Below are 144,179 nucleotides of genomic sequence, written 5' to 3' on the forward strand. Positions count from 1 at the left end.
AAAATCGCTATAAGTGTTGCATACGATGTCGAAAAAAGGTATAATATATCAAAATGTTCACCATGAGAAGCCGGTTTCGATTTCGACCGCCGTAGGCCGTTTTACAAACTTTTAGAATCCTCAGATTATGAAATGAAAAAAGTTATCCTCAAATTTAAGTTTTTTTGATTTTTTTTGTCAAACTATGGTCAAACTACTCTATAATTATTGTTTTTAGAATAATAGTTTCAAACTCAAACGGTGAAACGTGTGACTTCATACTCAAGTTCAACTCCTAAAATCAAATAACAGCAGTTGCTGCAACTGGACACACATTGTATATAGTGATTCAGGGATTCACCATTTTATACCTGAGCTAGTACCATATCAACAAATACCCAAGCATCTATTCCGGCCAAAGATTTTGCCTCCAGGTTTACCCACTTGGGTGAAAGCAACTTCTGAATGTTTGGCTGGGTGGCACGTGTATTATTTTGGGATGGGGAGGTGTACAGTTTCACTGTGAACTTAGTTTGCCGGTGAAAATTTTCTTAACGTGGCTTATACGTTCCTATGTGTGCTTAGCAAATTCTGCTATGTGTGGGCCACTTTCACACGTTGACCAGGCTGGTTGTGTTTCTCTTCCTGATTGTGTGCGTGTATGGGCTGGTATGAGTTGGGCTTTTCGTTCTTGTGTTTGTTTCCCTGTGGTCCACGTGTGCTCGGTGCCGTTTCGCGTTAATGACGGTGCCGCACTGATCGCATGATCTAGAGACGCCGCTCTTGTTAATCGGTGCCGCTTTGGACGTACAATCTAGATATCTCACCGCTGGACAATTTTTGCTACGTGTTGCCCAATTCAAACGTTGATATGTGATGTGGCTTCTCCTGCCTGCGTGCACGATGCCAACTCCATCCTAGGTTCTGGATGCCACTTCTTTCGGTGTTTCTGGTCATCGTTCGATGCTTCTGGTGGCTGGGTTCCTATAAATAAGAGGTCGGGCTTCGTATCGCTGGCCAGCGCGCCGCCGGACTTGCGTACCGCGGCATTGGGCGGCCCTGCGGCCCTGCCTCGTGCAGCGCCTCGACGCCTAGATTCGACCTATTCTGGTGGCAACGCACGGCGACCGTTCATAGCGAGGCAGACGAGGTAGCCGTCGTACCTGCACTGAAGCATGGCGTTCTTCTTTTGGTCGTGGGGTAGATGCAGTGCACGCCACCGTGCATGAGCAGGATCTCGTGATTCGAGCTGCTGGAGGAGAGCACATGGCTAGGGCGCTCCACGGCGGCTCTCGGGTACGACATCCACTAAGAAGGTGAGTCTGTCCTTCATTGTGAAATCGTGCTGCGGCCGCAACGTGCCGCTCCCGGAGAGCTTCTAATGGAACGCGTTTGGCTACTCCCGGCGCGACAACAGCCTGGGAGCTCTGTGCAGGCAGGCCGGGGAACGCGCTGGAGCTTGCGAAGAAGGCAACACTACCGGACTCGCCGCCTACGCCGACGGCCCAGGGCCGTCGGCATAGGTCATTTCCCGTCGGCATAGATCTATGCCTACGGCTGCCGACGACCAGGATACACCGATGGCCAGGACGTGGCTGTAGGCATAGCTCCAAGTAGGCCGACGGCGGCCGTCGGCATTGTTTTGGCCATTCGGGTAGGACCCTTTTCCAGTAGTGCAACTTGTCCGTGATGTACGACTACCCCATGCTGCTATGGAGATGGGCCCTATTCGCGCTGTCGCGGATGTACATAGTTTCCAATGTCGGCCACGCGGGTTCGATATCATGGATTAGGCCGTGCACAGCAGGATGGCCAATGGTGGCGAGGAATCAATCCCCCGCATGACCAATTATTTCTTCAGGTCCAAGAACGGCAAGAGCGAGGAGGGCATTGTGGTGTCCATCAGCCTGCCCAAGGACGTCATGGAGAACTAGCCCAATCCGTTAGCGGCTCGAGCTCATTGATATATGGTATGCGGTTGACGCTGTGGAGGTCGCCACCACTGCAACTGTTGCCTGTGGCCATTGACCGCTTCCCTCCATGGCCGCCGAGCTATGTTTCTCCTCGCAGCCGCGTATGTCCATGTCATCCCAACTAACCCATGGCATCATCCACTTCAGTCCCACCCATACAGGCCATCATTGTAGCATGGAAGGCCTATCTTACAGTTCGTATGGATCTGTATTTTGACGTGTTGAGCGTGTTACATTTCATTTACTTTTCCTTATTTTGTGTTCATATATGGATTCTGACAGAATTCAGTCGCTGTTGGAACTCTGCTTTCATGACTCCTGCATATGTTTGTAGATATGATTGCAACATATGTTGCTTATGTTTTTCTCATTTTTTTGCAGCCTAAATGGAATAACTGGTATAGACATGTTGTATATTATTGGGGAGTATATGGTGGGCTGCAGTGCCTGGGTGCGCGCAGCAAGGTAGTAGGTCGGATGACATCAGGGTGGTGGTTTCCGATTTTGTTGCTGGTTGGTGCATGTCCTGGTTAGGCATGGTTTTCGAGGATGACTTGCTACGTGCATGCATAATAGCAGGAGTTGATGTGACTACGTACATTTGTATAGGCAGTTCTAATATACTCCCTCCGGTCCTTTTTACTCTACACATTAGGTTTGTCTGAAGTCAACCTCATCCAACTTTGACCAAGTTTATACAAAAAGTTATTAACATTCACATAACAACACATTTATTAATAGATCCATCTCGGAATATATTTTCATATTATATTTATTAGATGTTATAGATGTTAATATTTTCTAATATAAATTTGGTCAAATTTAGCAAACTTTGACTTCACTCAAAGCTAATGTGCGGAGTAAAAAGGACCGGAGGGAGTACTTTTTCCGTTTGCATGCGTAGGTTGTGATGAGTTTTGTGCGTAGTGGTCGAGAGATCTTTTCTCCTCGCTGTTAGCAGCTATAGTGTTGTTTTGCAAGGCTGTGCCGTGTTGGTTTTCCTTTGTTTAAAGTCCGATGCCGCGTAGATCGTAGGTTCTCGTGGTCATGGGTGCTGATATTCTAGATGGTCGTGATTATGTGGTTGGATTTATTCACGCCCTTGTATAATGTTCAAGGCTCTAGGCTCAGTAGCAGAAGCAACTTTAATTTATTACATGTACATAAAATAACCATCGATTGCTAAGGAAGTAAAAATAAAAACATTTGCTCCCTAGAACAATAATTGTGTGTCCACCAAGAAAGAAGAGAAGATTAGGCCGAATCAAATCATCATAGTAAAAGAAACGATTGGAAACCTATATAGAGGTATCAACACAGGGCTGCCATTTTTGTGACATTCATTGATAATATGATGGTCCATGCATTCTAGCTCAGTTAATTTTGATGTTTCTTTGGGGTCAGAATCATTTTTCTTTAATAAACTGAAGCCTCTATATGCTTATAATCCATAGCTGTTTAGGTAATCAAACTGAAGACTTCACTTTAATTTGGCCAGAATAAATAGTTGCCTTATGTAATAAAATCTCACTTTTCAAAGTGCCGTATTTGGCTATCCTAACTTAATTGCAATATAAGATACTCCAACCAAGTTATCCATCGATCATGTTACATATATGTAACTACTTGGGTGCACTTTGAATTAGTTTAATTATTTCCCTCATATGCAAGAAGGGCAAGCGGGGACAACAGATACATACTTCCGTCCAATAGTGATTTCTGATGTTTTCTTGAAGAAGAGAAAGCAACACTAATACGTCGAACTTAAAAGTTAAAAAAACACAAAGCTATGTTTTCCATTGACCGACCAACCTAATTATACATCAACGATTCTCGAACGCTCAAGCAAAGAAATGATATCCAAATTAGCAACCAATCAAACAGTCAAAAAACTAACACACGAGTTTTCCTTTATGTAATTTCAACATAAAGTATCTACATAGCACTGTATCATTTCATCACCGGCACACATGCAGCGGGTGGTCAAACATGGATGCTATGAATTACCGAAGAATTGAAAAGTTGTCATGCAATATCAATATGATTTCCTTTATCTACAATATACCGACTCTTTTCTTTCCAGTCGATAATGCTTTTCTCTATGAAATATTTTAGCATCCATACCAATATGATCTTTTACATATACCATGAAATGAAAATAAGGGTGAAAAAACTCATTATTTTCAAGATTTATATTGTAACTCATTTTTCATCAATTATGTATATTTACTAAACAATATGGTTTAACCCCCTTCTCATATTAATTTGTTGTATGCGGGCATCAGGACTAAACAAAATGGGTTTACCCCTTCTAATATTTCTTGTATGCATGCATCAATACAGAGGATATTTTACCCTCTTCTCATATTTGTATAATGCAGGCATCAAGTTGTGGTGAATTTGGATAACACACTATTAACATATATAATAAGATCCTTAAGGGTGAAAAAAAACACCACCAGCTATCTTTCTCGGTGTTGTATATTTGTTTTCCCTCTGAATGTTGTAACATAATGACCAGCCTAAAAGCTCAGTGAAAATATTTTTGCCTGGCTTCTAGCTAAGAAAATATTTTTCAATTGCTATGTCAATGCAAGTTAGTCAACAGCCAGACAAAAAAACTGCAATAGATGGGTATACCTATTGATTTTTTCCTACACATAAAAAAATGGCACTTCCAATTTAATACACAAACAATATCTTTGATGTATAACTGAAGTCTATATGCTCATAAATTACCAATTCAGTCGTAGGTTCATGCAAACTGTTTGCCCCAAGTATGAACTCTATCATGTTAACTACTGATATGACACTCCCTCGGCTAATGGTGCTAATAAAAGGAAGTTATCATCGTAGCATACCCTTTGTTTTATAGAATGGCATGATGTGAATAAATGAAACTTACTAAAGATGTATCAACGTGTATTTCTCTGTTTAGCAACATTTGCTGTAAATAGTAAACACATTCCATATGGATACATCGTATGGACGGGCGCGGCGTGCCGCCGCGCGGGCTATGCTAGTTATAACTATTTTATCACTGAATCTAGATCTGGCACTTGTGCTTAGCCAAACATAGAATGCTAATTAGTTTTCATCTAGTTCACATCACCAAGAAGCAATTGATTTCAGCATATGAGAAATAATTTAAAAAATTAATGATGTCATATTTGGATTCCTCGCATTTTCTGATAATAATGGATATATTATTTGTCGAACTTCGATTTACAGATCTAAAGATATTAATTATGCCATATTAAATGAATAAATGGCAAAAAACAATAAAATAATATTATTACTTGTTTTATTTTAATTAAAATTCAATATTATTATTACTTATTTTATTTTAATAATTGTTTGGAATTCAAAAAATTAAATCATGTGACATCAAGACCTAAGGGTTAATAGGATTGATAGCTTACTATTGTTAGGAAAACAACAAGTGTAGACTTGGAAACTAGGGGAAATAGAACTCAGAAGTTAAGGGTGCTTAGGCTGGAGTAGTGAGAGAATGGGTGACCGGCCGAGAAGTTAGACGGTTTGAAATGAGTGCTCCACACTGGAGCGGAGATGAGGGATGACTAGAGATTAAATTGTCAAATAATTCAGAAATTTGAAAATCAAAAAAATCAAAAAAAAAATCAAAAAATTCCTTTAGTCCCAGTTCACCAACCGGGACTAAAGGTGGAGCATTTTATCCCGGTTGGTAACAACAACCAGCCCCGCTCCAGACAACGGCCACATTGAGCTCCTTTAGTCCCGGTTCGTAAGCCAACCGAGACTAAAAGTAATGGGCATTAGTCCCGATCGTTTTGTCCCGATTGGCGAATCGGTACTAAAGGCCCTCTGGAACCGGGACTAAAGACTTGCTTTCTACTAGTGTTCTAGGGAACATGTAGATGTGCACTAGTTATTGCACATCTAACTGAGTGAACCAAGCACTTATTGGAAAAGAAAAAAAGAAAATATCCACATGAATCTCGACATAAGATCAATGACATAGAACTTAGATGTGCAATATTTATGACACATCTAAAAGTGATTTAGCAAAACTTTTATTTATTAGAGATTCTCTTACCATGTTGCCTTGTCCGAACCAAGACTAAGCGAATTTATTATGCAGTTTTGGTCATTACAGCGGGCGCACGGTTCAAACCAACCGTCCGACGTGGTTGGTATAGTTTGCTCCTTGGTCCATCTTCTCGCTATTGTATTATGTTCCTTCCTCCTCCTACATATTTTGCGTCGGAGGACACACACGACCCCAAAGCAAGCAGTGGCAGATCTGTTCAGGTTAGAAAATCTCTATCTGATCCAGTAGTGCACCACCCGTAAAAAACTATAGGCCCCCTAAATCGAATTTCTGGTATGGCGATACATAAAACCCGTACTGTGAAAGTTTTCTTCTTCTTTTTCTCCTCACACTTCTTCTTTCCCGGACACACGCATTAACAAACTCGAACTCCGGCCAGACATAATGCTTCATGTGATGCTCCGGCGACACTCCAGTGACGCTCTGGCCCACTGCTTTCTCCGACGATGCACTGGTGATGCTCCAGCCCGCCGTGTGCTCCGGCGATGCTCCGGCCGGCCACAGGCGAGCTCCTCCACCTGCTTGCTACTAGTTGTCGGCGTCGCGAGGCCCCCTGCTCCGGTGTTGTCCAGTTTTACAGGATCCTCAAAAAAGGGCTGAAATCCTCTATATAGGACGAATGGGAGCTCTAATATTCGGGAGCCCATAATTTTCTTATGGGATATGCTATTTTACAAGATCTATTCGGTGCATTTTTTACCTATCCTGTAGATACGAAGTTTTGACGCTTTTTACGAAATCTGATAGAGATGCCCTTAGCTACCTCCTAGATGGATTCCTTTTAACTGAACGGGCACCTACGGGAAGCTAGCATGTACTCCCTCCGTAAAGAAATATAAGAGCGTTTAGATCATTTATATTTCTTTACAGAGGAAGTACCAGCTAACAACACATGCGTACACCGGCACAATCTGGTCGTCTAAGTTGGGCCTGTGCCAGAGCTTTTGCTCGAGGCCTCTGTTTCGACGGCTCCCCTCACAGGAAGACTGCTAGTCTGCCACGAGGGCCTGACGATCACTATCCAGATTTTTGAGTATCGTGATTATTTAGACTAGGATTTTCTTCTAACTTGTCTTGTACTTCAAGATAGTCATGTACTCCTATATATATACCCACAAGACTCAATCAATACATAATCAATTCCACTAATCCCCTCTCTATTCCTCTTCGTGGTATCAACCTAACCCCGATCCTAAACCCTAGCCGTCGTCGCTTCTACGCACCGCTGCCCTCGGGGAGGTCGTCCTCCATGATGTCCACCGGGGGGGGGGGGGCAGTCCATACCTAGGGTTTGCCCATCGATCGTGTTGATCGGTTGCCCTAGATATTCTTTTTCCTGATCAGTCGATTGAGATTTTCCTCTCTTGCCGATCGATTGATCAATGTTATCTTAATTTGGATTTCTTGATCTAAGATTGGTTTATGTCGACCACCACCATTCATCGTCTACACACCTCGCCTCTACTTTGACATAGATTGCGTCCTCCACCCAGATCGGTTGTTGCATGGCACCCTAGCTTCACGCATCCAGCAACCTTGGGTGTGCTGGTCCCAGACCACTACCCGCAACTCTCCCAGACCACATCTCTGAGCACGTCCCGCAACTCTCCCACTTGGATACACCCTTCTCCATGCAGGAGATTTAGGATGCTTTTTTTTCACATGAACCTAAACGCTAGCCTGGGCCCTGATGGCCTGGGATCAAGTTTCTATCATTGTTTCTGGCACTCGTTCAAGCACATCGTCATCCCATTTTTAAACGATTTTACGTCCCTTGGGATCTCGGTTGACCACTTCAACAGGGCCCACATGATCCTGCTTCCCAAGAATGACTCTGCTAGATATCATGATGCTTTCTGACCTATCTCGCTTCAAGGTTGCCCCCCGAGAGCTCTCGCGAAAGTTATCACCAATAGGCTCAAACCTATAATACCCTTGCTTGTTCACGACAACCAGACCGGTTTTATCTCTAGCAGGAATATCACTAAAAATTGTATTTTCGCCGTTGACTTCTTCAGTAACTGCCACCTAAGAAAGGCTCCTGCAATGATCCTCAAGATTGAGTTTCGGAAAGCTTTCGACTCGGTCTGCTGGGAATCCCTTCGGCAAATCCTTATGGCTAGGGGTTTTCCACTGATAACCCACAAGTATAGGGGATCGCAACAGTTTTCGAGGGTAGAGTATTCAACCCAAATTTATTGATTCGACACAAGGGGAGCCAAATAATATTCTCAAGTATTAGCACCTGAGTTGTCAATTCAACCACACCTGGAAATTTAATATCTGCAGCAAAATATTTAGTAGCGAAGTAATATGATAGTAGTGGTAACGGTGGTAAAAGGTAACGGTAGTAAAAGTAATATTTTTGGTGTTTTATAGTGATGATAACAATAGCAACAGAAAAGTAAATAAGCGAAGAACAATATATGGAAAGCTCGTAGGCGATGGATCGGTGATGGAGAATTATGCCGGATGCAGTTCATCATGTAACAGTCATAACCTAGGGTGACACAGAACTAGCACTAGTTCATCAACGTAAAGTAGGCATGTATTCCGAATATAGTCATACGTGCTTATGGAAAAGAACTTGCATGACATCTTTTGTCCTACCCTCCCGTGGCAGCGGGGTCCTATTGGAAACTAAGGGATATTAAGGCATTCTTTTAATAGAGTACCAGACCAAAGCATTAACACATAGTGAATACATGAACTCCTCAAACTATGGTCATCACTGGTAAGTATCCCGATTATTGTCACTTCGGGGTTAACGGATCATAACACATAATAGGTGACTATAGACTTGTAAGATAGGATCAAGAACTCTCATATATTGATGAATACATAATAGGTTCAGATCTGAAATCATGGCACTCTGTCCCTAGTGACAAGCATTAAGCATAGCAAAGTCATAGCAACATCAATCTCAGAACATAGTGGATACTAGGGATCAAACCCTAACAAAACTAACTCGATTACATGATAAATCTCATCCAACCCATCACCGTCCAGCAAGCCTACAATGGAATTACTCACGCACGGCAGTGAGCATCATGAAATTGGTGATGGAGGATGGTTGATGATGACGATGGCGACGGATTCCCCTCTCCAGAGCCCCGAACGGACTCCAGATCAGGCCTCCCGAGAGAGTTTAGGGCTTGGCGGCGGCTCCGTATCGTAAAATGCGATGAATCCTTCTCCTTGGTTTTTTTCTCCTCGAAAGTGAATATATGGAGTCAGGGTTGAAGTCGGTGGAGCGTCAGGGGGGCCACGAGGCAGGGGGCGCGCCCAGGGGGGTAGGCGCGCCCCCCACCCTCGTGGACAGGGTGTGGGCCCCCTGGCATGGATCTTCCTTACAATATTTTTTATATATTCCAAAATAATTCTCCGTTGATTTTTAGGTCATTCTAAGAACTTTTATTTCTGCACAAAAATAACACCATGGCAATTTTGCTGAAAACAGCGTCAGTCCGGGTTAGTTCCATTCAAATCATGCAAGTTAGAGTCCAAAATAAGGGCAAAAGTGTTTGGAAAAGTAGATACGACGGAGATATATCAACTCCCCTAAGCTTAAACCTTTGCTTGTCCTCAAGCAATTCAGTTAATAAACTGAAAGTGATAAAGAAAAACTTTTACAAACTCTGTTTGGTCTTGTTGTTGTAAATACGTAAAGCCAGCATTCAGGTTTTCAGCAAAGATTATGATGAACTAACCATATTCACAATAACATTTAGGTCTCATGTTTACTCATATCAATGACATAATCAACTAGCGAGCAATAATAATAAATCTCGGATGACAACATTTTCTCAAAACAATCATGATATGATATAACAAGATGGTATCTCGCTAGCCCTTTCTGAGACCGCAAAACATAAATATAGAGCACCTTTAAAGATCAAGGACCGACTAGACATTGTAATTCATGGTAAAAGAGATCCAGTCAAGTCATATTCAATGTAAACTAACAGTAATGGATGCAAATGACAGCGGTGCTCTCCAACTGGTGCTTTTTAATAAGAGGATGATGACTCAGCATAAAAGTAAATAGATAGGCCATTCGCAGAGGGAAGCAGTGATTTGTAGAGGTGCCAGAGCTCGGTTTTGAAATAGATATGAATAATATTTTGAGCGGTATACTTTCATTGTCAACATAACAACCGAGAGATGGCGATATCTTCCATGCTACACACATTATAGGCAGTTTCCAAACATAATGGTAAAGTTTATATCTCGATATCTGCCAGATCCACGGTGCATTATATCTCGATATCTTCCATTCTGCTTGGGAACCACCTATAATGTTTGTAGCATGGAAGATATCGAGATCTCTCGGTTTTATGTTGACAATGGAAGTATATCGCTCAAAATATTATTCACCTCTATTTCAAAACCGAGCTCTGGCACCTCTACAAATCCCTGCTTCCCTCTACGAAGGGCTTATCTATTTACTTTTATGCTGAGTCGTCATCCTCTTATTAAAAAGCACCAGTTGGAGAGCACCGCTGTCATTTGCATCCATTATTGTTAGCTTACATTGAGTATGACTTGATTGGATCTCTTTTACCATGAATTACAATTTCTAGTCAGTCCTTGATCTTTAAAGGTGCCCTGCATTTATGTTTTGCGGTCTCAGAAAGGGCTAGCGAGATACCATCTTGTTATATCATATTATGATTGTTTTGAGAAAGTGTTGTCATCCGAGATTTGTTATTATTGCTTGTTAGTTGATTATTCCATTGACATGAGTAAACATGAGACCCAAATGTTATCGTGAATATGGTTAGTTCATATACTTTGCTGAAAACCTGAATGCTGGCTTTACGTATTTACAACAACAAGACCAAACAGAGTTTGTAAAAGTTTTTCTTTATCACTTTCAGTTTATCAACTGAATTGCTTGAGGACAAGCAAAGGTTTAAGCTTGGGGGAATTGATACGTCTCCATCGTATCTACTTTTACAAACACTTCTGCCCTTGTTTTGGACTCTAACTTGTATGATTTGAATGGAACTAACCCGGACTAACGCTGTTTTCAGCAGAATTGCCATGGTGTTATTTTTGTGCAGAAATAAAAGTTCTCGGAATGACCTGAAAATCAACAGAGATTATTTTTGGAATATATAAAAAATACTGGAAGAAGAATCCACGTCAAGGGGCTGCTACCGCTTGAGCTTGCGATGGTTTTCCCCGAAGAGGAAAGGATGATGCAGCAGAGTAGCGTAAGTATTTCCCTCAGTTTTTGAGAACCAAGGTATCAATCCAGTAGGAGGCCACGCGCAACTCCCTCGTACCTACACAACACAAAGAGCTCAACGCAACAAACGCGATTAGGGGTTGTCAATCCCTTCACGGTCACTTACGGAAGTGAGATCCGATAGATAATATTTTTGGTATTTTTTATATAAAGATGCAAAGTGAAAAGTAAAAGGCAAAGTAAAAAACAAAACAAGATTAAAGTGATGGAGATTGATATGATGAGAATAGACCCGGAGGCCATAGGTTTCACTAGTGGCTTCTCTCAAGAGCATAAGTTTTGTACGGTGGGTGAACAAATTACTGTTGAGCAATTGACAGAATTGAGCATAGTTTTGAGAATATCTAGGCATGATCATGTATATAGGCATCACGTCCGTGACAAGTAGATCGAAACGATTCTGCATCTACTACTATTACTCCTCTCATCGACCGCTATCCAGCATGCATCTAGAGTATTAAGTTAAAAACAGAGTAATGCTTTAAGCAAGATGACATGATGTAGAGAGATAAATTCATGCAATATGAAATAAACCCCATCTTGTTATCCTCGATGGCAACAATACAATATGTGTCTTGCTGCCCCTTCTGTCACTGGGAAAGATCGCAGCAAGATCGAACCCAAAGCTAAGCACTTCTCCCATGGCAAGAACTACCAATCTAGTTGGCCAAACCAGACGGATAATTCGAAGAGACTTGCAAAGATAACCAATTACATAAAAGAATTCAGAGAATATTCAAATATTGTTCATAGATAGACTTGATCATAAACTCACAATTCATCTGTCTCAACAAACACACCGCAAAAGAAGAAGATTACATCGAATAGATCTCCACAAGAGAGGGGGAGAACATTGTATTGAGATCCAAAAAGAGAGAAGAAGCCATCTAGCTAATAACTATGGACCCGAAGGTCTGAGGTAAACTACTCACACTTCATCGGAGGGGCTATGATGATGTAGAAGCCCTCCGTGATGACGGCCCTCTCCGGCGGAGCTCCGGAACAGGCCCCAAGATGGGATCTCATGGATACAGAAAGTTGCGGCGGTGGATTAGGTTTTTGGCTCCTGTTCTGATCGTTTGGGGGTACGTGGGTATATATAGGAGGAAGGAGTACGTCGGTGGAGCACCGAGGGGCCCACGAGGCAGGGGGCGCCCTGTAGGGGAGGGCGCCCCCTACCCTTGTGACCGCCTCTGGTACTTCTTGGAGTAGGGTCCAAATCTCCTGGGTCTTATCCGAGGAGAAAATCACGTTCCAAAAAGGATTTTTCTATTTGGACTCCGTTTGATATTCTGTTTCTTCGAAACACTGAAATAGGCAAAAAAAACAGCAATTCTGGGCTGGGCCTCCGGTTAATGGGCTAGTCCCAAAAAATAATATAAAAGTCGAAAATAAAGCCCAATATAGTCCAAAATAGTAGATAATATAGCATGGAGCAATCAAAAATTATAGATACGTTGGAGACGTATCAGGCATCCCCAAGCTTAATTCCTGCTCGTCCTCGAGTAGGTAAATGATAAAAGGAGAATTTTTTATGTGGAGTGCTACTTGGCATAATTTCTATGTAAAATTTCTTAATTGTGGTATGAATATTCAGATTAGAAAGATTCAAGACAAAAGTTCATATTGACCTAAAGAATAATAACACTTCAAGCAAACTAACAAAGCAATTATGTTTTCAAAGTAACATGGCCAAAGAAAGTTCATCCCTACAAAATCATATAGTTTAGTCATGCTCCATTTTCATCACACAAGAATGCTCTCATCATGCACAACCCCGATGACAAGCCAACCAATTGTTTCATACCTTAATAATTTCAAACTCATAAATTTTCACGCAATACATGAGTGTGAGCCATGGATATAGCACTATGGGTGGAATAGAATATAATGATGGGGGTTGTGTGGAGAAGACAAAAAAGGAGAAAGTCTCACATCAACGAGGCAAATCAATGGGCTAGGGAGATGCGCATCGATTGATGCTAATTGGAGGAGTAGGGATTGCCATGCAACGGATGCACTAGAGCTATAAATGTATGAAAGCTCAACAAAAGAAACTAAGTGGGTGTGCATCCAACTTGCTTGCTCATGAAGACCTAGGCACTTGAGGAGGCCCATTGTTGGAATATACAAGCCAAGCTCTATAATGAAAAATTCCCACTAGTATATGAAAGTGATAACTCAAGAGACTCTCTATATGAAGAACATGGTGCTACTTTGAAGCACAATATATGAGACTCGCTATATCATGGTGCTACTTTGAAGCACAAGTGTGGAAAAAAGGATAGTAACATTGCCCCTTTTGTTTTTTTTGGGCCTTCTTTCTTTCTTTGGCCTTTCTCTTTTTTTTGGGACAATGCTCTATTGAATGATGATCATCACACTTCTATTTATTTACAACTCAATGATTACAACTCGATACTAGAACAAAGTATGACTCTATATGAATGCCTCCGGCAGTGTACCAGGATATGCAATGAATCAAGAGTGACAAGTATGAAAAATTATGAACGGTGGCTTTGCCACAAATACTATGTCAACTACATGCTCATGCTAAGCAATATGACAATGATGAATGTGTCATGATAAACTGGATGGTGGAAAGTTGCATGGCAATATATCTCGGAATGACCATGGAAATGCCACAATAGGTAGGTATGGTGGCTGTTTTGAGGAAGATATAAGGAGGTTTATGTGTGAAAGAGTGTATCATATCACGGGGTTTGGATGCACCGGCGAAGTTTGCACCAACTCTCAATGTGAGAAAGGGCAATGCACGGTACCGTAGAGGCTAGCAATGATGGAAGGGTGAGAGTGCGTATAATCCATGGACTCAACATTAGTCATAAAGAACTCATATACTTATTGCAAAAATCTACAAGCCATCAAAAACCAAAGTATTATGTGCATGCTCCTAGGGGGATAGATTGGTAGGAAAAGACCATCGCTCGTCCCTGACCGCCACTCATAAGGAGGACAATCAAATAACACCTCATGTTTCAAATTTGTTGCATAATGTTAACCATACGTGCATGCTACGAGACTTGCAAACTTTAACTCAAGCACTTCTCAAATTCACAATTACTCTACTAGTATGACTTTCATATTACTACCTCCATATCTCAAAACAATTATCAATCATCCAACTTTTCTTAGTATTCAACGCAGTCAAAAGAAAGTTTCACAAATCTTGAATACCAAGCAAGTTATTATTAAGCAAATTACCATGCTATTACGACTCTCAAAATAATTTAAGTGAAGCATGAGAGATCATAGTTTCTTTAAAACAAACCACCACCGTGCTCTAAAAGATCTAAGTGAAGCACATGGAGCAAAATTTCAACGCTCAAAATATATAAGTGAAGCACATAGAGCAAAACTACATAGCTCAAAAGATATAAGTGAAGCACATAGAGTATTCTATCAATTTTTAATTCATAGATGACTCTCTCAAAAGGTGTGTACAGCAAGGATGATTGTGGCACACTAAAAAACAAATACACAAATAATACAAGATGCTCCAAGCAAAACACATATCATGTTGGTGAATAAAAATATAGCTCCGAGTAAATTACCGATGGAAGTGGACGAAAGAGGGGATGCCTTCCGGGGCATCCCCAAGCTTTGACTTTTTGATGTCCTTGGATTATCTTGGGGGTGCCATGGGCATCCCCAAGCTTAGGCTCTTGCCACTCCTTGTTCCATAATCCATCAAAAGAACTCACCCAAAACATGAAAACTTCACAACACAAAACTCAATAGAAATCTTGTGAGCTCCGTTAGAGAAAGAAAACATAAAACCACTTCAAGGTACTGTAATGAACTCATTCTTTATTTATTTTGGTGTTAAACCTACTGTATTCCAACTTCTCTATGGATTATAAACTATTTTACTAACCATAGATTCATCAAAATAAGCAAACAACACACGAAAAACAGAATCTGTCAAAAACAGAACAGTCTATAGTAATCTGTAACTAACGCAAACTTCTGGAACTCCAAAAATTCTACCAAAATTAGACGACCTAGATAATTTGTTTATTGATCAGCAGCAATTGGAATTAGTATTTTATCACGTTCTGATGACTTTTAGTAATTTGGGCACTGAACGCAAAGTTTCTGGAAATTACAGCAAGATCAAATAACTATCATCCAAGAAGATCCAATAGGTCTAGCTTGGCACAAACACTAATTAAAACACAAAACCACATCCAAACAGAGGGTAGATGGGTTATTTATTCCCTAATAGAAGAAAAACACAAAAAACAAAAAAATAAAATTGGGTTGCCTCCCAATAAGCGCTATCGTTTAACGCCCCTAGCTAGGAATAAAAGCGAGGATAGATCTAGGTATTGCCATCTTTGGAAGGCAATCCATAAGTGGCTCTCATGATGGTTTCATATGGCAATTTTATTTTATTTCTTGGAAAGTGTTCCATGCCCTTTTTTAATGGAAATTGGAATCTAATATTCCCTTCCTTCATATCAATAATCGCACCAACCGTTCTAAGGAAAGGTCTACCAAGAATAATAGGGCAAGAAGGATTGCAATCTATATCAAGAACAATGAAATCTACGGGCACATAATTCCTATTTGCAACAATAAGAACATCGTTAATCCTTCCCATAGGTTTCTTAATAGTAGAATCCGCGAGATGTAAGTTTAAAGAGCAATCATCAAGATCGCGGAAATCTAGCAAATCACACAAAGTTTTGGGGATAGTGGAGACACTAGCACCCAAATCACACAAAGCATAAAACTCATGATCTTTAATTTTAATTTTTATAGTTGGTTCCCACTCATCATAGAGTTTTCTAGGGATAGAGACTTTCAACTCAAGTTTTTCTTCATAAGATTGCATCAAGGCATCAACAATATGTTCGGTGAAGGCTTTCTTTTGACTATAAGCATGCGGAGAATTTAGCACAGATTGCAACAAGGAAATACAATCAATCAAAGAGCAACTTTCATAATTAAATTCCTTGAAATCCAATATAGTGGGTTTAGCAACATCTAAATTTTTATTTCTTTCAATCCCACTTTCATCAATTTCATCATAAAGGTCTAAATACTCCGAATTTTTGGAACGCCTTCTAGGTAAAGGAAGATCATATTCAGTTTCATCAAGATTCATATTGTAAAACAAAGATTTGATAGGGGACACATCAATAACTTTTAGATCTTCATCTTGATTTTCATAGGTATTGGAAGAACACGCTTTAATAAAGGCATCTTTTGAAGCACGCATCCTAGCGGTTCTTTCCTTGCACTCATCAATGGAAATTCTCATAGATTTGAGAGACTCATTGATATCATGCTTAGGAGGAATAGATCTAAGCTTTAAAGAATCAATCTCAAGAGAAATTCTATCAACGTTCCTAGCCAAATCATCAACTTTAAGCACTTTCTCTTCAAGCAAAGCATTAAAATTCTTTTGTGAATTCATAAACTCTTTAACACTATTCTAAAATTCAGAGGGCATATTATTATAATTTCCATAAGAGTTTTTGTAGGAATTTCCATAATTATTAGAAGGATTACTAGGATATGGCCTAGGATTAAAATTCCCTCTATAAGCGTTGTTACCAAAATTATTCCTACCAACAAAATTCACATCCATAGATTCATTGTTATTCTCAATCAAGGTAGACAAATGCATATCATTAGGATCAGAAGAAACACTCTTAGTAGCAAATAATTTCATAAGTTCATCCATCTTTCCACTCAAAACATTGATTTCTTCTATCGTATGCACTTTTTTATTAGAAGATCTTTCAGTATGCCATTGAGAATAATTAACCATAATATTATCTAGGAGTTTAGTAGCATCTCCTAAAGTGATTTCCATAAAAGTGCCTCCCGCGGCCGAATCTAAAAGATTTCTAGAAGCAAAATTCAATCCGGCATAAATTTTTTGTATAATCATCCACAAATTTAAACCATGAGTAGGGCAATTATGTATCATTAATTTCATTCTCTCCCAAGCTTGTGCAACATGTTCATGATCAAGTTGCTTAAAATTCATAATATCGTTTCTAAGAGAGATGATCTTAGCGGGAGGAAAATACTTAGAGATAAAAGCATATTTGCACTTGTTCCAAGAATCAATACTATTTTTAGGCAAAGACAAAAACCAAGATTTAGCACGATCTCTAAGCGAAAAAGGAAATAGCTTAAATTTAACGACATCATTATCGACATGTTTTTTCTTTTGCATATCACATAAATCAACGAAGCTATTCAGATGAGTAGCGGCATCTTCACTAGGAAGACCGGCGAACTGATCTTTCATAACAAGATTCAACAAAGCAGTATTGATTTCACAAGATTCAGTATTGGCAAGAGGAGCAATCGGAGTGCTAAGAAAATCATTATTGTTGGTATTGGTGAAGTCACACAATTTGGTAGTATCTTGAGCCATCGCGACAAACAAGCAATCCAACACACGAGCAAACAAAAGGCAAGCGAGAAAAAGGCAAACGGAGAAGGAGAAGGGGAAGGAGAAAGAGAGGGCGAATAAAACAGCAAGGGTGAAGTGGGGGAGAGGAAAACAAGAGGCAAATGGCAACTAATGTAATGCGGGAGATAGGGATTGTGATGGGTACTTGGTATGTTGACTTTTTGCGTAGACTCCCCGGCAACGGCGCCAGAAATTCTTCTTGCTACCTCTTGAGCTTGCGTTGGTTTTCCTCGAAGAGGAAAGGATGATGCAGCAGAGTAGCATAAGTATTTCCCTCAGTTTTTGAGAACCAAGGTATCAATCCAGTAGGAGGCCACGCACAAGTCCCTCGTACCTACACAACACAAAGAGCTCAACACAACCAACGCGATTAGGGGTTGTCAATCCCTTCACGGTCACTTATGGAAGTGAGATCCGATAGATAATATTTTTGGTATTTTTGATATAAAGATGCAAAGTGAAAAGTAAAAGGCAAAGTAAAAACAAAACAAGATTAAAGTGATGGAGATTGATATGATGAGAATAGACCCGGGGGCCATAGGTTTCACTAGTGGCTTCTCTCAAGAGCATAAGTTTTCTACGGTGGGTGAACAAATTATTGTTGAGCAATTGACAGAATTGAGCATAGTTATGAGAATATCTAGGCATGATCATGTATATAGGCATCACGTCCGTGACAAGTAGATCGAAACGATTCTGCATCTACTACTATTACTCCACTCATCGACCGCTATCCAGCATGCATCTAGAGTATTAAGTTAAAAATAGAGTAACGCTTTAAGCAAGATGACATGATGTAGAGAGATAAATTCATGCAATATGAAATAAACCCCATCTTGTTATCCTCGATGGCAACGATACAATACGTGTCTTGCTGCCCCTTCTGTCACTGAGAAAGAACACCGCAAGATCGAACCCAAAGCTAAGCACTTCTCCCATGGCAAGAACTACCAATCTAGTTGGCCAAACCAAACGGATAATTCGAAGAGACTTGCAAAGATAACCAATCATACATAAAAGAATTCAGAGAAGATTCAAATATTGTTCATAGATAGACTTGATCATAAACCCACAATTCATCGGTCTCAACAAACACACCGCAAAAGAAGAAGATTACATCGAATAGATCTCCACAAGAGAGGGGGAGAACATTGTATTGAGATCCAAAAAGAGAGAAGAAGCCATCTAGCTAATAACTATGGACCCGAAGGTCTAAGGTAAACTACTCACACTTCATCGGAGGGGCTATGATGATGTAGAAGCCCTCGTGATGACGGCCCTCTCCGGCGGAGCTCCGGAACAGGCCCCAAGATGGGATCTCGTGGATATAGAAAGTTGCGGCGATGGAATTAGGTTTTTGGCTCCTGTTCTGATCGTTTGGGGGTACGTGGGTATATATAGGAGGAGTACGTCGGTGGAGCACCGAGGGGCCCACGAGGCAGGGGGCGCGCCCTGTAGGGGGGGCGCACCCCCTACCCTCGTGACCGCCTCCGGTACTTCTTCGAGTAGGGTCCAAGTCTCCTGGGTCTTATCCGAGAAGAAAATCACGTTCCAAAAAGGATTTTTCTGTTTGGACTCCGTTTGATATTCTGTTTCTTCAAAACACTGAAATAGGCAAAAAAAACAGCAATTCTGGGCTGGGCCTCCGGTTAATAGGTTAGTCCCAAAAAATAATATAGAATTGGAAAATGAAGCCCAATATAGTCCAAAACAGTAGATAATATAGCATGGAGCAATCAAAAATTATAGATACGTTGGAGACGTATCAGGGGCCCACACCCTGTCCACGAGGGTGGGGCGCACCTACCCCCCTATGCGCGCCCCCTGCCTCGTGGCCCCCCTGACGCTCCACCAACTTCAACCCTGACTCCATATATTCACTTTCGAGGAGAAAAAAACCAAGGAGAAGGATTCATCGCGTTTTACGATACGGATCCGCCGCCAAGCCCTAAACTCTCTCAGGAGGCCTGATCCGGAGTCTGTTCGGGGCTCCGGAGAGGGGAATCCGTCGCCATCGTCATCATCAACCATCCTCCATCACCAATTTCATGATGCTCACCGCCGTGCGTGAGTAATTCCATTGTAGGCTTGTTGGACGGTGATGGGTTGGATGAAATTTATCATGTAATCGAGTTAGTTTTGTTAGGGTTTCATCCCTAGTATCCACTATGTTCTGAGATTGATGTTGCTATGACTTTGCTATGCTTAATGCTTGTCACTAGGGCCCGAGTGCCTTGATTTCAGATCTGAACCTATTATGTTTGCATGAATATATGAGAGTTCTTGATCCTATCTTGCAAGTATATAGTCACCTATTATGTGTTATGATCCGTTAACCCCGAAGTGACAATAATGGGGACCATTACCGGTGATGACCGTAGTTTGAGGAGTTCATGTATTCACTATGTGTTAATGCTTTGGTCCGGTACTCTATTAAAAGGAGGCCTTAATATCCCTTAGTTTCCAATAGGACCCCGCTGCCACGGTAGGGTAGGACAAAAGATGTCATGCAAGTTCTTTTCCATAAGCATGTATGACTATATTCGGAATACATGCCTACATTACATTGATGAACTGGAGCTAGTTCTGTGTCACCCTATGTTATAATTGTTGCATGATCGATCGCATCCGACATAATTATCCATCACTGATCCAATGCCTACGAGCTTTACATATATTGTTCTTCGCTTATTTACTTTTCAGCTGCTACTGTTACAATCACTACAAAACCCAAAAAAATTACTTTTGCTACCGTTACCACTAATATCATATTACTTTGCTACTAAACACTTTGTTGCAGATATTAAGTTTCCAGGTGTGGTTGAATTGACAACTCAGCTGCTAATACTTGAGAATATTCTTTGGCTCCCCTTGTGTCGAATCAATAAATTTGGGTTGAATACTCTACCCTCAAAAACTGTTGCGATCCCCTATACTTGTGGGTTATCAGCAGATCAAGAAACAAAGGAACAAGAAGCCGGGTTTCTCGCATAAAACTAACTTCTGCCGCATCCATGTCCCAAAACCAAGCAAGAACGATGGATTCTACCTCCTCCATCTCATATTGGAGTTCAGAACGGATCACCAAAAGCTTCGCATGACAAGTAGAAACAATGATCATATCCTCAAGTGGGTAGAATCTCATGGAGAAGTGGATTATAAACTTAGAGATGACTTCTTTCGCATCCAGAGGGACATTGCGACGATCATCATGAAAGAATTCGTCGATGAGAAGGGGATGTTGTCGGTGTCAAAACCGGCGGATCTTGGGTAGGGGGTCCCGAACTGTGCGTCTAAGGTCGATGGTAACAGGAGACAAGGGACACGATGTTTACCTAGGTTCGGGCCCTCTCTATGGAGGTAATACCCTACGTCCTGCTTGATTGATATTGATGAGTATGAGTATTACAAGAGTTGATCTACCTCGAGATCGTAATGGCTAAACCCTAGAGGTTTAGCTGGTATGGCTATGGTAATGAATAATTCCCCTCCCGGACTAAGTCCTCCGGTTTATATAAGCACTGGGAGGATCTAGGGTTACACAAGGTCGGTTACAAAGAAAGAAATCTACATATCCTATCGCCAAGCTTGCCTTCCGCGCCAAGGAGAGTCCCATCCGGACACGGGTACAGTCTTTGGTCTTCGTATCTTCACAGCCCATCAGTCCGGCCCATGGCTAACAGGCCAGACGCCCGAGGACCCCTTAATCCAGGACTCCCTCAGTAGCCCCTGAACCTGGCTTCAATGACAAGGTATCCGGCATGTAGATCTTTCTTCGGCATTGCAAGGTGGGTTCCTCCTTACGAACTCCAAAACATTCTTCGGACGTACCGATGTGTCCGGACCTGTAACTCACATCATACACAACCATAGAGAGAATATAATATTTCACAAATCCAATCTGCTGACAACTTTTTTACAACATGACATCACGTCTGCCCGGTCACTATATCGAACCGTTTTGTCTGCCATCCCGTGTTTCAAGATGCGATTTCCATTGGCACATCTTGTCAAAGCAGAGATTGTGTCCCCTTATTGCGGGATTCTCATCAATACGGGTGTGGGTAACCCAACTGTGTCGTTTACACAGCCCTTGGGAGCAGGTGAATTTTAAGGCGAGTGGGGAGGCGTTCAATATTTACTGCCTTTATAAGGAGATAAGAATCCATTTTCTTCACCCACGCCTTCTCTCTTCCTCTGCACTTCCACTCTTGAGCTCCAGCGCCCAAGTTCTCATCTTATCCGTCTCGAGCAAGCACTCAACCATGTCCGTATCCAGAGGTCAAGGCAAGTGGATGGCCTCCTCCATCCAGGAGGAGGACATCGCCGAGCTTCGGGCGGCCGGGTACCTGACGAAGGGAATTGCCCACCGCCTTCCTACCCAGGGACAAATCGTTCCCATGCCGAAGCCCAACGAGACGGTAGTATTCATTGCTCATTTCCTCCGCGGGTTAGGAGTTCCGCTCCACCCCTTCGTCCGCGGGCTGATGTTCTACTACGGATGGATTTCCATGATTTATCCCCGAACTCCCTCCTCAACATCTCGGCGTTCATCGTTGTGTGTGAGTCCTTCCTTCGCATCCAACCCCACTTCGGGTTGTGGCTCAAGGTCTTCAACGTGAAGCCGAAGGTGGTGGATGGCCAGCACACGGAGTGCGGAGGCACCATGGTTAGCAAGCTGGCTAATGTCTCCTGGCCGAAAGGCACTTTCGTGGAGACTGTAAAAGAATGGCAGAAACATTGGTTCTATATCACAGAGCCCCGCGGCACCACCTGGGCCGCAACTGCCGAATTCAACTCTAGCGCTCCCATGCGACTCACCTCCTGGGTCGAGAAGGGCCCGAACTGGTGTTCGCCAGACGAGCTGACAGCGCTGCAGACGCGCATTCAAAGCATGGTGGATAGAGATATCAAACTCGTCGATATAATCTAGGTGATGCTAGTTCGCCGGATTCTTCCATGCCAAAGCCGAAGCCGTACTCTCTGGGAGTTCAATCCAAAGAAGCACTATACCCTGAAGAGGCTCTTCGAAACCACTCACGAAGATGCCTGGAGGTTGCTTTTTAAGGGCAACGAAACACCGGCGGCCACAGATTCGGACCGCGGGCATGACATAAACCACCTCGCCAACGAGGTATATTATTTTTACTGCATCCCTTACTTTGCTTGTTTCAAGGATGAGTTCTAAGCCTTTATTATCATGGCTTCTTCGGGAGTGGATGGAGAAGGCGAACCTGATCCAATGTTCGGCTCTGCTTCCTGAAGAACTAGTCATCCCGCGTTTAGTGAAGATGCTGGTGACGGTGCCCTATAAGGCGCCAGAGAAGAATACCACCGGGAAAGCCAAGGGGGTCCGAAGTGGCCCCCGCCGCAGGGGTGCTTCGGACGCGACGTCCGAAGATAAGACCCGCTCCTCTGCCGCCGAAGACAACGATGATGAAGAGGAGGAGGAGAACAACCCTCCCCCTGATGAGGGGAGGAAGAAGAGGGCGGCTTCGGCGAATCTAGAGGCGGAGACGTCCAAAAAGGGAAGAGCTCCCTTGTGGATAACATTGCATGGGACGTCGACAGCAGTCCAGAGAGACGCCCCCGCGCTAAGCCTAGGGCCGCATCGTAAGTGCTAAAACCCATATCCGCCCATAAACCAAGTCTATCCTCTTTGTTGTATTGATATAATTAGTTATGCTATTGCAGTCCAGCCCACGACAGTTCCCAGCGATCCTCGTCACGAGGTTCGCTAGACTCAAAGGCGATGGCCAGCGATTCACCGCCGGCCGCTCACTCCCCCAAGGCCAAGGACGATGCAGAGGTGCTGTCCCGAAGGACCGTTCCAGGCGGGGGAGAGGCTCAGGAGGCGCCAGAGGGCGAAACCCCCATCACTGGACACCAGGGGGGTCAATCCCCATGGAGACTAGCAGGGAGGGTCGTATTCAGTTTGGCCCTCAGCCGAACTCGATTCCGGAGTCTGATGCAGCTCCGGAATCCGGCACGCAACCTCCTTTGAAAGAAGGGGGGATGCATGTTCCCCCGGTGACCCCTGTCCAACCAGGGACACCGGATAATCTGCTGGAAGTGCTGCGAGGCGCTTCCATTGTGGATGAGCACCGTGTCCTTATGGGCACGATAATTGAAAGGGTTTCAGTCCGCCAAGATCGGACTAACCAAAGCCTGCAACAGTATGTTGACAGGTTTAGAGGTAAGCGGCGCAAAAAGGAGAAAACCCCAATATAGACAATAGCCCCTGAGACACTGTCCGGTGTTCGGAAAGAAAAAACCGGACAAAGGATCAATCTCCTATTGCAGGAAACTAATTAAATTTTTTTGAAATATATGCACAAGCGTCGCTGTTGGCCGCGGCCTCGCATACTGCCGAAGTCTCCGGACTGAAGCAGAAACTGGCGGAGGCCGAGGAGGAGCTGGGCCAGGTGAAGAGGCAGCTCCAGGAAAAACAAGGTAAGTGATAACATGTTATGTATTCGAAAAAGGGAAAATGATATGCACTGACCGAAATGCCATGATGTGTACAAAGGCGACGACCGAGGTCGAGGCCCTGAAAACGGCCATGGTCGAGGCCGAGGGGAAGGCTGTCAAGGAGCAGGCCACCCGTAAGAGGCTCAAGGCCCGGGTTAACGAAGTCCAACAGGAGCTCCAGGACGTGGTGAGGAAGTGCGAGACCTTGGAGCACAATGCGTTGGCTCAAGAGGCCGAACTCGCCAAGGCTCGTAAGAGTGCGGAGACGGCCCAAAGTGAAGCCCAGGGCGCCCTCCAAGAGATCCAGGAGGCCAGGAAGATCGCGGCGGGTAAGGAATTCAATATGCAAAGCAAGAATGTGAAGAGGAAATATCTTTTACTGACCCGGATTCGAAGTTTTCTAGGGGCTTTTGTTGATCTGCCACGCAGTGTGACCGACGCCGTAGAGTTCTTCCGAGCCGGAGAAGGGGGCTCCCCGGAGAAGCTATTCTGGTCGCAATATCTTGCGGCGAAACATCCGGTGCCCTTCAGCGGTCAGCTAAAACAGCTGGTCGAACTGCACAGGGTGGCCGAACTGGCCATGAAGGATTTAATAATACGGCAGTGGCCAACCGAAGCTATACCCAGCAGTTACTTCGGCCTCGTGAAGAGGCTGGTTGATGCCTGTCCTTGGCTGGACATCATTAAGCGGTCCGTCTGCATTGAGGGCGCGCGTCTGGCCTTCTCCTATGTCAAGGTCTGGTGGGCGAAGATGGACGCCATCAAGTTGGCGGCCGAGGGGCCGCCGGAGGGCAAGGAGCACCGCACACCCGAGCGATACTTTGGCGATGTCTTGGAAGGGTCCCGTATTGTTGCGGATCATTGTGCGAAAGACACTATCTTTGAATGAATGTATTCGAGCTCCCTCTTCCTTGTATGATGAAACAAAGTGTTTATGCAATATAATGCTTGTTATGTTTTAAAAATTTTACTTCCTGTGCGGCCGTGTTGTATGAAATCTGAGGGTTAACCATTTGTCGGCTTCTGCCCCCACATAGGTAGTACGGGGGTGTTCGGGATGGAATATAAACAATCTTGATCCAATTAGATGGTCCTTGAAGGAGTTTTTTAGTGCAACGAACCAGGCAACCAGACTATGCGGCTGTAACGCCCTCACTTAGCCATAGGAGTGTGACAATAAAAACATGGGCGCAGCCCCTAGTATCCGAACTAGAGTGCTATAAGCGTCTGATCGGGAAGTACCAATCCTTCACGTAAAGCGGAAGAAATCTCCAACGATTTGCAACCTCCGAACAGCTGACCGGCTCTCACCGTATCATGACAGTCAGTTTTCGGCTTTCTCTACTGAGGTGCTCCATTTGATAAACCAAGGCACAATCGCAGTAGTTCTCCCTTTACTACCTTAGCCGATATAGCGGAACGTAAGGTAGCAAGCACAGGAGTTGGGCAACCCAACTAATGACCAGAGACATGATTCGGAGCCAATGCATATAATGCTAAATTCGGGGTGCCGAACTATACTTATAAAAAGTGTTCGAACTTTTGTTGCCGTAAAGTGGGGAGCAATGAAGCCCCTGGCAAACATCAAACGTACCAAAGTGTACGGGTGCTACCTGATAGGGTTATCCATAGGGGAGTTGAAAAAGAGAAAAAAATAGAAAAGGTACAAAGGTAAAAAGCTGGGGTCGTACAGCTCCAGCCGTAAACTGTTCTCATTGTAATTTAATTAGTACGTCAAGGCGCATTGATACACGTAGTGTGATAAGCAACAGGCTATTTGACATGCCGAAACCAAGGGAGAGCTGCATGTGGGTCCTGAAAAACAAGTAGAGTTATCGTTAACGGAATCACCTAAAAAGTCCCCCATATGTCTGCATTTCTCGCCGTCTTGGTGTGTTTATCCTTCAAGAGGACCGATGACCAGACCACCAGATGGTGCCTGTTGGATTGAGACCTGAAAAGGAAACAAGTAAAAGTGAAATTATGTGTGTATCCGATGTCGGTTGAGCCGTACTATGGACCACAAGCTAGCTATGCCTCCGTCGATGCCCATGGGATTTTGAGTGTGTGGTTATGTACGCGCGGCACGAATGCCACCACTTGATCGGGACTGAGATGGAGGCCGGATTGCTAGTCAAGCTCCTGACGAGCCGAGCTCTCCTGCTGAAGAGTAGTTCGGACCCTCTTAACGGTGTCTGTGGGCTCGGCAGTTGAATTAAGGTTCTGCTTGAGAAGGCCGCTCTATACTTCTGCTGCTAAGGCAACTGTGTGCTCTTCTGTACGAAGGGAGTGTTCCGTATTTCCGTTGACCGTTATGACACCACGTGGGCCGGGCATCTTGATCTTGAGATAAGCATAGTGTGGTACTACGTTGAATCGAGCAAATGCAGTTCGTCCGAGCAGTGCATGATAGCCGCTGCGGAAGGGGACGATATCGAAGATTAACTCCTCGCTTCGGAAGTTGTCCGGAGATCCGAAGACAACCTCTAGTGTGATTGAGCCCGTACAGCGAGCCTCTATGCATGGTATGACTCCTTTGAAGGTAGTCCTGGTGGGTTTGATCCGTGATGGGTTAATGCCCATTTTTCGCGTTGTATCCTAATAGAGCAGATTGAGGCTGCTACCGCCGTCCATAAGGACGCGAGTCAGGTGGAACCCATCAATTATTGGGTCTAGGACCAGTGTGGCTGAGCCACCGTGATGGATACTGGTCGGATGATCCCGGCGATCAAAGGTGATCGGGCATGACGACCATGGATTAAATTTTGGGGCGACTGGCTCTATCGCGTAGACGTCCCTGAGCGCACGCTTGCGCTCCCTCTTGGGGATGTGGGTAGTGTATATCATGTTCACCGTTTTGACCTGAGGGGGAAACTTCTTCTGTCCCCCTATGTTTGGTTGCTGGGGCTCTTCGTCATCGTCCTCGCTTTGCGATCCCTTTTCCCTGTTCTCGGCGTTTAATTTGCCAGCCTGTTTAAAAACCCAGCAATCTCTATTTGTATGATTGGGTGGTTTGTCTGGGGTACCATGAATCTGGCACGGACGATCAAGTATGCGGTCCAAGCTGGATGGGCCTGAATTGTTCTTTTGAAACGGCTTCTTCTGCTGACCGGAATTAGAGCCCCTGAATCCGGCATTGACGGTCGTGTCTTCGCTGTTATGACTGTTATTTCGACGCTTGTATTTGTTGCGTCGAGACTTTTCTTTGCTAGTTTTAGATTCAGGGGTGCCGGCGTCGCTTACATTGTTTTTGCTACGGGCCAACAAACTGTCCTTGCCCGCACAAAAGTGGGTCATGAGTGCCGTGAGGGATGCCATGGATTTTGGCTTTTCTTGACCGAGATGGCGAGCGAGCCATTCGTCGCGGATGCTGTGTTTGAAGGCTACTAGGGCTTCGACATCTGGACAATCGACGATTTGGTTCTTTTTAGTTAAGAACCTAGTCCAGAATTTCCTGGCAGACTCTCCGGGTTGTTGAACTATAAGGCTTAAGTCATCAGCATCCGGAGGTCGAATATATGTACCTTGGAAGTTATCGAGGAAGGCCTCGTCCAAGTCCTGCCAGCTGCGAATAGAATTTGCAGGCAGACTGTTGAGCTGGTGTCGAGCTGGCCCCTTGAGTTTTAAAGAGAGGTATTTGATGGCGTGGAGGTCATCGCCGCGGGCCATATGAATGTGGAGAATGCAGTCCTCGATCCACACCGCGGGGTCCGTGGTTCCATTGTATGATTCTATATTCACGGGTTTGAACCCTTCTGGGAATTCGTGATCTAGGACGTCATCAGTGAAGCAATGAGGGTGTGCGGTGCCTCTATATCGGGCCGTATCGCGACGTAGCTCTGATGGAGTCTGTCTACGGTTTCCAGCCCGTGCATGACTAAGTTTGTCACGTCCGAATGGGTGTCGTCGTCTCGTGTCGAGGCACGTTCTCGCGATCCGTAGATTGATCTGGTATGTCCTGCTTTATTGTTCAGGTTTTGCCTAAGGTCATATGTATGACCGTAGGCTAATTTACCTCTACCTGTGCGATGAGGCGGGGCTGGCTGGTGTTCGGCGTGAGTTCTCGTTTTGTCTCGACCACGTGGTGGTCGGTCAGCCGCATTGTACGATGGAGGTATGTATTCTGGCGCCTCCTCGTCAAACTGAGGTAGCAATTTGCGCTTTGGGTAGCTTTTGGTTGGGCGCTTGAGGCCGTATTCTTCGGCTGGTAGGACATCCATCCATTTATCATTGAGCAGATCTTGGTCAGCTTGAAGCTGTTGCTGCTTCTTTTTCAGGCTCCTTGCAGTGGCGATTAGCTGGCGCTTGAAGCGCTCCTGCTCAAGAGGTTCCTCAGGCACGATGAAATCATCGGTGCCGAGGCTCACTTCATCCTCGGAGAGCGGAAGATAACTTCTGTCCTCTGAGTCCTCATGCGTGGCCTGCTTACCAGCGCTAGCCTGCCCATCTTCCCGCTCATCTTGTTCATTAGCTGTTTCAACAGGGTCTTCATTGTCTTCGGCACCTTCTAGAGTGTTATCTTCTCCTGTGCTGGTGTTGCTGTCTTTGCTGCGGCATGACTTAGAGCGGCGCCGCTGACGCCGGCGCTTGGATTGTATTTCGGAAGGTTTATCCTTAGCTAGATCTTCCTTGTCATCGTCGTTGTTCTCCTTTGGTGCATCCACCATGTATACATCATACGACGAAGTGGCCGTCCAGCGTCCGATGAACGGCGGGTTCTGGGCCTCTTCATCTCCGGCATCGTCGTCCATACCGTCGATGTCCTCGGAGTCGTAATCAAGTGTGTTGGTCAAATCCTCGACCGTGGCTATGAAGTGGGTGGCAGGTGGGAAGCAAAATTCTCCACCGTCAGCCCCTAGTTCGAACCGGATACAGTTCGGCTGTGAGTCCTCCGCCAAGGATAGGTTCTTTAACAAGTTTAGCACATTGCCCAAAGGCGAGTGCTAGAAGATGTCTGCGGCGCTGAACTCGAAGATCGATAAGCGGTCAAGTTCGACGTTCGCGGGCTCACGTGCTCCGGAACTTACAGCCAGAGAAGAGTCTGGAGTTCCGGTGACACAGACGTCGTGAGAGGTTAAGTCTATGTACGGCTCTGACGCCGTGGAATCTGTGGCCTCCGTGGTGGGGTTGATCCTCCCGTCCTCAGATGGCGCAGTCTGCTCCGGCTCTAAGGCCAGAGCGGTTACATGAGCGATATCCTGGATGCGGTCCGATGACAGATTTAGGTCATGATCATCGGGGTGACCGGGAGCGGTCGCCGCGGTCTCGAATCCGACAAAGATTAAATCTCCATGGATGTCCGCAACGTAGTTCAAACTCCCAAATCTGAACTGATGGCCAGGGGCATAGGTATCGATCTGCTCCAGGTGGCCAAATGAGTTGGCCTGCAGTGCGAAGCCACCGAACACGAAGATCTGTCCGGGGAGGAAAGTTTCTCCTTGGACAGCGTCACTATCGACAATTGAAGGGGGCATCGAACCTTTCGTCGACAGCACAGTGAACTCTCAATGAAAGCACCAATGTCAGTGTTAAAACCGGTTGATCTCGGGTAGGGTGTCCCGAACTGTGCGTCTAAGGTCGATGGTAACAGGAGACAAGGGACACGATGTTTACCCAGGTTCGAGCCCTCTCTATGGAGGTAATACCCTATGTCATGCTTGATTGATATTGATGAGTACGAGTATTACAAGAGTTGATCTACCTCGAGATCGTAATGGCTAAACCCTAGAGGTTTAGCTGGTATGGTTGTGGTAATGAATAATTCCCCTCCCGGACTAAGTCATCCGGTTTATATAAGCACCGGGAGGATATAGGGTTACACAAGGTCGGTTACAAAGAAAGGAATCTACATATTCGGTCGCCAAGCTTGCCTTCCACGCCAAGGAGAGTCCCATCCGGACACGGGTACAGTCTTCGGTCTTCGTATCTTCACAGCCCATCAATCCGACCCATGGCTAACAGGCCGGACTCCCGAGGACCCCTTAGTCCAGGACTCCCTCAGATGTTCCACCATGACCCTATATTAGAAGTTGACGTTCGAACTCGCATAGGCATGCAACGTTAGGACCTCACACCGTTCAAGAAGCTAGGGTCCATCCTCGATGATATGGAAGGATGGAACTTCTAGTGATTTACGATGTCGATGATGATGATATGTGTCGGTTGAATTTGTATAGTTTCTGTAGCGATGAAACTTTGTGATGTCCACGGTCCCTGTCGAACTTGCGTAACACTACTTTGTTAGTTTTGGTACGATGACCTGCGTACCTCTAGTTAATTAGTTTGCATACTATATGTTGCATCTAGTTGCTAACCCTTTCTTTTTCATGTTGCTCAAGTATATTTTGTTGCATATATGATTGTACATTCTCTTGATGAAGATGCATCTCTAACAGGTACCTAGATTCTTGATGGCGAAGAGCAGCGCTATGTCGTGTACAAAGGGAAGGTTCTGGGAGTGTACGACGAGTTGCCTGAGTTTCTGGCGCAAGTGGAGGGGGTCTCGGGCGCCAGCCATAAAGGCTTTAAAAGCAGACAAGAAGCAGATGCTAGTTACTTGAGGTTCACGCTAGCACGAGAGAGGACTCATAACCGCCGCCTCATGTACTGCATAGTTCCGCTATCAATCATAGTGATAGCTCTTCTCGCGTATATCATTGTTTAGATGGATGGCGATGTAGTTGCAAGTATTCGAGACTTGTATCACTATTTTCGAGATGATGACGAGAGACCACTTTGTGTTGGATGATGATTATGATGATGACATGATTTGACGAGACTATTTGTGTGTATATGCTATGATTACATTTGTATGTGTATGATATGCTAGAGATTATTGTATAAAGCCCTAAACAAAATTCAGAAGAACAAAATATGGAGCAGAAAAAAAATCAGAAACTAATAACAGTAGCGTTGGATATGTATTTAGCAGCAGCGAGGTCTTAGCAGTAGCGCTCATTGCACTAAGGCGCTACAGATATTAGCAGGGGCGCATTTTGGTGATGAACGCTATTGCTAACCTAGATAGCAGTAGCGCGGGTCAAACCGCGCTATTGCCAAGCGTTAGCTGTAGCACCGTATCAGTAGCGCGGCTACCCGCGCTACTACTAAGCATTTGACCCGCGCTACTGCTGGGCTTTTCCCTAGTAGTGCTGGCTCAAAACACCGTGCTCACCTTTTCCTGTGATCTATCTTCCTTCCCGTGGATTTATCTAGATCTGCCGCTGTCTCACACTCATCTCCCTTCTTCTGCCTTCAAACCCTTAGTCCACTGCTTTCTGAAGTACCTTGCCGGTCGGGCCACTCGACCTCTTTCTAAGGGTGGTCGCCTAACTCTGATATCCTCTACTTTCGACGCCCTCTCCACTCCCTTCATGTCGGTGTTCAAACTCCCTAAGAGAAATATTAAAGGTTTAGACGCGATTCGCCGCTCCTTATTTGGGGCTGCCGAGGGAACGTGTTTGGGCGCTAGGTGTATCATCGCTTGGAAAAATGTGCTCAAGGAAAAAAACATATGGTGGTCTAGGCATAAAAAATTGTAGCTTCAAAACAATTGCCTTCTCCTAAAATTTGCCTTCAAGCTCCTAGGAAAACTAGATTTACCCTGGGCCAAGTGGTTTCTTCATCACTACTCGCTAAATTTTCTGTTTTTGCACCCACCCCCTTCTTTTCTTTGGAAGATTCTTAAAAACTAGCTTCAAATCCTTTTCTCGGTTTCCTTTGTTTCAACATACAGTGGATCCTCTACTTTCTTCTGGTTTGACACTTGCCTCACTGATATTCCGCTTGCCCAAAAGTACCCCAACCTATTCTCACACTCCACCTACCATTATGCTCTGGTCTCCAAGGTTTAGCATGATGGGTTGCTCGCTACCCAGCAGAACCGCCTATAACCCATGTTGCATCTACCGAGCTTGTTGTTGCTCTATCTTTGTGTATGATGTTGCTTCCACGGATGCGCACAATGATAGGTTCCTCACCCATGGCACCCCGTTCTCCGCTAGGTGCGCTTACTCACTGCTCTCCTCCACCGACGAACCAGACATCCAGGCTGATTGCATTTGGAGCTCAAAGGCAACGATAAAAGTCAATATCTTTGGCTGGCTTCTATTCAGAGATAGGCTCAATACTAAGGCCAATCTTCACCACATGACCATCGCCTCCAACTCTTCCTGCCTGAGATGTGACCACCCCTTCGATGACGCCTTGCACCTGCCCATCTCCTGCCCTAGGGCAGTCCAGGTGTGGTAGATGTTGGGGCTTCACCCACCACCCGACATCGATCATCTTCGGGATACCGTCACACCGGCTGGCCTCGACATCAACCTATGGCCCACCGTCACCCTTGCCATTCTTTGGAAACTCCGGGACTCTCGTAACACCCCTAGTGTTTCTCTCTGAAACTCATTCCACTTTCGATACCGTGTGAAATGTAATTTCAGACTTCACGCTTTGGGTCTTCCATTTTAAAGACCCGGTCAGTAGAGACGCCGCCTTGTCTTGGTGCCTGTTCCTCTCTTCTCATTGTAATCTCTGATGTAACCTAGGCTTTCGGGCCATTTTGAGTAATATATATTCAGGTGAGGATGCTCCACCCCCACCCTCCGTCATTGTTCAAAAAAATCCAAGTGTATGGCCGTTGTGTGATTATCGTATCTGTGTCACATTATAAGCAATACATATGTAAAATTGTTGCTAGACATTCAATCATAAGAAATCTGAGGATTTTTTGAAAATGTTACAGAATTTATATATGAAGCGGAGACACTAATGAATTTGAGTGTAAGTTATGTATGATCCCCAGTATATAGTTCAAGGTTCAGGGCTTAATCTTGTCCGATCAGCGTTATTATTTTGATTTAAAACTAAACTTTATTCATTAGAGATAACCATTACATCATTTGTGAAGATCATTACAATTTCATTTAGAGGCTCCTCAAACCCGTCTGAAGTCAAAGAAAATCTAGCTAATCTAGAAAGTTCATGAGCTACTTTATTTGCCTCTCTATTACAATGTTCGAATCTAGTCATGACAAAATCACACGCATACTGAAAGCAGTCCTCGAAAAATTGCGGCCACCGCACCCACTGATTGTCCTCCATCCCGCATGGTCTCTATCAGCTCTAGGTTATCTGAGTTGATGATTATGCAATTACACCGCGCCCTTTGCGCCAGTGTTAGGCCAAATTTGAGTGCTAAAGCTTCAGCCATCAGAACATTCGCACAATAGTCAATCTATCCATTTCCTCCTGCAATAAACCTACCTTTGTCATCTCTCGATACTGCCCCCATCGTACCCTTCAGCATGTCATGATCAAAGGAGGCGTCAACATTAAGTTCCAAAAAAACCTAGGAGGACAGTACCATCCCCCCTTTTTCATGGACGCCTTTGGAGATGATGCATTTACAAAGTTGGATGTGAGGGCTATGATCCCCATTGATATCTGATTTGCATTATGAGTTAATTCCTTGTGCACTAATTTTCTTCTTTCCCACCATCGGTACCAAGTTGAAATAGCTATCATTTCTCGTACATTTTGGTACCCCATAATACTCAAATCTTGGTCTGGAGGAAGTAGAAGGTATTCCAATATCGCCTCCCCAGCACGATCAACCTCACAAGCTTTATCAATAATCTCATCCATCCCTAGTTTCTTCCAAACCTCCTTTGCTTTACTACAGAGTAAGAGCATGTGTTTCGTATCTTCTAAACCTTGAGAGCACTCTTTGAAGTTCTTTGTGTTGGTTGAATAGATGAACCTAAGATTGTGTGATGCATATCGTATAATCATACCCACGGATACTTGAGGTGACATTGGAGTATCTAGGTGACATTAGGGTTTTGGTTGATTTGTGTCTTAAAGTGTTATTCTAGTACGAACTCTATGATAGATTGAAGGAAAGAATAGCTTCGTGTTATTTTACTACAGACTCTTGAATAGATCAATCAGAAAGAATAACTTTGAGGTGGTTTCGTACCCTACAATAATCTCTTCGTTTGTTCTTCGCTATTAGTGACTTTGGAGTGACTATTTGTAGCATGTTGAGGGATAGTTATATGATCCAATTATGTTATTATTGTTGAGAGAACCTGCACTAGTGAAAGTATGAACGCTAGGCCTTGTTTCAACGCATTGCAATACCGTTTACTCTCACTTTTACCACTTGTTACCTTGCTGTTTTTATATTTTCAGATTACAAAAACTTATATCTACCATCCATATTGCACTTGTATCACCATCTCTTCGCCGAACTGGTGCACCTATACAATTTACCATTGTATTGGGTGTGTTGGGGACACAAGAGACTCTTTGTTATTTGGTTGCAGGGTTGTTTGAGATAGACCATCTTCATCCTACGCCTCCCACGGATTGATAAACCTTAGGTCATCCACTTGAGGGAAATTTGCTACTGTCCTACAAACCTCTGCACTTGGAGGACCAACAACGTCTACAAGAAGAAGGTTGTGTAGTAGACATCAGAGGACTTTAACTCAAGCGGACCATTTGATCCGGAGCTGGTGATGATATCTGGTGGCGGGAGGTCCCATGGCTCGATAGCCATTGGAGATGGACTTATCCGTTGTCCTTGCAGTCTGCCGAAGATCAAGGCGCGCCAAATGAGCTCAGATCCTGAGATAAGGCCTTGTCCACAGCCAATCGAGCTCGCCTTCCAGGTTAGTTATACAGACTTAGATTTCTTTCAAGCATTACATTGTGTGTGCTACCATTGATGATTACAATGCTAACGTAGAGTGGTGTTGGAGGCTTCTCTTCAGACTGAGAGAGATAGAACCCAGGCGCTTCTGGTAGAGAGGGAGCTGGAGTTGGAGGAGAAGACGACAGGGTTGATGGAGGAGGATAGGGCACGGAATGACATGCGGAACCGGGCCATGTACGAGCTCCTCGTGGTAAGTTTCTTCTGCATATTAGCCAAATCATGCACGTAATGTTCGTTTCATTACTAACTAGTATGACTGACCCGTGAAAACCAAATGTGCAGTCTGTGTGCTAGAGGGCCGGTCAAACCCCTCCGTCGATGCCAGAGATTTCTCCGGGGACCATGATGAGTTTAATTTGAATGGTCATTAGTTACTAGTATTAACATTTGAGTGTCGTCATGCTAATAAGATATTGCAAATGATCTTCGGTGCAGCGTGCCTCCACACAAGCATCACATGATCCTTCTCCAGGTGGTGGTACCGGCACGAGCCATGGCAGTGCTTCACCTCCGTGATGACGGTAAGATTTCTCTAGTGTTTTGCTTACCAAATGCATAAAGACCTAGACTTAGCTTTCTTTCCTCCAACATGCTTACCATAATGACCTAGACTTAGCTTATCTTCCTCCAAAATGACATAATTAGCTTACTTAGCTCCAAAATGATCTATACTTAGCTTTGTTTCCTCCGAAATGACCTAAGTTAGCTCTAAGCTCTAATATGCTAAGTTATCTCTAATATGCTTAGTTACCTAGGTTTGCTCAATAATGACATACACTTAGCTTACTTATGTAAAAAATGGCATAATTAGCTAACTTAAGTTTGAAATGGCATACAACCTTGGTAACCTCATATGTGTCATATAGTTAGCTTATTTTCCTCAAAAATGATATAATAAGCCTAATTAGCTCCAAAATGATCAATTTTACTGAAGTTAGCTCCAAAATGACCTAAGTTAGCTCTAATATGCTAAGTTAGCTCTAATATGCATAGTTACCTAGGTTAGCTCAATAAAGACCTATACTTAGCTTACTTATGTCAAAAATGTCTTCTTCTTCTTCTAATCTTCTTCTTCTAACTTTCTTATTTCCCATTTTGCAGATTTCATTCGCTTGACGAAAGCTTGCATTGATGGAGTGCTTCTTATCCCTTTCTCTGTTTCTTTTGTATCGTTGAACTATGCATGTATCGTTGGATGAAACTATTGTAATATATATGGTTGGATGCCTCTATGTGGAACTTGCTATGTATGATGGAACTATGAATGGAACTTATTATGGTTGGATGGAACTATGCATGTATGATGAAGTTATATGTGTTGGATATCTTATATGTTTGCTCTGTCATTGCCCTGTGAAATATATATCATATATTTGCTTTGAAAATAATTGGATATAAGAAAAAATAGAAAAAAACAGGCAATGCATCCTCTTTGCTGTCTGCCACCGACGGCAAAGAGGACACGTGGAAGCAACCTGTGCAACCTGGGAGCTGACCATTTGGTTACTTTGCCGTCCGCCAGCGGACGGCAAAGGGGAGGGCATGCTTGCCGTCCACTGGCAGACGGCAAAGGCTGTCGTTACCACCTAACATGGCTAACGCCTATTAGTTACCGTCCATGTTCTTTGTTGTCCGCCACGGACGGCAACGATCCATTGGCGTCCGCTTTGATGAAGCAGATGACAAAGAACCTCTTTACCGTAGCTCTCTTTGCCGGGCAGGTTTGCCATCGATGGTGGACGGCAAAGGTCTTTGTTGTCCGCTTTTGGTGCCTTTGCCGTCCATCATGGTTGACGTCAAATAAGCTGATTCTCGTAGTGAATGGGTGCATCAGTCTCGGTTCGTGAGGCAAGGGCATCGGCCGGGCCTCGGGGGCCATAGGTCCCGGTTTGTCTGACCACTTTGGTCCCGGTTCTAGACATGAACCAGCACCAAAGGGCCCTGCTCCTGGCGCAGCCCCTTTAGTCCTGGTTGGTGGCTGGAACCGGGACCAAAGAGCGGGCTACTGTCTTAGTTCTAGCCACAAACCAGTTAGACCTTTAGTCCCGGTCGGAGACCTTTAGTCCCGTTTGGAGACACCAACCGGGACTAAAGGGGTTTTGAAAGTTTCTTTTCTGTTTTTCCATATATGTTTTTTTAGTTTCTGTTTTAAATTCCTTATATCTTTTAGGATATTTGATGTTTTTGAATGATTCTTTTTGCATTACCTTCAAAATTTTGTCTAGTTTCTGTTTGTGCATTAGTTTTCAAATTTGAATGATTTAAATTTAAATTTGTTCAAATTTTCTTCAAACCCTAGATTGTGAATACTTGAGTTTAAAAATAGTTATAATTTAATTCTTTTTGCTCCCTAGTCACATGTTAGATTGTTGTCATGGTAAGATTTATTTGGTTATTTTTATAATAATTTGAATTAGGATTTTAATTAAAACAGTATTATTTTGCTTATATAGTTGTTTTAGTCATTTAATTGTTGTTTTTAATTATTTTTAGTTAGTTCTTTCTGTAGATTTTAACATGTTGTACTAACCTTAGTTGTGACTTTGACTGGGACGGTGCTAGTAGATGTAGTCGAGGTAGGATTGGATGGACACCAACCCGGACTAAAGGGGTTCTGCAATTTTCGAACTCTACCCCCCCCCCCCCACCCCCCTAATCGGAAAAACAAAAAAAATGATAAAATCTTCAAAAAATAAAATCCTTTGAGATGTAGTTATGTTCCTACTTCTACTAGTTAGGAAAATTAAAAAACATCAATTTCGACATGTTTTGCAAAAAAAAGTGTTATGAAAAAGTAAAATCGCTATAAGTTTTGCATACGATGTCGAAAAAAGGTATAATATATCAAAATGTTCACCATGAGAAGCCGGTTTCGATTTCGACCGCCGTAGGCCGTTTTACAAACTTTTAGAATCCTCAGATTATGAAATGAAAAAAGTTATCCTCAAATTTAAGTTTTTTTGATTTTTTTTTTCAAACTATGGTCAAACTACTGTATAATTATTGTTTTTGGAATAATAGTTTCAAACTCAAACGGTGAAACGTGTGACTTCATACTCAAGTTCAACTCCTAAAATCAAATAACAGCAGTTGCTGCAACTGGACACACATTGTATATAGTGATTCAGGGATTCACCATTTTATACCTGAGCTAGTACCATATCAACAAATACCCAAGCATCTATTCCGGCCAAAGATTTTGCCTCCAGGTTTACCCACTTGGGTGAAAGCAACTTCTGAATGTTTGGCTGGGTGGCACGTGTATTATTTTGGGATGGGGAGGTGTACAGTTTCACTGTGAACTTAGTTTGCCGGTGAAAATTTTCTTAACGTGGCTTATACGTTCCTATGTGTGCTTAGCAAATTCTGCTATGTGTGGGCCACTTTCACACGTTGACCAGGCTGGTTGTGTTTCTCTTCCTGATTGTGTGCGTGTATGGGCTGGTATGAGTTGGGCTTTTCGTTCTTGTGTTTGTTTCCCTGTGGTCCACGTGTGCTCGGTGCTGTTTCGCGTTAATGACGGTGCCGCACTGATCGCATGATCTAGAGACGCCGCTCTTGTTAATCGGTGCCGCTTTGGACGTACAATCTAGATATCTCACCGCTGGACAATTTTTGCTACGTGTTGCCCAATTCAAACGTTGATATGTGATGTGGCTTCTCCTGCCTGCGTGCACGATGCCAACTCCATCCTAGGTTCTGGATGCCACTTCTTTCGGTGTTTCTGGTCATCGTTCGATGCTTCTGGTGGCTGGGTTCCTATAAATAAGAGGTCGGGCTTCGTATCGCTGGCCAGCGCGCCGCCGGACTTGCGTACCGCGGCATTGGGCGGCCCTGCGGCCCTGCCTCGTGCAGCGCCTCGACGCCTAGATTCGACCTATTCTGGTGGCAACGCACGGCGACCGTTCATAGCGAGGCAGACGAGGTAGCCGTCGTACCTGCACTGAAGCATGGCGTTCTTCTTTTGGTCGTGGGGTAGATGCAGTGCACGCCACCGTGCATGAGCAGGATCTCGTGATTCGAGCTGCTGGAGGAGAGCACATGGCTAGGGCGCTCCACGGCGGCTCTCGGGTACGACATCCACTAAGAAGGTGAGTCTGTCCTTCATTGTGAAATCGTGCTGCGGCCGCAACGTGCCGCTCCCGGAGAGCTTCTAATGGAACGCGTTTGGCTACTCCCGGCGCGACAACAGCCTGGGAGCTCTGTGCAGGCAGGCCGGGGAACGCGCTGGAGCTTGCGAAGAAGGCAACACTACCGGACTCGCCGCCTACGCCGACGGCCCAGGGCCGTCGGCATAGGTCATTTCCCGTCGGCATAGATCTATGCCTACGGCTGCCGACGACCAGGATACACCGATGGCCAGGACGTGGCTGTAGGCATAGCTCCAAGTAGGCCGACGGCGGCCGTCGGCATTGTTTTGGCCATTCGGGTAGGACCCTTTTCCAGTAGTGCAACTTGTCCGTGATGTACGACTACCCCATGCTGCTATGGAGATGGGCCCTATTCGCGCTGTCGCGGATGTACATAGTTTCCAATGTCGGCCACGCGGGTTCGATATCATGGATTAGGCCGTGCACAGCAGGATGGCCAATGGTGGCGAGGAATCAATCCCCCGCATGACCAATTATTTCTTCAGGTCCAAGAACGGCAAGAGCGAGGAGGGCATTGTGGTGTCCATCAGCCTGCCCAAGGACGTCATGGAGAACTAGCCCAATCCGTTAGCGGCTCGAGCTCATTGATATATGGTATGCGGTTGACGCTGTGGAGGTCGCCACCACTGCAACTGTTGCCTGTGGCCATTGACCGCTTCCCTCCATGGCCGCCGAGCTATGTTTCTCCTCGCAGCCGCGTATGTCCATGTCATCCCAACTAACCCATGGCATCATCCACTTCAGTCCCACCCATACAGGCCATCATTGTAGCATGGAAGGCCTATCTTACAGTTCGTATGGATCTGTATTTTGACGTGTTGAGCGTGTTACATTTCATTTACTTTTCCTTATTTTGTGTTCATATATGGATTCTGACAGAATTCAGTCGCTGTTGGAACTCTGCTTTCATGACTCCTGCATATGTTTGTAGATATGATTGTAACATATGTTGCTTATGTTTTTCTCATTTTTTTGCAGCCTAAATGGAATAACTGGTATAGACATGTTGTATATTATTGGGGAGTATATGGTGGGCTGCAGTGCCTGGGTGCGCGCAGCAAGGTAGTAGGTCGGATGACATCAGGGTGGTGGTTTCCGATTTTGTTGCTGGTTGGTGCATGTCCTGGTTAGGCATGGTTTTCGAGGATGACTTGCTATGTGCATGCATAATAGCAGGAGTTGATGTGACTACGTACATTTGTATAGGCAGTTCTAATATACTCCCTCCGGTCCTTTTTACTCTACACATTAGGTTTGTCTGAAGTCAACCTCATCCAACTTTGACCAAGTTTATACAAAAAGTTATTAACGTTCACATAACAACACATTTATTAATAGATCCATCTCGGAATATATTTTCATATTATATTTATTAGATGTTATAGATGTTAATATTTTCTAATATAAATTTGGTCAAATTTAGCAAACTTTGACTTCACTCAAAGCTAATGTGCGGATTAAAAAGGACCGGAGGGAGTACTTTTTCCGTTTGCATGCGTAGGTTGTGATGAGTTTTGTGCGTAGTGGTCGAGAGATCTTTTCTCCTCGCTGTTAGCAGCTATAGTGTTGTTTTGCAAGGCTGTGCCGTGTTGGTTTTCCTTTGTTTAAAGTCCGATGCCGCGTAGATCGTAGGTTCTCGTGGTCATGGGTGCTGATATTCTAGATGGTCGTGATTATGTGGTTGGATTTATTCACGCCCTTGTATAATGTTCAAGGCTCTAGGCTCAGTAGCAGAAGCAACTTTAATTTATTACATGTACATAAAATAACCATCGATTGCTAAGGAAGTAAAAATAAAAACATTTGCTCCCTAGAACAATAATTGTGTGTCCACCAAGAAAGAAGAGAAGATTAGGCCGAATCAAATCATCATAGTAAAAGAAACGATTGGAAACCTATATAGAGGTATCAACACAGGGCTGCCATTTTTGTGACATTCATTGATAATATGATGGTCCATGCATTCTAGCTCAGTTAATTTTGATGTTTCTTTGGGGTCAGAATCATTTTTCTTTAATAAACTGAAGCCTCTATATGCTTATAATCCATAGCTGTTTAGGTAATCAAACTGAAGACTTCACTTTAATTTGGCCAGAATAAATAGTTGCCTTATGTAATAAAATCTCACTTTTCAAAGTGCCGTATTTGGCTATCCTAACTTAATTGCAATAGAAGATACTCCAACCAAGTTATCCATCGATCATGTTACATATATGTAACTACTTGGGTGCACTTTGAATTAGTTTAATTATTTCTCTCATATGCAAGAAGGGCAAGCGGGGACAACAGATACATACTTCCGTCCAATAGTGATTTCTGATGTTTTCTTGAAGAAGAGAAAGCAACACTAATACGTCGAACTTAAAAGTTAAAAAAACACAAAGCTATGTTTTCCATTCACCGACCAACCTAATTATACATCAACGATTCTCGAACGCTCAAGCAAAGAAATGATATCCAAATTAGCAACCAATCAAACAGTCAAAAAACTAACACACGAGTTTTCCTTTATGTAATTTCAACATAAAGTATCTACATAGCACTGTATCATTTCATCACCGGCACACATGCAGCGGGTGGTCAAACATGGATGCTATGAATTACCGAAGAATTGAAAAGTTGTCATGCAATATCAATATGATTTCCTTTATCTACAATATACCGACTCTTTTCTTTCCAGTCGATAATGCTTTTCTCTATGAAATATTTTAGCATCCATACCAATATGATCTTTTACATATACCATGAAATGAAAATAAGGGTGAAAAAACTCATTATTTTCAAGATTTATATTGTAACTCATTTTTCATCAATTATGTATATTTACTAAACAATATGGTTTAACCCCCTTCTCATATTAATTTGTTGTATGCGGGCATCAGGACTAAACAAAATGGGTTTACCCCTTCTAATATTTCTTGTATGCATGCATCAATACAGAGGATATTTTACCCTCTTCTCATATTTGTATAATGCAGGCATCAAGTTGTGGTGAATTTTGATAAAACACTATTAACATATATAATAAGATCCTTAAGGGTGAAAAAAAACACCACCAGCTATCTTTCTCGGTGTTGTATATTTGTTTTCCCTCTGAATGTTGTAACATAATGACCAGCCTAAAAGCTCAGTGAAAATATTTTTGCCTGGCTTCTAGCTAAGAAAATATTTTTCAATTGCTATGTCAATGCAAGTTAGTCAACAGCCAGACAAAAAAACTGCAATAGATGGGTATACCTATTGATTTTTTCCTACACATAAAAAAATGGCACTTCCAATTTAATACACAAACAATATCTTTGATGTATAACTGAAGTCTATATGCTCATAAATTACCAATTCAGTCGTAGGTTCATGCAAACTGTTTGCCCCAAGTATGAACTCTATCATGTTAACTACTGATATGACACTCCCTCGGCTAATGGTGCTAATAAAAGGAAGTTATCATCGTAGCATACCCTTTGTTTTATAGAATGGCATGATGTGAATAAATGAAACTTACTAAAGATGTATCAACGTGTATTTCTCTGTTTAGCAACATTTGCTGTAAATAGTAAACACATTCCATATGGATACATCGTATGGACGGGCGCGGCGTGCCGCCGCGCGGGCTATGCTAGTTATAACTATTTTATCACTGAATCTAGATCTGGCACTTGTGCTTAGCCAAACATAGAATGCTAATTAGTTTTCATCCAGTTCACATCACCAAGAAGCAATTGATTTCAGCATATGAGAAATAATTTAAAAAATTAATGATGTCATATTTGGATTCCTCGCATTTTCTGATAATAATGGATATATTATTTGTCGAACTTCGATTTACAGATCTAAAGATATTAATTATGCCATATTAAATGAATAAATGGCAAAAAACAATAAAATAATATTATTACTTGTTTTATTTTAATTGAAATTCAATATTATTATTACTTATTTTATTTTAATAATTGTTTGGAATTCAAAAAATTAAATCATGTGACATCAAGACCTAAGGGTTAATAGGATTGATAGCTTACTATTGTTAGGAAAACAACAAGTGTAGACTTGGAAACTAGGGGAAATAGAACTCAGAAGTTAAGGGTGCTTAGGCTGGAGTAGTGAGAGAATGGGTGACCGGCCGAGAAGTTAGACGGTTTGAAATGAGTGCTCCACACTGGAGCGGTGATGAGGGGTGACTAAAGATTAAATTGTCAAATAATTCAGAAATTTGAAAATCAAAAAAATCAAAAAAAATCAAAAAATTCCTTTAGTCCCGGTTCACCAACCGGGACTAAAGGTGGAGCATTTTATCCCGGTTGGTAACAACAACCAGCCCCGCTCCAGACAACGGCCACATTGAGCTCCTTTAGTCCCGGTTCGTAAGCCAACCGAGACTAAAAGTAATGGGCATTAGTCCTGATCGTTTTGTCCCGATTGGCGAATCGGTACTAAAGGCCCTCTGGAACCGGGACTAAAGACTTGCTTTCTACTAGTGTTCTAGGGAACATGTAGATGTGCACTAGTTATTGCACATCTAACTGAGTGAACCAAGCACTTATTGGAAAAGAAAAAAAGAAAATATCCACATGAATCTCGACATAAGATCAACGACATAGAACTTAGATGTGCAATATTTATGACACATCTAAAAGTGATTTAGCAAAACTTTTATTTATTAGAGATTCTCTTACCATGTTGCCTTGTCCGAACCAAGACTAAGCAAATTTATTATGCAGGTTTGGTCATTACAGCGGGCGCACGGTTCAAACCAACCGTCCGACGTGGTTGGTATAGTTTGCTCCTTGGTCCATCTTCTCGCTATTGTATTATGTTCCTTCCTCCTCCTACATATTTTGCGTCGGAGGACACACACGACCCCAAAGCAAGCAGTGGCAGATCTGTTCAGGTTAGAAAATCTCTATCTGATCCAGTAGTGCACCACCCGTAAAAAACTATAGGCCCCCTAAATCGAATTTCTGGTATGGCGATACATAAAACCCGTACTGTGAAAGTTTTCTTCTTTTTCTCCTCACACTTCTTCTTTCCCGGACACACGCATTAACGAACTCGAACTCCAGCCAGACATAATGCTTCATGTGATGCTCCGGCGACACTCCAGTGACGCTCTGGCCCACTGCTTTCTCCGACGATGCACTGGTGATGCTCCGGCCCGCCGTGTGCTCCGGCGATGCTCCGGCCGGCCACAGGCGAGCTCCTCCACCTGCTTGCTACTAGTTGTCGGCGTCGCGAGGCCCCCTGCTCCGGTGTTGTCCAGTTTTACAGGATCCTCAAAAAAGGGCTGAAATCCTCTATATAGGACGAATGGAAGCTCTAATATTCGGGAGCCCATAATTTTCTTATGGGATATGCTATTTTACAAGATCTATTCGGTGCATTTTTTACCTATCCTGTAGATACGAAGTTTTGACGCTTTTTACGAAATCTGATAGAGATGCTCTTAGCTACCTCCTAGATGGATTCCTTTTAACTGAACGGGCACCTACGGGAAGCTAGCATGTACTCCCTCCGTAAAGAAATATAAGAGCGTTTAGATCATTTATATTTCTTTACAGAGGAAGTACCAGCTAACAACACATGCGTACACCGGCACAATCTGGTCGTCTAAGTTGGGCCTGTGCCAGAGCTTTTGCTCGAGGCCTCTGTTTCGACGGCTCCCCTCACAGGAAGACTGCTAGTCTGCCACGAGGGCCGGACGATCACTATCCAGATTTTTGAGTATCGTGATTATTTAGACTAGGATTTTCTTCTAACTTGTCTTGTACTTCAAGATAGTCATGTACTCCTATATATATACCCACGAGACTCAATCAATACATAATCAATTCCACTAATCCCCTCTCTATTCCTCTTCGTGGTATCAACCTAACCCCGATCCTAAACCCTAGCCGTCGTCGCTTCTACGCACCGCTGCCCTCGGGGAGGTCGTCCTCCATGATGTCCACCGGGGGGGGGGGCAGTCCATACCTAGGGTTTGCCCATCGATCGTGTTGATCGGTTGCCCTAGATATTCTTTTTCCTGATCAGTCGACTGAGATTTTACTCTCTTGCCGATCGATTGATCAGTGTTATCTTAATTTGGATTTCTTGATCTAAGATTGGTTTATGTCGACCACCACCATTCATCGTCTACACACCTCGCCTCTACTTTGACATAGATTGCGTCCTCCACCCAGATCGGTTGTTGCATGGCACCCTAGCTTCACGCATCCAGCAACCTTGGGTGTGCTGGTCCCAGACCACTACCCGCAACTCTCCCAGACCACATCTCTGAGCACGTCCCGCAACTCTCCCACTTGGATACACCCTTCTCCATGCAGGAGATTTAGGATGCTTTTTTTTCACATGAACCTAAACGCTAGCCTGGGCCCTGATGGCCTGGGATCAAGTTTCTATCATTGTTTCTGGCACTCGTTCAAGCACATCGTCATCCCATTTTTAAACGATTTTACGTCCCTTGGGATCTCGGTTGACCACTTCAACAGGGCCCACATGATCCTGCTTCCCAAGAATGACTCTGCTAGATCTCATGATGCTTTCTGACCTATCTCGCTTCAAGGTTGCCCCCCGAGAGCTCTCGCGAAAGTTATCACCAATAGGCTCAAACCTATAATACCCTTGCTTGTTCACGACAACCAGACCGGTTTTATCTCTAGCAGGAATATCACTAAAAATTGTATTTTCGCCGTTGACCTCTTCAGTAACTGCCACCTAAGAAAGGCTCCCGCAATGATCCTCAAGATTGAGTTTCGGAAAGCTTTCGACTCGGTCTGCTGGGAATCCCTTCGGCAAATCCTTATGGCTAGGGGTTTTCCACTGATAACCCACAAGTATAGGGGATCGCAACAGTTTTCGAGGGTAGAGTATTCAACCCAAATTTATTGATTCGACACAAGGGGAGCCAAATAATATTCTCAAGTATTAGCACCTGAGTTGTCAATTCAACCACACCTGGAAATTTAATATCTGCAGCAAAATATTTAGTAGCGAAGTAATATGATAGTAGTGGTAACGGTGGTAAAAGGTAACGGTAGTAAAAGTAATATTTTTGGTGTTTTATAGTGATGATAACAATAGCAACAGAAAAGTAAATAAGCGAAGAACAATATATGGAAAGCTCGTAGGCGATGGATCGGTGATGGAGAATTATGCCGGATGCGGTTCATCATGTAACAGTCATAACCTAGGGTGACACAGAACTAGCACTAGTTCATCAACGTAATGTAGGCATGTATTCCGAATATAGTCATACGTGCTTATGGAAAAGAACTTGCATGACATCTTTTGTCCTACCCTCCCGTGGCAGCGGGGTCCTATTGGAAACTAAGGGATATTAAGGCATTCTTTTAATAGAGTACCAGACCAAAGCATTAACACATAGTGAATACATGAACTCCTCAAACTATGGTCATCACTGGTAAGTATCCCGATTATTGTCACTTCGGGGTTAACGGATCATAACACATAATAGGTGACTATAGACTTGTAAGATAGGATCAAGAACTCTCATATATTGATGAATACATAATAGGTTCAGATCTGAAATCATGGCACTCTGTCCCTAGTGACAAGCATTAAGCATAGCAAAGTCATAGCAACATCAATCTCAGAACATAGTGGATACTAGGGATCAAACCCTAACAAAACTAACTCGATTACATGATAAATCTCATCCAACCCATCACCGTCCAGCAAGCCTACAATGGAATTACTCACGCATGGCAGTGAGCATCATGAAATTGGTGATGGAGGATGGTTGATGATGACGATGGCGACGGATTCCCCTCTCCAGAGCCCCGAACGGACTCCAGATCAGGCCTCCCGAGAGAGTTTAGGGCTTGGCGGCGGCTCCGTATCGTAAAACGCGATGAATCCTTCTCCTTGGTTTTTTTCTCCTCGAAAGTGAATATATGGAGTCAGGGTTGAAGTCGGTGGAGCGTCAGGGGGGCCACGAGGCAGGGGGCGCGCCCAGGGGGGTAGGCGCGCCCCCCACCCTCGTGGACAGGGTGTGGGCCCCCTGGCGTGGATCTTCCTTACAATATTTTTTATATATTCCAAAATAATTCTCCGTTGATTTTTAGGTCATTCCGAGAACTTTTTTTTCTGCACAAAAATAACACCATGGCAATTTTGCTGAAAACAGTGTCAGTCTGGGTTAGTTCCATTCAAATCATGCAAGTTAGAGTCCAAAATAAGGGCAAAAGTGTTTGGAAAAGTAGATACGACGGAGATATATCAACTCCCCTAAGCTTAAACCTTTGCTTGTCCTCAAGCAATTCAGTTAATAAACTGAAAGTGATAAAGAAAAACTTTTACAAACTCTGTTTGGTCTTGTTGTTGTAAATATGTAAAGCCAGCATTCAGGTTTTCAGCAAAGATTATGATGAACTAACCATATTCACAATAACATTTAGGTCTCATGTTTACTCATATCAATGACATAATCAACTAGCGAGCAATAATAATAAATCTCGGATGTCAACATTTTCTCAAAACAATCATGATATGATATAACAAGATGGTATCTCGCTAGCCCTTTTTGAGACCGCAAAACATAAATATAGAGCACCTTTAAAGATCAAGGACCGACTAGACATTGTAATTCATGGTAAAAGAGATCCAGTCAAGTCATATTCAATGTAAACTAACAGTAATGGATGCAAATGACAGCGGTGCTCTCCAACTGGTGCTTTTTAATAAGAGGATGATGACTCAGCATAAAAGTAAATAGATAGGCCATTCGCAGAGGGAAGCAGTGATTTGTAGAGGTGCCAGAGCTCGGTTTTGAAATAGATATGAATAATATTTTGGCGGAATACTTTCATTGTCAACATAACAACCGAGAGATGGCGATATCTTCCATGCTACACACATTATAGGCGGTTTCCAAACATAATGGTAAAGTTTATATCTCGATATCTGCCAAATCCATGGTGCATTATATCTCGATATCTTCCATTCTGCTTGGGAACCACCTATAATGTGTGTAGCATGGAAGATATCGAGATCTCTCGGTTTTTATGTTGACAATGGAAGTATATCGCTCAAAATATTATTCACCTCTATTTCAAAACCGAGCTCTGGCACCTCTACAAATCCCTGCTTCCCTCTACGAAGGGCTTATCTATTTACTTTTATGCTGAGTCGTCATCCTCTTATTAAAAAGCACCAGTTGGAGAGCACCGCTGTCATTTGCATCCATTATTGTTAGCTTACATTGAGTATGACTTGATTGGATCTCTTTTACCATGAATTACAATGTCTAGTCAGTCCTTGATCTTTAAAGGTGCTCTGCATTTATGTTTTGCGGTCTCAGAAAGGGCTAGCGAGATACCATCTTGTTATATCATATTATGATTGTTTTGAGAAAGTGTTGTCATCCGAGATTTGTTATTATTGCTTGTTAGTTGATTATTCCATTGACATGAGTAAACATGAGACCCAAATGTTATCGTGAATATGGTTAGTTCATATACTTTGCTGAAAACCTGAATGCTGGCTTTACGTATTTACAACAACAAGACCAAACAGAGTTTGTAAAATTTTTCTTTATCACTTTCAGTTTATCAACTGAATTGCTTGAGGACAAGCAAAGGTTTAATCTTGGGGGAATTGATACGTCTCCGTCGTATCTACTTTTACAAACACTTCTGCCCTTGTTTTGGACTCTAACTTGTATGATTTGAATGGAACTAACCCGGACTGACGCTGTTTTCAGCAGAATTGCCATGGTGTTATTTTTGTGCAGAAATAAAAGTTCTCGGAATGACCTGAAAATCAACAGAGATTAGTTTTGGAATATATAAAAAATACTGGAAGAAGAATCCACGTCAAGGGGCTGCTACCGGTTGAGCTTGCGATGGTTTTCCCCGAAGAGGAAAGGATGATGCAGCAGAGTAGCGTAAGTATTTCCCTTAGTTTTTGAGAACCAAGGTATCAATCCAGTAGGAGGCCACGCGCAACTCCCTCGTACCTACACAACACAAAGAGCTCAACGCAACCAACGCGATTAGGGGTTGTCAATCCCTTCACGGTCACTTACAGAAGTGAGATCCGATAGATAATATTTTTGGTATTTTTTATATAAAGATGCAAAGTGAAAAGTAAAAGGCAAAGTAAAAAACAAAACAAGATTAAAGTGATGGAGATTGATATGATGAGAATAGACCCGGAGGCCATAGGTTTCACTAGTGGCTTCTCTCAAGAGCATAAGTTTTGTACGGTGGGTGAACAAATTACTGTTGAGCAATTGACAGAATTGAGCATAGTTTTGAGAATATCTAGGCATGATCATGTATATAGGCATCACGTCCGTGACAAGTAGATCGAAACGATTCTGCATCTACTACTATTACTCCTCTCATCGACCGCTATCCAGCATGCATCTAGAGTATTAAGTTAAAAACAGAGTAATGCTTTAAGCAAGATGACATGATGTAGAGAGATAAATTCATGCAATATGAAATAAACCGCATCTTGTTATCCTCGATGGCAACAATACAATATGTGTCTTGCTGCCCCTTCTGTCACTGGGAAAGATCGCCGCAAGATCGAACCCAAAGCTAAGCACTTCTCCCATGGCAAGAACTACCAATCTAGTTGGCCAAACCAGACGGATAATTCGAAGAGACTTGCAAAGATAACCAATTACATAAAAGAATTCAGAGAAGATTCAAATATTGTTCATAGATAGACTTGATCATAAACTCACAATTCATCTGTCTCAACAAACACACCGCAAAAGAAGAAGATTACATCGAATAGATCTCCACAAGAGAGGGGGAGAACATTGTATTGAGATCCAAAAAGAGAGAAGAAGCCATCTAGCTAATAACTATGGACCCGAAGGTCTGAGGTAAACTACTCACACTTCATCGGAGGGGCTATGATGATGTAGAAGCCCTCCGTGATGACGGCCCTCTCCGGCGGAGCTCCGGAACAGGCCCCAAGATGGGATCTCATGGATACAGAAAGTTGCGGCGGTGGATTAGGTTTTTGGCTCCTGTTCTGATCGTTTGGGGGTACGTGGGTATATATAGGAGGAAGGAGTACGTCGGTGGAGCACCGAGGGGCCCACGAGGCAGGGGGCGCCCTGTAGGGGGGGGCGCCCCCTACCCTTGTGACCGCCTCCGGTACTTCTTGGAGTAGGGTCCAAATTTCCTGGGTCTTATCCGAGGAGAAAATCACGTTCCAAAAAGGATTTTTCTATTTGGACTCCGTTTGATATTCTGTTTCTTCGAAACACTGAAATAGGCAAAAAAAAACAGCAATTCTGGGCTGGGCCTCCGGTTAATGGGCTAGTCCCAAAAAATAATATAAAAGTCGAAAATAAAGCCCAATATAGTCCAAAATAGTAGATAATATAGCATGGAGCAATCAAAAATTATAGATACGTTGGAGACGTATCAGGCATCCCCAAGCTTAATTCCTGCTCGTCCTCGAGTAGGTAAATGATAAAAGGAGAATTTTTTATGTGGAGTGCTACTTGGCATAATTTCTATGCAAAATTTCTTAATTGTGGTATGAATATTCAGATTAGAAAGATTCAAGACAAAAGTTCATATTGACCTAAAGAATAATAACACTTCAAGCAAACTAACAAAGCAATTATGTTTTCAAAGTAACATGGCCAAAGAAAGTTCATCCCTACAAAATCATATAGTTTAGTCATGCTCCATTTTCATCACACAAGAATGCTCTCATCATGCACAACCCCGATGACAAGCCAACCAATTGTTTCATACCTTAATAATTTCAAACTCATAAATTTTCACGCAATACATGAGTGTGAGCCATGGATATAGCACTATGGGTGGAATAGAATATAATGATGGGGGTTGTGTGGAGAAGACAAAAAAGGAGAAAGTCTCACATCAACGAGGCAAATCAATGGGCTAGGGAGATGCGCATCGATTGATGCTAATTGGAGGAGTAGGGATTGCCATGCAACGGATGCACTAGAGCTATAAATGTATGAAAGCTCAACAAAAGAAACTAAGTGGGTGTGCATCCAACTTGCTTGCTCATGAAGACCTAGGCACTTGAGGAGGCCCATTGTTGGAATATACAAGCCAAGCTCTATAATGAAAAATTCCCACTAGTATATGAAAGTGATAACTCAAGAGACTCTCTATATGAAGAACATGGTGCTACTTTGAAGCACAATATATGAGACTCGCTATATCATGGTGCTACTTTGAAGCACAAGTGTGGAAAAAAGGATAGTAACATTGCCCCTTTTGTTTTTTTTTGGCCTTCTTTCTTTCTTTGGCCTTTCTCTTTTTTTTGGGACAATGCTCTATTGAATGATGATCATCACACTTCTATTTATTTACAACTCAATGATTACAACTCGATACTAGAACAAAGTATGACTTTATATGAATGCCTCCGGCAGTGTACCAGGATATGCAATGAATCAAGAGTGACAAGTATGAAAAATTATGAACGGTGGCTTTGCCACAAATACTATGTCAACTACATGCTCATGCTAAGCAATATGACAATGATGAATGTGTCATGATAAACTGGATGGTGGAAAGTTGCATGGCAATATATCTCGGAATGACCATGGAAATGCCATAATAGGTAGGTATGGTGGCTGTTTTGAGGAAGATATAAGGAGGTTTATGTGTGAAAGAGTGTATCATATCACGGGGTTTGGATGCACCGGCGAAGTTTGCACCAACTCTCAATGTGAGAAAGGGCAATGCACGGTACCGTAGAGGCTAGCAATGATGGAAGGGTGAGAGTGCGTATAATCCATGGACTCAACATTAGTCATAAAGAACTCATATACTTATTGCAAAAATCTACAAGCCATCAAAAACCAAAGTATTATGTGCATGCTCCTAGGGGGATAGATTGGTAGGAAAAGACCATCGCTCGTCCCTGACCGCCACTCATAAGGAGGACAATCAAATAACACCTCATGTTTCAAATTTGTTGCATAATGTTAACCATACGTGCATGCTACGAGACTTGCAAACTTTAACTCAAGCACTTCTCAAATTCACAATTAATCTACTAGTATGACTTTCATATTACTACCTCCATATCTCAAAACAATTATCAATCATCCAACTTTTCTTAGTATTCAACGCAGTCAAAAGAAAGTTTCACAAATCTTGAATACCAAGCAAGTTATTATTAAGCAAATTACCATGCTATTACGACTCTCAAAATAATTTAAGTGAAGCATGAGAGATCATAGTTTCTTTAAAACAAACCACCACCGTGCTCTAAAAGATCTAAGTGAAGCACATGGAGCAAAATTTCAACGCTCAAAAGATATAAGTGAAGCACATAGAGCAAAACTACATAGCTCAAAAGATATAAGTGAAGCACATAGAGTATTCTATCAATTTTTAATTCATAGATGACTCTCTCAAAAGGTGTGTACAGCAAGGATGATTGTGGCACACTAAAAAACAAAGACACAAATAATACAAGATGCTCCAAGCAAAACACATATCATGTTGGTGAATAAAAATATAGCTCCGAGTAAATTACCGATGGAAGTGGACGAAAGAGGGGATGCCTTCCGGGGCATCCCCAAGCTTTGACTTTTTGATGTCCTTGGATTATCTTGGGGGTGCCATGGGCATCCCCAAGCTTAGGCTCTCGCCACTCCTTGTTCCATAATCCATCAAAAGAACTCACCCAAAACTTGAAAACTTCACAACACAAAACTCAATAGAAATCTCGTGAGCTCCGTTAGAGAAAGAAAACATAAAACCACTTCAAGGTACTGTAATGAACTCATTATTTATTTATTTTGGTGTTAAACCTACTGTATTCCAACTTCTCTATGGATTATAAACTATTTTACTAACCATAGATTCATCAAAATAAGCAAACAACACACGAAAAACAGAATCTGTCAAAAACAGAACAGTCTGTAGTAATCTGTAACTAACGCAAACTTCTGGAACTCCAAAAATTCTACCAAAATTAGACGACCTAGATAATTTGTTTATTGATCAGCAGCAATTGGAATTAGTATTTTATCACTTTCTGATGACTTTTAGTAATTTGGGCACTGAACGCAAAGTTTCTGGAAATTACAGCAAGATCAAATAACTATCATCCAAGAAGATCCAATAGGTCTAGCTTGGCACAAACACTAATTAAAACACAAAACCACATCCAAACAGAGGGTAGATGGGTTATTTATTCCCTAATAGAAGAAAAACACAAAAAACAAAAAAATAAAATTGGGTTGCCTCCCAATAAGCGCTATCGTTTAACGCCCCTAGCTAGGCATAAAAGCGAGGATAGATCTAGGTATTGCCATCTTTGGAAGGCAATCCATAAGTGGCTCTCATGATGGTTTCATATGTCAATTTTATTTTCTTTCTTGGAAAGTGTTCCATGCCCTTTTTTAATGGAAATTGGAATCTAATATTCCCTTCCTTCATATCAATAATCGCACCAACCGTTCTAAGGAAAGGTCTACCAAGAATAATAGGGCAAGAAGGATTACAATCTATATCAAGAACAATGAAATCTACGGGCACATAATTCCTATTTGCAACAATAAGAACATCGTTAATCCTTCCCATAGGTCTCTTAATAGTAGAATCCGCGAGATGTAAGTTTAAAGAGCAATCATCAAGATCGCGGAAATCTAGCAAATCACAGAAAGTTTTGGGGATAGTGGAGACACTAGCACCCAAATCACACAAAGCATAAAACTCATGATCTTTAATTTTAATTTTTATAGTTGGTTCCCACTCATCATAGAGTTTTCTAGGGATAGAGACTTTCAACTCAAGTTTTTCTTCATAAGATTGCATCAAGGCATCAACAATATGTTCGGTGAAGGCTTTCTTTTGACTATAAGCATGCGGAGAATTTAGCACAGATTGCAACAAGGAAATACAATCAATCAAAGAGCAACTTTCATAATTAAATTCCTTGAAATCCAATATAGTGGGTTTAGCAACATCTAAATTTTTATTTCTTTCAATCCCACTTTCATCAATTTCATCATAAAGGTCTAAATACTCTGAATTTTTGGAACGCCTTCTAGGTAAAGGAAGATCATATTCAGTTTCATCAAGATTCATATTTCAAAACAAAGATTTGATAGGGGACACATCAATAACTTTTAGATCTTCATCTTGATTTTCATAGGTATTGGAAGAACACGCTTTAATAAAGGCATCTTTTGAAGCACGCATCCTAGCGGTTCTTTCCTTCCACTCATCAATGGAAATTCTCATAGATTTGAGAGACTCATTGATATCATGCTTAGGAGGAATAGATCTAAGCTTTAAAGAATCAATCTCAAGAGAAATTCTATCAACGTTCCTAGCCAAATCATCAACTTTAAGCACTTTCTCTTCAAGCAAAGCATTAAAATTCTTTTGTGAATTCATAAACTCTTTAACACTATTCTAAAATTCACAGGGCATATTATTATAATTTCCATAAGAGTTGTTGTAGGAATTTCCATAATTATTAGAAGGATTACTAGGATATGGCCTAGGATTAAAATTCCCTCTATAAGCGTTGTTACCAAAATTATTCCTACCAACAAAATTCACATCCATAGATTTATTGTTATTCTCAATCAAGGTAGACAAATGCATATCATTAGGATCAGAAGAAACACTCTTAGTAGCAAATAATTTCATAAGTTCATCCATCTTTCCACTCAAAACATTGATTTCTTCTATCGCATGCACTTTTTTATTAGAAGATCTTTCAGTATGCCATTGAGAATAATTAACCATAATATTATCTAGGAGTTTAGTAGCATCTCCTAAAGTGATTTCCATAAAAGTGCCTCCCGCGGCCGAATCTAAAAGATTTCTAGAAGCAAAATTCAATCCGGCATAAATTTTTTGTATAATCATCCACAAATTTAAACCATGAGTAGGGCAATTACGTATCATTAATTTCATTCTCTCCCAAGCTTGTGCAACATGTTCACGATCAAGTTGCTTAAAATTCATAATATCGTTTCTAAGAGAGATGATCTTAGCGGGAGGAAAATACTTAGAGATAAAAGCATCTTTGCACTTGTTCCAAGAATCAATACTATTTTTAGGCAAAGACGAAAACCAAGATTTAGCACGATCTCTAAGCGAAAAAGGAAATAGCTTAAATTTAACGACATCATTATCGACATGTTTTTTCTTTTGCATATCACATAAATCAACGAAGCTATTCAGATGAGTAGTGGCATCTTCACTAGGAAGACCGGCGAACTGATCTTTCATAACAAGATTCAACAAAGCAGTATTGATTTCACAAGATTCAGTATTGGCAAGAGGAGCAATCGGAGTGCTAAGAAAATCATTATTGTTGGTATTGGTGAAGTCACACAATTTGGTAGTATCTTGAGCCATCGCGACAAACAAGCAATCCAACACACGAGCAAACAAAAGGCAAGCGAGAAAAAGGCAAACGGAGAAGGAGAAGGGGAAGGAGAAAGAGAGGGCGAATAAAACAGCAAGGGTGAAGTGGGGGAGAGGAAAACAAGAGGCAAATGGCACCTAATGTAATGCGGGAGATAGGGATTGTGATGGGTACTTGGTATGTTGACTTTTTGCGTAGACTCCCTGGCAACGGCGCCAGAAATTCTTCTTGCTACCTCTTGAGCTTGCGTTGGTTTTCCTCGAAGAGGAAAGGATGATGCAGCAGAGTAGCGTAAGTATTTCCCTCAGTTTTTGAGAACCAAGGTATCAATCCAGTAGGAGGCCACGCACAAGTCCCTCGTACCTACACAACACAAAGAGCTCAACACAACCAACGCGATTAGGGGTTGTCAATCCCTTCACGGTCACTTATGGAAGTGAGATCCGATAGATAATATTTTTGGTATTTTTTATATAAAGATGCAAAGTGAAAAGTAAAAGGCAAAGTAAAAACAAAACAAGATTAAAGTGATGGAGATTGATATGATGAGAATAGACCCGGGGGCCATAGGTTTCACTAGTGGCTTCTCTCAAGAGCATAAGTTTTCTATGGTGGGTGAACAAATTATTGTTGAGCAATTGACAGAATTGAGCATAGTTATGAGAATATCTAGGCATGATCATGTATATAGGCATCACGTCCGTGACAAGTAGATCGAAACGATTCTGCATCTACTACTATTACTCCACTCATCGACCGCTATCCAGCATGCATCTAGAGTATTAAGTTAAAAATAGAGTAACGCTTTAAGCAAGATGACATGATGTAGAGAGATAAATTCATGCAATATGAAATAAACCCCATCTTGTTATCCTCGATGGCAACGATACAATACGTGTCTTGCTGCCCCTTCTGTCACTGAGAAAGAACACCGCAAGATCGAACCCAAAGCTAAGCACTTCTCCCATGGCAAGAACTACCAATCTAGTTGGCCAAACCAAACGGATAATTCGAAGAGACTTGCAAAGATAACCAATCATACATAAAAGAATTCAGAGAAGATTCAAATATTGTTCATAGATAGACTTGATCATAAACCCACGATTCATCGGTCTCAACAAACACACCGCAAAAGAAGAAGATTACATCGAATAGATCTCCACAAGAGAGGGGGAGAACATTGTATTGAGATCCAAAAAGAGAGAAGAAGCCATCTAGCTAATAACTATGGACCCGAAGGTCTAAGGTAAACTACTCACACTTCATCGGAGGGGCTATGATGATGTAGAAGCCCTCGTGATGACGGCCCTCTCCGGCGGAGCTCCGGAACAGGCCCCAAGATGGGATCTCGTGGATATAGAAAGTTGCGGCGATGGAATTAGGTTTTTGGCTCCTGTTCTGATCGTTTGGGGGTACGTGGGTATATATAGGAGGAGTACGTCGGTGGAGCACCGAGGGGCCCACGAGGCAGGGGGCGCGCCCTGTAGGGGGGGCGCACCCCCTACCCTCGTGACCACCTCCGGTACTTCTTGGAGTAGGGTCCAAGTCTCCTGGGTCTTATCCGAGAAGAAAATCACGTTCCAAAAAGGATTTTTCTGTTTGGACTCCGTTTGATATTCTGTTTCTTCAAAACACTGAAATAGGCAAAAAAAACAGCAATTCTGGGCTGGGCCTCCGGTTAATAGGTTAGTCCCAAAAAATAATATAGAATTGGAAAATGAAGCCCAATATAGTCCAAAACAGTAGATAATATAGCATGGAGCAATCAAAAATTATAGATACGTTGGAGACGTATCAGGGGCCCACACCCTGTCCACGAGGGTGGGGCGCACCTACCCCCCTATGCGCGCCCCCTGCCTCGTGGCCCCCCTGACGCTCCACCAACTTCAACCCTGACTCCATATATTCACTTTCGAGGAGAAAAAAACCAAGGAGAAGGATTCATCGCGTTTTACGATACGGATCCGCCGCCAAGCCCTAAACTCTCTCGGGAGGCCTGATCTGGAGTCCGTTCGGGGCTCCGGAGAGGGGAATCCGTCGCCATCGTCATCATCAACCATCCTCCATCACCAATTTCATGATGCTCACCGCCGTGCGTGAGTAATTCCATTGTAGGCTTGCTGGACGGTGATGGGTTGGATGAAATTTATCATGTAATCGAGTTAGTTTTGTTAGGGTTTGATCCCTAGTATCCACTATGTTCTGAGATTGATGTTGCTATGACTTTGCTATGCTTAATGCTTGTCACTAGGGCCCGAGTGCCTTGATTTCAGATCTGAACCTATTATGTTTGCATGAATATATGAGAGTTCTTGATCCTATCTTGCAAGTATATAGTCACCTATTATGTGTTATGATCCGTTAACCCCGAAGTGACAATAATGGGGACCATTACCGGTGATGACCGTAGTTTGAGGAGTTCATGTATTCACTATGTGTTAATGCTTTGGTCCGGTACTCTATTAAAAGGAGGCCTTAATATCCCTTAGTTTCCAATAGGACCCCGCTGCCACGGTAGGGTAGGACAAAAGATGTCATGCAAGTTCTTTTCCATAAGCATGTATGACTATATTCGGAATACATGCCTACATTACATTGATGAACTGGAGCTAGTTCTGTGTCACCCTATGTTATAATTGTTGCATGATCGATCGCATCCGACATAATTATCCATCACTGATCCAATGCCTACGAGCTTTACATATATTGTTCTTCGCTTATTTACTTTTCAGCTGCTACTGTTACAATCACTACAAAACCCAAAAAAATTACTTTTGCTACCGTTACCACTAATATCATATTACTTTGCTACTAAACACTTTGTTGCAGATATTAAGTTTCCAGGTGTGGTTGAATTGACAACTCAGCTGCTAATACTTGAGAATATTCTTTGGCTCCCCTTGTGTCGAATCAATAAATTTGGGTTGAATACTCTACCCTCAAAAACTGTTGCGATCCCCTATACTTGTGGGTTATCAGCAGATCAAGAAACAAAGGAACAAGAAGCCAGGTTTCTCGCATAAAACTAACTTCTGCCGCATCCATGTCCCAAAACCAAGCAAGAACGATGGATTCTACCTCCTCCATCTCATATTGGAGTTCAGAACGGATCACCAAAAGCTTCGCATGACAAGTAGAAACGATGATCATATCCTCAAGTGGGTAGAATCTCATGGAGAAGTGGATTATAAACTTAGAGATGACTTCTTTCGCATCCAGAGGGACATTGCGACGATCATCATGAAAGAATTCGTCGATGAGAAGGGGATGTTGTCGGTGTCAAAACCGGCGGATCTCGGGTAGGGGGTCCCGAACTGTGCGTCTAAGGTCGATGGTAACAGGAGACAAGGGACACGATGTTTACCCAGGTTCGGGCCCTCTCTATGGAGGTAATACCCTACGTCCTGCTTGATTGATATTGACGAGTATGAGTATTACAAGAGTTGATCTACCTCGAGATCGTAATGGCTAAACCCTAGAGGTTTAGCTGGTATGGCTATGGTAATGAATAATTCCCCTCCCGGACTAAGTCCTCCGGTTTATATAAGCACTGGGAGGATCTAGGGTTACACAAGGTCGGTTACAAAGAAAGAAATCTACATATCCTGTCGCCAAGCTTGCCTTCTGCGCCAAGGAGAGTCCCATCCGGACACGGGTACAGTCTTTGGTCTTCGTATCTTCACAGCCCATCAGTCCGGCCCATGGCTAACAGGCCAGACGCCCGAGGACCCCTTAATCCAGCCCCTGAACCTGGCTTCAATGACAAGGTATCCGGCATGTAGATCTGTCTTCGGCATTGCAAGGTGGGTTCCTCCTTACGAACTCCAAAACAGTCTTCGGACGTACCGATGTGTCCGGACCTGTAACTCACATCATACACAACCATAGAGAGAATATAATATTTCACAAATCCAATCTCCTGACAACTTTTTTACAACATGACATCACGTCTGCCCGGTCACTATATCGAACCGTTTTGTCTGCCATCCCGTGTTTCAAGATGCGATTTCCATTGGCACGTCTTGTCAAAGTAGAGATTGTGTCCCCTTATTGCGGGATTCTCATCAATACGGGTGTGGGTAACCCAACTGTGTCGTTTACACAGCCCTTGGGAGCAGGTGAATTTTAAGGCGAGTGGGGAGGCGTTCAATATTTACTGCCTTTATAAAGAGATAAGAATCCATTTTCTTCACCCACGCCTTCTCTCTTCCTCTGCACTTCCACTCTTGAGCTCCAGCGCCCAAGTTCTCATCTTATCCGTCTCGAGCAAGCACTCAACCATGTCCGTATCCAGAGGTCAAGGCAAGTGGATGGCCTCCTCCATCCAGGAGGAGGACATTGCCGAGCTTCGGGCGGCCGGGTACCTGACGAAGGGAATTGCCCACCGCCTTCCTACCCAGGGACAAATCGTTCCCATGCCGAAGCCCAACGAGACGGTAGTATTCATTGCTCATTTCCTCCGCGGGTACCTGACGAAGGGAACTGTTTCGCTCCACCCCTTCGTCCACGGGCTGATGTTCTACTACGGATGGATTTCCATGATTTATCCCCGAACTCCCTCCTCAACATCTCGGCGTTCATCGTCGTGTGTGAGACCTTCCTTCGCATCCAACCCCACTTCGGGTTGTGGCTCAAGGTCTTCAACGTGAAGCCGAAGGTGGTGGATGGCCAGCACACGGAGTGCGGAGGCACCATGGTTAGCAAGCTGGCTAATGTCTCCTGGCCGAAAGGCACTTTCGTGGAGACTGTAAAAGAATGGCAGAAACATTGGTTCTATGTCACAGAGCCCCGCGGCACCACCTGGGCCGCAACTACCGAATTCAACTCTAGCGCTCCCATGCGACTCACCTCCTGGGTCGAGAAGGGCCCGAACTGGTGTTCGTCAGACGAGCTGACAGCGCTGCAGACGCGCATTCAAAGCATGGTGGATAGAGATATCAAACTCGTCGATATAATCTAGGTGATGCTAGTTCGCCGGATTCTTCCATGCCAAAGCCGAAGCCGTACTCTCTGGGAGTTCAATCCAAAGAAGCACTATACCCTGAAGAGGCTCTTCGAAACCAATCACGAAGATGCCTGGAGGTTGCTTTTTAAGGGCAACGAAACACCGGCGGCCACAGATTCGGACCGCGGGCATGACATAAACCACCTCGCCAACGAGGTATATTATTTTTACTGCATCCCTTACTTTGCTTGTTTCAAGGATGAGTTCTAAGCCTTTATTATCATGGCTTCTTCGGGAGTGGACGGAGAAGGCGAACCTGATCCAATGTTCGGCTCTGCTTCCTGAAGAACTAGTCATCCCGCGTTTAGTGAAGATGCTGGTGACGGTGCCCTATAAGGCGCTAGAGAAGAATACCACCGGGAAAGCCAAGGGGGTCCGAAGTGGCCCCCGCCGCAGGGGTGCTTCGGACGCGACGTCCGAAGATAAGACCCGCTCCTCTGCCGCCGTAGACAACGATGATGAAGAGGAGGAGGAGAACAACCCTCCCCCTGATGAGGGGAGGAAGAAGAGGGCGGCTTCGGCGAATCTAGAGGCGGAGACGTCCAAAAAGGGAAGAGCTCCCTTGTGGATAACATTGCATGGGACGTCGACAGCAGTCCAGAGAGACGCCCCCGCGCTAAGCCTAGGGCCGCATCGTAAGTGCTAAAACCCATATCCGCCCATAAACCAAGTCTATCCTCTTTGTTGTATTGATATAATTAGTTATGCTATTGCAGTCCAGCCCACGACAGTTCCCAGCGATCCTCGTCACGAGGTTCGCTAGACTCAAAGGCGATGGCCAGCGATTCACCGCCGGCCGCTCACTCCCCCAAGGCCAAGGACGATGCAGAGGTGCTGTCCCGAAGGACCGTTCCAGGCGGGGGAGCGGCTCAGGAGGCGCTAGAGGGCGAAACCCCCATCACTGGACACCAGGGGGGTCAATCCCCATGGAGACTAGCAGGGAGGGTCGTATTCAGTTCGGCCCTCAGCCGAACTCGATTCCGGAGTCTGATGCAGCTCCGAAATCCGGCACGCAACCTCCTTTGAAAGAAGGGGGGATGCATGTTCCCCCGGTGACCCCTGTCCAACCAGGGACACCGGATAATCTGCTGGAAGCGCTGCGAGGCGCTTCCATTGTGGATGAGCACCGTGTCCTTATGGGCACGATAATTGAAAGGGTTCAGTCCGCCAAGATCGGACTAACCGAAGCCTTCAACAGTCTGTTGACAGGTTTAGAGGTAAGCGGCGCAAAAAGGAGAAAACCCCAATATAGACAATAGCCCCTGAGACACTGTCCGGTGTTCGGAAAGAAAAAACCGGACAAAGGATCAATCTCCTATTGCAGGAAACTAATTAAATTTTTCTGAAATATATGCACAAGCGTCGCTGTTGGCCGCGGCCTCGCATACTGCCGAAGTCTCCGGACTGAAGCAGAAACTGGCGGAGGCCGAGGAGGAGTTGGGCCAGGTGAAGAGGCAGCTCCAGGAAAAACAAGGTAAGTGATAACATGTTATGTATTCGAAAAAGGGAAAATGATATGCACTGACCGAAATGCCATGATGTGTACAAAGGCGACGACCGAGGTCGAGGCCCTGAAAACGGCCATGGTCGAGGCCGAGGGGAAGGCTGTCAAGGAGCAGGCCACCCGTAAGAGGCTCAAGGCCCGGGTTAACGAAGTCCAACAGGAGCTCCAGGACGTGGTGAGGAAGTGCGAGACCTTGGAGCACAATGCGTTAGCTCAAGAGGCCGAACTCGCCAAGGCTCGTAAGAGTGCGGAGACGGCCCAGAGTGAAGCCCAGGGCGCCCTCCAAGAGATCCAGGAGGCCAGGAAGATCGCGGCGGGTAAGGAATTCAATATGCAAAGCAAGAATGTGAAGAGGAAATATCTTTTACTGACCCGGATTCGAAGTTTTCTAGGGGCTTTTGTTGATCTGCCACGCAGTGTGACCGACGCCGTAGAGTTCTTCCGAGCCGGAGAAGGGGGCTCCCCGGAGAAGCTATTCTGGTCGCAATATCTTGCGCCGGAACATCCGGTGCCCTTCAGCGGTCAGCTAAAACAGCTGTTCGAACTGCACAGGGTGGCCGAACTGGCCATGAAGGATTTAATAATACGGCAGTGGCCAACCGAAGCTATACCCAGCAGTTACTTCGGCCTCGTGAAGAGGCTGGTTGATGCCTGTCCTTGGCTGGACATCATTAAGCGGTCCGTCTGCATTGAGGGCGCGCGTCTGGCCTTCTCCTATGACAAGGTCTGGTGGGCCAAGATGGACGCCATCAAGTTGGCGGCCGAGGGGCCGCCGGAGGGCAAGGAGCACCGCACACCCGAGCGATACTTTGGCGATGTCTTGGAAGGGTCCCGTATTGTTGCGGATCATTGTGCGAAAGACACTATCTTTGAATGAATGTATTCGAGCTCCCTCTTCCTTGTATGATGAAACAAAGTGTTTATGCAATATAATGCTTGTTATGTTTTAAAAATTTTACTTCCTGTGCAGCCGTGTTGTATGAAATCTGAGGGTTAACCATTTGTCGGCTTCTGCCCCCACATAGGTAGTACGGGGGTGTTCGGGATGGAATATAAACAATCTTGATCCAATTAGATGGTCCTTGAAGGAGTTTTTTAGTGCAACGAACCAGGCAACCAGACTATGCGGCTGTAACGCCCTCACTTAGCCATAGGAGTGTGACAATAAAAACATGGGCGCAGCCCCTAGTATCCGAACTAGAGTGCTATAAGCGTCTGATCGGGAAGTACCAATCCTTCACGTAATGCGGAAGAAATCTCCAATGATTTGCAACCTCCGAACAGCTGACCGGCTCTCACCGTATCATGACAGTCAGTTTTCGGCTTTCTCTACTGAGGTGCTGCATTGGATAAACCAAGGCACAATCGCAGTAGTTCTCCCTTTACTACCTTAGCCGATATAGCGGAACGTAAGGTAGCAAGCACAGGAGTCGGGCAACCCAACTAATGACCAGAGACATGATTCGGAGCCAATGCATATAATGCTAAATTCGGGGTGCCGAACTATACTTATAAAAAGTGTTCGAACTTTTGTTGCCGTAAAGTGGGGAGCAATGAAGCCCCTGGCAAACATCAAACGTACCAAAGTGTACGGGTGCTACCTGATAGGGTTATCCATAGGGGAGCTGAAAAAGAGAAAAAAATAGAAAAGGTACAAAGGTAAAAAGCTGGGGTCGTACAGCTCCAGCCGTAAACTGTTCTCATTGTAATTTAATTAGTACGTCAAGGCGCATTGATACACGTAGTGTGATAAGCAACAGGCTATTTGACATGCCGAAACCAAGGGAGAGCTGCATGTGGGTCCTGAAAAACAAGTAGAGTTATCGTTAACGGAATCACCTAAAAAGTCCCCCATATGTCTGCATTTCTCGCCGTCTTGGTGTGTTTATCCTTCAAGAGGACCGATGACCAGACCACCAGATGGTGCCTGTTGGATTGAGACCTGAAAAGGAAACAAGTAAAAGTGAAATTATGTGTGTATCCGATGTCGGTTGAGCCGTACTATGGACCACAAGCTAGCTATGCCTCCGTCGATGCCCATGGGATTTTGAGTGTGTGGTTATGTACGCGCGGCACGAATGCCACCACTTGATCGGGACTGAGATGGAGGCCGGATTGCTAGTCAAGCTCCTGACGAGCCGAGCTCTCCTGCTGAAGAGTAGTTCGGACCCTCTTAACGGTGTCTGTGGGCTCGGCAGTTGAATTAAGGTTCTGCTTGAGAAGGCCGCTCTATACTTCTGCTGCTAAGGCAACTGTGTGCTCTTCTGTACGAAGGGAGTGTTCCGTATTTCCGTTGACCGTTATGACACCACGTGGGCCGAGCATCTTGATCTTGAGATAAGCATAGTGTGGTACTACGTTGAATCGAGCAAATGCAGTTCGTCCGAGCAGTGCGTGATAGCCGCTGCGGAAGGGGACGATATCGAAGATTAACTCCTCGCTTCGGAAGTTGTTCGGAGATCCGAAGACAACCTCTAGTGTGATTGAGCCCGTACAGCGAGCCTCTACGCATGGTATGACTCCTTTGAAGGTAGTCCTGGTGGGTTTGATCCGTGATGGGTTAATGCCCATTTTTCGCGTTGTATCCTAATAGAGCAGATTGAGGCTGCTACCGCCGTCCATAAGGACGCGAGTCAGGTGGAACCCATCAATTATTGGGTCTAGGACCAGTGTGGCTGAGCCACCGTGATGGATACTTGTCGGATGATCCCGGCGATCAAAGGTGATCGGGCATGACGACCATGGATTAAATTTTGGGGCGACTGGCTCTATCGCGTAGACGTCCCTGAGCGCACGCTTGCGCTCCCTCTCGGGGATGTGGGTAGTGTATATCATGTTCACCGTTTTGACCTGAGGGGGAAACTTCTTCTGTCCCCCTATGTTTGGTTGCTGGGGCTCTTCGTCATCGTCCTCGCTTTGCGATCCCTTTTCCCTGTTCTCGGCGTTTAATTTGCCAGCCTGTTTAAAAACCCAGCAATCTCTATTTGTATGATTGGGTGGTTTGTCTGGGGTACCATGAATCTGGCACGGACGATCAAGTATGCGGTCCAAGCTGGATGGGCCTGAATTGTTCTTTTGAAACGGCTTCTTCTGCTGACCGGAATTAGAGCCCCTGAATCCGGCATTGACGGTCGTGTCTTCGCTGTTATCACTGTTATTTCGACGCTTGTATTTGTTGCGTCGAGACTTTTCTTTGCTAGTTTTAGCTTCAGGGGTGCCGGCGTCGCTTACATTGTTTTTGCTATGGGCCAACAAACTGTCCTTGCCCGCACAAAAGCGGGTCATGAGTGCCGTGAGGGATGCCATGGATTTTGGCTTTTCTTGACCGAGATGGCGAGCGAGCCATTCGTCGTGGATGCTGTGTTTGAAGGCTACTAGGGCTTCGACATCTGGACAATCGACGATTTGGTTCTTTTTAGTTAAGAACCTAGTCCAGAATTTCCTGGCAGACTCTCCGGGTTGTTGAACTATAAGGCTTAAGTCATCAGCATCCGGAGGTCGAATATATGTACCTTGGAAGTTATCGAGGAAGGCCTCGTCCAAGTCCTCCCAGCTGCGAATAGAATTTGCAGGCAGACTGTTGAGCTGGTGTCGAGCTGGCCCCTTGAGTTTTAAAGAGAGGTATTTGATGGCGTGGAGGTCATCGCCGCGGGCCATATGAATGTGGAGAATGCAGTCCTCGATCCACACCGCGGGGTCCGTGGTTCCATTGTATGATTCTATATTCACGGGTTTGAACCCTTCTGGGAATTCGTGATCTAGGACCTCATCAGTGAAGCAATGAGGGTGTGCGGTGCCTCTATATCGGGCCGTATCGCGACGTAGCTCTGATGGAGTCTGTCTACGGTTTTCAGCCCGCGCATGACTAAGTTTGTCACGTCCGAATGGGTGTCGTCGTCGCGTGTCGAGGCACGTTCTCGCGATCCGTAGATTGATCTGGTATGTCCTGCTTTATTGTTCAGGTTTTGCCTGAGGTCATATGTATGACCGTAGGCTAATTTACCTCTACCTGTGCGATGAGGCGGGGCTGGCTGGTGTTCGGCGTGAGTTCTCGTTTTGTCTCGACCACGTGGTGGTCGGTCAGCCGCATTGTACGATGGAGGTATGTATTCTGGCGCCTCCTCGTCAAACTGAGGTAGCAATTTGCGCTTTGGGTAGCTTTTGGTTGGGCGCTTGAGGCCGTATTCTTCGGCTGGTAGGACATCCATCCATTTATCATTGAGCAGATCTTGGTCAGCTTGAAGCTGTTGCTGCTTCTTTTTCAGGCTCCTTGCAGTGGCGATTAGCTGGCGCTTGAAGCGCTCCTGCTCAAGAGGTTCCTCAGGCACGATGAAATCATCGGTGCCGAGGCTCACTTCATCCTCGGAGAGCGGAAGATAACTTCTGTCCTCTGAGTCCTCATGCGTGGCCTGCTTACCAGCGCTAGCCTGCCCATCTTCCCGCTCATCTTGTTCATTAGCTGTTTCAACAGGGTCTTCATTGTCTTCGGCACCTTCTAGAGTGTTATCTTCTCCTGTGCTGGTGTTGCTGTCTTTGCTGCGGCATGACTTAGAGCGACGCCGCTGACGCCGGCGCTTGGATTGTATTTCGGAAGGTTTATCCTTAGCTAGATCTTCCTTGTCATCGTCGTTGTTCTCCTTTGGTGCATCCACCATGTATACATCATACGACGAAGTGGCCGTCCAGCGTCCGATGAACGGCGGGTTCTGGGCCTCTTCATCTCCGGCATCGTCGTCCATACCGTCGATGTCCTCGGAGTCGTAATCAAGTGTGTCGGTCAAATCCTCGACCGTGGCTATGAAGTGGGTGGCAGGTGGGAAGCAAAATTCTCCACCGTCAGCCCCTAGTTCGAACCGGATACAGTTCGGCTGTGAGTCCTCCGCCAAGGACAGGTTCTTTAACAAGTTTAGCACATTGCCCAAAGGCGAGTGCTGGAAGATGTCTGCGGCGCTGAACTCGAAGATCGATAAGCGGTCAAGTTCGACGTTCGCGGGCTCACGTGCTCCGGAACTTACAGCCAGAGAAGAGTCTGGAGTTCCGGTGACACAGACGTCGTGAGAGGTTAAGTCTATGTACGGCTCTGACGCCGTGGAATCTGTGGCCTCCGTGGTGGGGTTGATCCTCCCGTCCTCGGATGGCGCAGTCTGCTCCGGCTCTAAGGCCAGAGCGGTTACATGAGCGATATCCTGGATGCGGTCTGATGACAGATTTAGGTCATGATCATCGGGGTGACCGGGAGCGGTCGCCGCGGTCTCGAATCCGACGAAGATTAAATCTCCATGGATGTCCGCAACGTAGTTCAAACTCCCAAATCTGAACTGATGGCCAGGGGCATAGGTATCGATCTGCTCCAGGTGGCCAAACGAGTTGGCCCGCAGTGCGAAGCCACCAAACACGAAGATCTGTCCGGGGAGGAAAGTTTCTCCTTGGACAGCGTCACTATCGACAATTGAAGGGGGCATCGAACCTTTCATCGACAGCACAGTGAACTCTCAATGAAAGCACCAATGTCAGTGTTAAAACCGGTGGATCTCGGGTAGGGGGTCCCGAACTGTGCGTCTAAGGTCGATGGTAACAGGAGACAAGGGACACGATGTTTACCCAGGTTCGAGCCCTCTCTATGGAGGTAATACCCTACGTCATGCTTGATTGATATTGATGAGTACGAGTATTACAAGAGTTGATCTACCTCGAGATCGTAATTGCTAAACCCTAGAGGTTTAGCTGGTATGGTTGTGGTAATGAATAATTCCCCTCCCGGACTAAGTCATCCGGTTTATATAAGCACCGGGAGGATATAGGGTTACACAAGGTCGGTTACAAAGAAAGGAATCTACATATTCGGTCGCCAAGCTTGCCTTCCACGCCAAGGAGAGTCCCATCCGGACACGGGTACAGTCTTCGGTCTTCGTATCTTCACAGCCCATCAATCCGACCCATGGCTAACAGGCCGGACTCCCGAGGACCCCTTAGTCCAGGACTCCCTCAGATGTTCCACCATGACCCTATATTAGAAGTTGACGTTCGAACTCGCATAGGCATGCAACGTTAGGACCTCACGCCGTTCAAGAAGCTAGGGTCCATCCTCGATGATATGGAAGGATGGAACTTCTAGTGATTTACGATGTCGATGATGATGATATGTGTCGGTTGAATTTGTATAGTTTCTGTAGCGATGAAACTTTGTGATGTCCACGGTCCTTGTCGAACTTGCGTAACACTACTTTGTTAGTTTTGGTACGATGACCTGCGTACCTCTAGTTAATTAGTTTGCATACTATATGTTGCATCTAGTTGCTAACCCTTTCTTTTTCATGTTGCTCAAGTATATTTTGTTGCATATATGATTGTACATTCTCTTGATGAAGATGCATCTCTAACAGGTACCTAGATTCTTGATGGCGAAGAGCAGCGCTATGTCGTGTACAAAGGGAAGGTTCCGGGAGTGTACGATGAGTTGCCTGAGTTTCTGGCGCAAGTGGAGGGGGTCTCGGGCGCCAGCCATAAAGGCTTTAAAAGCAGACAAGAAGCAGATGCTAGTAACTTGAGGTTCACGCTAGCACGAGAGAGGACTCATAACCGCCGCCTCATGTACTGCATAGTTCCGCTATCACTCATAGTGATAGCTCTTCTCGCATATATCATTGTTTAGATGGATGGCGATGTAGTTGCAAGTATTCGAGACTTGTATCACTATTTTCGAGATGATGACGAGAGACCACTTTGTGTTGGATGATGATTATGATGATGACATGATTTGACGAGACTATTTGTGTGTATATGCTATGATTACATTTGTATGTGTATGATATGGTAGAGATTATTGTATAAAGCCCTAAACAAAATTCAGAAGAACAAAATATGGAGCAGAAAAAAATCAGAAACTAATAACAGTAGTGTTGGATATGTATTTAGCAGCAGCGAGGTCTTAGCAGTAGCGCTCATTGCACTAAGGCGCTACAGATATTAGCAGGGGCGCATTTTGGTGACGAACGCTATTGCTAACCCTAGATAGCAGTAGCGCGGGTCAATATCTTTGGCTGGCTTCTATTCAGAGATAGGCTCAATACTAAGGCCAATCTTCACCACATGACCATCGCCTCCAACTCTTCCTGCCTGAGATGTGACCACCCCTTCGATGACGCCTTGCACCTGCCCATCTCCTGCCCTAGGGCAGTCCAGGTGTGGTAGATGTTGGGGCTTCACCCACCACCCGACATCGATCATCTTTGGGATACCGTCACACCGGCTGGCCTCGACATCAACCTATGGCCCACCGTCACCCTTGCCATTCTTTGGAAACTCCGGGACTCCCGTAACACCCCTAGTGTTTCTCTCTGAAACTCATTCCACTTTTGATACCGTGTGAAATGTAATTTCAGACTTCACGCTTTGGGTCTTCCATTTTAAAGATCCGGTCAGTAGAGACGCCGCCTTGTCTTGGTGCCTGTTCCTCTCTTCTCATTGTAATCTCTGATGTAACCTAGGCTTTCGGGCCATTTTGAGTAATATATATTCAGGTGAGGATGCTCCACCCCCACCCTCCGTCATTGTTCAAAAAAATCCAAGTGTATGGCCGTTGTGTGATTATCGTATCTGTGTCACATTATAAGCAATACATATGTAAAATTGTTGCTAGACATTCAATCATAAGAAATCTGAGGATTTTTTGAAAATGTTACAGAATTTATATATGAAGCGGAGACACTAATGAATTTGAGTGTAAGTTATGTATGATCCCCAGTATATAGTTCAAGGTTCAGGGCTTAATCTTGTCCGATCAGCGTTATTATTTTGATTTAAAACTAAACTTTATTCATTAGAGATAACCATTACATCATTTGTGAAGATCATTACAATTTCATTTAGAGGCTCCTCAAACCCGTCTGAAGTCAAAGAAAATCTAGCTAATCTAGCAAGTTCATGAGCTACTTTATTTGCCTCTCTATTACAATGTTCGAATCTAGTCATGACAAAATCACACACATAGAGAAAGCAGTCCTCGAAAAATCGCGGCCACCGCACCCGCTGATTGTCCTCCATCCCGCATGGTCTCTATCAGCTCTAGGTTATCTGAGTTGATGATTATGCAATTACACCGCGCCCTTTGCACCAGTGTTAGGCCAAATTTGAGTGCTAAAGCTTCAGCCATCAGAACATTCGCACAATAGTCAATCTATCCATTTCCTCCTGCAATAAACCTACCTTTGTCATCTCTCAATACTGCCCCCATCGTACCCTTCAGCATGTCATGATCAAAGGAGGCGTCAACATTAAGTTCCAAAAAAACCTAGGAGGACAGTACCATCCCCCCTTTTTCATGGACGCCTTTGGAGATGATGCATTTACAAAGTTGGATGTGAGGGCTATGATCCCCATTGATATCTGATTTGCATTATGAGTTAATTCCTTGTGCACTAATTTTCTTCTTTCCCACCATAGGTACCAAGTTGAAATAGCTATCATTTCTCGTACATTTTGGTACCCCATAATACTCAAATCTTGGTCTGGAGGAAGTAGAAGGTATTCCAATATCGCCTCCCCAGCACGATCAACCTCACAAGCTTTATCAATAATCTCATCCATCCCTAGTTTCTTCCAAACCTCCTTTGCTTTACTACAGAGTAAGAGCATGTGTTTCGTATCTTCTAAACCTTGAGAGCACTCTTTGAAGTTCTTTGTGTTGGTTGAATAGATGAACCTAAGATTGTGTGATGCATATCGTATAATCATACCCACGGATACTTGAGGTGACATTGGAGTATCTAGGTGACATTAGGGTTTTGGTTGATTTGTGTCTTAAAGTGTTATTCTAGTACGAACTCTATGATAGATTGAAGGAAAGAATAGCTTCGTGTTATTTTACTACAGACTCTTGAATAGATCAATCAGAAAGAATAACTTTGAGGTGGTTTCGTACCCTACAATAATCTCTTCGTTTGTTCTTCGCTATTAGTGACTTTGGAGTGACTATTTGTAGCATGTTGAGGGATAGTTATATGATCCAATTATGTTATTATTGTTGAGAGAACCTGCACTAGTGAAAGTATGAACGCTAGGACTTGTTTCAACGCATTGCAATACCGTTTACTCTCACTTTTACCACTTGTTACCTTGCTGTTTTTATATTTTCAGATTACAAAAACTTATATCTACCATCCATATTGCACTTGTATCACCATCTCTTCGCCGAACTGGTGCACCTATACAATTTACCATTGTATTGGGTGTGTTGGGGACACAAGAGACTCTTTGTTATTTGGTTGCAGGGTTGTTTGAGATAGACCATCTTCATCCTACGCCTCCCACGGATTGATAAACCTTAGGTCATCCACTTGAGGGAAATTTGCTACTGTCCTACAAACCTCTGCACTTGGAGGACCAACAACGTCTACAAGAAGAAGGTTGTGTAGTAGACATCAGAGGACTTTAACTCAAGCGGACCATTTGATCCGGAGCTGGTGATGATATCTGGTGGCGGGAGGTCCCATGGCTCGATAGCCATTGGAGATGGACTTATCCGTTGTCCTTGCAGTCTGTCGAAGATCAAGGCGCGCCAAATGAGCTCAGATCCTGAGATAAGGCCTTGTCCACAGCCAATCGAGCTCGCCTTCCAGGTTAGTTATACAGACTTAGATTTCTTTCAAGCATTACATTGTGTGTGCTACCATTGATGATTACAATGCTAACGTAGAGTGGTGTTGGAGGCTTCTCTTCAGACTGAGAGAGATAGAACCCAGGCGCTTCTGGTAGAGAGGGAGCTGGAGTTGGAGGAGAAGACGACAGGGTTGATGGAGGAGGATAGGGCACGGAATGACATGCGGAACCGGGCCATGTACGAGCTCCTCGTGGTAAGTTTCTTCTGCATATTAGCCAAATCATGCACATAATGTTCGTTTCATTACTAACTAGTATGACTGACCCGTGAAAACCAAATGTGCAGTCTGTGTGCTAGAGGGCCGGTCAAACCCCTCCGTCGATGCCAGAGATTTCTCCGGGGACCATGATGAGTTTAATTTGAATGGTCATTAGTTACTAGTATTAACATTTGAGTGTCGTCATGCTAATAAGATATTGCAAATGATCTTCGGTGCAGCGTGCCTCCACACAAGCATCACATGATCCTTCTCCAGGTGGTGGTACCGGCACGAGCCATGGCAGTGCTTCACCTCCGTGATGACGGTAAGATTTCTCTAGTGTTTTGCTTACCAAATGCATAAAGACCTAGACTTAGCTTTCTTTCCTCCAACATGCTTACCATAATGACCTAGACTTAGCTTATCTTCGTCCAAAATGACATAATTAGCTTACTTAGCTCCAAAATGATCTATACTTAGCTTTGTTTCCTCCGAAATGACCTAAGTTAGCTCTAAGCTCTAATATGCTAAGTTATCTCTAATATGCTTAGTTACCTAGGTTTGCTCAATAATGACATACACTTAGCTCACTTATGTAAAAAATGGCATAATTAGCTTACTTAAGTTTGAAATGGCATACAACCTTGGTAACCTCATATGTGTCATATAGTTAGCTTATTTTCCTCAAAAATGACATAATAAGCCTAATTAGCTCCAAAATGATCAATTTTACTGAAGTTAGCTCCAAAATGACCTAAGTTAGCTCTAATATGCTAAGTTAGCTCTAATATGCATAGTTACCTAGGTTAGCTCAATAAAGACCTATACTTAGCTTACTTATGTCAAAAATGTCTTCTTCTTCTTCTAATCTTCTTCTTCTAACTTTCTTATTTCCCATTTTGCAGATTTCATTCGCTTGACGAAAGCTTGCATTGATGGAGTGCTTCTTATCCCTTTCTCTGTTTCTTTTGTATCGTTGAACTATGCATGTATCGTTGGATGAAACTATTGTAATATATATGGTTGGATGCCTCTATGTGGAACTTGCTATGTATGATGGAACTATGAATGGAACTTATTATGGTTGGATGGAACTATGCATGTATGATGAAGTTATATGTGTTGGATATCTTATATGTTTGCTCTGTCATTGCCCTGTGAAATATATATCATATATTTGCTTTGAAAATAATTGGATATAAGAAAAAATAGAAAAAAACAGGCAATGCATCCTCTTTGCTGTCTGCCACCGACGGCAAAGAGGACACGTGGAAGCAACCTGTGCAACCTGGGAGCTGACCATTTGGTTACTTTGCCGTCCGCCAGCGGACGGCAAAGGGGAGGGCATGCTTGCCGTCCACTGGCAGACGGCAAAGGCTGTCGTTACCACCTAACATGGCTAACGCCTATTAGTTACCGTCCATGTTCTTTGTTGTCCGCCACGGACGGCAACGATCCTTTGGCGTCCGCTTTGATGAAGCAGATGACAAAGAACCTCTTTACCGTAGCTCTCTTTGCCGGGCAGGTTTGCCATCGATGGTGGACGGCAAAGGTCTTTGTTGTCCGCTTTTGGTGCCTTTGCCGTCCATCATGGTTGACGTCAAATAAGCTGATTCTCGTAGTGAATGGGTGCATCAGTCTCGGTTCGTGAGGCAAGGGCATCGGCCGGGCCTCGGGGGCCATAGGTCCCGGTTTGTCTGACCACTTTGGTCCCGGTTCTAGACATGAACCAGCACCAAAGGGCCCTGCTCCTGGCGCAGCCCCTTTAGTCCTGGTTGGTGGCTGGAACCGGGACCAAAGAGCGGGCTACTGTCTTAGTTCTAGCCACAAACCAGTTAGACCTTTAGTCCCGGTCGGAGACCTTTAGTCCCGTTTGGAGACACCAACCGGGACTAAAGGGGTTTTGAAAGTTTCTTTTCTGTTTTTCCATATATGTTTTTTTAGTTTCTGTTTTAAATTCCTTATATCTTTTAGGATATTTGATGTTTTTGAATGATTCTTTTTGCATTACATTCAAAATTTTGTCTAGTTTCTGTTTGTGCATTAGTTTTCAAATTTGAATGATTTAAATTTAAATTTGTTCAAATTTTCTTCAAACCCTAGATTGTGAATACTTGAGTTTAAAAATAGTTATAATTTAATTCTTTTTGCTCCCTAGTCACATGTTAGATTGTTGTCATCGTAAGATTTATTTGGTTATTTTTATAATAATTTGAATTAGGATTTTAATTAAAACAGTATTATTTTGCTTATATAGTTGTTTTAGTCATTTAATTGTTGTTTTTAATTATTTTTAGTTAGTTCTTTCTGTAGATTTTAACATGTTGTACTAACCTTAGTTGTGACTTTGACTGGGACGGTGCTAGTAGATGTAGTCGAGGTAGGATTGGATGGACACCAACCCGGACTAAAGGGGTTCTGCAATTTTCGAACTCTACCCCCCCCCCCCCCCACCCCCCTAATCGGAAAAACAAAAAAAATGATAAAATCTTCAAAAAATAAAATCCTTTGAGATGTAGTTATGTTCCTACTTCTACTAGTTAGGAAAATTAAAAAACATCAATTTCGACATGTTTTGCAAAAAAAAGTGTTATGAAAAAGTAAAATCGCTATAAGTTTTGCATACGATGTCGAAAAAAGGTATAATATATCAAAATGTTCACCATGAGAAGCCGGTTTCGATTTCGACCGCCGTAGGCCGTTTTACAAACTTTTAGAATCCTCAGATTATGAAATGAAAAAAGTTATCCTCAAATTTAAGTTTTTTTGATTTTTTTTTTCAAACTATGGTCAAACTACTGTATAATTATTGTTTTTGGAATAATAGTTTCAAACTCAAACGGTGAAACGTGTGACTTCATACTCAAGTTCAACTCCTAAAATCAAATAACAGCAGTTGCTGCAACTGGACACACATTGTATATAGTGATTCAGGGATTCACCATTTTATACCTGAGCTAGTACCATATCAACAAATACCCAAGCATCTATTCCGGCCAAAGATTTTGCCTCCAGGTTTACCCACTTGGGTGAAAGCAACTTCTGAATGTTTGGCTGGGTGGCACGTGTATTATTTTGGGATGGGGAGGTGTACAGTTTCACTGTGAACTTAGTTTGCCGGTGAAAATTTTCTTAACGTGGCTTATACGTTCCTATGTGTGCTTAGCAAATTCTGCTATGTGTGGGCCACTTTCACACGTTGACCAGGCTGGTTGTGTTTCTCTTCCTGATTGTGTGCGTGTATGGGCTGGTATGAGTTGGGCTTTTCGTTCTTGTGTTTGTTTCCCTGTGGTCCACGTGTGCTCGGTGCTGTTTCGCGTTAATGACGGTGCCGCACTGATCGCATGATCTAGAGACGCCGCTCTTGTTAATCGGTGCCGTTTTGGACGTACAATCTAGATATCTCACCGCTGGACAATTTTTGCTACGTGTTGCCCAATTCAAACGTTGATATGTGATGTGGCTTCTCCTGCCTGCGTGCACGATGCCAACTCCATCCTAGGTTCTGGATGCCACTTCTTTCGGTGTTTCTGGTCATCGTTCGATGCTTCTGGTGGCTGGGTTCCTATAAATAAGAGGTCGGGCTTCGTATCGCTGGCCAGCGCGCCGCCGGACTTGCGTACCGCGGCATTGGGCGGCCCTGCGGCCCTGCCTCGTGCAGCGCCTCGACGCCTAGATTCGACCTATTCTGGTGGCAACGCACGGCGACCGTTCATAGCGAGGCAGACGAGGTAGCCGTCGTACCTGCACTGAAGCATGGCGTTCTTCTTTTGGTCGTGGGGTAGATGCAGTGCACGCCACCGTGCATGAGCAGGATCTCGTGATTCGAGCTGCTGGAGGAGAGCACATGGCTAGGGCGCTCCACGGCGGCTCTCGGGTACGACATCCACTAAGAAGGTGAGTCTGTCCTTCATTGTGAAATCGTGCTGCGGCCGCAACGTGCCGCTCCCGGAGAGCTTCTAATGGAACGCGTTTGGCTACTCCCGGCGCGACAACAGCCTGGGAGCTCTGTGCAGGCAGGCCGGGGAACGCGCTGGAGCTTGCGAAGAAGGCAACACTACCGGACTCGCCGCCTACGCCGACGGCCCAGGGCCGTCGGCATAGGTCATTTCCCGTCGGCATAGATCTATGCCTACGGCTGCCGACGACCAGGATACACCGATGGCCAGGACGTGGCTGTAGGCATAGCTCCAAGTAGGCCGACGGCGGCCGTCGGCATTGTTTTGGCCATTCGGGTAGGACCCTTTTCCAGTAGTGCAACTTGTCCGTGATGTACGACTACCCCATGCTGCTATGGAGATGGGCCCTATTCGCGCTGTCGCGGATGTACATAGTTTCCAATGTCGGCCACGCGGGTTCGATATCATGGATTAGGCCGTGCACAGCAGGATGGCCAATGGTGGCGAGGAATCAATCCCCCGCATGACCAATTATTTCTTCAGGTTCAAGAACGGCAAGAGCGAGGAGGGCATTGTGGTGTCCATCAGCCTGCCCAAGGACGTCATGGAGAACTAGCCCAATCCGTTAGCGGCTCGAGCTCATTGATATATGGTATGCGGTTGACGCTGTGGAGGTCGCCACCACTGCAACTGTTGCCTGTGGCCATTGACCGCTTCCCTCCATGGCCGCCGAGCTATGTTTCTCCTCGCAGCCGCGTATGTCCATGTCATCCCAACTAACCCATGGCATCATCCACTTCAGTCCCACCCATACAGGCCATCATTGTAGCATGTAAGGCCTATCTTACAGTTCGTATGGATCTGTATTTTGACGTGTTGAGCGTGTTACATTTCATTTACTTTTCCTTATTTTGTGTTCATATATGGATTCTGACAGAATTCAGTCGCTGTTGGAACTCTGCTTTCATGACTCCTGCATATGTTTGTAGATATGATTGTAACATATGTTGCTTATGTTTTTCTCATTTTTTTGCAGCCTAAATGGAATAACTGGTATAGACATGTTGTATATTATTGGGGAGTATATGGTGGGCTGCAGTGCCTGGGTGCGCGCAGCAAGGTAGTAGGTCGGATGACATCAGGGTGGTGGTTTCCGATTTTGTTGCTGGTTGGTGCATGTCCTGGTTAGGCATGGTTTTCGAGGATGACTTGCTACGTGCATGCATAATAGCAGGAGTTGATGTGACTACGTACATTTGTATAGGCAGTTCTAATATACTCCCTCCGGTCCTTTTTACTCTACACATTAGGTTTGTCTGAAGTCAACCTCATCCAACTTTGACCAAGTTTATACAAAAAGTTATTAACATTCACATAACAACACATTTATTAATAGATCCATCTCGGAATATATTTTCATATTATATTTATTAGATGTTATAGATGTTAATATTTTCTAATATAAATTTGGTCAAATTTAGCAAACTTTGACTTCACTCAAAGCTAATGTGCGGATTAAAAAGGACCGGAGGGAGTACTTTTTCCGTTTGCATGCGTAGGTTGTGATGAGTTTTGTGCGTAGTGGTCGAGAGATCTTTTCTCCTCGCTGTTAGCAGCTATAGTGTTGTTTTGCAAGGCTGTGCCGTGTTGGTTTTCCTTTGTTTAAAGTCCGATGCCGCGTAGATCGTAGGTTCTCGTGGTCATGGGTGCTGATATTCTAGATGGTCGTGATTATGTGGTTGGATTTATTCACGCCCTTGTATAATGTTCAAGGCTCTAGGCTCAGTAGCAGAAGCAACTTTAATTTATTACATGTACATAAAATAACCATCGATTGCTAAGGAAGTAAAAATAAAAACATTTGCTCCCTAGAACAATAATTGTGTGTCCACCAAGAAAGAAGAGAAGATTAGGCCGAATCAAATCATCATAGTAAAAGAAACGATTGGAAACCTATATAGAGGTATCAACACAGGGCTGCCATTTTTGTGACATTCATTGATAATATGATGGTCCATGCATTCTAGCTCAGTTAATTTTGATGTTTCTTTGGGGTCAGAATCATTTTTCTTTAATAAACTGAAGCCTCTATATGCTTATAATCCATAGCTGTTTAGGTAATCAAACTGAAGACTTCACTTTAATTTGGCCAGAATAAATAGTTGCCTTATGTAATAAAATCTCACTTTTCAAAGTGCCGTATTTGGCTATCCTAACTTAATTGCAATATAAGATACTCCAACCAAGTTATCCATCGATCATGTTACATATATGTAACTACTTGGGTGCACTTTGAATTAGTTTAATTATTTCTCTCATATGCAAGAAGGGCAAGCGGGGACAACAGATACATACTTCCGTCCAATAGTGATTTCTGATGTTTTCTTGAAGAAGAGAAAGCAACACTAATACGTCGAACTTAAAAGTTAAAAAAACACAAAGCTATGTTTTCCATTCACCGACCAACCTAATTATACATCAACGATTCTCGAACGCTCAAGCAAAGAAATGATATCCAAATTAGCAACCAATCAAACAGTCAAAAAACTAACACACGAGTTTTCCTTTATGTAATTTCAACATAAAGTATCTACATAGCACTGTATCATTTCATCACCGGCACACATGCAGCGGGTGGTCAAACATGGATGCTATGAATTACCGAAGAATTGAAAAGTTGTCATGCAATATCAATATGATTTCCTTTATCTACAATATACCGACTCTTTTCTTTCCAGTCGATAATGCTTTTCTCTATGAAATATTTTAGCATCCATACCAATATGATCTTTTACATATACCATGAAATGAAAATAAGGGTGAAAAAACTCATTATTTTCAAGATTTATATTGTAACTCATTTTTCATCAATTATGTATATTTACTAAACAATATGGTTTAACCCCCTTCTCATATTAATTTGTTGTATGCGGGCATCAGGACTAAACAAAATGGGTTTACCCCTTCTAATATTTCTTGTATGCATGCATCAATACAGAGGATATTTTACCCTCTTCTCATATTTGTATAATGCAGGCATCAAGTTGTGGTGAATTTGGATAAAACACTATTAACATATATAATAAGATCCTTAAGGGTGAAAAAAAACACCACCAGCTATCTTTCTCGGTGTTGTATATTTGTTTTCCCTCTGAATGTTGTAACATAATGACCAGCCTAAAAGCTCAGTGAAAATATTTTTGCCTGGCTTCTAGCTAAGAAAATATTTTTCAATTGCTATGTCAATGCAAGTTAGTCAACAGCCAGACAAAAAAACTGCAATAGATGGGTATACCTATTGATTTTTTCCTACACATAAAAAAATGGCACTTCCAATTTAATACACAAACAATATCTTTGATGTATAACTGAAGTCTATATGCTCATAAATTACCAATTCAGTCGTAGGTTCATGCAAACTGTTTGCCCCAAGTATGAACTCTATCATGTTAACTACTGATATGACACTCCCTCGGCTAATGGTGCTAATAAAAGGAAGTTATCATCGTAGCATACCCTTTGTTTTATAGAATGGCATGAAGTGAATAAATGAAACTTACTAAAGATGTATCAACGTGTATTTCTCTGTTTAGCAACATTTGCTGTAAATAGTAAACACATTCCATATGGATACATCGTATGGACGGGCGCGGCGTGCCGCCGCGCGGGCTATGCTAGTTATAACTATTTTATCACTGAATCTAGATCTGGCACTTGTGCTTAGCCAAACATAGAATGCTAATTAGTTTTCATCCAGTTCACATCACCAAGAAGCAATTGATTTCAGCATATGAGAAATAATTTAAAAAATTAATGATGTCATATTTGGATTCCTCGCATTTTCTGATAATAATGGATATATTATTTGTCGAACTTCGATTTACAGATCTAAAGATATTAATTATGCCATATTAAATGAATAAATGGCAAAAAACAATAAAATAATATTATTACTTGTTTTATTTTAATTGAAATTCAATATTATTATTACTTATTTTATTTTAATAATTGTTTGGAATTCAAAAAATTAAATCATGTGACATCAAGACCTAAGGGTTAATAGGATTGATAGCTTACTATTGTTAGGAAAACAACAAGTGTAGACTTGGAAACTAGGGGAAATAGAACTCAGAAGTTAAGGGTGCTTAGGCTGGAGTAGTGAGAGAATGGGTGACCGGCCGAGAAGTTAGACGGTTTGAAATGAGTGCTCCACACTGGAGCGGTGATGAGGGGTGACTAAAGATTAAATTGTCAAATAATTCAGAAATTTGAAAATCAAAAAAATCAAAAAAAATCAAAAAATTCCTTTAGTCCCGGTTCACCAACCGGGACTAAAGGTGGAGCATTTTATCCCGGTTGGTAACAACAACCAGCCCCGCTCCAGACAACGGCCACATTGAGCTCCTTTAGTCCCGGTTCGTAAGCCAACCGAGACTAAAAGTAATGGGCATTAGTGCTGATCGTTTTGTCCCGATTGGCGAATCGGTACTAAAGGCCCTCTGGAACCGGGACTAAAGACTTGCTTTCTACTAGTGTTCTAGGGAACATGTAGATGTGCACTAGTTATTGCACATCTAACTGAGTGAACCAAGCACTTATTGGAAAAGAAAAAAAGAAAATATCCACATGAATCTCGACATAAGATCAACGACATAGAACTTAGATGTGCAATATTTATGACACATCTAAAAGTGATTTAGCAAAACTTTTATTTATTAGAGATTCTCTTACCATGTTGCCTTGTCCGAACCAAGACTAAGCAAATTTATTATGCAGGTTTGGTCATTACAGCGGGCGCACGGTTCAAACCAACCGTCCGACGTGGTTGGTATAGTTTGCTCCTTGGTCCATCTTCTCGCTATTGTATTATGTTCCTTCCTCCTCCTACATATTTTGCGTCGGAGGACACACACGACCCCAAAGCAAGCAGTGGCAGATCTGTTCAGGTTAGAAAATCTCTATCTGATCCAGTAGTGCACCACCCGTAAAAAACTATAGGCCCCCTAAATCGAATTTCTGGTATGGCGATACATAAAACCCGTACTGTGAAAGTTTTCTTCTTTTTCTCCTCACACTTCTTCTTTCCCGGACACACGCATTAACGAACTCGAACTCCAGCCAGACATAATGCTTCATGTGATGCTCCGGCGACACTCCAGTGACGCTCTGGCCCACTGCTTTCTCCGACGATGCACTGGTGATGCTCCGGCCCGCCGTGTGCTCCGGCGATGCTCCGGCCGGCCACAGGCGAGCTCCTCCACCTGCTTGCTACTAGTTGTCGGCGTCGCGAGGCCCCCTGCTCCGGTGTTGTCCAGTTTTACAGGATCCTCAAAAAAGGGCTGAAATCCTCTATATAGGACGAATGGAAGCTCTAATATTCGGGAGCCCATAATTTTCTTATGGGATATGCTATTTTACAAGATCTATTCGGTGCATTTTTTACCTATCCTGTAGATACGAAGTTTTGACGCTTTTTACGAAATCTGATAGAGATGCTCTTAGCTACCTCCTAGATGGATTCCTTTTAACTGAACGGGCACCTACGGGAAGCTAGCATGTACTCCCTCCGTAAAGAAATATAAGAGCGTTTAGATCATTTATATTTCTTTACAGAGGAAGTACCAGCTAACAACACATGCGTACACCGGCACAATCTGGTCGTCTAAGTTGGGCCTGTGCCAGAGCTTTTGCTCGAGGCCTCTGTTTCGACGGCTCCCCTCACAGGAAGACTGCTAGTCTGCCACGAGGGCCTGACGATCACTATCCAGATTTTTGAGTATCGTGATTATTTAGACTAGGATTTTCTTCTAACTTGTCTTGTACTTCAAGATAGTCATGTACTCCTATATATATACCCACGAGACTCAATCAATACATAATCAATTCCACTAATCCCCTCTCTATTCCTCTTCGTGGTATCAACCTAACCCCGATCCTAAACCCTAGCCGTCGTCGCTTCTACGCACCGCTGCCCTCGGGGAGGTCGTCCTCCATGATGTCCACCGGGGGGGGGGGGGGGGCAGTCCATACCTAGGGTTTGCCCATCGATCGTGTTGATCGGTTGCCCTAGATATTCTTTTTCCTGATCAGTCGACTGAGATTTTACTCTCTTGCCGATCGATTGATCAGTGTTATCTTAATTTGGATTTCTTGATCTAAGATTGGTTTATGTCGACCACCACCATTCATCGTCTACACACCTCGCCTCTACTTTGACATAGATTGCGTCCTCCACCCAGATCGGTTGTTGCATGGCACCCTAGCTTCACGCATCCAGCAACCTTGGGTGTGCTGGTCCCAGACCACTACCCGCAACTCTCCCAGACCACATCTCTGAGCACGTCCCGCAACTCTCCCACTTGGATACACCCTTCTCCATGCAGGAGATTTAGGATGCTTTTTTTTCACATGAACCTAAACGCTAGCCTGGGCCCTGATGGCCTGGGATCAAGTTTCTATCATTGTTTCTGGCACTCGTTCAAGCACATCGTCATCCCATTTTTAAACGATTTTACGTCCCTTGGGATCTCGGTTGACCACTTCAACAGGGCCCACATGATCCTGCTTCCCAAGAATGACTCTGCTAGATCTCATGATGCTTTCTGACCTATCTCGCTTCAAGGTTGCCCCCCGAGAGCTCTCGCGAAAGTTATCACCAATAGGCTCAAACCTATAATACCCTTGCTTGTTCACGACAACCAGACCGGTTTTATCTCTAGCAGGAATATCACTAAAAATTGTATTTTCGCCGTTGACCTCTTTAGTAACTGCCACCTAAGAAAGGCTCCCGCAATGATCCTCAAGATTGAGTTTCGGAAAGCTTTCGACTCGGTCTGCTGGGAATCCCTTCGGCAAATCCTTATGGCTAGGGGTTTTCCACTGATAACCCACAAGTATAGGGGATCGCAACAGTTTTCGAGGGTAGAGTATTCAACCCAAATTTATTGATTCGACACAAGGGGAGCCAAATAATATTCTCAAGTATTAGCACCTGAGTTGTCAATTCAACCACACCTGGAAATTTAATATCTGCAGCAAAATATTTAGTAGCGAAGTAATATGATAGTAGTGGTAACGGTGGTAAAAGGTAACGGTAGTAAAAGTAATATTTTTGGTGTTTTATAGTGATGATAACAATAGCAACAGAAAAGTAAATAAGCGAAGAACAATATATGGAAAGCTCGTAGGCGATGGATCGGTGATGGAGAATTATGCCGGATGCGGTTCATCATGTAACAGTCATAACCTAGGGTGACACAGAACTAGCACTAGTTCATCAACGTAATGTAGGCATGTATTCCGAATATAGTCATACGTGCTTATGGAAAAGAACTTGCATGACATCTTTTGTCCTACCCTCCTGTGGCAGCGGGGTCCTATTGGAAACTAAGGGATATTAAGGCATTCTTTTAATAGAGTACCAGACCAAAGCATTAACACATAGTGAATACATGAACTCCTCAAACTATGGTCATCACTGGTAAGTATCCCGATTATTGTCACTTCGGGGTTAACGGATCATAACACATAATAGGTGACTATAGACTTGTAAGATAGGATCAAGAACTCTCATATATTGATGAATACATAATAGGTTCAGATCTGAAATCATGGCACTCTGTCCCTAGTGACAAGCATTAAGCATAGCAAAGTCATAGCAACATCAATCTCAGAACATAGTGGATACTAGGGATCAAACCCTAACAAAACTAACTCGATTACATGATAAATCTCATCCAACCCATCACCGTCCAGCAAGCCTACAATGGAATTACTCACGCATGGCAGTGAGCATCATGAAATTGGTGATGGAGGATGGTTGATGATGACGATGGCGACGGATTCCCCTCTCCAGAGCCCCGAACGGACTCCAGATCAGGCCTCCCGAGAGAGTTTAGGGCTTGGCGGCGGCTCCGTATCGTAAAACGCGATGAATCCTTCTCCTTGGTTTTTTTCTCCTCGAAAGTGAATATATGGAGTCAGGGTTGAAGTCGGTGGAGCGTCAGGGGGGCCACGAGGCAGGGGGCGCGCCCAGGGGGGTAGGCGCGCCCCCCACCCTCGTGGACAGGGTGTGGGCCCCCTGGCGTGGATCTTCCTTACAATATTTTTTATATATTCCAAAATAATTCTCCGTTGATTTTTAGGTCATTCCGGGAACTTTTATTTCTGCACAAAAATAACACCATGGCAATTTTGCTGAAAACAGTGTCAGTCCGGGTTAGTTCCATTCAAATCATGCAAGTTAGAGTCCAAAATAAGGGCAAAAGTGTTTGGAAAAGTAGATACGACGGAGATATATCAACTCCCCTAAGCTTAAACCTTTGCTTGTCCTCAAGCAATTCAGTTAATAAACTGAAAGTGATAAAGAAAAACTTTTACAAACTCTGTTTGGTCTTGTTGTTGTAAATATGTAAAGCCAGCATTCAGGTTTTCAGCAAAGATTATGATGAACTAACCATATTCACAATAACATTTAGGTCTCATGTTTACTCATATCAATGACATAATCAACTAGCGAGCAATAATAATAAATCTCGGATGTCAACATTTTCTCAAAACAATCATGATATGATATAACAAGATGGTATCTCGCTAGCCCTTTTTGAGACCGCAAAACATAAATATAGAGCACCTTTAAAGATCAAGGACCGACTAGACATTGTAATTCATGGTAAAAGAGATCCAGTCAAGTCATATTCAATGTAAACTAACAGTAATGGATGCAAATGACAGCGGTGCTCTCCAACTGGTGCTTTTTAATAAGAGGATGATGACTCAGCATAAAAGTAAATAGATAGGCCATTCGCAGAGGGAAGCAGTGATTTGTAGAGGTGCCAGAGCTCGGTTTTGAAATAGATATGAATAATATTTTGGCGGAATACTTTCATTGTCAACATAACAACCGAGAGATGGCGATATCTTCCATGCTACACACATTATAGGCGGTTTCCAAACATAATGGTAAAGTTTATATCTCGATATCTGCCAAATCCATGGTGCATTATATCTCGATATCTTCCATTCTGCTTGGGAACCACCTATAATGTGTGTAGCATGGAAGATATCGAGATCTCTCGGTTTTTATGTTGACAATGGAAGTATATCGCTCAAAATATTATTCACCTCTATTTCAAAACCGAGCTCTGGCACCTCTACAAATCCCTGCTTCCCTCTACGAAGGGCTTATCTATTTACTTTTATGCTGAGTCGTTATCCTCTTATTAAAAAGCACCAGCTGGAGAGCACCGCTGTCATTTGCATCCATTATTGTTAGCTTACATTGAGTATGACTTGATTGGATCTCTTTTACCATGAATTACAATGTCTAGTCAGTCCTTGATCTTTAAAGGTGCTCTGCATTTATGTTTTGCGGTCTCAGAAAGGGCTAGCGAGATACCATCTTGTTATATCATATTATGATTGTTTTGAGAAAGTGTTGTCATCCGAGATTTGTTATTATTGCTTGTTAGTTGATTATTCCATTGACATGAGTAAACATGAGACCCAAATGTTATCGTGAATATGGTTAGTTCATATACTTTGCTGAAAACCTGAATGCTGGCTTTACGTATTTTCAAAAACAAGACCAAACAGAGTTTGTAAAAGTTTTTCTTTATCACTTTCAGTTTATCAACTGAATTGCTTGAGGACAAGCAAAGGTTTAAGCTTGGGGGAATTGATACGTCTCCGTCGTATCTACTTTTACAAACACTTCTGCCCTTTTTTTGGACTCTAACTTGTATGATTTGAATGGAACTAACCCGGACTGACGCTGTTTTCAGCAGAATTGCCATGGTGTTATTTTTGTGCAGAAATAAAAGTTCTCGGAATGACCTGAAAATCAACAGAGATTAGTTTTGGAATATATAAAAAATACTGGAAGAAGAATCCACGTCAAGGGGCTGCTACCGGTTGAGCTTGCGATGGTTTTCCCCGAAGAGGAAAGGATGATGCAGCAGAGTAGCGTAAGTATTTCCCTCAGTTTTTGAGAACCAAGGTATCAATCCAGTAGGAGGCCACGCGCAACTCCCTCGTACCTACACAACACAAAGAGCTCAACGCAACCAACGCGATTAGGGGTTGTCAATCCCTTCACGGTCACTTACAGAAGTGAGATCCGATAGATAATATTTTTGGTATTTTTTATATAAAGATGCAAAGTGAAAAGTAAAAGGCAAAGTAAAAAACAAAACAAGATTAAAGTGATGGAGATTGATATGATGAGAATAGACCCGGAGGCCATAGGTTTCACTAGTGGCTTCTCTCAAGAGCATAAGTTTTGTACGGTGGGTGAACAAATTACTGTTGAGCAATTGACAGAATTGAGCATAGTTTTGAGAATATCTAGGCATGATCATGTATATAGGCATCACGTCCGTGACAAGTAGATCGAAACGATTCTGCATCTACTACTATTACTCCTCTCATCGACCGCTATCCAGCATGCATCTAGAGTATTAAGTTAAAAACAGAGTAATGCTTTAAGCAAGATGACATGATGTAGAGAGATAAATTCATGCAATATGAAATAAACCCCATCTTGTTATCCTCGATGGCAACAATACAATATGTGTCTTGCTGCCCCTTCTGTCACTGGGAAAGATCGCCGCAAGATCGAACCCAAAGCTAAGCACTTCTCCCATGGCAAGAACTACCAATCTAGTTGGCCAAACCAGACGGATAATTCGAAGAGACTTGCAAAGATAACCAATTACATAAAAGAATTCAGAGAAGATTCAAATATTGTTCATAGATAGACTTGATCATAAACTCACAATTCATCTGTCTCAACAAACACACCGCAAAAGAAGAAGATTACATCGAATAGATCTCCACAAGAGAGGGGGAGAACATTGTATTGAGATCCAAAAAGAGAGAAGAAGCCATCTAGCTAATAACTATGGACCCGAAGGTCTGAGGTAAACTACTCACACTTCATCGGAGGGGCTATGATGATGTAGAAGCCCTCCGTGATGACGGCCCTCTCCGGCGGAGCTCCGGAACAGGCCCCAAGATGGGATCTCATGGATACAGAAAGTTGCGGCGGTGGATTAGGTTTTTGGCTCCTGTTCTGATCGTTTGGGGGTACGTGGGTATATATAGGAGGAAGGAGTACGTCGGTGGAGCACCGAGGGGCCCACGAGGCAGGGGGCGCCCTGTAGGGGGGGGGCGCCCCCTACCCTTGTGACCGCCTCCGGTACTTCTTGGAGTAGGGTCCAAATTTCCTGGGTCTTATCCGAGGAGAAAATCACGTTCCAAAAAGGATTTTTCTATTTGGACTCCGTTTGATATTCTGTTTCTTCGAAACACTGAAATAGGCAAAAAAAACAGCAATTCTGGGCTGGGCCTCCGGTTAATGGGCTAGTCCCAAAAAATAATATAAAAGTCGAAAATAAAGCCCAATATAGTCCAAAATAGTAGATAATATAGCATGGAGCAATCAAAAATTATAGATACGTTGGAGACGTATCAGGCATCCCCAAGCTTAATTCCTGCTCGTCCTCGAGTAGGTAAATGATAAAAGGAGAATTTTTTATGTGGAGTGCTACTTGGCATAATTTCTATGCAAAATTTCTTAATTGTGGTATGAATATTCAGATTAGAAAGATTCAAGACAAAAGTTCATATTGACCTAAAGAATAATAACACTTCAAGCAAACTAACAAAGCAATTATGTTTTCAAAGTAACATGGCCAAAGAAAGTTCATCCCTACAAAATCATATAGTTTAGTCATGCTCCATTTTCATCACACAAGAATGCTCTCATCATGCACAACCCCGATGACAAGCCAACCAATTGTTTCATACCTTAATAATTTCAAACTCATAAATTTTCACGCAATACATGAGTGTGAGCCATGGATATAGCACTATGGGTGGAATAGAATATAATGATGGGGGTTGTGTGGAGAAGACAAAAAAGGAGAAAGTCTCACATCAACGAGGCAAATCAATGGGCTAGGGAGATGCGCATCGATTGATGCTAATTGGAGGAGTAGGGATTGCCATGCAACGGATGCACTAGAGCTATAAATGTATGAAAGCTCAACAAAAGAAACTAAGTGGGTGTGCATCCAACTTGCTTGCTCATGAAGACCTAGGCACTTGAGGAGGCCCATTGTTGGAATATACAAGCCAAGCTCTATAATGAAAAATTCCCACTAGTATATGAAAGTGATAACTCAAGAGACTCTCTATATGAAGAACATGGTGCTACTTTGAAGCACAATATATGAGACTCGCTATATCATGGTGCTACTTTGAAGCACAAGTGTGGAAAAAAGGATAGTAACATTGCCCCTTTTGTTTTTTTTTGGCCTTCTTTCTTTCTTTGGCCTTTCTCTTTTTTTTGGGACAATGCTCTATTGAATGATGATCATCACACTTCTATTTATTTACAACTCAATGATTACAACTCGATACTAGAACAAAGTATGACTTTATATGAATGCCTCCGGCAGTGTACCAGGATATGCAATGAATCAAGAGTGACAAGTATGAAAAATTATGAACGGTGGCTTTGCCACAAATACTATGTCAACTACATGCTCATGCTAAGCAATATGACAATGATGAATGTGTCATGATAAACTGGATGGTGGAAAGTTGCATGGCAATATATCTCGGAATGACCATGGAAATGCCATAATAGGTAGGTATGGTGGCTGTTTTGAGGAAGATATAAGGAGGTTTATGTGTGAAAGAGTGTATCATATCACGGGGTTTGGATGCACCGGCGAAGTTTGCACCAACTCTCAATGTGAGAAAGGGCAATGCACGGTACCGTAGAGGCTAGCAATGATGGAAGGGTGAGAGTGCGTATAATCCATGGACTCAACATTAGTCATAAAGAACTCATATACTTATTGCAAAAATCTACAAGCCATCAAAAACCAAAGTATTATGTGCATGCTCCTAGGGGGATAGATTGGTAGGAAAAGACCATCGCTCGTCCCTGACCGCCACTCATAAGGAGGACAATCAAATAACACCTCATGTTTCAAATTTGTTGCATAATGTTAACCATACGTGCATGCTACGAGACTTGCAAACTTTAACTCAAGCACTTCTCAAATTCACAATTACTCTACTAGTATGACTTTCATATTACTACCTCCATATCTCAAAACAATTATCAATCATCCAACTTTTCTTAGTATTCAACGCAGTCAAAAGAAAGTTTCACAAATCTTGAATACCAAGCAAGTTATTATTAAGCAAATTACCATGCTATTACGACTCTCAAAATAATTTAAGTGAAGCATGAGAGATCATAGTTTCTTTAAAACAAACCACCACCGTGCTCTAAAAGATCTAAGTGAAGCACATGGAGCAAAATTTCAACGCTCAAAAGATATAAGTGAAGCACATAGAGCAAAACTACATAGCTCAAAAGATATAAGTGAAGCACATAGAGTATTCTATCAATTTTTAATTCATAGATGACTCTCTCAAAAGGTGTGTACAGCAAGGATGATTGTGGCACACTAAAAAACAAAGACACAAATAATACAAGATGCTCCAAGCAAAACACATATCATGTTGGTGAATAAAAATATAGCTCCGAGTAAATTACCGATGGAAGTGGACGAAAGAGGGGATGCCTTCCGGGGCATCCCCAAGCTTTGACTTTTTGATGTCCTTGGATTATCTTGGGGGTGCCATGGGCATCCCCAAGCTTAGGCTCTCGCCACTCCTTGTTCCATAATCCATCAAAAGAACTCACCCAAAACTTGAAAACTTCACAACACAAAACTCAATAGAAATCTCGTGAGCTCCGTTAGAGAAAGAAAACATAAAACCACTTCAAGGTACTGTAATGAACTCATTATTTATTTATTTTGGTGTTAAACCTACTGTATTCCAACTTCTCTATGGATTATAAACTATTTTACTAACCATAGATTCATCAAAATAAGCAAACAACACACGAAAAACAGAATCTGTCAAAAACAGAACAGTCTGTAGTAATCTGTAACTAACGCAAACTTCTGGAACTCCAAAAATTCTACCAAAATTAGACGACCTAGATAATTTGTTTATTGATCAGCAGCAATTGGAATTAGTATTTTATCACTTTCTGATGACTTTTAGTAATTTGGGCACTGAACGCAAAGTTTCTGGAAATTACAGCAAGATCAAATAACTATCATCCAAGAAGATCCAATAGGTCTAGCTTGGCACAAACACTAATTAAAACACAAAACCACATCCAAACAGAGGGTAGATGGGTTATTTATTCCCTAATAGAAGAAAAACACAAAAAACAAAAAAATAAAATTGGGTTGCCTCCCAATAAGCGCTATCGTTTAACGCCCCTAGCTAGGCATAAAAGCGAGGATAGATCTAGGTATTGCCATCTTTGGAAGGCAATCCATAAGTGGCTCTCATGATGGTTTCATATGTCAATTTTATTTTCTTTCTTGGAAAGTGTTCCATGCCCTTTTTTAATGGAAATTGGAATCTAATATTCCCTTCCTTCATATCAATAATCGCACCAACCGTTCTAAGGAAAGGTCTACCAAGAATAATAGGGCAAGAAGGATTGCAATCTATATCAAGAACAATGAAATCTACGGGCACATAATTCCTATTTGCAACAATAAGAACATCGTTAATCCTTCCCATAGGTTTCTTAATAGTAGAATCCGCGAGATGTAAGTTTAAAGAGCAATCATCAAGATCGCGGAAATCTAGCAAATCACAGAAAGTTTTGGGGATAGTGGAGACACTAGCACCCAAATCACACAAAGCATAAAACTCATGATCTTTAATTTTAATTTTTATAGTTGGTTCCCACTCATCATAGAGTTTTCTAGGGATAGAGACTTTCAACTCAAGTTTTTCTTCATAAGATTGCATCAAGGCATCAACAATATGTTCGGTGAAGGCTTTCTTTTGACTATAAGCATGCGGAGAATTTAGCACAGATTGCAACAAGGAAATACAATCAATCAAAGAGCAACTTTCATAATTAAATTCCTTGAAATCCAATATAGTGGGTTTAGCAACATCTAAATTTTTATTTCTTTCAATCCCACTTTCATCAATTTCATCATAAAGGTCTAAATACTCTGAATTTTTGGAACGCCTTCTAGGTAAAGGAAGATCATATTCAGTTTCATCAAGATTCATATTGCAAAACAAAGATTTGATAGGGGACACATCAATAACTTTTAGATCTTCATCTTGATTTTCATAGGTATTGGAAGGACACGCTTTAATAAAGGCATCTTTTGAAGCACGCATCCTAGCGGTTCTTTCCTTCCACTCATCAATGGAAATTCTCATAGATTTGAGAGACTCATTGATATCATGCTTAGGAGGAATAGATCTAAGCTTTAAAGAATCAATCTCAAGAGAAATTCTATCAACGTTCCTAGCCAAATCATCAACTTTAAGCACTTTCTCTTCAAGCAAAGCATTAAAATTCTTTTGTGAATTCATAAACTCTTTAACACTATTCTAAAATTCACAGGGCATATTATTATAATTTCCATAAGAGTTGTTGTAGGAATTTCCATAATTATTAGAAGGATTACTAGGATATGGCCTAGGATTAAAATTCCCTCTATAAGCGTTGTTACCAAAATTATTCCTACCAACAAAATTCACATCCATAGATTTATTGTTATTCTCAATCAAGGTAGACAAATGCATATCATTAGGATCAGAAGAAACACTCTTAGTAGCAAATAATTTCATAAGTTCATCCATCTTTCCACTCAAAACATTGATTTCTTCTATCGCATGCACTTTTTTATTAGAAGATCTTTCAGTATGCCATTGAGAATAATTAACCATAATATTATCTAGGAGTTTAGTAGCATCTCCTAAAGTGATTTCCATAAAAGTGCCTCCCGCGGCCGAATCTAAAAGATTTCTAGAAGCAAAATTCAATCCGGCATAAATTTTTTGTATAATCATCCACAAATTTAAACCATGAGTAGGGCAATTACGTATCATTAATTTCATTCTCTCCCAAGCTTGTGCAACATGTTCACGATCAAGTTGCTTAAAATTCATAATATCGTTTCTAAGAGAGATGATCTTAGCGGGAGGAAAATACTTAGAGATAAAAGCATCTTTGCACTTGTTCCAAGAATCAATACTATTTTTAGGCAAAGACGAAAACCAAGATTTAGCACGATCTCTAAGCGAAAAAGGAAATAGCTTAAATTTAACGACATCATTATCGACATGTTTTTTCTTTTGCATATCACATAAATCAACGAAGCTATTCAGATGAGTAGTGGCATCTTCACTAGGAAGACCGGCGAACTGATCTTTCATAACAAGATTCAACAAAGCAGTATTGATTTCACAAGATTCAGTATTGGCAAGAGGAGCAATCGGAGTGCTAAGAAAATCATTATTGTTGGTATTGGTGAAGTCACACAATTTGGTAGTATCTTGAGCCATCGCGACAAACAAGCAATCCAACACACGAGCAAACAAAAGGCAAGCGAGAAAAAGGCAAACGGAGAAGGAGAAGGGGAAGGAGAAAGAGAGGGCGAATAAAACAGCAAGGGTGAAGTGGGGGAGAGGAAAACAAGAGGCAAATGGCACCTAATGTAATGTGGGAGATAGGGATTGTGATGGCTACTTGGTATGTTGACTTTTTGCGTAGACTCCCCGGCAACGGCGCCAGAAATTCTTCTTGCTACCTCTTGAGCTTGCGTTGGTTTTCCTCGAAGAGGAAAGGATGATGCAGCAGAGTAGCGTAAGTATTTCCCTCAGTTTTTGAGAACCAAGGTATCAATCCAGTAGGAGGCCACGCACAAGTCCCTCGTACCTACACAACACAAAGAGCTCAACACAACCAACGCGATTAGGGGTTGTCAATCCCTTCACGGTCACTTATGGAAGTGAGATCCGATAGATAATATTTTTGGTATTTTTTATATAAAGATGCAAAGTGAAAAGTAAAAGGCAAAGTAAAAACAAAACAAGATTAAAGTGATGGAGATTGATATGATGAGAATAGACCCGGGGGCCATAGGTTTCACTAGTGGCTTCTCTCAAGAGCATAAGTTTTCTACGGTGGGTGAACAAATTATTGTTGAGCAATTGACAGAATTGAGCATAGTTATGAGAATATCTAGGCATGATCATGTATATAGGCATCACGTCCGTGACAAGTAGATCGAAACGATTCTGCATCTACTACTATTACTCCACTCATCGACCGCTATCCAGCATGCATCTAGAGTATTAAGTTAAAAACAGAGTAACGCTTTAAGCAAGATGACATGATGTAGAGAGATAAATTCATGCAATATGAAATAAACCCCATCTTGTTATCCTCGATGGCAACGATACAATACGTGTCTTGCTGCCCCTTCTGTCACTGAGAAAGAACACCGCAAGATCGAACCCAAAGCTAAGCACTTCTCCCATGGCAAGAACTACCAATCTAGTTGGCCAAACCAAACGGATAATTCGAAGAGACTTGCAAAGATAACCAATCATACATAAAAGAATTCAGAGAAGATTCAAATATTGTTCATAGATAGACTTGATCATAAACCCACGATTCATCGGTCTCAACAAACACACCGCAAAAGAAGAAGATTACATCGAATAGATCTCCACAAGAGAGGGGGAGAACATTGTATTGAGATCCAAAAAGAGAGAAGAAGCCATCTAGCTAATAACTATGGACCCGAAGGTCTAAGGTAAACTACTCACACTTCATCGGAGGGGCTATGATGATGTAGAAGCCCTCGTGATGACGGCCCTCTCCGGCGGAGCTCCGGAACAGGCCCCAAGATGGGATCTCGTGGATATAGAAAGTTGCGGCGATGGAATTAGGTTTTTGGCTCCTGTTCTGATCGTTTGGGGGTACGTGGGTATATATAGGAGGAGTACGTCGGTGGAGCACCGAGGGGCCCACGAGGCAGGGGGCGCGCCCTGTAGGGGGGGCGCACCCCCTACCCTCGTGACCACCTCCGGTACTTCTTGGAGTAGGGTCCAAGTCTCCTGGGTCTTATCCGAGAAGAAAATCACGTTCCAAAAAGGATTTTTCTGTTTGGACTCCGTTTGATATTCTGTTTCTTCAAAACACTGAAATAGGCAAAAAAAAACAGCAATTCTGGGCTGGGCCTCCGGTTAATAGGTTAGTCCCAAAAAATAATATAGAATTGGAAAATGAAGCCCAATATAGTCCAAAACAGTAGATAATATAGCATGGAGCAATCAAAAATTATAGATACGTTGGAGACGTATCAGGGGCCCACACCCTGTCCACGAGGGTGGGGCGCACCTACCCCCCTATGCGCGCCCCCTGCCTCGTGGCCCCCCTGACGCTCCACCAACTTCAACCCTGACTCCATATATTCACTTTCGAGGAGAAAAAAACCAAGGAGAAGGATTCATCGCGTTTTACGATACGGATCCGCCGCCAAGCCCTAAACTCTCTCGGGAGGCCTGATCTGGAGTCCGTTCGGGGCTCCGGAGAGGGGAATCCGTCGCCATCGTCATCATCAACCATCCTCCATCACCAATTTCATGATGCTCACCGCCGTGCGTGAGTAATTCCATTGTAGGCTTGCTGGACGGTGATGGGTTGGATGAAATTTATCATGTAATCGAGTTAGTTTTGTTAGGGTTTGATCCCTAGTATCCACTATGTTCTGAGATTGATGTTGCTATGACTTTGCTATGCTTAATGCTTGTCACTAGGGCCCGAGTGCCTTGATTTCAGATCTGAACCTATTATGTTTGCATGAATATATGAGAGTTCTTGATCCTATCTTGCAAGTATATAGTCACCTATTATGTGTTATGATCCGTTAACCCCGAAGTGACAATAATGGGGACCATTACCGGTGATGACCGTAGTTTGAGGAGTTCATGTATTCACTATGTGTTAATGCTTTGGTCCGGTACTCTATTAAAAGGAGGCCTTAATATCCCTTAGTTTCCAATAGGACCCCGCTGCCACGGTAGGGTAGGACAAAAGATGTCATGCAAGTTCTTTTCCATAAGCATGTATGACTATATTCGGAATACATGCCTACATTACATTGATGAACTGGAGCTAGTTCTGTGTCACCCTATGTTATAATTGTTGCATGATCGATCGCATCCGACATAATTATCCATCACTGATCCAATGCCTACGAGCTTTACATATATTGTTCTTCGCTTATTTACTTTTCAGCTGCTACTGTTACAATCACTACAAAACCCAAAAAAATTACTTTTGCTACCGTTACCACTAATATCATATTACTTTGCTACTAAACACTTTGTTGCAGATATTAAGTTTCCAGGTGTGGTTGAATTGACAACTCAGCTGCTAATACTTGAGAATATTCTTTGGCTCCCCTTGTGTCGAATCAATAAATTTGGGTTGAATACTCTACCCTCAAAAACTGTTGCGATCCCCTATACTTGTGGGTTATCAGCAGATCAAGAAACAAAGGAACAAGAAGCCAGGTTTCTCGCATAAAACTAACTTCTGCCGCATCCATGTCCCAAAACCAAGCAAGAACGATGGATTCTACCTCCTCCATCTCATATTGGAGTTCAGAACGGATCACCAAAAGCTTCGCATGACAAGTAGAAACGATGATCATATCCTCAAGTGGGTAGAATCTCATGGAGAAGTGGATTATAAACTTAGAGATGACTTCTTTCGCATCCAGAGGGACATTGCGACGATCATCATGAAAGAATTCGTCGATGAGAAGGGGATGTTGTCGGTGTCAAAACCGGCGGATCTCGGGTAGGGGGTCCCGAACTGTGCGTCTAAGGTCGATGGTAACAGGAGACAAGGGACACGATGTTTACCCAGGTTCGGGCCCTCTCTATGGAGGTAATACCCTACGTCCTGCTTGATTGATATTGACGAGTATGAGTATTACAAGAGTTGATCTACCTCGAGATCGTAATGGCTAAACCCTAGAGGTTTAGCTGGTATGGCTATGGTAATGAATAATTCCCCTCCCGGACTAAGTCCTCCGGTTTATATAAGCACTGGGAGGATCTAGGGTTACACAAGGTCGGTTACAAAGAAAGAAATCTACATATCCTGTCGCCAAGCTTGCCTTCTGCGCCAAGGAGAGTCCCATCCGGACACGGGTACAGTCTTTGGTCTTCGTATCTTCACAGCCCATCAGTCCGGCCCATGGCTAACAGGCCAGACGCCCGAGGACCCCTTAATCCAGCCCCTGAACCTGGCTTCAATGACAAGGTATCCGGCATGTAGATCTGTCTTCGGCATTGCAAGGTGGGTTCCTCCTTACGAACTCCAAAACAGTCTTCGGACGTACCGATGTGTCCGGACCTGTAACTCACATCATACACAACCATAGAGAGAATATAATATTTCACAAATCCAATCTCCTGACAACTTTTTTACAACATGACATCACGTCTGCCCGGTCACTATATCGAACCGTTTTGTCTGCCATCCCGTGTTTCAAGATGCGATTTCCATTGGCACGTCTTGTCAAAGTAGAGATTGTGTCCCCTTATTGCGGGATTCTCATCAATACGGGTGTGGGTAACCCAACTGTGTCATTTACACAGCCCTTGGGAGCAGGTGAATTTTAAGGCGAGTGGGGAGGCGTTCAATATTTACTGCCTTTATAAAGAGATAAGAATCCATTTTCTTCACCCATGCCTTCTCTCTTCCTCTGCACTTCCACTCTTGAGCTCCAGCGCCCAAGTTCTCATCTTATCCGTCTCGAGCAAGCACTCAACCATGTCCGTATCCAGAGGTCAAGGCAAGTGGATGGCCTCCTCCATCCAGGAGGAGGACATCGCCGAGCTTCGGGCGGCCGGGTACCTGACGAAGGGAATTGCCCACCGCCTTCCTACCCAGGGACAAATCGTTCCCATGCCGAAGCCCAACGAGACGGTAGTATTCATTGCTCATTTCCTCCGCGGGTTAGGAGTTCCGCTCCACCCCTTCGTCCACGGGCTGATGTTCTACTACGGATGGATTTCCATGATTTATCCCCGAACTCCCTCCTCAACATCTCGGCGTTCATCGTCGTGTGTGAGACCTTCCTTCGCATCCAACCCCACTTCGGGTTGTGGCTCAAGGTCTTCAACGTGAAGCCGAAGGTGGTGGATGGCCAGCACATGGAGTGCGGAGGCACCATGGTTAGCAAGCTGGCTAATGTCTCCTGGCCGAAAGGCACTTTCGTGGAGACTGTAAAAGAATGGCAGAAACATTGGTTCTATGTCACAGAGCCCCGCGGCACCACCTGGGCCGCAACTGCCGAATTCAACTCTAGCGCTCCCATGCGACTCACCTCCTGGGTCGAGAAGGGCCCGAACTGGTGTTCGTCAGACGAGCTGACAGCGCTGCAGACGCGAATTCAAAGCATGGTGGATAGAGATATCAAACTCGTCGATATAATCTAGGTGATGCTAGTTCGCCGGATTCTTCCATGCCAAAGCCGAAGCCGTACTCTCTGGGAGTTCAATCCAAAGAAGCACTATACCCTGAAGAGGCTCTTCGAAACCACTCACGAAGATGCCTGGAGGTTGCTTTTTAAGGGCAACGAAACACCGGCGGCCACAGATTCGGACCGCGGGCATGACATAAACCACCTCGCCAACGAGGTATATTATTTTTACTGCATCCCTTACTTTGCTTGTTTCAAGGATGAGTTCTAAGCCTTTATTATCATGGCTTCTTCGGGAGTGGACGGAGAAGGCGAACCTGATCCAATGTTCGGCTCTGCTTCCTGAAGAACTAGTCATCCCGCGTTTAGTGAAGATGCTGGTGACGGTGCCCTATAAGGCGCTAGAGAAGAATACCACCGGGAAAGCCAAGGGGGTCCGAAGTGGCCCCCGCCGCAAGGGTGCTTCGGACGCGACGTCCGAAGATAAGACCCGCTCCTCTGCCGCCGAAGACAACGATGATGAAGAGGAGGAGGAGAACAACCCTCCCCCTGATGAGGGGAGGAAGAAGAGGGCGGCTTCGGCGAATCTAGAGGCGGAGACGTCCAAAAAGGGAAGAGCTCCCTTGTGGATAACATTGCATGGGACGTCGACAGCAGTCCAGAGAGACGCCCCCGCGCTAAGCCTAGGGCCGCATCGTAAGTGCTAAAACCCATATCCGCCCATAAACCAAGTCTATCCTCTTTGTTGTATTGATATAATTAGTTATGCTATTGCAGTCCAGCCCACGACAGTTCCCAGCGATCCTCGTCACGAGGTTCGCTAGACTCAAAGGCGATGGCCAGCGATTCACCGCCGGCCGCTCACTCCCCCAAGGCCAAGGACGATGCAGAGGTGCTGTCCCGAAGGACCGTTCCAGGCGGGGGAGAGGCTCAGGAGGCGCTAGAGGGCGAAACCCCCATCACTGGACACCAGGGGGGTCAATCCCCATGGAGACTAGCAGGGAGGGTCGTATTCAGTTCGGCCCTCAGCCGAACTCGATTCCGGAGTCTGATGCAGCTCCGAAATCCGGCACGCAACCTCCTTTGAAAGAAGGGGGGATGCATGTTCCCCCGGTGACCCCTGTCCAACCAGGGACACCGGATAATCTGCTGGAAGCGCTGCGAGGCGCTTCCATTGTGGATGAGCACCGTGTCCTTATGGGCACGATAATTGAAAGGGTTCAGTCCGCCAAGATCGGACTAACCGAAGCCTGCAACAGTCTGTTGACAGGTTTAGAGGTAAGCGGCGCAAAAAGGAGAAAACCCCAATATAGACAATAGCCCCTGAGACACTGTCCGGTGTTCGGAAAGAAAAAACCGGACAAAGGATCAATCTCCTATTGCAGGAAACTAATTAAATTTTTCTGAAATATATGCACAAGCGTCGCTGTTGGCCGCGGCCTCGCATACTGCCGAAGTCTCCGGACTGAAGTAGAAACTGGCGGAGGCCGAGGAGGAGTTGGGCCAGGTGAAGAGGCAGCTCCAGGAAAAACAAGGTAAGTGATAACATGTTATGTATTCGAAAAAGGGAAAATGATATGCACTGACCGAAATGCCATGATGTGTACAAAGGCGACGACCGAGGTCGAGGCCCTGAAAACGGCCATGGTCGAGGCCGAGGGGAAGGCTGTCAAGGAGCAGGCCACCCGTAAGAGGCTCAAGGCCCGGGTTAACGAAGTCCAACAGGAGCACCAGGACGTGGTGAGGAAGTGCGAGACCTTGGAGCACAATGCGTTAGCTCAAGAGGCCGAACTCGCCAAGGCTCGTAAGAGTGCGGAGACGGCCCAGAGTGAAGCCCAGGGCGCCCTCCAAGAGATCCAGGAGGCCAGGAAGATCGCGGCGGGTAAGGAATTCAATATGCAAAGCAAGAATGTGAAGAGGAAATATCTTTTACTGACCCGGATTCGAAGTTTTCTAGGGGCTTTTGTTGATCTGCCACGCAGTGTGACCGACGCCGTAGAGTTCTTCCGAGCCGGAGAAGGGGGCTCCCCGGAGAAGCTATTCTGGTCGCAATATCTTGCGCCGGAACATCCGGTGCCCTTCAGCGGTCAGCTAAAACAGCTGTTCGAACTGCACAGGGTGGCCGAACTGGCCATGAAGGATTTAATAATACGGCAGTGGCCAACCGAAGCTATACCCAGCAGTTACTTCGGCCTCGTGAAGAGGCTGGTTGATGCCTGTCCTTGGCTGGACATCATTAAGCGGTCCGTCTGCATTGAGGGCGCGCGTCTGGCCTTCTCCTATGTCAAGGTCTGGTGGGCGAAGATGGACGCCATCAAGTTGGCGGCCGAGGGGCCGCCGGAGGGCAAGGAGCACCGCACACCCGAGCGATACTTTGGCGATGTCTTGGAAGGGTCCCGTATTGTTGCGGATCATTGTGCGAAAGACACTATCTTTGAATGAATGTATTCGAGCTCCCTCTTCCTTGTATGATGAAACAAAGTGTTTATGCAATATAATGCTTGTTATGTTTTAAAAATTTTACTTCCTGTGCGGCCGTGTTGTATGAAATCTGAGGGTTAACCATTTGTCGGCTTCTGCCCCCACATAGGTAGTACGGGGGTGTTCGGGATGGAATATAAACAATCTTGATCCAATTAGATGGTCCTTGAAGGAGTTTTTTAGTGCAACGAACCAGGCAACCAGACTATGCGGCTGTAACGCCCTCACTTAGCCATAGGAGTGTGACAATAAAAACATGGGCGCAGCCCCTAGTATCCGAACTAGAGTGCTATAAGCGTCTGATCGGGAAGTACCAATCCTTCACGTAATGCGGAAGAAATCTCCAATGATTTGCAACCTCCGAACAGCTGACCGGCTCTCACCGTATCATGACAGTCAGTTTTCGGCTTTCTCTACTGAGGTGCTCCATTGGATAAACCAAGGCACAATCGCAGTAGTTCTCCCTTTACTACCTTAGCCGATATAGCGGAACGTAAGGTAGCAAGCACAGGAGTCGGGCAACCCAACTAATGACCAGAGACATGATTCGGAGCCAATGCATATAATGCTAAATTCGGGGTGCCGAACTATACTTATAAAAAGTGTTCGAACTTTTGTTGCCGTAAAGTGGGGAGCAATGAAGCCCCTGGCAAACATCAAACGTACCAAAGTGTACGGGTGCTACCTGATAGGGTTATCCATAGGGGAGCTGAAAAAGAGAAAAAAAATAGAAAAGGTACAAAGGTAAAAAGCTGGGGTCGTACAGCTCCAGCCGTAAACTGTTCTCATTGTAATTTAATTAGTACGTCAAGGCGCATTGATACACGTAGTGTGATAAGCAACAGGCTATTTGACATGCCGAAACCAAGGGAGAGCTGCATGTGGGTCCTGAAAAACAAGTAGAGTTATCGTTAACGGAATCACCTAAAAAGTCCCCCATATGTCTGCATTTCTCGCCGTCTTGGTGTGTTTATCCTTCAAGAGGACCGATGACCAGACCACCAGATGGTGCCTGTTGGATTGAGACCTGAAAAGGAAACAAGTAAAAGTGAAATTATGTGTGTATCCGATGTCGGTTGAGCCGTACTATGGACCACAAGCTAGCTATGCCTCCGTCGATGCCCATGGGATTTTGAGTGCGTGGTTATGTACGCGCGGCACGAATGCCACCACTTGATCGGGACTGAGATGGAGGCCGGATTGCTAGTCAAGCTCCTGACGAGCCGAGCTCTCCTGCTGAAGAGTAGTTCGGACCCTCTTAACGGTGTCTGTGGGCTCGGCAGTTGAATTAAGGTTCTGCTTGAGAAGGCCGCTCTATACTTCTGCTGCTAAGGCAACTGTGTGCTCTTCTGTACGAAGGGAGTGTTCCGTATTTCCGTTGACCGTTATGACACCACGTGGGCCGAGCATCTTGATCTTGAGATAAGCATAGTGTGGTACTACGTTGAATCGAGCAAATGCAGTTCGTCCGAGCAGTGCGTGATAGCCGCTGCGGAAGGGGACGATATCGAAGATTAACTCCTCGCTTCGGAAGTTGTTCGGAGATCCGAAGACAACCTCTAGTGTGATTGAGCCCGTACAGCGAGCCTCTACGCATGGTATGACTCCTTTGAAGGTAGTCCTGGTGGGTTTGATCCGTGATGGGTTAATGCCCATTTTTCGCGTTGTATCCTAATAGAGCAGATTGAGGCTGCTACCGCCGTCCATAAGGACGCGAGTCAGGTGGAACCCATCAATTATTGGGTCTAGGACCAGTGTGGCTGAGCCACCGTGATGGATACTTGTCGGATGATCCCGGCGATCAAAGGTGATCGGGCATGACGACCATGGATTAAATTTTGGGGCGACTGGCTCTATCGCGTAGACGTCCCTGAGCGCACGCTTGCGCTCCCTCTCGGGGATGTGGGTAGTGTATATCATGTTCACCGTTTTGACCTGAGGGGGAAACTTCTTCTGTCCCCCTATGTTTGGTTGCTGGGGCTCTTCGTCATCGTCCTCGCTTTGCGATCCCTTTTCCCTGTTCTCGGCGTTTAATTTGCCAGCCTGTTTAAAAACCCAGCAATCTCTATTTGTATGATTGGGTGGTTTGTCTGGGGTACCATGAATCTGGCATGGACGATCAAGTATGCGGTCCAAGCTGGATGGGCCTGAATTGTTCTTTTGAAACGGCTTCTTCTGCTGACCGGAATTAGAGCCCCTGAATCCGGCATTGACGGTCGTGTCTTCGCTGTTATCACTGTTATTTCGACGCTTGTATTTGTTGCGTCGAGACTTTTCTTTGCTAGTTTTAGCTTCAGGGGTGCCGGCGTCGCTTACATTGTTTTTGCTATGGGCCAACAAACTGTCCTTGCCCGCACAAAAGCGGGTCATGAGTGCCGTGAGGGATGCCATGGATTTTGGCTTTTCTTGACCGAGATGGCGAGCGAGCCATTCGTCGCGGATGCTGTGTTTGAAGGCTACTAGGGCTTCGACATCTGGACAATCGACGATTTGGTTCTTTTTAGTTAAGAACCTAGTCCAGAATTTCCTGGCAGACTCTCCGGGTTGTTGAACTATAAGGCTTAAGTCATCAGCATCCGGAGGTCGAATATATGTACCTTGGAAGTTATCGAGGAAGGCCTCGTCCAAGTCCTCCCAGCTGCGAATAGAATTTGCAGGCAGACTGTTGAGCTGGTGTCGAGCTGGCCCCTTGAGTTTTAAAGAGAGGTATTTGATGGCGTGGAGGTCATCGCCGCGGGCCATATGAATGTGGAGAATGCAGTCCTCGATCCACACCGCGGGGTCCGTGGTTCCATTGTATGATTCTATATTCACGGGTTTGAACCCTTCTGGGAATTCGTGATCTAGGACCTCATCAGTGAAGCAATGAGGGTGTGCGGTGCCTCTATATCGGGCCGTATCGCGACGTAGCTCTGATGGAGTCTGTCTACGGTTTTCAGCCCGCGCATGACTAAGTTTGTCACGTCCGAATGGGTGTCGTCGTCGCGTGTCGAGGCACGTTCTCGCGATCCGTAGATTGATCTGGTATGTCCTGCTTTATTGTTCAGGTTTTGCCTGAGGTCATATGTATGACCGTAGGCTAATTTACCTCTACCTGTGCGATGAGGCGGGGCTGGCTGGTGTTCGGCGTGAGTTCTCGTTTTGTCTCGACCACGTGGTGGTCGGTCAGCCGCATTGTACGATGGAGGTATGTATTCTGGCGCCTCCTCGTCAAACTGAGGTAGCAATTTGCGCTTTGGGTAGCTTTTGGTTGGGCGCTTGAGGCCGTATTCTTCGGCTGGTAGGACATCCATCCATTTATCATTGAGCAGATCTTGGTCAGCTTGAAGCTGTTGCTGCTTCTTTTTCAGGCTCCTTGCAGTGGCGATTAGCTGGCGCTTGAAGCGCTCCTGCTCAAGAGGTTCCTCAGGCACGATGAAATCATCGGTGCCGAGGCTCACTTCATCCTCGGAGAGCGGAAGATAACTTCTGTCCTCTGAGTCCTCATGCGTGGCCTGCTTACCAGCGCTAGCCTGCCCATCTTCCCGCTCATCTTGTTCATTAGCTGTTTCAACAGGGTCTTCATTGTCTTCGGCACCTTCTAGAGTGTTATCTTCTCCTGTGCTGGTGTTGCTGTCTTTGCTGCGGCATGACTTAGAGCGGCGCCGCTGACGCCGGCGCTTGGATTGTATTTCGGAAGGTTTATCCTTAGCTAGATCTTCCTTGTCATCGTCGTTGTTCTCCTTTGGTGCATCCACCATGTATACATCATACGACGAAGTGGCCGTCCAGCGTCCGATGAACGGCGGGTTCTGGGCCTCTTCATCTCCGGCATCGTCGTCCATACCGTCGATGTCCTCGGAGTCGTAATCAAGTGTGTCGGTCAAATCCTCGACCGTGGCTATGAAGTGGGTGGCAGGTGGGAAGCAAAATTCTCCACCGTCAGCCCCTAGTTCGAACCGGATACAGTTCGGCTGTGAGTCCTCCGCCAAGGACAGGTTCTTTAACAAGTTTAGCACATTGCCCAAAGGCGAGTGCTGGAAGATGTCTGCGGCGCTGAACTCAAAGATCGATAAGCGGTCAAGTTCGACGTTCGCGGGCTCACGTGCTCCGGAACTTACAGCCAGAGAAGAGTCTGGAGTTCCGGTGACACAGACGTCGTGAGAGGTTAAGTCTATGTACGGCTCTGACGCCGTGGAATCTGTGGCCTCCGTGGTGGGGTTGATCCTCCCGTCCTCGGATGGCGCAGTCTGCTCCGGCTCTAAGGCCAGAGCGGTTACATGAGCGATATCCTGGATGCGGTCTGATGACAGATTTAGGTCATGATCATCGGGGTGACCGGGAGCGGTCGCCGCGGTCTCGAATCCGACGAAGATTAAATCTCCATGGATGTCCGCAACGTAGTTCAAACTCCCAAATCTGAACTGATGGCCAGGGGCATAGGTATCGATCTGCTCCAGGTGGCCAAACGAGTTGGCCCGCAGTGCGAAGCCACCAAACACGAAGATCTGTCCGGGGAGGAAAGTTTCTCCTTGGACAGCGTCACTATCGACAATTGAAGGGGGCATCGAACCTTTCATCGACAGCACAGTGAACTCTCAATGAAAGCACCAATGTCAGTGTTAAAACCGGTGGATCTCGGGTAGGGGGTCCCGAACTGTGCGTCTAAGGTCGATGGTAACAGGAGACAAGGGACACGATGTTTACCCAGGTTCGAGCCCTCTCTATGGAGGTAATACCCTACGTCATGCTTGATTGATATTGATGAGTACAAGTATTACAAGAGTTGATCTACCTCGAGATCGTAATGGCTAAACCCTAGAGGTTTAGCTGGTATGGTTGTGGTAATGAATAATTCCCCTCCCGGACTAAGTCATCCGGTTTATATAAGCACCGGGAGGATATAGGGTTACACAAGGTCGGTTACAAAGAAAGGAATCTACATATTCGGTCGCCAAGCTTGCCTTCCACGCCAAGGAGAGTCCCATCCGGACACGGGTACAGTCTTCGGTCTTCGTATCTTCACAGCCCATCAATCCGACCCATGGCTAACAGGCCGGACTCCCGAGGACCCCTTAGTCCAGGACTCCCTCAGATGTTCCACCATGACCCTATATTAGAAGTTGATGTTCGAACTCGCATAGGCATGCAACGTTAGGACCTCACGCCGTTCAAGAAGCTAGGGTCCATCCTCGATGATATGGAAGGATGGAACTTCTAGTGATTTACGATGTCGATGATGATGATATGTGTCGGTTGAATTTGTATAGTTTCTGTAGCGATGAAACTTTGTGATGTCCACGGTCCCTGTCGAACTTGCGTAACACTACTTTGTTAGTTTTGGTACGATGACCTGCGTACCTCTAGTTAATTAGTTTGCATACTATATGTTGCATCTAGTTGCTAACCCTTTCTTTTTCATGTTGCTCAAGTATATTTTGTTGCATATATGATTGTACATTCTCTTGATGAAGATGCATCTCTAACAGGTACCTAGATTCTTGATGGCGAAGAGCAGCGCTATGTCGTGTACAAAGGGAAGGTTCCGGGAGTGTATGACGAGTTGCCTGAGTTTCTGGCGCAAGTGGAGGGGGTCTCGGGCGCCAACCATAAAGGCTTTAAAAGCAGACAAGAAGCAGATGCTAGTAACTTGAGGTTCACGCTAGCACGAGAGAGGACTCATAACCGCCGCCTCATGTACTGCATAGTTCCGCTATCACTCATAGTGATAGCTCTTCTCGCGTATATCATTGTTTAGATGGATGGCGATGTAGTTGCAAGTATTCGAGACTTGTATCACTATTTTCGAGATGATGACGAGAGACCACTTTGTGTTGGATGATGATTATGATGATGACATGATTTGACGAGACTATTTGTGTGTATATGCTATGATTACATTTGTATGTGTATGATATGGTAGAGATTATTGTATAAAGCCCTAAACAAAATTCAGAAGAACAAAATATGGAGCAGAAAAAAATCAGAAACTAATAACAGTAGTGTTGGATATGTATTTAGCAGCAGCGAGGTCTTAGCAGTAGCGCTCATTGCACTAAGGCGCTACAGATATTAGCAGGGGCGCATTTTGGTGACGAACGCTATTGCTAACCCTAGATAGCAGTAGCGCGGGTCAATATCTTTGGCTGGCTTCTATTCAGAGATAGGCTCAATACTAAGGCCAATCTTCACCACATGACCATCGCCTCCAACTCTTCCTGCCTGAGATGTGACCACCCCTTCGATGACGCCTTGCACCTGCCCATCTCCTGCCCTAGGGCAGTCCAGGTGTGGTAGATGTTGGGGCTTCACCCACCACCCGACATCGATCATCTTTGGGATACCGTCACACCGGCTGGCCTCGACATCAACCTATGGCCCACCGTCACCCTTGCCATTCTTTGGAAACTCCGGGACTCCCGTAACACCCCTAGTGTTTCTCTCTGAAACTCATTCCACTTTCGATACCGTGTGAAATGTAATTTCAGACTTCACGCTTTGGGTCTTCCATTTTAAAGATCCGGTCAGTAGAGACGCCGCCTTGTCTTGGTGCATGTTCCTCTCTTCTCATTGTAATCTCTGATGTAACCTAGGCTTTCGGGCCATTTTGAGTAATATATATTCAGGTGAGGATGCTCCACCCCCACCCTCCGTCATTGTTCAAAAAAATCCAAGTGTATGGCCGTTGTGTGATTATCGTATCTGTGTCACATTATAAGCAATACATATGTAAAATTGTTGCTAGACATTCAATCATAAGAAATCTGAGGATTTTTTGAAAATGTTACAGAATTTATATATGAAGCGGAGACACTAATGAATTTGAGTGTAAGTTATGTATGATCCCCAGTATATAGTTCAAGGTTCAGGGCTTAATCTTGTCCGATCAGCGTTATTATTTTGATTTAAAACTAAACTTTATTCATTAGAGATAACCATTACATCATTTGTGAAGATCATTACAATTTCATTTAGAGGCTCCTCAAACCCGTCTGAAGTCAAAGAAAATCTAGCTAATCTAGCAAGTTCATGAGCTACTTTATTTGCCTCTCTATTACAATGTTCGAATCTAGTCATGACAAAATCACACACATAGAGAAAGCAGTCCTCGAAAAATCGCGGCCACCGCACCCGCTGATTTTCCTCCATCCCGCATGGTCTCTATCAGCTCTAGGTTATCTGAGTTGATGATTATGCAATTACACCGCGCCCTTTGCACCAGTGTTAGGCCAAATTTGAGTGCTAAAGCTTCAGCCATCAGAACATTCGCACAATAGTCAATCTATCCATTTCCTCCTGCAATAAACCTACCTTTGTCATCTCTCAATACTGCCCCCATCGTACCCTTCAGCATGTCATGATCAAAGGAGGCGTCAACATTAAGTTCCAAAAAAACCTAGGAGGACAGTACCATCCCCCCTTTTTCATGGACGCCTTTGGAGATGATGCATTTACAAAGTTGGATGTGAGGGCTATGATCCCCATTGATATCTGATTTGCATTATGAGTTAATTCCTTGTGCACTAATTTTCTTCTTTCCCACCATAGGTACCAAGTTGAAATAGCTATCATTTCTCGTACATTTTGGTACCCCATAATACTCAAATCTTGGTCTGGAGGAAGTATAAGGTATTCCAATATCGCCTCCCCAGCACGATCAACCTCACAAGCTTTATCAATAATCTCATCCATCCCTAGTTTCTTCCAAACCTCCTTTGCTTTACTACAGAGTAAGAGCATGTGTTTCGTATCTTCTAAACCTTGAGAGCACTCTTTGAAGTTCTTTGTGTTGGTTGAATAGATGAACCTAAGATTGTGTGATGCATATCGTATAATCATACCCACGGATACTTGAGGTCACATTGGAGTATCTAGGTGACATTAGGGTTTTGGTTGATTTGTGTCTTAAAGTGTTATTCTAGTACGAACTCTATGATAGATTGAAGGAAAGAATAGCTTCGTGTTATTTTACAACAGACTCTTGAATAGATCAATCAGAAAGAATAACTTTGAGGTGGTTTCGTACCCTACAATAATCTCTTCGTTTGTTCTTCGCTATTAGTGACTTTGGAGTGACTATTTGTAGCATGTTGAGGGATAGTTATATGATCCAATTATGTTATTATTGTTGAGAGAACCTGCACTAGTGAAAGTATGAACGCTAGGACTTGTTTCAACGCATTGCAATACCGTTTACTCTCACTTTTACCACTTGTTACCTTGCTGTTTTTATATTTTCAGATTACAAAAACTTATATCTACCATCCATATTGCACTTGTATCACCATCTCTTCGCCGAACTGGTGCACCTATACAATTTACCATTGTATTGGGTGTGTTGGGGACACAAGAGACTCTTTGTTATTTGGTTGCAGGGTTGTTTGAGATAGACCATCTTCATCCTACGCCTCCCACGGATTGATAAACCTTAGGTCATCCACTTGAGGGAAATTTGCTACTGTCCTACAAACCTCTGCACTTGGAGGACCAACAACGTCTACAAGAAGAAGGTTGTGTAGTAGACATCAGAGGACTTTAACTCAAGCGGACCATTTGATCCGGAGCTGGTGATGATATCTGGTGGCGGGAGGTCCCATGGCTCGATAGCCATTGGAGATGGACTTATCCGTTGTCCTTGCAGTCTGTCGAAGATCAAGGCGCGCCAAATGAGCTCAGATCCTGAGATAAGGCCTTGTCCACAGCCAATCGAGCTCGCCTTCCAGGTTAGTTATACAGACTTAGATTTCTTTCAAGCATTACATTGTGTGTGCTACCATTGATGATTACAATGCTAACGTAGAGTGGTGTTGGAGGCTTCTCTTCAGACTGAGAGAGATAGAACCCAGGCGCTTCTGGTAGAGAGGGAGCTGGAGTTGGAGGAGAAGACGACAGGGTTGATGGAGGAGGAGAGGGCACGGAATGACATGCGGAACCGGGCCATGTACGAGCTCCTCGTGGTAAGTTTCTTCTGCATATTAGCCAAATCATGCACGTAATGTTCGTTTCATTACTAACTAGTATGACTGACCCGTGAAAACCAAATGTGCAGTCTGTGTGCTAGAGGGCCGGTCAAACCCCTCCGTCGATGCCAGAGATTTCTCCGGGGACCATGATGAGTTTAATTTGAATGGTCATTAGTTACTAGTATTAACATTTGAGTGTCGTCATGCTAATAAGATATTGCAAATGATCTTCGGTGCAGCGTGCCTCCACACAAGCATCACATGATCCTTCTCCAGGTGGTGGTACCGGCACGAGCCATGGCAGTGCTTCACCTCCGTGATGACGGTAAGATTTCTCTAGTGTTTTGCTTACCAAATGCATAAAGACCTAGACTTAGCTTTATTTCCTCCAACATGCTTACCATAATGACCTAGACTTAGCTTATCTTCCTCCAAAATGACATAATTAGCTTACTTAGCTCCAAAATGATCTATACTTAGCTTTGTTTCCTCCGAAATGACCTAAGTTAGCTCTAAGCTCTAATATGCTAAGTTATCTCTAATATGCTTAGTTACCTAGGTTTGCTCAATAATGACATACACTTAGCTCACTTATGTAAAAAATGGCATAATTAGCTTACTTAAGTTTGAAATGGCATACAACCTTGGTAACCTCATATGTGTCATATAGTTAGCTTATTTTCCTCAAAAATGACATAATAAGCCTAATTAGCTCCAAAATGATCAATTTTACTGAAGTTAGCTCCAAAATGACCTAAGTTAGCTCTAATATGCTAAGTTAGCTCTAATATGCATAGTTACCTAGGTTAGCTCAATAAAGACCTATACTTAGCTTACTTATGTCAAAAATGTCTTCTTCTTCTTCTAATCTTCTTCTTCTAACTTTCTTATTTCCCATTTTGCAGATTTCATTCGCTTGACGAAAGCTTGCATTGATGGAGTGCTTCTTATCCCTTTCTCTGTTTCTTTTGTATCGTTGAACTATGCATGTATCGTTGGATGAAACTATTGTAATATATATGGTTGGATGCCTCTATGTGGAACTTGCTATGTATGATGGAACTATGAATGGAACTTATTATGGTTGGATGGAACTATGCATGTATGATGAAGTTATATGTGTTGGATATCTTATATGTTTGCTCTGTCATTGCCCTGTGAAATATATATATCATATATTTGCTTTGAAAATAATTGGATATAAGAAAAAATAGAAAAAAACAGGCAATGCATCCTCTTTGCTGTCTGCCACCGACGGCAAAGAGGACACGTGGAAGCAACCTGTGCAACCTGGGAGCTGACCATTTGGTTACTTTGCCGTCCGCCAGCGGACGGCAAAGGGGAGGGCATGCTTGCCGTCCACTGGCAGACGGCAAAGGCTGTCGTTACCACCTAACATGGCTAACGCCTATTAGTTACCGTCCATGTTCTTTGTTGTCCGCCACGGACGGCAACGATCCTTTGGCGTCCGCTTTGATGAAGCAGATGACAAAGAACCTCTTTACCGTAGCTCTCTTTGCCGGGCAGGTTTGCCATCGATGGCGGACGGCAAAGGTCTTTGTTGTCCGCTTTTGGTGCCTTTGCCGTCCATCATGGTTGACGGCAAATAAGCTGATTCTCGTAGTGAATGGGTGCATCAGTCTCGGTTCGTGAGGCCAGGGCATCGGCCGGGCCTCGGGGACCATAGGTCCCGGTTTGTCTGACCACTTTGGTCCCGGTTCTAGACATGAACCAGCACCAAAGGGCCCTGCTCCTGGCGCAGCCCCTTTAGTCCTGGTTGGTGGCTGGAACCGGGACCAAAGAGCGGGCTACTGTCTTAGTTCTAGCCACAAACCAGTTAGACCTTTAGTCCCGGTCGGAGACCTTTAGTCCCGTTTGGAGACACCAACCGGGACTAAAGGGGTTTTGAAAGTTTCTTTTCTGTTTTTCCATATATGTTTTTTTAGTTTCTGTTTTAAATTCCTTATATCTTTTAGGATATTTGATGTTTTTGAATGATTCTTTTTGCATTACATTCAAAATTTTGTCTAGTTTCTGTTTGTGCATTAGTTTTCAAATTTGAATGATTTAAATTTAAATTTGTTCAAATTTTCTTCAAACCCTAGATTGTGAATACTTGAGTTTAAAAATAGTTATAATTTAATTCTTTTTGCTCCCTAGTCACATGTTAGATTGTTGTCATGGTAAGATTTATTTGGTTATTTTTATAATAATTTGAATTAGGATTTTAATTAAAACAGTATTATTTTGCTTATATAGTTGTTTTAGTCATTTAATTGTTGTTTTTAATTATTTTTAGTTAGTTCTTTCTGTAGATTTTAACATGTTGTACTAACCTTAGTTGTGACTTTGACTGGGACGGTGCTAGTAGATGTAGTCGAGGTAGGATTGGATGGACACCAACCCGGACTAAAGGGGTTCTGCAATTTTCGAACTCTACCCCCCCCCCCACCCCCCTAATCGGAAAAACAAAAAAAATGATAAAATCTTCAAAAAATAAAATCCTTTGAGATGTAGTTATGTTCCTACTTCTACTAGTTAGGAAAATTAAAAAACATCAATTTCGACATGTTTTGCAAAAAAAAGTGTTATGAAAAAGTAAAATCGCTATAAGTGTTGCATACGATGTTGAAAAAAGGTATAATATATCAAAATGTTCACCATGAGAAGCCGGTTTCGATTTCGACCGCCGTAGGCCGTTTTACAAACTTTTAGAATCCTCAGATTATGAAATGAAAAAAGTTATCCTCAAATTTAAGTTTTTTTGATTTTTTTTGTCAAACTATGGTCAAACTACTCTATAATTATTGTTTTTAGAATAATAGTTTCAAACTCAAACGGTGAAACGTGTGACTTCATACTCAAGTTCAACTCCTAAAATCAAATAACAGCAGTTGCTGCAACTGGACACACATTGTATATAGTGATTCAGGGATTCACCATTTTATACCTGAGCTAGTACCATATCAACAAATACCCAAGCATCTATTCCGGCCAAAGATTTTGCCTCCAGGTTTACCCACTTGGGTGAAAGCAACTTCTGAATGTTTGGCTGGGTGGCACGTGTATTATTTTGGGATGGGGAGGTGTACAGTTTCACTGTGAACTTAGTTTGCCGGTGAAAATTTTCTTAACGTGGCTTATACGTTCCTATGTGTGCTTAGCAAATTCTGCTATGTGTGGGCCACTTTCACACGTTGACCAGGCTGGTTGTGTTTCTCTTCCTGATTGTGTGCGTGTATGGGCTGGTATGAGTTGGGCTTTTCGTTCTTGTGTTTGTTTCCCTGTGGTCCACGTGTGCTCGGTGCCGTTTCGCGTTAATGACGGTGCCGCACTGATCGCATGATCTAGAGACGCCGCTCTTGTTAATCGGTGCCGCTTTGGACGTACAATCTAGATATCTCACCGCTGGACAATTTTTGCTACGTGTTGCCCAATTCAAACGTTGATATGTGATGTGGCTTCTCCTGCCTGCGTGCACGATGCCAACTCCATCCTAGGTTCTGGATGCCACTTCTTTCGGTGTTTCTGGTCATCGTTCGATGCTTCTGGTGGCTGGGTTCCTATAAATAAGAGGTCGGGCTTCGTATCGCTGGCCAGCGCGCCGCCGGACTTGCGTACCGCGGCATTGGGCGGCCCTGCGGCCCTGCCTCGTGCAGCGCCTCGACGCCTAGATTCGACCTATTCTGGTGGCAACGCACGGCGACCGTTCATAGCGAGGCAGACGAGGTAGCCGTCGTACCTGCACTGAAGCATGGCGTTCTTCTTTTGGTCGTGGGGTAGATGCAGTGCACGCCACCGTGCATGAGCAGGATCTCGTGATTCGAGCTGCTGGAGGAGAGCACATGGCTAGGGCGCTCCACGGCGGCTCTCGGGTACGACATCCACTAAGAAGGTGAGTCTGTCCTTCATTGTGAAATCGTGCTGCGGCCGCAACGTGCCGCTCCCGGAGAGCTTCTAATGGAACGCGTTTGGCTACTCCCGGCGCGACAACAGCCTGGGAGCTCTGTGCAGGCAGGCCGGGGAACGCGCTGGAGCTTGCGAAGAAGGCAACACTACCGGACTCGCCGCCTACGCCGACGGCCCAGGGCCGTCGGCATAGGTCATTTCCCGTCGGCATAGATCTATGCCTACGGCTGCCGACGACCAGGATACACCGATGGCCAGGACGTGGCTGTAGGCATAGCTCCAAGTAGGCCGACGGTGGCCGTCGGCATTGTTTTGGCCATTCGGGTAGGACCCTTTTCCAGTAGTGCAACTTGTCCGTGATGTACGACTACCCCATGCTGCTATGGAGATGGGCCCTATTCGCGCTGTCGCGGATGTACATAGTTTCCAATGTCGGTCACGCGGGTTCGATATCATGGATTAGGCCGTGCACAGCAGGATGGCCAATGGTGGCGAGGAATCAATCCCCCGCATGACCAATTATTTCTTCAGGTCCAAGAACGGCAAGAGCGAGGAGGGCATTGTGGTGTCCATCAGCCTGCCCAAGGACGTCATGGAGAACTAGCCCAATCCGTTAGCGGCTCGAGCTCATTGATATATGGTATGCGGTTGACGCTGTGGAGGTCGCCACCACTGCAACTGTTGCCTGTGGCCATTGACCGCTTCCCTCCATGGCCGCCGAGCTATGTTTCTCCTCGCAGCCGCGTATGTCCATGTCATCCCAACTAACCCATGGCATCATCCACTTCAGTCCCACCCATACAGGCCATCATTGTAGCATGGAAGGCCTATCTTACAGTTCGTATGGATCTGTATTTTGACGTGTTGAGCGTGTTACATTTCATTTACTTTTCCTTATTTTGTGTTCATATATGGATTCTGACAGAATTCAGTCGCTGTTGGAACTCTGCTTTCATGACTCCTGCATATGTTTGTAGATATGATTGCAACATATGTTGCTTATGTTTTTCTCATTTTTTTGCAGCCTAAATGGAATAACTGGTATAGACATGTTGTATATTATTGGGGAGTATATGGTGGGCTGCAGTGCCTGGGTGTGCGCAGCAAGGTAGTAGGTCGGATGACATCAGGGTGGTGGTTTCCGATTTTGTTGCTGGTTGGTGCATGTCCTGGTTAGGCATGGTTTTCGAGGATGACTTGCTACGTGCATGCATAATAGCAGGAGTTGATGTGACTACGTACATTTGTATAGGCAGTTCTAATATACTCCCTCGGGTCCTTTTTACTCTACACATTAGGTTTGTCTGAAGTCAACCTCATCCAACTTTGACCAAGTTTATACAAAAAGTTATTAACATTCACATAACAACACATTTATTAATAGATCCATCTCGGAATATATTTTCATATTATATTTATTAGATGTTATAGATGTTAATATTTTCTAATATAAATTTGGTCAAATTTAGCAAACTTTGACTTCACTCAAAGCTAATGTGCGGAGTAAAAAGGACCGGAGGGAGTACTTTTTCCGTTTGCATGCGTAGGTTGTGATGAGTTTTGTCCGTAGTGGTCGAGAGATCTTTTCTCCTCGCTGTTAGCAGCTATAGTGTTGTTTTGCAAGGCTGTGCCGTGTTGGTTTTCCTTTGTTTAAAGTCCGATGCCGCGTAGATCGTAGGTTCTCGTGGTCATGGGTGCTGATATTCTAGATGGTCGTGATTATGTGGTTGGATTTATTCACGCCCTTGTATAATGTTCAAGGCTCTAGGCTCAGTAGCAGAAGCAACTTTAATTTATTACATGTACATAAAATAACCATCGATTGCTAAGGAAGTAAAAATAAAAACATTTGCTCCCTAGAACAATAATTGTGTGTCCACCAAGAAAGAAGAGAAGATTAGGCCGAATCAAATCATCATAGTAAAAGAAACGATTGGAAACCTATATAGAGGTATCAACACAGGGCTGCCATTTTTGTGACATTCATTGATAATATGATGGTCCATACATTCTAGCTCAGTTAATTTTGATGTTTCTTTGGGGTCAGAATCATTTTTCTTTAATAAACTGAAGCCTCTATATGCTTATAATCCATAGCTGTTTAGGTAATCAAACTGAAGACTTCACTTTAATTTGGCCAGAATAAATAGTTGCCTTATGTAATAAAATCTCACTTTTCAAAGTGCCGTATTTGGCTATCCTAACTTAATTGCAATATAAGATACTCCAACCAAGTTATCCATCGATCATGTTACATATATGTAACTACTTGGGTGCACTTTGAATTAGTTTAATTATTTCCCTCATATGCAAGAAGGGCAAGCGGGGACAACAGATACATACTTCCGTCCAATAGTGATTTCTGATGTTTTCTTGAAGAAGAGAAAGCAACACTAATACGTTGAACTTAAAAGTTAAAAAAACACAAAGCTATGTTTTCCATTGACCGACCAACCTAATTATACATCAACGATTCTCGAACGCTCAAGCAAAGAAATGATATCCAAATTAGCAACCAATCAAACAGTCAAAAAACTAACACACGAGTTTTCCTTTATGTAATTTCAACATAAAGTATCTACATAGCACTGTATCATTTCATCACCGGCACACATGCAGCGGGTGGTCAAACATGGATGCTATGAATTACCGAAGAATTGAAAAGTTGTCATGCAATATCAATATGATTTCCTTTATCTACAATATACCGACTCTTTTCTTTCCAGTCGATAATGCTTTTCTCTATGAAATATTTTAGCATCCATACCAATATGATCTTTTACATATACCATGAAATGAAAATAAGGGTGAAAAAACTCATTATTTTCAAGATTTATATTGTAACTCATTTTTCATCAATTATGTATATTTACTAAACAATATGGTTTAACCCCCTTCTCATATTAATTTGTTGTATGCGGGCATCAGGACTAAACAAAATGGGTTTACCCCTTCTAATATTTCTTGTATGCATGCATCAATACAGAGGATATTTTACCCTCTTCTCATATTTGTATAATGCAGGCATCAAGTTGTGGTGAATTTGGATAACACACTATTAACATATATAATAAGATCCTTAAGGGTGAAAAAAAAACACCACCAGCTATCTTTCTCGGTGTTGTATATTTGTTTTCCCTCTGAATGTTGTAACATAATGACCAGCCTAAAAGCTCAGTGAAAATATTTTTGCTGGCTTCTAGCTAAGAAAATATTTTTCAATTGCTATGTCAATGCAAGTTAGTCAACAGCCAGACAAAAAAACTGCAATAGATGGGTATACCTATTGATTTTTTCCTACACATAAAAAAATGGCACTTCCAATTTAATACACAAACAATATCTTTGATGTATAACTGAAGTCTATATGCTCATAAATTACCAATTCAGTCGTAGGTTCATGCAAACTGTTTGCCCCAAGTATGAACTCTATCATGTTAACTACTGATATGACACTCCCTCGGCTAATGGTGCTAATAAAAGGAAGTTATCATCGTAGCATACCCTTTGTTTTATAGAATGGCATGATGTGAATAAATGAAACTTACTAAAGATGTATCAACATGTATTTCTCTGTTTAGCAACATTTGCTGTAAATAGTAAACACATTCCATATGGATACATCGTATGGACGGGCGCGGCGTGCCGCCGCGCGGGCTATGCTAGTTATAACTATTTTATCACTGAATCTAGATCTGGCACTTGTGCTTAGCCAAACATAGAATGCTAATTAGTTTTCATCCAGTTCACATCACCAAGAAGCAATTGATTTCAGCATATGAGAAATAATTTAAAAAATTAATGATGTCATATTTGGATTCCTCGCATTTTCTGATAATAATGGATATATTATTTGTCGAACTTCGATTTACAGATCTAAAGATATTAATTATGCCATATTAAATGAATAAATGGCAAAAAACAATAAAATAATATTATTACTTGTTTTATTTTAATTGAAATTCAATATTATTATTACTTATTTTATTTTAATAATTGTTTGGAATTCAAAAAATTAAATCATGTGACATCAAGACCTAAGGGTTAATAGGATTGATAGCTTACTATTGTTAGGAAAACAACAATTGTAGACTTGGAAACTAGGGGAAATAGAACTCAGAAGTTAAGGGTGCTTAGGCTGGAGTAGTGAGAGAATGGGTGACCGGCCGAGAAGTTAGACGGTTTGAAATGAGTGCTCCACACTGGAGCGGTGATGAGGGGTGACTAGAGATTAAATTGTCAAATAATTCAGAAATTTGAAAATCAAAAAAATCAAAAAATTCCTTTAGTCCCGGTTCACCAACCGGGACTAAAGGTGGAGCATTTTATCCCGGTTGGTAACAACAACCAGCTCCGCTCCAGACAACGGCCACATTGAGCTCCTTTAGTCCCGGTTCGTAAGCCAACCGAGACTAAAAGTAATGGGCATTAGTCCCGATCGTTTTGTCCCGATTGGCGAATCGGTACTAAAGGCCCTCTGGAACCGGGACTAAAGACTTGCTTTCTACTAGTGTTCTAGGGAACATGTAGATGTGCATTAGTTATTGCACATCTAACTGAGTGAACCAAGCACTTATTGGAAAAGAAAAAAAGAAAATATCCACATGAATCTCGACATAAGATCAATGACATAGAACTTAGATGTGTAATATTTATGACACATCTAAAAGTGATTTAGCAAAACTTTTATTTATTAGAGATTCTCTTACCATGTTGCCTTGTCCGAACCAAGACTAAGCGAATTTATTATGCAGGTTTGGTCATTACAGCGGGCGCACGGTTCAAACCAACCGTCCGACGTGGTTGGTATAGTTTGCTCCTTGGTCCATCTTCTCGCTATTGTATTATGTTCCTTCCTCCTCCTACATATTTTGCGTCGGAGGACACACACGACCCCAAAGCAAGCAGTGGCAGATCTGTTCAGGTTAGAAAATCTCTATCTGATCCAGTAGTGCACCACCCGTAAAAAACTATAGGCCCCCTAAATCGAATTTCTGGTATGGCGATATATAAAACCCGTACTGTGAAAGTTTTCTTCTTCTTTTTCTCCTCACACTTCTTCTTTCCCGGACACACGCATTAACGAACTCGAACTCCGGCCAGACATAATGCTTCATGTGATGCTCCGGCGACACTCCAGTGACGCTCTGGCCCACTGCTTTCTCCGACGATGCACTGGTGAAGCTCCGGCCCGCCGTGTGCTCCGGCGATGCTCCGGCCGGCCACAGGCGAGCTCCTCCACCTGCTTGCTACTAGTTGTCGGCGTCGCGAGGCCCCCTGCTCCGGTGTTGTCCAGTTTTACAGGATCCTCAAAAAAGGGCTGAAATCCTCTATATAGGACGAATGGGAGCTCTAATATTCGGGAGCCCATAATTTTCTTATGGGATATGCTATTTTACAAGATCTATTCGGTGCATTTTTTACCTATCCTGTAGATACGAAGTTTTGACGCTTTTTACGAAATCTGATAGAGATGCTCTTAGCTACCTCCTAGATGGATTCCTTTTAACTGAACGGGCACCTACGGGAAGCTAGCATGTACTCCCTCCATAAAGAAATATAAGAGCGTTTAGATCATTTATATTTCTTTACAGAGGAAGTACCAGCTAACAACACATGCGTACACCGGCACAATCTGGTCGTCTAAGTTGGGCCTGTGCCAAAGCTTTTCCTCGAGGCCTCTATTTCGACGGCTCCCCTCACAGGAAGACTGCTAGTCTGCCACGAGGGCCTGACGATCACTATCCAGATTTTTGAGTATCGTGATTATTTAGACTAGGATTTTCTTCTAACTTTTCTTGTACTTCAAGATAGTCATGTACTCCTATATATATACCCACGAGACTCAATCAATACATAATCAATTCCACTAATCCCCTCTCTATTCCTCTTCGTGGTATCAACCTAACCCCGATCCTAAACCCTAGCCGTCGTCGCTTCTACGCACCGCTGCCCTCGGGGAGGTCGTCCTCCATGATGTCCACCGGGGGGGGGGGGGGGGGGGGGGGCAGTCCATACCTAGGGTTTGCCCATCGATCGTGTTGATCGGTTGCCCTAGATATTCTTTTTCCTGATCAGTCGATTGAGATTTTCCTCTCTTGCCGATCGATTGATCAGTGTTATCTTAATTTGGATTTCTTGATCTAAGATTGGTTTATGTCGACCACCACCATTCATCGTCTACACACCTCGCCTCTACTTTGACATAGATTGCATCCTCCACCCAGATTGGTTGTTGCATGGCACCCTAGCTTCACGTATCCAGCAACCTTGGGTGTGCTGGTCCCAGACCACTACCCGCAACTCTCCCAGACCACATCTCTGAGCACGTCCCGCAACTCTCCCACTTGGATACACCCTTCTCCATGCAGGAGATTTAGGATGCTTTTTTTTCACATGAACCTAAACGCTAGCCTGGGCCCTGATGGCCTGGGATCAAGTTTCTATCATTGTTTCTGGCACTCGTTCAAGCACATCGTCATCCCATTTTTAAACGATTTTACGTCCCTTGGGATCTCGGTTGACCACTTCAACAGGGCCCACATGATCCTGCTTCCCAAGAATGACTCTGCTAGATCTCATGATGCTTTCTGACCTATCTCGCTTCAAGGTTGCCCCCCGAGAGCTCTCGCGAAAGTTATCACCAATAGGCTCAAACCTATAATACCCTTGCTTGTTCACGACAACCAGACCGGTTTTATCTCTAGCAGGAATATCACTAAAAATTGTATTTTCGCCGTTGACCTCTTCAGTAACTGCCACCTAAGAAAGGCTCCCGCAATGATCCTCAAGATTGAGTTTCGGAAAGCTTTCGACTCGGTCTGCTGGGAATCCCTTCGGCAAATCCTTATGGCTAGGGGTTTTCCACTGATAACCCACAAGTATAGGGGATCGCAACAGTTTTCGAGGGTAGAGTATTCAACCCAAATTTATTGATTCGACACAAGGGGAGCCAAATAATATTCTCAAGTATTAGCACCTGAGTTGTCAATTCAACCACACCTGGAAATTTAATATCTGCAGCAAAATATTTAGTAGCGAAGTAATATGATAGTAGTGGTAACGGTGGTAAAAGGTAACGGTAGTAAAAGTAATATTTTTGGTGTTTTATAGTGATGATAACAATAGCACCAGAAAAGTAAATAAGCGAAGAACAATATATGGAAAGCTCGTAGGCGATGGATCGGTGATGGAGAATTATGCCGGATGCGGTTCATCATGTAACAGTCATAACCTAGGGTGACACAGAACTAGCACTAGTTCATCAACGTAATGTAGGCATGTATTCCGAATATAGTCATACGTGCTTATGGAAAAGAACTTGCATGACATCTTTTGTCCTACCCTCCCGTGGCAGCGGGGTCCTATTGGAAACTAAGGGATATTAAGGCATTCTTTTAATAGAGTACCAGACCAAAGCATTAACACATAGTGAATACATGAACTCCTCAAACTATGGTCATCACTGGTAAGTATCCCGATTATTGTCACTTCGGGGTTAACGGATCATAACACATAATAGGTGACTATAGACTTGTAAGATAGGATCAAGAACTCTCATATATTGATGAATACATAATAGGTTCAGATCTGAAATCATGGCACTCTGTCCCTAGTGACAAGCATTAAGCATAGCAAAGTCATAGCAACATCAATCTCAGAACATAGTGGATACTAGGGATCAAACCCTAACAAAACTAACTCGATTACATGATAAATCTCATCCAACCCATCACCGTCCAGCAAGCCTACAATGGAATTACTCACGCACGGCAGTGAGCATCATGAAATTGGTGATGGAGGATGGTTGATGATGACGATGGCGACGGATTCCCCTCTCCAGAGCCCCGAACGGACTCCAGATCAGGCCTCCCGAGAGAGTTTAGGGCTTGGCGGCGGCTCCGTATCGTAAAACGCGATGAATCCTTCTCCTTGGTTTTTTTCTCCTCGAAAGTGAATATATGGAGTCAGGGTTGAAGTCGGTGGAGCGTCAGGGGGGCCACGAGGCAGGGGGCGCGCCCAGGGGGGTAGGCGCGCCCCCCACCCTCGTGGACAGGGTGTGGGCCCCCTGGCGTGGATCTTCCTTACAATATTTTTTATATATTCCAAAATAATTCTCCGTTGATTTTTAGGTCATTCCGAGAACTTTTATTTCTACACAAAAATAACACCATGGCAATTTTGCTGAAAACAGCGTCAGTCCGGGTTAGTTCCATTCAAATCATGCAAGTTAGAGTCCAAAATAAGGGCAAAAGTGTTTGGAAAAGTAGATACGACGGAGATATATCAACTCCCCTAAGCTTAAACCTTTGCTTGTCCTCAAGCAATTCAGTTAATAAACTGAAAGTGATAAAGAAAAACTTTTACAAACTCTGTTTGGTCTTGTTGTTGTAAATACGTAAAGCCAGCATTCAGGTTTTCAGCAAAGATTATGATGAACTAACCATATTCACAATAACATTTAGGTCTCATGTTTACTCATATCAATGACATAATCAACTAGCGAGCAATAATAATAAATCTCGGATGACAACATTTTCTCAAAACAATCATGATATGATATAACAAGATGGTATCTCGCTAGCCCTTTCTGAGACCGCAAAACATAAATATAGAGCACCTTTAAAGATCAAGGACCGACTAGACATTGTAATTCATGGTAAAAGAGATCCAGTCAAGTCATATTCAATGTAAACTAACAGTAATGGATGCAAATGACAGCGGTGCTCTCCAACTGGTGCTTTTTAATAAGAGGATGATGACTCAGCATAAAAGTAAATAGATAGGCCATTCGCAGAGGGAAGCAGTGATTTGTAGAGGTGCCAGAGCTCGGTTTTGAAATAGATATGAATAATATTTTGAGCGGTATACTTTCATTGTCAACATAACAACCGAGAGATGGCGATATCTTCCATGCTACACACATTATAGGCGGTTTCCAAACATAATGGTAAATTTTATATCTCGATATCTTCCAGATCCATGGTGCATTATATCTCGATATCTTCCATTCTGCTTGGGAACCACCTATAATGTGTGTAGCATGGAAGATATCGAGATCTCTCGGTTTTTATGTTGACAATGGAAGTATATCGCTCAAAATATTATTCACCTCTATTTCAAAACCGAGCTCTGGCACCTCTACAAATCCCTGCTTCCCTCTACGAAGGGCTTATCTATTTACTTTTATGCTGAGTCGTCATCCTCTTATTAAAAAGCACCAGTTGGAGAGCACCGCTGTCATTTGCATCCATTATTGTTAGCTTACATTGAGTATGACTTGATTGGATCTCTTTTACCATGAATTACAATGTCTAGTCAGTCCTTGATCTTTAAAGGTGCTCTGCATTTATGTTTTGCGGTCTCAGAAAGGGCTAGCGAGATACCATCTTGTTATATCATATTATGATTGTTTTGAGAAAGTGTTGTCATCCGAGATTTGTTATTATTGCTTGTTAGTTGATTATTCCATTGACATGAGTAAACATGAGACCCAAATGTTATCGTGAATATGGTTAGTTCATATACTTTGCTGAAAACCTGAATGCTGGCTTTACGTATTTACAACAACAAGACCAAACAGAGTTTGTAAAAGTTTTTCTTTATCACTTTCAGTTTATCAACTGAATTGCTTGAGGACAAGCAAAGGTTTAAGCTTGGGGGAATTGATACGTCTCCTTCGTATCTACTTTTACAAACACTTCTGCCCTTGTTTTGGACTCTAACTTGTATGATTTGAATGGAACTAACCCGGACTGACGCTGTTTTCAGCAGAATTGCCATGGTGTTATTTTTGTGCAGAAATAAAAGTTCTCGGAATGACCTGAAAATCAACAGAGATTATTTTTGGAATATATAAAAAATACTGGAAGAAGAATCCATGTCAAGGGGCTGCTACCGCTTGAGCTTGCGATGGTTTTCCCCGAAGAGGAAAGGATGATGCAGCAGAGTAGCGTAAGTATTTCCCTCAGTTTTTGAGAACCAAGGTATCAATCCAGTAGGAGGCCACGCGCAACTCCCTCGTACCTACACAACACAAAGAGCTCAACGCAACCAACGCGATTAGGGGTTGTCAATCCCTTCACGGTCACTTACGGAAGTGAGATCCGATAGATAATATTTTTGGTATTTTTTATATAAAGATGCAAAGTGAAAAGTAAAAGGCAAAGTAAAAAACAAAACAAGATTAAAGTGATGGAGATTGATATGATGAGAATAGACCCGGAGGCCATAGGTTTCACTAGTGGCTTCTCTCAAGAGCATAAGTTTTGTACGGTGGGTGAACAAATTACTGTTGAGCAATTGACAGAATTGAGCATAGTTTTGAGAATATCTAGGCATGATCATGTATATAGGCATCACGTCCGTGACAAGTAGATCGAAACGATTCTGCATCTACTACTATTACTCCTCTCATCGACCGCTATCCAGCATGCATCTAGAGTATTAAGTTAAAAACAGAGTAATGCTTTAAGCAAGATGACATGATGTAGAGAGATAAATTCATGCAATATGAAATAAACCCCATCTTGTTATCCTCGATGGCAACAATACAATATGTGTCTTGCTGCCCCTTCTGTCACTGGGAAAGATCGCCGCAAGATCGAACCCAAAGCTAAGCACTTCTCCCATGGCAAGAACTACCAATCTAGTTGGCCAAACCAGACGGATAATTCGAAGAGACTTGCAAAGATAACCAATTACATAAAAGAATTCAGAGAAGATTCAAATATTGTTCATAGATAGACTTGATCATAAACTCACAATTCATCTGTCTCAACAAACACACCGCAAAAGAAGAAGATTACATCGAATAGATCTCCACAAGAGAGGGGGAGAACATTGTATTGAGATCCAAAAAGAGAGAAGAAGCCATCTAGCTAATAACTATGGACCCGAAGGTCTGAGGTAAACTACTCACACTTCATCGGAGGGGCTATGATGATGTAGAAGCCCTCCGTGATGACGGCCCTCTCCGGCGGAGCTCCGGAACAGGCCCCAAGATGGGATCTCATGGATACAGAAAGTTGCGGCGGTGGATTAGGTTTTTGGCTCCTGTTCTGATCGTTTGGGGGTACGTGGGTATATATAGGAGGAAGGAGTACGTCGGTGAAGCACCGAGGGGCCCACGAGGCAGGGGGCGCCCTGTAGGGGGGGGGCGCCCCCTACCCTTGTGACCGCCTCCGGTACTTCTTGGAGTAGGGTCCAAATCTCCTGGGTCTTATCCGAGGAGAAAATCACGTTCCAAAAAGGATTTTTCTATTTGGACTCCGTTTGATATTCTGTTTCTTCGAAACACTGAAATATGCAAAAAAACAGCAATTCTGGGCTGGGCCTCCGGTTAATGGGCTAGTCCCAAAAAATAATATAAAAGTCGAAAATAAAGCCCAATATAGTCCAAAATAGTAGATAATATAGCATGGAGCAATCAAAAATTATAGATACGTTGGAGACGTATCAGGCATCCCCAAGCTTAATTCCTGCTCGTCCTCGAGTAGGTAAATGATAAAAGGAGAATTTTTTATGTGGAGTGCTACTTGGCATAATTTCTATGCAAAATTTCTTAATTGTGGTATGAATATTCAGATTAGAAAGATTCAAGACAAAAGTTCATATTGACCTAAAGAATAATAACACTTCAAGCAAACTAACAAAGCAATTATGTTTTCAAAGTAACATGGCCAAAGAAAGTTCATCCCTACAAAATCATATAGTTTAGTCATGCTCCATTTTCATCACACAAGAATGCTCTCATCATGCACAACCCCGATGACAAGCCAACCAATTGTTTCATACCTTAATAATTTCAAACTCATAAATTTTCACGCAATACATGAGTGTGAGCCATGGATATAGCACTATGGGTGGAATAGAATATAATGATGGGGGTTGTGTGGAGAAGACAAAAAAGGAGAAAGTCTCACATCAACGAGGCAAATCAATGGGCTAGGGAGATGCGCATCGATTGATGCTAATTGGAGGAGTAGGGATTGCCATGCAACGGATGCACTAGAGCTATAAATGTATGAAAGCTCAACAAAAGAAACTAAGTGGGTGTGCATCCAACTTGCTTGCTCATGAAGACCTAGGCACTTGAGGAGGCCCATTGTTGGAATATACAAGCCAAGCTCTATAATGAAAAATTCCCACTAGTATATGAAAGTGATAACTCAAGAGACTCTCTATATGAAGAACATGGTGCTACTTTGAAGCACAATATATGAGACTCGCTATATCATGGTGCTACTTTGAAGCACAAGTGTGGAAAAAAGGATAGTAACATTGCCCCTTTTGTTTTTTTTTGGTCCTTCTTTCTTTCTTTGGCCTTTCTCTTTTTTTTGGGACAATGCTCTATTGAATGATGATCATCACACTTCTATTTATTTACAACTCAATGATTACAACTCGATACTAGAACAAAGTATGACTCTATATGAATGCCTCCGGCAGTGTACCAGGATATGCAATGAATCAAGAGTGACAAGTATGAAAAATTATGAACGGTGGCTTTGCCACAAATACTATGTCAACTACATGCTCATGCTAAGCAATATGAAAATGATGAATGTGTCATGATAAACTGGATGGTGGAAAGTTGCATGGCAATATATCTCGGAATGACCATGGAAATGCCATAATAGGTAGGTATGGTGGCTGTTTTGAGGAAGATATAAGGAGGTTTATGTGTGAAAGAGTGTATCATATCACGGGGTTTGGATGCACCGGCGAAGTTTGCACCAACTCTCAATGTGAGAAAGGGCAATGCACGGTACCGTAGAGGCTAGCAATGATGGAAGGGTGAGAGTGCGTATAATCCATGGACTCAACATTAGTCATAAAGAACTCATATACTTATTGCAAAAATCTACAAGCCATCAAAAACCAAAGTATTATGTGCATGCTCCTAGGGGGATAGATTGGTAGGAAAAGACCATCGCTCGTCCCTGACCGCCACTCATAAGGAGGACAATCAAATAACACCTCATGTTTCAAATTTGTTGCATAATGTTAACCATACGTGCATGCTACGAGACTTGCAAACTTTAACTCAAGCACTTCTCAAATTCACAATTACTCTACTAGTATGACTTTCATATTACTACCTCCATATCTCAAAACAATTATCAATCATCCAACTTTTCTTAGTATTCAACGCAGTCAAAAGAAAGTTTCACAAATCTTGAATACCAAGCAAGTTATTATTAAGCAAATTACCATGCTATTACGACTCTCAAAATAATTTAAGTGAAGCATGAGAGATCATAGTTTCTTTAAAACAAACCACCACCGTGCTCTAAAAGATCTAAGTGAAGCACATGGAGCAAAATTTCAACGCTCAAAAGATATAAGTGAAGCACATAGAGCAAAACTACATAGCTCAAAAGATATAAGTGAAGCACATAGAGTATTCTATCAATTTTTAATTCATAGATGACTCTCTCAAAAGGTGTGTACAGCAAGGATGATTGTGGCACACTAAAGAACAAAGACACAAATAATACAAGATGCTCCAAGCAAAACACATATCATGTTGGTGAATAAAAATATAGCTCGGGGCTCCGGAGAGGGGAATCCGTCGCCATCGTCATCATCAACCATCCTCCATCACCAATTTCATGATGCTCACCGCCGTGCGTGAGTAATTCCATTGTAGGCTTGTTGGACGGTGATGGGTTGGATGAAATTTATCATGTAATCGAGTTAGTTTTGTTAGGGTTTGATCCCTAGTATCCACTATGTTCTGAGATTGATGTTGCTATGACTTTGCTATGCTTAATGCTTGTCACTAGGGCCCGAGTGCCTTGATTTCAGATCTGAACCTATTATGTTTGCATGAATATATGAGAGTTCTTGATCCTATCTTGCAAGTATATAGTCACCTATTATGTGTTATGATCCGTTAACCCCGAAGTGACAATAATGGGGACCATTACCGGTGATGACCGTAGTTTGAGGAGTTCATGTATTCACTATGTGTTAATGCTTTGGTCCGGTACTCTATTAAAAGGAGGCCTTAATATCCCTTAGTTTCCAATAGGACCCCGCTGCCACGGTAGGGTAGGACAAAAGATGTCATGCAAGTTCTTTTCCATAAGCATGTATGACTATATTCGGAATACATGCCTACATTACATTGATGAACTGGAGCTAGTTCTGTGTCACCCTATGTTATAATTGTTGCATGATCGATCGCATCCGACATAATTATCCATCACTGATCCAATGCCTACGAGCTTTACATATATTGTTCTTCGCTTATTTACTTTTCAGCTGCTACTGTTACAATCACTACAAAACCCAAAAAAATTACTTTTGCTACCGTTACCACTAATATCATATTACTTTGCTACTAAACACTTTGTTGCAGATATTAAGTTTCCAGGTGTGGTTGAATTGACAACTCAGCTGCTAATACTTGAGAATATTCTTTGGCTCCCCTTGTGTCGAATCAATAAATTTGGGTTGAATACTCTACCCTCAAAAACTGTTGCGATCCCCTATACTTGTGGGTTATCAGCAGATCAAGAAACAAAGGAACAAGAAGCCGGGTTTCTCGCATAAAACTAACTTCTGCCGCATCCATGTCCCAAAACCAAGCAAGAACGATGGATTCTACCTCCTCCATCTCATATTGGAGTTCAGAACGGATCACCAAAAGCTTCGCATGACAAGTAGAAACGATGATCATATCCTCAAGTGGGTAGAATCTCATGGAGAAGTGGATTATAAACTTAGAGATGACTTCTTTCGCATCCAGAGGGACATTGCGACGATCATCATGAAAGAATTCGTCGATGAGAAGGGGATGTTGTCGGTGTCAAAACCGGCGGATCTCGGGTAGGGGGTCCCGAACTGTGCGTCTAAGGTCGATGGTAACAGGAGACAAGGGACACGATGTTTACCCAGGTTCGGGCCCTCTCTATGGAGGTAATACCCTACGTCCTGCTTGATTGATTTTGATGAGTATGAGTATTACAAGAGTTGATCTACCTCGAGATCGTAATGGCTAAACCCTAGAGGTTTAGCTGGTATGGCTATGGTAATGAATAATTCCCCTCCCGGACTAAGTCCTCCGGTTTATATAAGCACTGGGAGGATCTAGGGTTACACAAGGTCGGTTACAAAGAAAGAAATCTACATATCCGGTCGCCAAGCTTGCCTTCCGCGCCAAGGAGAGTCCCATCCGGACACGGGTACAGTCTTTGGTCTTCGTATCTTCACAGCCCATCAGTCCGGCCCATGGCTAACAGGCCAGATGCCCGAGGACCCCTTAATCCAGGACTCCCTCAGTAGCCCCTGAACCTGGCTTCAATGACAAGGTATCCGGCATGTAGATCTGTCTTCGGCATTGCAAGGTGGGTTCCTCCTTACGAACTCCAAAACAGTCTTCGGACGTACCGATGTGTCCGGACCTGTAACTCACATCATACACAACCATAGAGAGAATATAATATTTCACAAATCCAATCTGCTGACAACTTTTTTACAACATGACATCACGTCTGCCCGGTCACTATATCGAACCGTTTTGTCTGCCATCCCGTGTTTCAAGATGCGATTTCCATTGGCACGTCTTGTCAAAGCAGAGATTGTGTCCCCTTATTGCGGGATTCTCATCAATACGGGTGTGGGTAACCCAACTGTGTCGTTTACACAGCCCTTGGGAGCAGGTGAATTTTAAGGCGAGTTGGGAGGCGTTCAATATTTACTGCCTTTATAAGGAGATAAGAATCCATTTTCTTCACCCACGCCTTCTCTCTTCCTCTGCACTTCCACTCTTGAGCTCCAGCGCCCAAGTTCTCATCTTATCCGTCTCGAGCAAGCACTCAACCATGTCCGTATCCAGAGGTCAAGGCAAGTGGATGGCCTCCTCCATCCAGGAGGAGGACATCGCCGAGCTTCGGGCGGCCGGGTACCTGACGAAGGGAATTGCCCACCGCCTTCCTACCCAGGGACAAATCGTTCCCATGCCGAAGCCCAACGAGACGGTAGTATTCATTGCTCATTTCCTCCGCGGGTTAGGAGTTCCGCTCCACCCCTTCGTCCGCGGGCTGATGTTCTACTACGGATGGATTTCCATGATTTATCCCCGAACTCCCTCCTCAACATCTCGGCGTTCATCGTCGTGTGTGAGTCCTTCCTTCGCATCCAACCCCACTTCGGGTTGTGGCTCAAGGTCTTCAACGTGAAGCCGAAGGTGGTGGATGGCCAGCACACGGAGTGCGGAGGCACCATGGTTAGCAAGCTGGCTAATGTCTCCTGGCCGAAAGGCACTTTCGTGGAGACTGTAAAAGAATGGCAGAAACATTGGTTCTATATCACAGAGCCCCGCGGCACCACCTGGGCCGCAACTGCCGAATTCAACTCTAGCGCTCCCATGCGACTCACCTCCTGGGTCGAGAAGGGCCCGAACTGGTGTTCGTCAGACGAGCTGACAGCGCTGCAGACGCGCATTCAAAGCATGGTGGATAGAGATATCAAACTCGTCGATATAATCTAGGTGATGCTAGTTCGCCGGATTCTTCCATGCCAAAGCCGAAGCCGTACTCTCTGGGAGTTCAATCCGAAGAAGCACTATACCCTGAAGAGGCTCTTCGAAACCACTCACGAAGATGCCTGGAGGTTGCTTTTTAAGGGCAACGAAACACCGCCGGCCACAGATTCGGACCGCGGGCATGACATAAACCACCTCGCCAACGAGGTATATTATTTTTACTGCATCCCTTACTTTGCTTGTTTCAAGGATGAGTTCTAAGACTTTATTATCATGGCTTCTTCGGGAGTGGACGGAGAAGGCGAACCTGATCCAATGTTCGGCTCTACTTCCTGAAGAACTAGTCATCCCGCGTTTAGTGAAGATGCTGGTGACGGTGCCCTATAAGGCGCCAGAGAAGAATACCACCGGGAAAGCCAAGGGGGTCCGAAGTGGCCCCCGCCGCAGGGGTGCTTCGGACGCGACGTCCGAAGATAAGACCCGCTCCTCTGCCGCCGAAGACAATGATGATGAAGAGGAGGAGGAGAACAACCCTCCCCCTGATGAGGGGAGGAAGAAGAGGGCGGCTTCGGCGAATCTAGAGGCGGAGACGTCCAAAAACGGAAGAGCTCCCTTGTGGATAACATTGCATGGGACGTCGACAGCAGTCTAGAGAGACGCCCCCGCGCTAAGCCTAGGGCCGCATCGTAAGTGCTAAAACCCATATCCGCCCATAAACCAAGTCTATCCTCTTTGTTGTATTGATATAATTAGTTATGCTATTGCAGTCCAGCCCACGACAGTTCCCAGCGATCCTCGTCACGAGGTTCGCTAGACTCAAAGGCGATGGCCAGCGATTCACCGCCGGCCGCTCACTCCCCCAAGGCAAAGGACGATGCAGAGGTGCTGTCCCGAAGGACCGTTCCAGGCGGGGGAGAGGCTCAGGAGGCGCCAGAGGGCGAAACCCCCATCACTGGACACCAGGGGGGTCAATCCCCATGGAGACTAGCAGGGAGGGTCGTATTCAGTTCGGCCCTTAGCCGAACTCGATTCCGGAGTCTGATGCAGCTCCGGAATCCGGCACGCAACCTCCTTTGAAAGAAGGGGGGATGCATGTTCCCCCGGTGACCCCTGTCCAACCAGGGACACCGGATAATCTGCTGGAAGCGCTGCGAGGCGCTTCCATTGTGGATGAGCACCGTGTCCTTATGGGCACGATAATTGAAAGGGTTCAGTCCGCCAAGATCGAACTAACCGAAGCCTGCAACAGTCTGTTGACAGGTTTAGAGGTAAGCGGTGCAAAAAGGAGAAAACCCCAATATAGACAATAGCCCCTGAGACACTGTCCGGTGTTCGGAAAGAAAAAACCGGACAAAGGATCAATCTCCTATTGCAGGAAACTAATTAAATTTTTCTGAAATATATGCACAAGCGTCGCTGTTGGCCGCGGCCTCGCATACTGCCGAAGTCTCCGGACTGAAGCAGAAACTGGCGGAGGCCGAGGAGGAGCTGGGCCAGGTGAAGAGGCAGCTCCAGGAAAAACAAGGTAAGTGATAACATGTTATGTATTCGAAAAAGGGAAAATGATATGCACTGACCGAAATGCCATGATGTGTACAAAGGCGACGACCGAGGTCGAGGCCCTGAAAACGGCCATGGTCGAGGCCGAGGGGAAGGCTGTCAAGGAGCAGGCCACCCGTAAGAGGCTCAAGGCCCGGGTTAACGAAGTCCAACAGGAGCTCCAGGACGTGGTGAGGAAGTGCGAGACCTTGGAGCACAATGCATTGGCTCGAGAGGCCGAACTCGCCAAGGCTCGTAAGAGTGCGGAGACGGCCCAGAGTGAAGCCCAGGGCGCCCTCCAAGAGATCCAGGAGGCCAGGAAGATCGCGGCGGGTAAGGAATTCAATATGCAAAGCAAGAATGTGAAGAGGAAATATCTTTTACTGACCCGGATTCGAAGTTTTCTAGGGGCTTTTGTTGATCTGCCACGCAGTATGACCGACGCCGTAGAGTTCTTCCGAGCCGGAGAAGGGGGCTCCCCAGAGAAGCTATTCTGGTCGCAATATCTTGCGCCGGAACATCCGGTGCCCTTCAGCGGTCAGCTAAAACAGCTGGTCGAACTGCACAGGGTGGCCGAACTGGCCATGAAGGATTTAATAATACGGCAGTGGCCAACCGAAGCTATACCCAGCAGTTACTTCGGCCTCGTGAAGAGGCTGGTTGATGCCTGTCCTTGGCTGGACATCATTAAGCGGTCCGTCTGCATTGAGGGCGCGCGTCTGGCCTTCTCCTATGTCAAGGTCTAGTGGGCGAAGATGGACGCCATCAAGTTGGCGGCCGAGGGGCCGCCGGAGGGCAAGGAGCACCGCACACCCGAGCGATACTTTGGCGATGTCTTGGAAGGGTCCCGTATTGTTGCGGATCATTGTGCGAAAGACACTATCTTTGAATGAATGTATTCGAGCTCCCTCTTCCTTGTATGATGAAACAAAGTGTTTATGCAATATAATGCTTGTTATGTTTTAAAAAATTTACTTCCTGTGCGGCCGTGTTGTATGAAATCTGAGGGTTAACCATTTGTCGGCTTCTGCCCCCACATAGGTAGTACGGGGGTGTTCGGGATGGAATATAAACAATCTTGATCCAATTAGATGGTCCTTGAAGGAGTTTTTTAGTGCAACGAACCAGGCAACCAGACTATGCGGCTGTAACGCCCTCACTTAGCCATAGGAGTGTGACAATAAAAACATGGGCGCAGCCCCTAGTATCCGAACTAGAGTGCTATAAGCGTCTGATCGGGAAGTACCAATCATTCGCGTAATGCGGAAGAAATCTCCAACGATCTGCAAACTCCGAACAGCTGACCGGCTCTCACCGTATCATGACAGTCAGTTTTTGGCTTTCTCTACTGAGGTGCTCCATTGGATAAACCAAGGCACAATCGCAGTAGTTCTCCCTTTACTACCTTAGCCGATATAGCGGAACGTAAGGTAGCAAGCACAGGAGCTGGGCAACCCAACTAATGACCAGAGACATGATTCGGAGCCAATGCATATAATGCTAAATTCGGGGTGCCGAACTATACTTATAAAAAGTGTTCGAACTTTTTTTGCCGTAAAGTGGGGAGCAATGAAGCCCCTGGCAAACATCAAACGTACCAAAGTGTACGGGTGCTACCTGATAGGGTTATCCATAGGGGAGCTGAAAAAGAGAAAAAAATAGAAAAGGTACAAAGGTAAAAAGCTGGGGTCGTACAGCTCCAGCCGTAAACTGTTCTCATTGTAATTTAATTAGTACGTCAAGGCGCATTGATACACGTAGTGTGATAAGCAACAGGCTATTTGACATGCCGAAACCAAGGGAGAGCTGCATGTGGGTCCTGAAAAACAAGTAGAGTTATCGTTAACGGAATCACCTAAAAAGTCCCCCATATGTCTGCATTTCTCGCCGTCTTGGTGTGTTTATCCTTCAAGAGGACCGATGACCAGACCACCAGATGGTGCCTGTTGGATTGAGACCTGAAAAGGAAACAAGTAAAAGTGAAATTATGTGTGTATCCGATGTCGGTTGAGCCGTACTATGGACCACAAGCTAGCTATGCCTCCGTCGATGCCCATGGGATTTTGAGTGCGTGGTTATGTACGCGCGGCACGAATGCCACCACTTGATCGGGACTGAGATGGAGGCCGGATTGCTAGTCAAGCTCCTGACGAGCCGAGCTCTCCTGCTGAAGAGTAGTTCGGACCCTCTTAACGGTGTCTGTGGGCTCGGCAGTTGAATTAAGGTTCTGCTTGAGAAGGCCGCTCTATACTTCTGCTGCTAAGGCAACTGTGTGCTCTTCTGTACGAAGGGAGTGTTCCGTATTTCCGTTGACCGTTATGACACCACGTGGGCCGGGCATCTTGATCTTGAGATAAGCTAGTGTGGTACTACGTTGAATCGAGCAAATGCAGTTCGTCCGAGCAGTGCGTGATAGCCGCTGCGGAAGGGGACGATATCGAAGATTAACTCCTCGCTTCGGAAGTTGTTCGGAGATCCGAAGACAACCTCTAGTGTGATTGAGCCCGTACAGCGAGCCTCTACGCATGGTATGACTCCTTTGAAGGTAGTCCTGGTGGGTTTGATCCGTGATGGGTTAATGCCCATTTTTCGCGTTGTATCCTAATAGAGCAGATTGAGGCTGCTACCGCCGTCCATAAGGACGCGAGTCAGGTGGAACCCATCAATTATTGGGTCTAGGACCAGTGTGGCTGAGCCACCGTGATGGATACTGGTCGGATGATCCCGACGATCAAAGGTGATCGGGCATGACGACCATGGATTAAATTTTGGGGCGACTGGCTCTATCGCGTAGACGTCCCTGAGCGCACGCTTGTGCTCCCTCTCGGGGATGTGGGTAGTGTATATCATGTTCACCGTTTTGACCTGAGGGGGAAACTTCTTCTGTCCCCCTATGTTCGGTTGCTGGGGCTCTTCGTCATCGTCCTCGCTTTGCGATCCCTTTTCCCTGTTCTCGGCGTTTAATTTGCCAGCCTGTTTAAAAACCCAGCAATCTCTATTTGTATGATTGGGTGGTTTGTCTGGGGTGCCATGAATCTGGCACGGACGATCAAGTATGCGGTCCAAGCTGGATGGGCCTGAATTGTTCTTTTGAAACGGCTTCTTCTGCTGACCGGAATTAGAGCCCCTGAATCCGGCATTGACGGTCGTGTCTTCGCTGTTATCACTGTTATTTCGACGCTTGTATTTGTTGCGTCGAGACTTTTCTTTGCTAGTTTCAGCTTCAGGGGTGCCGGCGTCGCTTACATTGTTTTTGCTACGGGCCAACAAACTGTCCTTGCCCGCACAAAAGCGGGTCATGAGTGCCGTGAGGGATGCCATGGATTTTGGCTTTTCTTGACCGAGATGGGGAGCGAGCCATTCGTCGCAGACTCTCCGGGTTGTTGAACTATAAGGCTTAAGTCATCAGCATCCGGAGGTCGAATATATGTACCTTGGAAGTTATCGAGGAAGGCCTCGTCCAAGTCCTCCCAGCTGCGAATAGAATTTGCAGGCAGACTGTTGAGCTGGTGTCGAGCTGGCCCCTTGAGTTTTAAAGAGAGGTATTTGATGGCGTGGAGGTCATCGCCGCGGGCCATATGAATGTGGAGAATGCAGTCCTCGATCCACACCGCGGGGTCCGTGGTTCCATTGTATGATTCTATATTCACGGGTTTGAACCCTTCTGGGAATTCGTGATCTAGGACCTCATCAGTGAAGCAATGAGGGTGTGCGGTGCCTCTATATCGGGCCGTATCGCGACGTAGCTCTAATGGAGTCTGTCTACGGTTTTCAGCCCGCGCATGACTAAGTTTGTCACGTCCGAATGGGTGTCGTCGTCGCGTGTCGAGGCACGTTCTCGCGATCCGTAGATTGATCTGGTATGTCCTGCTTTATTGTTCAGGTTCTGCCTGAGGTCATATGTATGACCGTAGGCTAATTTACCTCTACCTGTGCGATGAGGCGGGGCTGGCTGGTGTTCGGTGTGAGTTCTCGTTTTGTCTCGACCACGTGGTGGTCGGTCAGCCGCATTGTACGATGGAGGTATGTATTCTGGCGCCTCCTCGTCAAACTGAGGTAGCAATTTGCGCTTTGGGTAGCTTTTGGTTGGGCGCTTGAGGCCGTATTCTTCGGCTGGTAGGACATCCATCCATTTATCATTGAGCAGATCTTGGTCAGCTTGAAGCTGTTGCTGCTTCTTTTTCAGGCTCCTTGCAGTGGCGATTAGCTGGCGCTTGAAGCGCTCCTGCTCAAGAGGTTCCTCAGGCACGATGAAATCATCGGTGCCGAGGCTCACTTCATCCTCGGAGAGCGGAAGATAACTTCTGTCCTCTGAGTCCTCATGCGTGGCCTGCTTACCAGCGCTAGCCTGCCCATCTTCCCGCTCATCTTGTTCATTAGCTGTTTCAACAGGGTCTTCATTGTCTTCGGCACCTTCTAGAGTGTTATCTTCTCCTGTGCTGGTGTTGCTGTCTTTGCTGCGGCATGACTTAGAGCGGCGCCGCTGACGCCGGCGCTTGGATTGTATTTCGGAAGGTTTATCCTTAGCTAGATCTTCCTTGTCATCGTCGTTGTTCTCCTTTGGTGCATCCACCATGTATACATCATACGACGAAGTGGCCGTCCAGCGTCCGATGAACGGCGGGTTCTGGGCCTCTTCATCTCCGGCATCGTCGTCCATACCGTCGATGTCCTCGGAGTCGTAATCAAGTGTGTCGGTCAAATCCTCGACCGTGGCTATGAAGTGGGTGGCAGGTGGGAAGCAAAATTCTCCACCGTCAGCCCCTAGTTCGAACCGGATACAGTTCGGCTGTGAGTCCTCCGCCAAGGACAGGTTCTTTAACAAGTTTAGCACATTGCCCAAAGGCGAGTGCTGGAAGATGTCTGCGGCGCTGAACTCGAAGATCGATAAGCGGTCAAGTTCGACGTTCGCGGGCTCACGTGCTCCGGAACTTACAGCCAGAGAAGAGTCTGGAGTTCCGGTGACACAGACGTCGTGAGAGGTTAAGTCTATGTACGGCTCTGACGCCGTGGAATCTGTGGCCTCCGTGGTGGGGTTGATCCTCCCGTCCTCGGATGGCGCAGTCTGCTCCGGCTCTAAGGCCAGAGCGGTTACATGAGCGATATCCTGGATGCGGTCTGATGAAAGATTTAGGTCATGATCATCGGGGTGACCGGGAGCGGTCGCCGCGGTCTCGAATCCGACGAAGATTAAATCTCCATGGATGTCCGCAACGTAGTTCAAACTCCCAAATCTGAACTGATGGCCAGGGGCATAGGTATCGATCTGCTCCAGGTGGCCAAATGAGTTGGCCCGCAGTGCGAAGCCACCAAACACGAAGATCTGTCCGGGGAGGAAAGTTTCTCCTTGGACAGCGTCACTATCGACAATTGAAGGGGGCATCGAACCTTTCATCGACAGCACAGTGAACTCTCAATGAAAGCACCAATGTCAGTGTTAAAACCGGTGGATCTCGGGTAGGGGGTCCCGAACTGTGCGTCTAAGGTCGATGGTAACAGGAGACAAGGGACACGATGTTTACCCAGGTTCGAGCCCTCTCTATGGAGGTAATACCCTACGTCATGCTTGATTGATATTGATGAGTACGAGTATTACAAGAGTTGATCTACCTCGAGATCGTAATGGCTAAACCCTAGAGGTTTAGCTGGTATGGTTGTGGTAATGAATAATTCCCCTCCCGGACTAAGTCATCCGGTTTATATAAGCACCGGGAGGATATAGGGTTACACAAGGTCGGTTACAAAGAAAGGAATCTACATATTCGGTCGCCAAGCTTGCCTTCCACGCCAAGGAGAGTCCCATCCGGACACGGGTACAGTCTTCGGTCTTCGTATCTTCACAGCCCATCAATCCGACCCATGGCTAACAGGCCGGACTCCCGAGGACCCCTTAGTCCAGGACTCCCTCAGATGTTCCACCATGACCCTATATTAGAAGTTGACGTTCGAACTCGCATAGGCATGCAACGTTAGGACCTCACGCCGTTCAAGAAGCTAGGGTCCATCCTCGATGATATGGAAGGATGGAACTTCTAGTGATTTACGATGTCGATGATGATGATATGTGTCGGTTGAATTTGTATAGTTTCTGTAGCGATGAAACTTTGTGATGTCCACGGTCCCTGTCGAACTTGCGTAACACTACTTTGTTAGTTTTGGTACGATGACCTGCGTACCTCTAGTTAATTAGTTTGCATACTATATGTTGCATCTAGTTGCTAACCCTTTCTTTTTCATGTTGCTCAAGTATATTTTGTTGCATATATGATTGTACATTCTCTTGATGAAGATGCATCTCTAACAGGTACCTAGATTCTTGATGGCGAAGAGCAGCGCTATGTCGTGTACAAAGGGAAGGTTCCGGGAGTGTACGACGAGTTGCCTGAGTTTCTGGCGCAAGTGGAGGGGGTCTCGGGCGCCAGCCATAAAGGCTTTAAAAGCAGACAAGAAGCAGATGCTAGTAACTTGAGGTTCACGCTAGCACGAGAGAGGACTCATAACCGCCGCCTCATGTACTGCATAGTTCCGCTATCACTCATAGTGATAGCTCTTCTCGCGTATATCATTGTTTAGATGGATGGCGATGTAGTTGCAAGTATTCGAGACTTGTATCACTATTTTCGAGATGATGACGAGAGACCACTTTGTGTTGGATGATGATTATGATGATGACATGATTTGACGAGACTATTTGTGTGTATATGCTATGATTACATTTGTATGTGTATGATATGGTAGAGATTATTGTATAAAGCCCTAAACAAAATTCAGAAGAACAAAATATGGAGCAGAAAAAAATCAGAAACTAATAACAGTAGTGTTGGATATGTATTTAGCAGCAGCGAGGTCTTAGCAGTAGCGCTCATTGCACTAAGGCGCTACAGATATTAGCAGGGGCGCATTTTGGTGACGAACGCTATTGCTAACCCTAGATAGCAGTAGCGCGGGTCAATATCTTTGGCTGGCTTCTATTCAGAGATAGGCTCAATACTAAGGCCAATCTTCACCACATGACCATCGCCTCCAACTCTTCCTGCCTGAGATGTGACCACCCCTTCGATGACGCCTTGCACCTGCCCATCTCCTGCCCTAGGGCAGTCCAGGTGTGGTAGATGTTGGGGCTTCACCCACCACCCGACATCGATCATCTTTGGGATACCGTCACACCGGCTGGCCTCGACATCAACCTATGGCCCACCGTCACCCTTGCCATTCTTTGGAAACTCCGGGACTCCCGTAACACCCCTAGTGTTTCTCTCTGAAACTCATTCCACTTTCGATACCGTGTGAAATGTAATTTCAGACTTCACGCTTTGGGTCTTCCATTTTAAAGATCCGGTCAGTAGAGACGCCGCCTTGTCTTGGTGCCTGTTCCTCTCTTCTCATTGTAATCTCTGATGTAACCTAGGCTTTCGGGCCATTTTGAGTAATATATATTCAGGTGAGGATGCTCCACCCCCACCCTCCGTCATTGTTCAAAAAAATCCAAGTGTATGGCCGTTGTGTGATTATCGTATCTGTGTCACATTATAAGCAATACATATGTAAAATTGTTGCTAGACATTCAATCATAAGAAATCTGAGGATTTTTTGAAAATGTTACAGAATTTATATATGAAGCGGAGACACTAATGAATTTGAGTGTAAGTTATGTATGATCCCCAGTATATAGTTCAAGGTTCAGGGCTTAATCTTGTCCGATCAGCGTTATTATTTTGATTTAAAACTAAACTTTATTCATTAGAGATAACCATTACATCATTTGTGAAGATCATTACAATTTCATTTAGAGGCTCCTCAAACCCGTCTGAAGTCAAAGAAAATCTAGCTAATCTAGCAAGTTCATGAGCTACTTTATTTGCCTCTCTATTACAATGTTCGAATCTAGTCATGACAAAATCACACACATAGAGAAAGCAGTCCTCGAAAAATCGCGGCCACCGCACCCGCTGATTGTCCTCCATCCCGCATGGTCTCTATCAGCTCTAGGTTATCTGAGTTGATGATTATGCAATTACACCGCGCCCTTTGCACCAGTGTTAGGCCAAATTTGAGTGCTAAAGCTTCAGCCATCAGAACATTCGCACAATAGTCAATCTATCCATTTCCTCCTGCAATAAACCTACCTTTGTCATCTCTCAATACTGCCCCCATCGTACCCTTCAGCATGTCATGATCAAAGGAGGCGTCAACATTAAGTTCCAAAAAAACCTAGGAGGACAGTACCATCCCCCCTTTTTCATGGACGCCTTTGGAGATGATGCATTTACAAAGTTGGATGTGAGGGCTATGATCCCCATTGATATCTGATTTGCATTATGAGTTAATTCCTTGTGCACTAATTTTCTTCTTTCCCACCATAGGTACCAAGTTGAAATAGCTATCATTTCTCGTACATTTTGGTACCCCATAATACTCAAATCTTGGTCTGGAGGAAGTATAAGGTATTCCAATATCGCCTCCCCAGCACGATCAACCTCACAAGCTTTATCAATAATCTCATCCATCCCTAGTTTCTTCCAAACCTCCTTTGCTTTACTACAGAGTAAGAGCATGTGTTTCGTATCTTCTAAACCTTGAGAGCACTCTTTGAAGTTCTTTGTGTTGGTTGAATAGATGAACCTAAGATTGTGTGATGCATATCGTATAATCATACCCACGGATACTTGAGGTGACATTGGAGTATCTAGGTGACATTAGGGTTTTGGTTGATTTGTGTCTTAAAGTGTTATTCTAGTACGAACTCTATGATAGATTGAAGGAAAGAATAGCTTCGTGTTATTTTACTACAGACTCTTGAATAGATCAATCAGAAAGAATAACTTTGAGGTGGTTTCGTACCCTACAATAATCTCTTCGTTTGTTCTTCGCTATTAGTGACTTTGGAGTGACTATTTGTAGCATGTTGAGGGATAGTTATATGATCCAATTATGTTATTATTGTTGAGAGAACCTGCACTAGTGAAAGTATGAACGCTAGGACTTGTTTCAACGCATTGCAATACCGTTTACTCTCACTTTTACCACTTGTTACCTTGCTGTTTTTATATTTTCAGATTACAAAAACTTATATCTACCATCCATATTGCACTTGTATCACCATCTCTTCGCCGAACTGGTGCACCTATACAATTTACCATTGTATTGGGTGTGTTGGGGACACAAGAGACTCTTTGTTATTTGGTTGCAGGGTTGTTTGAGATAGACCATCTTCATCCTACGCCTCCCACGGATTGATAAACCTTAGGTCATCCACTTGAGGGAAATTTGCTACTGTCCTACAAACCTCTGCACTTGGAGGACCAACAACGTCTACAAGAAGAAGGTTGTGTAGTAGACATCAGAGGACTTTAACTCAAGCGGACCATTTGATCCGGAGCTGGTGATGATATCTGGTGGCGGGAGGTCCCATGGCTCGATAGCCATTGGAGATGGACTTATCCGTTGTCCTTGCAGTCTGTCGAAGATCAAGGCGCGCCAAATTAGCTCAGATCCTGAGATAAGGCCTTGTCCACAGCCAATCGAGCTCGCCTTCCAGGTTAGTTATACAGACTTAGATTTCTTTCAAGCATTACATTGTGTGTGCTACCATTGATGATTACAATGCTAACGTAGAGTGGTGTTGGAGGCTTCTCTTCAGACTGAGAGAGATAGAACCCAGGCGCTTCTGGTAGAGAGGGAGCTGGAGTTGGAGGAGAAGACGACAGGGTTGATGGAGGAGGAGAGGGCACGGAATGACATGCGGAACCGGGCCATGTACGAGCTCCTCGTGGTAAGTTTCTTCTGCATATTAGCCAAATCATGCACGTAATGTTCGTTTCATTACTAACTAGTATGACTGACCCGTGAAAACCAAATGTGCAGTCTGTGTGCTAGAGGGCCGGTCAAACCCCTCCGTCGATGCCAGAGATTTCTCCGGGGACCATGATGAGTTTAATTTGAATGGTCATTAGTTACTAGTATTAACATTTGAGTGTCGTCATGCTAATAAGATATTGCAAATGATCTTCGGTGCAGCGTGCCTCCACACAAGCATCACATGATCCTTCTCCAGGTGGTGGTACCGGCACGAGCCATGGCAGTGCTTCACCTCCGTGATGACGGTAAGATTTCTCTAGTGTTTTGCTTACCAAATGCATAAAGACCTAGACTTAGCTTTATTTCCTCCAACATGCTTACCATAATGACCTAGACTTAGCTTATCTTCCTCCAAAATGACATAATTAGCTTACTTAGCTCCAAAATGATCTATACTTAGCTTTGTTTCCTCCGAAATGACCTAAGTTAGCTCTAAGCTCTAATATGCTAAGTTATCTCTAATATGCTTAGTTACCTAGGTTTGCTCAATAATGACATACACTTAGCTCACTTATGTAAAAAATGGCATAATTAGCTTACTTAAGTTTGAAATGGCATACAACCTTGGTAACCTCATATGTGTCATATAGTTAGCTTATTTTCCTCAAAAATGACATAATAAGCCTAATTAGCTCCAAAATGATCAATTTTACTGAAGTTAGCTCCAAAATGACCTAAGTTAGCTCTAATATGCTAAGTTAGCTCTAATATGCATAGTTACCTAGGTTAGCTCAATAAAGACCTATACTTAGCTTACTTATGTCAAAAATGTCTTCTTCTTCTTCTAATCTTCTTCTTCTAACTTTCTTATTTCCCATTTTGCAGATTTCATTCGCTTGACGAAAGCTTGCATTGATGGAGTGCTTCTTATCCCTTTCTCTGTTTCTTTTGTATCGTTGAACTATGCATGTATCGTTGGATGAAACTATTGTAATATATATGGTTGGATGCCTCTATGTGGAACTTGCTATGTATGATGGAACTATGAATGGAACTTATTATGGTTGGATGGAACTATGCATGTATGATGAAGTTATATGTGTTGGATATCTTATATGTTTGCTCTGTCATTGCCCTGTGAAATATATATATCATATATTTGCTTTGAAAATAATTGGATATAAGAAAAAATAGAAAAAAACAGGCAATGCATCCTCTTTGCTGTCTGCCACCGACGGCAAAGAGGACACGTGGAAGCAACCTGTGCAACCTGGGAGCTGACCATTTGGTTACTTTGCCGTCCGCCAGCGGACGGCAAAGGGGAGGGCATGCTTGCCGTCCACTGGCAGACGGCAAAGGCTGTCGTTACCACCTAACATGGCTAACGCCTATTAGTTACCGTCCATGTTCTTTGTTGTCCGCCACGGACGGCAACGATCCTTTGGCGTCCGCTTTGATGAAGCAGATGACAAAGAACCTCTTTACCGTAGCTCTCTTTGCCGGGCAGGTTTGCCATCGATGGCGGACGGCAAAGGTCTTTGTTGTCCGCTTTTGGTGCCTTTGCCGTCCATCATGGTTGACGGCAAATAAGCTGATTCTCGTAGTGAATGGGTGCATCAGTCTCGGTTCGTGAGGCCAGGGCATCGGCCGGGCCTCGGGGACCATAGGTCCCGGTTTGTCTGACCACTTTGGTCCCGGTTCTAGACATGAACCAGCACCAAAGGGCCCTGCTCCTGGCGCAGCCCCTTTAGTCCTGGTTGGTGGCTGGAACCGGGACCAAAGAGCGGGCTACTGTCTTAGTTCTAGCCACAAACCAGTTAGACCTTTAGTCCCGGTCGGAGACCTTTAGTCCCGTTTGGAGACACCAACCGGGACTAAAGGGGTTTTGAAAGTTTCTTTTCTGTTTTTCCATATATGTTTTTTTAGTTTCTGTTTTAAATTCCTTATATCTTTTAGGATATTTGATGTTTTTGAATGATTCTTTTTGCATTACATTCAAAATTTTGTCTAGTTTTTGTTTGTGCATTAGTTTTCAAATTTGAATGATTTAAATTTAAATTTGTTCAAATTTTCTTCAAACCCTAGATTGTGAATACTTGAGTTTAAAAATAGTTATAATTTAATTCTTTTTGCTCCCTAGTCACATGTTAGATTGTTGTCATGGTAAGATTTATTTGGTTATTTTTATAATAATTTGAATTAGGATTTTAATTAAAACAGTATTATTTTGCTTATATAGTTGTTTTAGTCATTTAATTGTTGTTTTTAATTATTTTTAGTTAGTTCTTTCTGTAGATTTTAACATGTTGTACTAACCTTAGTTGTGACTTTGACTGGGACGGTGCTAGTAGATGTAGTCGAGGTAGGATTGGATGGACACCAACCCGGACTAAAGGGGTTCTGCAATTTTCGAACTCTACCCCCCCCCCCCCCCCACCCCCCTAATCGGAAAAACAAAAAAAATGATAAAATCTTCAAAAAATAAAATCCTTTGAGATGTAGTTATGTTCCTACTTCTACTAGTTAGGAAAATTAAAAAACATCAATTTCGACATGTTTTGCAAAAAAAAGTGTTATGAAAAAGTAAAATCGCTATAAGTGTTGCATACGATGTTGAAAAAAGGTATAATATATCAAAATGTTCACCATGAGAAGCCGGTTTCGATTTCGACCGCCGTAGGCCGTTTTACAAACTTTTAGAATCCTCAGATTATGAAATGAAAAAAGTTATCCTCAAATTTAAGTTTTTTTGATTTTTTTTGTCAAACTATGGTCAAACTACTCTATAATTATTGTTTTTAGAATAATAGTTTCAAACTCAAACGGTGAAACGTGTGACTTCATACTCAAGTTCAACTCCTAAAATCAAATAACAGCAGTTGCTGCAACTGGACACACATTGTATATAGTGATTCAGGGATTCACCATTTTATACCTGAGCTAGTACCATATCAACAAATACCCAAGCATCTATTCCGGCCAAAGATTTTGCCTCCAGGTTTACCCACTTGGGTGAAAGCAACTTCTGAATGTTTGGCTGGGTGGCACGTGTATTATTTTGGGATGGGGAGGTGTACAGTTTCACTGTGAACTTAGTTTGCCGGTGAAAATTTTCTTAACGTGGCTTATACGTTCCTATGTGTGCTTAGCAAATTCTGCTATGTGTGGGCCACTTTCACACGTTGACCAGGCTGGTTGTGTTTCTCTTCCTGATTGTGTGCGTGTATGGGCTGGTATGAGTTGGGCTTTTCGTTCTTGTGTTTGTTTCCCTGTGGTCCACGTGTGCTCGGTGCCGTTTCGCGTTAATGACGGTGCCGCACTGATCGCATGATCTAGAGACGCCGCTCTTGTTAATCGGTGCCGCTTTGGACGTACAATCTAGATATCTCACCGCTGGACAATTTTTGCTACGTGTTGCCCAATTCAAACGTTGATATGTGATGTGGCTTCTCCTGCCTGCGTGCACGATGCCAACTCCATCCTAGGTTCTGGATGCCACTTCTTTCGGTGTTTCTGGTCATCGTTCGATGCTTCTGGTGGCTGGGTTCCTATAAATAAGAGGTCGGGCTTCGTATCGCTGGCCAGCGCGCCGCCGGACTTGCGTACCGCGGCATTGGGCGGCCCTGCGGCCCTGCCTCGTGCAGCGCCTCGACGCCTAGATTCGACCTATTCTGGTGGCAACGCACGGCGACCGTTCATAGCGAGGCAGACGAGGTAGCCGTCGTACCTGCACTGAAGCATGGCGTTCTTCTTTTGGTCGTGGGGTAGATGCAGTGCACGCCACCGTGCATGAGCAGGATCTCGTGATTCGAGCTGCTGGAGGAGAGCACATGGCTAGGGCGCTCCACGGCGGCTCTCGGGTACGACATCCACTAAGAAGGTGAGTCTGTCCTTCATTGTGAAATCGTGCTGCGGC

Source organism: Triticum urartu, chromosome 4A (genome assembly GCF_056163025.1).
Source record: "Triticum urartu cultivar PI428250 chromosome 4A, HENAU_Tu73, whole genome shotgun sequence".
Lineage (NCBI taxonomy): Eukaryota > Viridiplantae > Streptophyta > Magnoliopsida > Poales > Poaceae > Triticum > Triticum urartu.